The sequence below is a fragment of the Oryza brachyantha genome, chromosome 6 (genome assembly GCF_000231095.2).
Source record: "Oryza brachyantha chromosome 6, ObraRS2, whole genome shotgun sequence".
Taxonomy (NCBI): domain Eukaryota; kingdom Viridiplantae; phylum Streptophyta; class Magnoliopsida; order Poales; family Poaceae; genus Oryza; species Oryza brachyantha.
In genome coordinates this window covers 1987518-2124323 of record NC_023168.2, presented here as the reverse complement: position 1 = coordinate 2124323, position 136806 = coordinate 1987518, and the positions used below count along the sequence as shown (strand labels likewise).

General features: G+C 41.0%; 22 protein-coding genes, 1 long non-coding RNA gene and 1 other non-coding gene across 25 annotated transcripts; 11 read left to right on the top strand and 13 right to left on the bottom strand.

Moving 5' to 3' along the window:
* Positions 1-494: 494 nt before the first annotated feature.
* Positions 495-2572, bottom strand: LOC102705823 (probable 2-oxoglutarate-dependent dioxygenase ANS). Its single transcript, XM_015837973.2, has 3 exons — positions 2030-2572; positions 1205-1526; positions 495-886 (listed from the first exon to the last, which is right to left on the bottom strand). The coding sequence occupies exons 1-3, from the start codon at positions 2500-2502 to the stop codon at positions 638-640; spliced, it is 1044 nt and encodes a 347-aa protein (XP_015693459.2). The 5' UTR covers positions 2503-2572; the 3' UTR covers positions 495-637.
* Positions 2573-2935: 363 nt separating this feature from the next.
* TRNAP-UGG lies at positions 2936-3007 on the bottom strand. The gene has a single exon. It is a non-coding gene; the product is annotated as a tRNA-Pro (tRNA).
* An 866-nt stretch (positions 3008-3873) lies between these two features.
* On the bottom strand, positions 3874-6676 carry LOC107304386. The gene is made up of 3 exons (XM_015838300.2): positions 6158-6676; positions 5488-5749; positions 3874-4257 (listed from the first exon to the last, which is right to left on the bottom strand). The coding sequence occupies exons 1-3, from the start codon at positions 6644-6646 to the stop codon at positions 4217-4219; spliced, it is 792 nt and encodes a 263-aa protein (XP_015693786.1). The 5' UTR covers positions 6647-6676; the 3' UTR covers positions 3874-4216.
* A 1164-nt stretch (positions 6677-7840) lies between these two features.
* LOC102705539 lies at positions 7841-10356 on the bottom strand. The gene is made up of 3 exons (XM_006656606.3): positions 9841-10356; positions 9026-9305; positions 7841-8170 (listed from the first exon to the last, which is right to left on the bottom strand). The coding sequence occupies exons 1-3, from the start codon at positions 10354-10356 to the stop codon at positions 8097-8099; spliced, it is 870 nt and encodes a 289-aa protein (XP_006656669.2). The 3' UTR covers positions 7841-8096.
* A 9404-nt stretch (positions 10357-19760) lies between these two features.
* LOC102705260 (soluble starch synthase 1, chloroplastic/amyloplastic) lies at positions 19761-27323 on the top strand. The gene is made up of 15 exons (XM_015838802.2): positions 19761-20136; positions 21302-21657; positions 22269-22346; positions 22444-22568; positions 23361-23442; positions 23536-23709; positions 23787-23868; positions 23979-24070; positions 24161-24223; positions 24300-24389; positions 25012-25136; positions 25277-25385; positions 25461-25513; positions 25650-25689; positions 26677-27323. The coding sequence occupies exons 1-15, from the start codon at positions 19824-19826 to the stop codon at positions 26833-26835; spliced, it is 1941 nt and encodes a 646-aa protein (XP_015694288.2). The 5' UTR covers positions 19761-19823; the 3' UTR covers positions 26836-27323.
* A 1108-nt stretch (positions 27324-28431) lies between these two features.
* LOC102704986 lies at positions 28432-31313 on the top strand. Its single transcript, XM_006656604.3, has 2 exons — positions 28432-28708; positions 29945-31313. The coding sequence occupies exons 1-2, from the start codon at positions 28432-28434 to the stop codon at positions 31057-31059; spliced, it is 1392 nt and encodes a 463-aa protein (XP_006656667.2). The 3' UTR covers positions 31060-31313.
* An 8664-nt stretch (positions 31314-39977) lies between these two features.
* Positions 39978-43184, top strand: LOC102711810 (synaptic defective enhancer 1). Its single transcript, XM_040524838.1, has 5 exons — positions 39978-40317; positions 41101-41147; positions 42093-42281; positions 42380-42481; positions 42830-43184. Exons 1-5 carry the CDS (start codon positions 40110-40112, stop codon positions 42959-42961), a joined length of 678 nt encoding a protein of 225 aa, XP_040380772.1. The 5' UTR covers positions 39978-40109; the 3' UTR covers positions 42962-43184.
* Positions 43185-44220: 1036 nt separating this feature from the next.
* On the top strand, positions 44221-46178 carry LOC102704428 (GDSL esterase/lipase At4g01130). The gene is made up of 5 exons (XM_006656602.3): positions 44221-44461; positions 44553-44765; positions 45011-45162; positions 45274-45544; positions 45656-46178. The coding sequence occupies exons 1-5, from the start codon at positions 44221-44223 to the stop codon at positions 45922-45924; spliced, it is 1146 nt and encodes a 381-aa protein (XP_006656665.1). The 3' UTR covers positions 45925-46178.
* A 247-nt stretch (positions 46179-46425) lies between these two features.
* Positions 46426-47128, bottom strand: LOC102704155 (histone H3.2). The gene has a single exon (XM_015837971.2). The coding sequence runs from the start codon at positions 47002-47004 to the stop codon at positions 46594-46596; it is 411 nt and encodes a 136-aa protein (XP_015693457.2). The 5' UTR covers positions 47005-47128; the 3' UTR covers positions 46426-46593.
* Positions 47129-47457: 329 nt separating this feature from the next.
* On the top strand, positions 47458-48268 carry LOC107304477 (histone H3.2). The gene has a single exon (XM_040524839.1). The coding sequence runs from the start codon at positions 47561-47563 to the stop codon at positions 47969-47971; it is 411 nt and encodes a 136-aa protein (XP_040380773.1). The 5' UTR covers positions 47458-47560; the 3' UTR covers positions 47972-48268.
* Positions 48269-48282: 14 nt separating this feature from the next.
* Positions 48283-52254, bottom strand: LOC102703876 (U-box domain-containing protein 70-like). Its single transcript, XM_006656600.3, has 8 exons — positions 51997-52254; positions 51631-51904; positions 50732-50817; positions 50370-50593; positions 50235-50295; positions 49765-49860; positions 49220-49420; positions 48283-48937 (listed from the first exon to the last, which is right to left on the bottom strand). Exons 1-8 carry the CDS (start codon positions 52207-52209, stop codon positions 48743-48745), a joined length of 1350 nt encoding a protein of 449 aa, XP_006656663.2. The 5' UTR covers positions 52210-52254; the 3' UTR covers positions 48283-48742.
* Positions 52255-54067: 1813 nt separating this feature from the next.
* Positions 54068-55971, top strand: LOC102703591 (DNA topoisomerase 2-like). Its single transcript, XM_015838470.2, has 5 exons — positions 54068-54587; positions 54702-54998; positions 55110-55164; positions 55253-55526; positions 55615-55971. Exons 1-2 carry the CDS (start codon positions 54150-54152, stop codon positions 54984-54986), a joined length of 723 nt encoding a protein of 240 aa, XP_015693956.2. The 5' UTR covers positions 54068-54149; the 3' UTR covers positions 54987-54998; positions 55110-55164; positions 55253-55526; positions 55615-55971.
* Positions 55972-67445: 11474 nt separating this feature from the next.
* Positions 67446-76378, top strand: LOC102711266 (ABC transporter C family member 10-like). Its single transcript, XM_006655753.3, has 13 exons — positions 67446-67842; positions 68450-68515; positions 68617-70649; positions 71142-71462; positions 71543-71629; positions 71947-72543; positions 72644-72808; positions 72933-73227; positions 73908-74122; positions 74213-74518; positions 74792-74855; positions 75377-75616; positions 76011-76378. Exons 2-13 carry the CDS (start codon positions 68500-68502, stop codon positions 76118-76120), a joined length of 4449 nt encoding a protein of 1482 aa, XP_006655816.1. The 5' UTR covers positions 67446-67842; positions 68450-68499; the 3' UTR covers positions 76121-76378.
* Positions 76379-77371: 993 nt separating this feature from the next.
* LOC121054789 lies at positions 77372-78696 on the bottom strand. The gene has a single exon (XM_040525499.1). The coding sequence runs from the start codon at positions 78519-78521 to the stop codon at positions 77559-77561; it is 963 nt and encodes a 320-aa protein (XP_040381433.1). The 5' UTR covers positions 78522-78696; the 3' UTR covers positions 77372-77558.
* A 1008-nt stretch (positions 78697-79704) lies between these two features.
* LOC102703316 lies at positions 79705-81924 on the bottom strand. The gene is made up of 3 exons (XM_006656599.3): positions 81718-81924; positions 80213-80345; positions 79705-80118 (listed from the first exon to the last, which is right to left on the bottom strand). Exons 1-3 carry the CDS (start codon positions 81885-81887, stop codon positions 80062-80064), a joined length of 360 nt encoding a protein of 119 aa, XP_006656662.2. The 5' UTR covers positions 81888-81924; the 3' UTR covers positions 79705-80061.
* Positions 81925-82160: 236 nt separating this feature from the next.
* Positions 82161-85022, top strand: LOC102710987 (rRNA-processing protein FCF1 homolog). The gene is made up of 9 exons (XM_006655752.3): positions 82161-82466; positions 82565-82630; positions 82718-82823; positions 83493-83535; positions 83628-83700; positions 83942-84029; positions 84459-84515; positions 84601-84679; positions 84800-85022. Exons 1-9 carry the CDS (start codon positions 82393-82395, stop codon positions 84811-84813), a joined length of 600 nt encoding a protein of 199 aa, XP_006655815.1. The 5' UTR covers positions 82161-82392; the 3' UTR covers positions 84814-85022.
* Positions 85023-88582: 3560 nt separating this feature from the next.
* On the top strand, positions 88583-92447 carry LOC102710703 (disease resistance protein Pik-2-like). The gene is made up of 2 exons (XM_006655751.2): positions 88583-89499; positions 90183-92447. The coding sequence occupies exons 1-2, from the start codon at positions 88610-88612 to the stop codon at positions 92152-92154; spliced, it is 2862 nt and encodes a 953-aa protein (XP_006655814.1). The 5' UTR covers positions 88583-88609; the 3' UTR covers positions 92155-92447.
* A 1613-nt stretch (positions 92448-94060) lies between these two features.
* LOC102710411 (disease resistance protein Pik-2-like) lies at positions 94061-99946 on the top strand. Its single transcript, XM_006655750.3, has 3 exons — positions 94061-94408; positions 95573-96710; positions 97896-99946. The coding sequence occupies exons 2-3, from the start codon at positions 95821-95823 to the stop codon at positions 99868-99870; spliced, it is 2865 nt and encodes a 954-aa protein (XP_006655813.1). The 5' UTR covers positions 94061-94408; positions 95573-95820; the 3' UTR covers positions 99871-99946.
* A 387-nt stretch (positions 99947-100333) lies between these two features.
* LOC102703043 (protein-tyrosine sulfotransferase) lies at positions 100334-106813 on the bottom strand. The gene is made up of 12 exons (XM_015837970.2): positions 106633-106813; positions 106314-106491; positions 106156-106227; positions 105396-105684; positions 104678-104818; positions 103749-103853; positions 103350-103497; positions 102486-102538; positions 102305-102382; positions 102095-102214; positions 101564-101728; positions 100334-100797 (listed from the first exon to the last, which is right to left on the bottom strand). The coding sequence occupies exons 1-12, from the start codon at positions 106685-106687 to the stop codon at positions 100657-100659; spliced, it is 1545 nt and encodes a 514-aa protein (XP_015693456.2). The 5' UTR covers positions 106688-106813; the 3' UTR covers positions 100334-100656.
* A 4266-nt stretch (positions 106814-111079) lies between these two features.
* LOC102702765 lies at positions 111080-114754 on the bottom strand. The gene is made up of 3 exons (XM_040524862.1): positions 114402-114754; positions 112628-112753; positions 111080-111930 (listed from the first exon to the last, which is right to left on the bottom strand). The coding sequence occupies exons 1-3, from the start codon at positions 114752-114754 to the stop codon at positions 111195-111197; spliced, it is 1215 nt and encodes a 404-aa protein (XP_040380796.1). The 3' UTR covers positions 111080-111194.
* Positions 114755-116165: 1411 nt separating this feature from the next.
* LOC102710129 (long chain acyl-CoA synthetase 4-like) lies at positions 116166-124784 on the bottom strand. 2 transcript variants are annotated; one of them, XM_006655749.3, is made up of 19 exons: positions 124546-124784; positions 124340-124403; positions 123983-124072; positions 122797-122853; positions 122641-122689; positions 122366-122442; positions 121362-121401; positions 121178-121272; positions 120421-120588; positions 120208-120318; positions 120044-120131; positions 119214-119280; positions 118909-118984; positions 118679-118796; positions 118330-118575; positions 118112-118251; positions 117498-117680; positions 117289-117408; positions 116166-117153 (listed from the first exon to the last, which is right to left on the bottom strand). In XM_006655749.3, the coding sequence occupies exons 1-19, from the start codon at positions 124671-124673 to the stop codon at positions 117118-117120; spliced, it is 1953 nt and encodes a 650-aa protein (XP_006655812.1). In that variant the 5' UTR covers positions 124674-124784; the 3' UTR covers positions 116166-117117. The 2 variants fall into 2 exon arrangements, with proteins under 2 accessions (XP_006655812.1, XP_040380952.1); XM_040525018.1 differs by lacking the exons at positions 122366-122442; positions 122641-122689; positions 122797-122853; ... (1 more) ...; positions 124340-124403; positions 124546-124784 and adding an exon at positions 121917-122018 and having other exon boundaries at positions 116167-117153.
* A 593-nt stretch (positions 124785-125377) lies between these two features.
* Positions 125378-126605, bottom strand: LOC121054695 (non-specific lipid-transfer protein A-like). Its single transcript, XM_040525019.1, has 2 exons — positions 126150-126605; positions 125378-126040 (listed from the first exon to the last, which is right to left on the bottom strand). The coding sequence occupies exons 1-2, from the start codon at positions 126593-126595 to the stop codon at positions 126031-126033; spliced, it is 456 nt and encodes a 151-aa protein (XP_040380953.1). The 5' UTR covers positions 126596-126605; the 3' UTR covers positions 125378-126030.
* Positions 126606-128675: 2070 nt separating this feature from the next.
* Positions 128676-129038, bottom strand: LOC121054669 (succinate dehydrogenase assembly factor 4, mitochondrial). Its single transcript, XM_040524861.1, has one exon. It carries the CDS (start codon positions 129036-129038, stop codon positions 128676-128678), a length of 363 nt encoding a protein of 120 aa, XP_040380795.1.
* A 4012-nt stretch (positions 129039-133050) lies between these two features.
* On the top strand, positions 133051-133778 carry LOC121054784. The gene is made up of 3 exons (XR_005812077.1): positions 133051-133158; positions 133236-133314; positions 133393-133778. It is a non-coding gene; the product is annotated as an uncharacterized LOC121054784 (long non-coding RNA).
* The last annotated feature ends 3028 nt before the right edge of the window (positions 133779-136806 follow it).

The window sequence follows — 136806 nt, the reverse complement described above, 5'->3', positions numbered from 1 at the left end:
AGAGATTTTCAAAGGAGCTGGTAGCGAAAATTAATTTACCTCAAAGAGCTCCATATGGTTTCCATGGAAATTTTTTCTGCAAGTGATTGTATATCATAAAAAATTTACAACAACACATCAATGAAATGTAAGAAGTATGTACATTATTTGAAATAAGCATGAGTGCAGTTGTACCTCAACAATGACGGCAGGAGCATGATGCAGAGGTGACTGGTGACTGTTGAGAGGTTGCAGCATAATGGCACCAGTCCCAAGAAGAAACGTACTACCACCAGCTGACCAGCCACCAGTGCAATGTTCCTGCTACAATCTACCTAGCTACTTTAGCTGAGTCTACAGGAAGCTAGGATTACTAAACAGAATGATCATATTAGCAATATATAGATGTCAAGAATCAGTGTCTTTTCGTCTTTCTTGTGCTCATGTCAGATTGCAATGTGATGGTCAGCTTTCCACAAATCACAATTGCGAACTTTGTTTCAAGGAAAGTAAATATATGAATCATAGAAACTTCAAAACCAGGAACCATTCAAATTGCACGATGTTATTATCTTTATTAATCAAGATTGACAGTCTTGGACAGCATTACAACACGCATGAATGTCTATATTCTGTGTACATAATGCTGCCTCTGGCTTTATTGCTCGATCAGGAGGGCATCAATGTTGCGCTTTCCCTCTGGGCCTTTGCTATACCAAGATGAGACATAGTCACCATATATTACATCCTGGTACTTCTGTGGATGCTCCTTGCACACAAGCTGTGGGGCAGTCCATATTTTCTGGGATTTGGATGGATCGTAGAATGTTGCTACTGACAAGCGGGCATGATCAGTATTGACAATAGCTCGATGCACAGCACTTTTGTATCTTCCATTGGTTATGATCTAGAGAAGGGTAAACAACATGAGGAGCATTTGGATTGCAGTAACGAAATTATAATGAAATGACAAGTAGGGAAACAAACATCACAGGACCAGATTCCCATCTTAAGTCTGCATTCTATAATGAAACTAAGTTGAGTTGCCAGATCAATACTACTTAAAGAGTCAAAAACATCTAGCAGATCATTTGTACCATAAAAATAACATGTAATGATTTCACCCAAAGTAGCAAAACATACTTGGCAGTTTGGAGCATACTGATTTCTCATTAGATAGCACTACAATGCGAAGCATATATCAAAGCATGTGAAGGAATATTACCTCTGTTTGGTCAGCCAAAATTACAAGGATCCCATCAGGCAAAGGAGAAACAGGTAGCCACATCCCATCCTTTAATACTTCGAGACCACCCACATCATCTTGTATTAGAAGCGTTATCGCACCCATATCAGAATGAGATTGCAATCCAAGTGCAAGATCAGGCTGTGGGCAAGGAGAATAGTAGCTAATAGTAATATTCTGATAAACTTCTCCCACTGCTTCTTCTATATAAGAAGGTGGCAGGTTCAGACTCTCAGAGATGATGCGCAGCAATTTTTGAGCGAGATCTTTCATGTTGTTGCTGTATTTCACAACAGTGTCCCTGCAAACATTAAGTTGTTAGCTTATCTGTTATTGAAACGTAGATCATGTGATGGACTATGGTCATTTTTAAGATGATGGAAGCTTTATTGAACTCCGTGGACCATGGTCATAGATATGCACGTTGTACAATGACACAAGATGTTTTGAGTTATTCTTTTCTCGATGCAATGACTAGTCACAGAAATGATGCAATGCAACATCACCCCATTAAATCCTTCACACACGCATATAGAACTATAGAACAGGACTTCAAATGAAAGCACAAAATTAGGTCTCATAATCATATCATCTGCATGACATAATATTCATCTAAGGTGAACCTGAACCTCGAATCAACAACAGAGACAACCCAAACTGTAATAGGATACCTCACTGTTTTCCTTGCCCACTTTCTACTTGTTATCGCATCTGAACATTGACTCTGATTTTTCTCTCGATGATTTCAAGCATGCAAAAAATTTGTATTGCAATTATTCCAGGCATGAACTGATCAGTAATCACCTGTAGCCTGGGACGAAGTCGGGCCACCGGGTGGGATCGCGGCGGGACTCCGGGAGGGTGTGGTGGTCGAAGTAGTCGCGCCAGTCGAGCACAGAGTCGTCGTTGGCGAGCATGCGGCTGCCGTACCCCTCGGCGGCGGCGCCCCTGGCCGGGTCGCAGGCGAACCGGAGCTTCTCCTCCATGGGGGAGCGGAAGAAGGCGAGCCCGGCTCCCCGCATCGCGTCGAGCAGCCCCGGCGGGACTTCGTGGTTGACCACGTGGAAGGCGCCCCACTCGGCGCACGCGCGGCGGACGGCGTCGCCCGCCCCGGCGGCCGAGAGGTCGACGACGGGGACCGAGAGGGAGGGGGCGGTCGGAGCCCGGCGGTGGGAGGGGTCCGGGCGGAGGTCGGGCGGCTGGACGTACTTCGCCGGGAGGAGGGAGACGCCGGCGTCGGCCAGGGCCTGGACGCGCGGCGCCGCGGCGGTTTCCATCGGCGCCGGCGGCACACAGACTCGCGGGTTAGGGGGTAAGTGGCAGACAAAGCAGTCAAGCTTGAGGCCTGACTGCCTGAGCTTTTTCCTTGTTTAGTGATTTTTTTTAAATCTCTTATCATATAAGACGTTTAAATCTTAATTAGGAGTATTAAACATAGAATAATAATAAAACTAATTAAAAAATAAAGGCTTCAGCGTTCTGTAGATTGCAACAAGCCCGCACCAGAAGAGAAATAGAAAAAGATTCAGAATTCTGTAGAATTGCAACAAGCCAGCATTCAATGGAAAGTAGAAAAAGGATTTTCAGAATTCTGCACAATTGGAGTGTAGAACTGCAACAAGTCAGCACCGCTGCACTGAAAGAAAATACGGGAAAATGCAGCAACAAGACAGCATTTAAATTTTTAAGAAAGTAGAGGGCGAAAAAAAAGGGGCGTTGCGAGAATGGAACTCGCGACCTCTCGCACCCAAAGCGAGAATCATACCACTAGACCAAACGCCCTTTGCTGATAATTTCAGTTAACATAACCATATTTTACTTTCTTGTGCCCTCTGGTACTGCTGCTGAATCTGGATTTGCATTTTCATTGATATTTCAGAGCAACACCTATGGTGATCAATTCTGATTGCTGAAATGTCATGGTTTTGGACTGGGAGATTTGCACCCAAATGGAGACTAATGTACATTACAGTTCGCAGAAAACGGCTCAACCATGGCAACAGGTAACTTCAACAAGCTGAAGAAAAAGCACTATTTGTTGTACTGTAGCTAGAACGACAACAAACACAGAGAATGATATCTCCCTGCAGAGATTTTAGCATACGTGATGGAACTACGATCCACATTCCATAATTCAAATCCAGGTTTGAAAATTTTGACTGCGGTACTTGAATTGTCAGGTAGCCATAACAAACTTCAGAAGTAGCAACTAGACAGACTGGCCTTTTAGGGGGGAAAGCCCAACTAGAAATCTATCATTCTTGCACTTGTTCACAGAGATGAAGGTCAAAACTATAACCAATATCGATCACTGCACTATTGTTCAGGTATATGTTCTTGTACTTAATGGTATTAGGCCTTCAGCATTCAGAAGCAGTCTGCAAGTTTCAGAACATAAATAAGGCCAAAGCATACAGCCCCCAAATGGCACTGTAATCAGACACTTGATCTGCAGAAGAAATCACAGCGCTGCAGCCCCCAAATGGCACTGTAATTTGGGGCTAAATTTTCTACCAAAAAGGAAAATATAAACATGACCAACCCTTAAGCCTTGTGTTTTTTGTTTTGGCACACGGATGCATTGCCATAGAGAAAACAGTAGTGCATATGTATGAAAATACAGTGAACAGGTTATGAAAACGAGCTGCCTTGTATTCGGATTTCAGCATAACGTTTCATTCTGCACATGTATGGATGATATTAACTCCTATCGTATACATATCCATGGAAACTACAGCAAGTTTCACAGTTTCACAATGTGCAATGGTTCCACTTACTAGTTGCTTATAGCAGTTTGTAAACCTCTTAGCATAGTGGCCAATAGCTAATTAACAACCGGGAAACAGAAGGGTTTCCCTTCAAGAGCCTACATCAACAAAGAGAAAAAAGAAGACATCCAGTTCTCTGGCATTCGATCTGAAGCAGGAAAAATTTCTGAAGAGATGAATGAAGTGTCTGTCAGAGGTTCTGCTCCTACAGTGCTGTATTCCTCTAGGTGGCATCAACGTTGGGGCATGTCAACCCAAGAACACCTGAATTTGCAAAGAGACAAAGGAAACAGTAAGACAGGTTAATTACAGATGCTACAACTCACAAGCCATTCAATATTCAGAAACCATCTAAAAACATCTAGGGTCACCCTTTTGTGAAAGAAGAAAACGAACAGGTAAATAAAAGGGATAATTCATGTAGAAACCAGCATATTGAACAGAACCTGGTGCCGTGATTTAACTGCGACAGTGTTGTCCATTATATATTTGTATAATATAATACAGCTGTACAAGTGAACTTTTCTACAGTAAGGGCAAGCTCTTAGTGAATGTAAGACTGAAATGAAAGACCCTTCTTATTAAATGTTTTTTTACCATCCATAAAATGGTACCTTGATGTACTATATTTTTTAGTGTACCTACTAGATACCTTGAGTATATCATTTTGAACAATCTTACCATTGTTGAGAAGATACCTTAAGGTAACACATTTACTAGTGTAAAACTTCGGTATCTCAAGGTACTAAATACTTGAGATACAAAAATTACGCTAAAAATTTGATATGTCGATATACTTTTTTAGTGACCATAAAATTCTTCCTAGAATTTTACACCAAAAAGTTGGTACCTCGCGGTACACAAGGACTATATAATTTCCCATTTATTAAACTGAAAAGATCTGACAGATGTCTCATCTTTAAATAAGGAAAATATCTTGTTTGTGTTGAAAAAAAAGAAAGAAAAGAGTTGACTAAGATGGTATTCCTTGACACAACTAAAAAGACACAATAACAAGAGGAGCGACTGAATTTTATGAACTAAGGATTGGTGTATGGAAACAGTATTTTCCATATCAGGATTGAGCACAAATATATGTATGCAGCTAACAAGTCGCTGTTCTGAATCACGAAACTAGAGCTTCAGGCCATATTCATTAAGCATCCGTGCACAAACTGAAAATTCACAGCCGAAACTCCGAATTCCTACTTATTTTCTTATGAACATGAATTTTCAGGTAGGTTTCTCTTAACAAAACATATATACATTTTGCTTGAGGTAAAGTAGATAGGACATTATTGATAGCAGTTCATTAGATAGAAGGCGGTACAGAAGTTGTCATGAAACATGCAACAGCAGTATGACTGATCTGGCACAGTGCAATGTGCACAACATCAGAAGAGATTCATGACTAAAGGAATACCACATGAGGAATAACACTAGCCACAAAAACACAAGGTGACAACCAGTCATACACAGGTATACATATCTCACCTATTGCATCAGGTACGAGAAAGATGACATCCATTTTCAGATTGTTGCGAGGCAGATCGGTCACCAGAGGAGTTAGCCGTCCAAAGTTGCCCGCTCGAACACAAATAATGGAGTTGGGGTCCAGTTCGTTTCCCATACGTTCCGCCAGCTGGTTCCATAAACAGAAAACAGAATTCCCAATGAACCAGATCTTTCTCCAGGCATGATCATCATAAGATAGTCGCACGAACGAGATGCGACGCAGATTGATGCAAGGTCTGGACTGCAGCAAAGAAGATGATGGGTTATAGGAAGTCATTACAAACACGTAGTGATCGAGGACCAAGAGAACATATCAAGAAGGAAATGCAGTGGTGATGTCGCCATTTCCAAGAACCGTCCTAAGAACAGAACCCTGCAGTGGCAACCTGACAGATGAAACCAAGAACAGTTCCCCCCTACGAATGGAGACCTTGAGCTAAAATGTTACTAAGAATTACTTTCCCGTGAGGATAGGACGCACGATTAGCAGATTAGCAATACATGCGGAAACTTTGGTAGGAACAGAACCAAGAATTGCATCCCGGAGAACGGAAGCAACACAATTTGCAGCAATCTGACACAAGAAAAGATCAAGAATTGGTACCCAAAGAACCCAACCAGGAAATGGAACAGGGCATGACGTGCTCACCGAAGAAGGACGTGGAAGGCGAGGTATGGAATCTCTCGGGGGAATGGCGGTAACCTCCCAGTGCCTCATCAAGCTGGGGCTGTCGAACGAGTAGACGCAGACGTTGACGCCATAGCTGAAGGGATTCCTGCTGACGTTAGCTCGAAGGAAGCGCCCGCTGCTGTGACGCAGCAGGACGTCGTCCCCGCCTCCGGCCCTGATGGCGATCCAGCCGACGGTGAGCGACGGCAGTTCGTTGAGGTCGCGCAGGTTGACGACGTTCGCCGCCGCCCACCAGGCCGTGGCCGCGAGGTACCGCCCATTTGCGGCGTTGTGGAGCATGAGGACGTCGCCGCCGTCGAGGCGGTGTATGTGCACCGCCCACGCCGCGTGGAAGCACGCGCGGTCCCGGTGCAGGAGGACACCTTTCCCGTCCTCGTCGGAGTGGAGGTACAGGCCGAACGCGCTGTTCCGCAGCCACACGTGGCGCCCGTCGTGGAACTGCTCCATTGCTTCCGGCGAGGCGAGGCGGGGGGGGGGGGGGGGGGGTCTCCGGCTCTTCTGCTCTTGGTTTCTTGGTTCGTTGCGACGGTTACGGTTTGGAGCTCCCCGTCGGCGCCAAGGCCGAGGCGGTCGCAATTTAAAGGAGCACCCCTTCGCTGACAGGTGGGGCCGCACCCCCACGTTGGCTGGCAGGTGGGCCCGTGGGCCCACATGCTCGATGACGTCATGCTGACCTCACCGGGAGTTCGGAGGTGTCGAGCACTGGCTAGTGGCTACTGCTGTGCTGCTCCATGGTGTGGCCAGCGTCGTCGTCCACGGCTACGGCGCCGGAAAGAAGCAGAGGCGAAGACAATGCACTCCATGGTCGCTCGGATTGTTTGCTTCTGTGCGGCATCAAAAGAAGGTAGATTAGCCGGAGAATGAATCCCAGGGCATTTCGACGAACACCTCATGTGCGAGTCGAACTGAACTCCTCCTGTCGCGGCGGCGGCGAACATCACTGGACTACTGGAAGCCGTCCAGCCGCGGGGCGGGGGGCGGGCGAACAGCGGTGCGGTTGCTCGGGGTTTGTCCCGTCCGACGCCGTGCCGGGCGGCGGTGGGTGGTGGTGGCGGCGCTCGCCATCCGCCACCGCACTAGTCATGTAGCTTTAGTACTACTGAATTGATTTTGATGTTGTATTTACTCTTGTGTACCGTACATCTAAGTAGATTAGATGAGATCCAAATAGTCTGTGCAAAGCTGCCATGTCTAAAACACTGCAGCTAATGACTAAAACACTGAATTGATTTTGCTTAGTCTAAAACACTGCAGCTAATGATGGCCATCCAAAATTCATTATGGACTGCCTTTTGGTGCAGATACATGGACAGAACAATTCTTATGTATAGAAACATAGGAACCATAGAAAAAATGTCAGAAATAGTTCCTATATACCCCTTCATGTTTTAATACATATGACACCGTTGATTTTTTATCATGCGTTTGACCATTCGTTTTATTAAAAAAACTTTTGTAATTATCAATTATTTTGTTGTGATTGGATTTATTCTAAACATATTTTTTTAGTCAAATTTTCATATATTTGCACAGTTTTTTAATAAGATAAATAATTAAACATGTAACAAAAAGTTAGCGACATCGTAAAAATATGAAAGGAGTATGAAACAGTTCCCGTGTATTCAGACTTGAGCATAACATTTCACTCCTGCAAATGTGTGGATGATCATTCATATCATACAGATAACAACGGAAACCACAGCAAATGTCAGAACGTGCACAATTGTTCAGGCATTCTAAACTTCAAAGCATACTGTTCCATAGCTAACAACCGGGAAACAGACGAGATGATGGTTTTTTTTTCTGCATCTATATCTATGGGGAAAAAAAAACATAAGGCCTACTCCTGTCATTCGGTATGAGGCAGCGAAAAAATTTCTGAATGGTGAAATAACTGTCAGAGGTTCTGCTCCTGTAGTTCTGTCTTCCTCCAGACTGCATCAACATTGGGGAATCTCAACTCGTTGGCCGCTGATTTTGAAAAAGGACCAGAAATAACAGTAAGGTGGTTAGTTACAGATATTGCAATTCTCAAACCGTTCAATTCAGACGTCAGATAAACATCATATATAAACCAGCATAATGAACAGAAACTAGTGTCATTATTAAACTGACATAGTTTTGTATTGTATCTTGATATGGTACTACTGTACAAGTGAATCTTTTACAATTAAGTACGCACAACGCATGTAAGATTGTCTTAAATCAAAGGCCCCATTTCTCAGGATGACAAGAGCTCACTGAAATAGGGGCTTAAATCCCTCAACACTAATACCAGGGCGAAATAAACAAAAATGCAACCGAGTTTTCTGGAATGAGGACATATAAAACCAGTCTTTTCCGAATTAAGATTGAGCATGATTATGTACAATGTATGCAACTAAAAAAATGGCTGTTCCTGACGATGACATGGCTTCAGTCCAAATTTTAGCATCTGTACAGAGACTGAAAATCCACAAACCAAACTCTTACATCTTAGTGCCTACTATTTTCACTCAACTACTGCCTTTCATTATCTACAAGAATATTCAGATAAGTTTCTCCTAAGTATACATGTGTACAGTTTCCTGATGACAAATTGACAAGTGTATAGACTTGATTAAAAGCAGTAACAGTAGTTTCTGCTAACTTGATGGAATCATTACAGAAGTTTTTAGTTTCGACTAACTTGATGGTATCATTACAGAAGTTTTTTTTGTCATGAAAAATGCAGCAGCACCAACATTATGAGTGACCGACTCTACAGGAATACCGTGGATAGTAATCTGATTTGTCTCCACAAGAAAAGGTGATGGCCGTACAGAGGTAATAAAAAGGAAATCTTACCGATTGTCCCGGCTGTGACAACAATGATCTCCATGGTCACATTGTTGAAAGGTAGATCGGTAAACAGAGGAGTCAGCCGTCCAAATAAGCCCCCTCGAACACACATAATGACGTCAGAAACCACTGTGAAGCCCAACCTCTTTGCCAGTTCGATCCTCAGTTTGAACAATGACACTCCGGTGAAGTGGAAACAACCCCACCCGACTGGGGGGAAACTCTCATCAGGAAATGCTCGCTCTGCTCGCACGAACCGGATAGCCCGCATAATGTCAACTGCGGACTGCAGCAAACAAGATAGCATATAGGAATCCATTACAATTTTCAAGAAAAGCAAACAATCTTTGGTGTCATCTGGCCGTGTTGATCAGGTGATCTTGCCATTTTCAAGAACCGTACCGAAATAAATTTTGGAGCCCAGAAGAATTCATAGAGTGGACAAAAAATTTTAAACGGCGCTGAGAAGAAAATCTTTGACCAAGAACGGAACCCTGGAAGGAAGCAAGTGCGGAGGAGCAAGAATTGAAAAACAGAAGTGGCAACCTGACAGATGGAATCATGGAACCAAGAATTGCTCTGCTCCCCCTACGAATGTAAAATACAGAATTCACAGCTTGACCTAAAATGCTACCAAGAATTACTTTCGCATGAACAAAGCAGAACTCATGATTAGCAATAGAGTCAGAAACATCGACAACATCAGAACCAAAGAATTTCCCGCAATCTGCAACCTCTGAATCTCTGATTCAAGAAAACATCAACAAATTGATCGCAAAACCCAACTCATGCAATCAGCTAACAGCGCATGACGTGTTCACCGAAGGATTTGGAAGGCGAGGTATGGAATCTCTCGGGGGGATGGCCTCCACCACCCAGGGTGTGCAGGGGCCGTCGGACATGACAACGGTGATTTCGTTGGTACCCCACCATGCCCGCCTGTCGATAGCTCGGAGGCATCGGTTGCTGGCGTGACCCAGCAGGACGTCGTCCCCGGATCCCGACCTGATAGGGAACCAGCCGGCTGCGTGCATCGGGTTCTGGTCGAAGTCGCGCAGGGTGACGCGGTTGCCGCCGAGGCCAAACCGCGCCGCGGCCGCCGCCCACGCCGAGGTCGTGGCCGCCAGGTACCGTCCGTTGGCAGCGCTCTGGAGCATGAGCATCTGGCCGCCGCCGGAGTCGCTGTTGCGGAGTATTTGCACCGCCCACGCCGCGCGCACCGTCGCTCGGACCCGGTGCAGGTAGACACTGCTCCCGTCGTCGGCGTCGGCGTGGAGGTACAGGCCGTGCGCGCGGCTCCGCAGCCACACGTGATGCCCGTCGTGGAACCGGTCCATTGCTTCCGGCGAGCGGCGGGGGCGGGGCTCCGGCGAGGGGAGAGCGGAGGGGAAGGGAGGCGATCACAGTCTGCGCCTCTGCGGCTCCCGGCGCCAAGGCGGCCGCCATTTAAAGGAGTTGTCCCGCTCGCTGACAGGTGGGGCCGCACGTGCTCTCGATGACGTCATGCTCACCTCGCGGAGGCGCCGGGCACTCGTGCAGTCAGGCGCTGACAGCTGGGCCACGGTTTCCTCGTTCGCTGACATGTGGGCCACTGGGCCCACAAGCTCGGGTCACCAGAAGCGCCGGTTCGTCGTCTCGTCGAGCACTCGCGCGCTGCCATTGCTGCTGCCTGCTGCACCTGCACGCCACGCCAAGGCGGCGGCGAGCGTCGTCGTCCACGGCTACGGCGCCGGTTTAGGGTTTATGCATCCCATGTTTGGTTGCGCTCTCGTCTGTGACATGGAAAAACCACCAAATTAGCAAGCGAACGAGTGCCAAGCATTTGGATGAACAGCTGATGTGCGCGAGAAAATGAACATTAAGCCATTCTCAAAACACGGATACGATAGAATGTCAAAACAGCGATTCTCTAAAATGACAATTTGGACCACGCGCACACTGCTACTTTGCCATTTTCTCCATTTTAGCCATTTTTTATTTCATTTTCGAAAATGTAAAGGATGGAGAAACACTTTTGCCCCCCGCCTCGACCGGTACCGGAGCCCCACTCGCCGGCGTGGTCGACTATGGCTGCGGTAGAGGAGGAACCACCTCCGGCTGAGTTCGTGTGCCCGATCTGAGCGCACTCATGGTCGACCCTGTGATCCTTCCGTCGGGGCCGAAGGGGCAAAATCATCTCCTCATCCTCTATATTTTTAAAAATGGAATGAAAAATGGCTAAAAGGCAGAAGATGGCAAAATAGCGGTGGGCGCGTGGTTCAAATTGGCATTTTAGCAAATCGCTGTTTCGGGATGGCATTCCAGCGAAACCATATTTTGAGAATGGCTTAATGTCCATTTTCTCGAAGTGCGCAGGTGGAGGAGTAAAAGCAACGCTGAGGTGTCCGGACGCCGCGGCAGCGAGAAGCAGTAGAGAGCTAGATTGACGTTCTCTTCTCGGTTCCGACACGGACTCCCGCTCCGAATCGTCGTCGTCGCCGACCGCATGGCTATGTAACCAGACCCCGGCCGGCTGCGCCTCCATCGATCGGAGCAGTTGTCTTCAGGTAGTCCACAACCACAAGCAAGCAGGCGACCATGGACGAGAGAGAGGCGTTGGCCACGTCCCTACTGCCGAAGCTGTCCCACTCGCCGAGCGACTTGTACCAGGTGCGCTGCATCCTGGACCGCGTCGCGAGGATCAACCGGCTGATGGCCATGACCGAGTCCATCTACGACAAGTTGCTCGCGATCGTCGACTCCGGCTACTCGCCGTTCACCACCGATGAGTTCGACAAGATCATGCGCGAAGTCAAGTTGGTGACAGACAACGTGATCCGTCCTTCCATTGAGCTTGTGGACACGGACCTCAGGGCGCTACTCGCATTGGTGGTCGTCGATGACCACGCTTCCTCTGCGACCAAGGGTGACAATAATGGCGGCGGCATCGGTGGGATACAGCAACACCGATTATTTTATTTTATTGAACTTTTCAGGTTCGAATTATAATGTGCAGCGAATTTGAATCGCGTTTACAATATGATACTCCATAAGGTCTGAAACATTGTACTGAATAAGTATTTGGAACTAACCATCACCTTTTATCTTGTGAGAATTGTTAACACACCATTCTAGTAAATTTTTGGTAGTACACATGATAATGAGGAACAATACAAAACTCATCGGTGATTAAACAGAAACACCGCTGTCGCTACCGTCACCATCGAGTTATAGATCATGCATGCATGTTCTTACTCTTTAGTCTCTACTCCATACAAATACACATTTCAGAATGTACAATTATTCAGTAGCACATTCTACTTAGTCGCTTACCACGGTTGCTGAAATTCAGAGCAATGAAGCAGTTGTCATTGATCTGAAACAATGAAAATTTCTGAATATATGAATAAAAAAGTGTATGTTAGAGAGATTCTAATCCTTGAAGGAGTAGACAATAAAGCAGTTAGATACAAATTTTGAAAACTGTTCGATTCAGACATGATCTATAATCATCTAGATCACCATTTTGTTAAAAAAGAAGAAACACAGTAGGATGATTTAATATATTTTATCTTGATACAGAAATTATCACAGAAAATACAGTAACATCATCATGAATCGGTAAGTCCATATTTTTTATCAATGACAAGTTGATAGCATTTTATTCAAATCAGTATGACAATTCTATTAATAAGAAAAAAATAATACAATAGTATAACGATGACTTAACATTGCGGTTTCGCCCTTATGCTCGCTCATATGCTGACGACGCATTGAGCTTGTCGATTTCAAACTGAGTTAGTTTCCTTTTGAGTCTTTTGATTTTATCGTGTCTTTCTTTAAGAAGTTTACGTGCCGCTTTTGCTTCAGCTTCTGCCAGTTCACTCCACTAAACTTCATGCATTAACCTCTCGTATCATGCATTAACCTCTCATATTTAATAGTTCTATTCTGAATCAATTCATGATGATTATTTAACGAGTTTTAGACATGTGGAGAAGTTAATGAGCCCGTAGGACGTTGAAATCACGTGCTTGAACAAAATAGCGACTACACGAGCATGTTTTTTATATTTTAGACAAAAACGATAATTTATGGATTAAATGGACCCATCCCTTATAAGCAAGTCTCATTTGTAAGATATACAATTAGAACATTATAAAAAAGTCATTACCTATTTTTCTATTTGGAACAAGAGTAAAATAGATGGTCTCATGCTTTTGGTCAGAAACATGAGCAGCGTGATTGGGTGTTCATAAATACCACCTTGAATTCAAACCGTTAACTCAATCAATATTCAGAAATCAATTGAAAACATCTGGACAGAAGCTGTAAAATATGAAAATAAACAACAAAACAAACGGAACAACATATTTAAAAACAAGCATAACGAGCAGAAGCTGTTGTCATGAATCAAAGATACTATTATTATTCATATACACAACCAAGACATGATAAGAAAATTTGCAACTGATATTTCTTAAACAAGGATAGGTATATATAACTAATATTTTTATTTCACGATTTAGCATGACTATGCATACAACTAACAAGTCATTTGATCTCCATCATAAAACTAGCTTTAGGTTGTATTTTAGCATTTGTTTGATCTCCATCATAAAACTAGCTTTAGGTTGTATTTTAGCATTTGTTACACAGATTGAAAATTTATGAGCCAAACTCTGTATACCTACTTATTCTTACTGAACTAACTTTTTTTTATCAAAAACTATAAAGTTCCATAAGAAAGAAATCAATATAAAAGTTGTCTCAAAAGATGTAACAATAGTGATACATAAATTAGTGCAATATGTAGCATATTTGACTTATATAAATTTATGGATAATCAATCATATTATACAGGTAAAGATATAGCAAATGTCATGAACAAAAAAAGTTCATGAATTTTACTTAGTGTCTGCAGCAGTTATCTTCATAGCATAATGTTAAATAGCAAACAACTGGAAAACATAAGAGTTATGATTTTCTTAGCCTAATTATGCAAAATAAGACATCTAGTTTTATTTTCATTCAATCTAATGCAGTCAAAAATATAAAGAAATGAATGAAAAAGTGATAGTAAAATGTATCTAACCTGACTTACTCCCGTTGATATCGAATCAACGCTCGGTCATACATTTACTCTATGCCTGTTTTTTTATTTTAATTCATTTCTCCAGTCATCTAGTCTTGATAATTTATGACTATCTTCTTTTATCCCCTTTACCGTCACCTTCTTTATTCCATTTTCAAATCACTCCAATAAATATTACTTTTCTTCTCTTTAAGAGATTCTTTTTTAATTCTTTTTTCCCTCCCAACATATATAGCTTCATCGTGAACATTCTGATAGTTCGAGTGAGGGTGTTAAGAGTTATAAGTGTAAAAAGTATGTAGTGATATGTCGGTCGATTTATTTATTTCTATTTTGAAATAGAGGAACAATCATTTCTCCGCTTTCCATTATCACAATATAGTATGTAATATTTAAACCACATTCAGAATAAAAAGATAAACTATAAAATCAAAACTTGCTTTTGATTCAAACAATGTTTTAGCACATATTTATTTAAACTTTATCGAGAATCGTAAATCAAAAATTCAAACCAAAATTAAATTGTGGAATTTAAATACATGAAAGAAAAGTAAAAGAAAACTAAGTGTCAAAGCAAATTGTTTTTCATTAATTTGAAATAAAATTTACATAACTTGTTTCCAAGCTTACAAAATTCACAAGTAAACCAAAAGATCTCTCTCCTATATCTAGTTCATCTCTCACAAAAATTAAAAAGCAAAACCCTCACAAACTCTCTTAATTTCTCTCTCCAATTTTTATACTCACTAAACTCAACTCTCACCACTATTTATAGAGTGGAGAGCCCATGTAAAAGGTCCAAAAATACCCCTCCTAGTGCGCCATCCAACTTAGTCAATTTTTTAGTCCTTGAATTTCATCTCAATGGCCCTAATAAAGCCACATGGATGGTCACAAGAATCAGCCCCATCCACATGGTATCAACAAACTTGGGGGCTACTATTGAGGTGGTTCAAAGGGAAGCACCACATCGCCGGCCGGATCCAGTGTGCATGTGCTCACTCATGGCCATCCTACCATGGTTTGGTCCAACCAAAACTTGCCACGTGGCTATCAGTTGCGTACTCCCATTCGCGTCCTCTAGTGCACGCACACCATGTACTACTCTTTCTTTTTTTTTCTAATTTTTTCTTCACAATTTCTGGCACTTTCAAGCGACTTGTGAAGCCCGTTGCGAAATCATCTTCGCATTGTGTTTATCTACGGTGCATCACCTTGAATCCAAACCTGTCACTCGATATTCTGATCTCTCCAAAACTCGAATCCTCCCTGAATCTAGTCCCTTTTTCGACGTTGACCAAGGTTGATCTACTAGGAATCTGATGTCCATCCCATCTTGTCATATAGCATCCTAACCGCTCACAGCTTCGCTCCTCCCTGAGCGTATTCTCGGTACTCGCCATTGACCAATGTTGACTTTCGTCACCTACACATATAGGCCAAACAACCGTTCTGTACCCACATTAACCACATACACGCACATCGAGTCCAATTTTTTGTCGTACCAAAACACCCTTTTAACCTTCACAAGTGGGCGGTCGGTATACGACCGATGCCGTCCTTGGGCGGAAGATGCATGCATAAACGCCGAGCTAAAGGCGGAAGTTGTACGGTGGCGATACCGCTTGCACTGAGGCATTGTGCCGGACAAGCTTGTGCGTCTCCTGGTTGCGCCCCAATCGGTAGCGATGGTACTTGTTGTCACCGTGGTGGAGCTGACGACTCCTACTCTCGAGAAATTGGAAATTATGCCACTCCCAAAACCTGGTTTCGCGAAAATTCCACTCCGCAGAATTGCACATTTAAAATGCCACTCTGTATCGGTGCACAACATTTGTTTTGCCATTTTTTGCATTTGTATCAATTCTAGCCCCTTCTCACCCCGCGTCGGACGAAACTACCCCTGGGCTGTCTCCGACGAGGTCAGCGAGGTCGCAAGCCACTACATGGCGAGGCCGGAGTTCGGAGAAAAACCTAAATGCCTCCTCGAACCTATCGAGCACAGCGAGGTCCACAGCGATGGCGCCCGTGACGAGGAGCGACAGCTCGAGGACATGCAAGACGTCGAACACCTTGAGCACGACGGCGGCGGAGCTGACGACGCGGTCGATGTGCGGGCCTAGGGCGGCCAGCTCCGCCCGCAGTGCCCGGATCGAGCGCACGACGGCTCGAGCGCCAGCAACGCTAGCTGGATCTCCTCCATCCTAGGCCCCGCCCGCGCCAGCGCCTGCCTCAGCGCCCGTGACTTCTCCACCCCGGGTCGCAGTGACCGCGCCGTTGGCGCCACCACCGCCGCGCACTCCCCTTCCTTATGCCCCATCCGACACAGTACGAGATGCGGGCTGGAGACGGCTCTCCTCTGCCGCGAGCGCCCGGGCAGATGAGGACTTGACGACGGGGTTGGGCGGCAAGGGGTGGGGAGGACTTGGCGTGGAGTGGATGTCGAAGGGAGGTCGTCGGCCAGGGAGGGCGCACCGTCGGCCAGCCATCGACCACCTCAACAGGAGGTTGCCACTCTTTTGCAGGGGCAATTTTGTCCGACGCGAGGTGAAAAGGGGCTGAAATTGATCCAAATGCAAAAAATGGCAAAACAAATTTTGTGCACCCATTCAGAGTGGCATTTTAAATGTGCAATTCTGCGGAGTGGTATTTTAGCGAAACCAGGTTTTAGGAGTGACATAATGTCCAATTTCTCCCTACTCTCATAGGTGGCAGTGGCCATGGTCCAACTCGCGAGCTATGGCCATAGGTGATCAGCCGCATGTAATTATATAATTTTGAGTTTAATCATTTATCTTATTTTATTATATATATGTAAAATATAAATCATGTTTACTTAATAATAAAGTAAATATTAAATATTTATATGTAATTTTTAAAATAAAATGGGTAGTTATTTAAAACCAACCACGCCAAACCTATAAAACACCATTCACGTGTTCATCTCATCATTGTCACATGTAAACTTGTTGCATGTTGTTGTGCTACATAGATAACATGGAATTAGTTTTTAGTTCAAGATGATCCTGCCATTCGATTAGTTGAACGGCTATTGATCGATAATAAAAGAGAAAATCTAACAAATACCATTGACAAACACTTAATTCTACGAAATATTATCGATGAGTGTGAATTCTACAAAATGTCATCGTCGTTAGGGTTCTGTTAGCAATTCTCCGTTAAGTGCTGCAATATGAGCAATGTATTTAATGGTAAAAATGGACAGAGCCCTAATGACGATGACTTTGTCAGACAAAGTCGTTTGTAGGATGATATTTTATAGAACTCATTGATAGTAATTTTTTAGAATGAGATGTTTGTCAATGGTATTGTTTAGATTTACTCGTAATAAAATTACTGCCGTGATTGAGTTTCATGGTGATTGTGCTCAACCAATTTACTGTTGACAACATTAATTAGCATATATGAATTTAAAGATAATATTTTATACATACATGCGCAAATATAAGTTTCTTTTCTAGATTTTTCGGTGATAATTTTCTAAGTTGATGTGAATAGAGCGCGTATAGAAAAGCTGACGTGCGCAGATAGGTTCTCTGACTATAATGATGTGGGACTTCAGTAGTTCAGTTGTCCCGTTTCACGTGGGAAGCTTGGGGGTTTGGAATGACCAGCAGTTATTCCATTTCAGGTCGACGGTTTTTTAAGCCCATGTTATTAACATTTATTATAAATATTAAATATAGATTAATTATAAAACTAATTATGAAAATGAGAGCTAATTCGTACGATAATTTTTTTAGCCTAATTAATCCATAATTAGCGCATGTTTACTGTAGCTCACACAGCTAATCATAGATTAATTAGGCTCATTATATTCGTTTCGCGAATTAGTCTAAGATTATGTATGAGTTGTATTAATAGTCTACGTTTACTATTTATAATAAGTATCCAAATATTCGATGTGACAAGTGACTAAAGTTTAGTCCCTGAAAACAAACAACACCTGACAGATTATTCTCAGTTTTTTGTGTGTATATTTTTAACTATTAAACAATCTATTTTTTAAATATCTATATAAGAGTATTGATAATCTTATACTAGTTAATTTTATTGTTTATACTATTAAATATATATATAATCAGATGATCTTTAAACTTTCGTCTTAAAAAGAACACTGACTAAATGCGCTCTGTCCTAGAATTTACGTGATCTTTTGAGGAGGGAAAGAAAAGATAGAATGTCTTATTTCACCGGTCGATATTAAACGACAAGTTTCAGTGTTGTAAAACCGTCTATTATCAGGCCAAACAAATTTAATTAGAGAAAGACGAAATCACGAAAATACTCCAGCTTGCCTCTGCTGTAATCAACAGATGCTGCAAGAAAAAAACAAATCAAAACCAAACTGTTCGATGCCAATGGTATCGTCCACAATCTTTTGTAACCACATATCATTAGTCCCAACACACCACTTCACCGGTTCACCCCTGCAAAATTTAGCTAGAAAATTTCAGATTCACGCTAACCCAGCTGACACAAGCTGGCAGAAACAAGCCAATCAAGCAAAGTTCTAGCTTTGACAGCCAATCTTAACAAGCTGACAAGACCATAACGCACAGGAGCAGAACTCTAGCGCCACGTAAACCTCTCTTTACATTACCAACAAGAGACAAGAAGAGAGCGAGACAGAAACGCACAGGACGCCCCCGGTATCCGGCAACACGCGGCACATAAAAAGCGGATCTAACGGAGGAACGTTCGCACACCGCCACACCAATCAACCAGATTTATATATAAAAAAGTTTATATATATAAGTTCTTTATATTATATAATTTATACAAACACATAAGTATGTAACGTTAAAATACTCTCTTTTATTTTACACTTTTAAGTATATATATATATATATATATATATAAATCTAGACACATATATAAATTATATACATTTATCAATGAACGAATGAATTTATGCAAGACTAGAATGTCTTATAATATAAAAGAGGAAATAATATTTAGGTAAAATGACACCGCTTAAAAAATATATACACATATTCACATAAAAGTTATATATATAAAGTTATTCGGGTGGACTAAGGGACTAACATGTGCAACCCCTATCTTTAGGCCGTCTGTATATTCCGAAATTTATAAAAAAAATATCCTATCCATCTAACAGACCACAACGTCTTTTCGCGAAGAGACGACAGAGTTGCATGCTCCAATATCAAACCGACACCTCTTGTATGGTTGTGCGCTGCGTCTCGTTACTATTGATTATCTTGATTTATATGTCAAATAATAAATTAAGTGTTTTGCAGATAAATAAATAGACAACAACCGTCCGTATACGGTTACTTTGTACTTGCCCTAACGAAAACGTTCGAGCTTTTAGCCTGTTCGCACGGGAGACGGCTCCACTGGTCACCCAGGTCACGAGCACCGGTGACGACGGCTCGGTGAAACCGTGAACCGTGAAACCAACGCCGCGCGCAGCAGCAGCAGCAGCAGCTGGACGGGACGGGACCGCCCGTGTGCGGCGCAACAGCACGCACGCACGGCACGCGTCGTGGTGGGGTGGCGCGGCAAGCGAGCGAGCCAGGCAAACCCCACGATACGATACGATCCGTTTTTTGCTGTGCCCCACCGCCTCTCCTCGCATAAAACCAAACACCTCGTCTCGTCTCGTCTCGCCTCCCCGCCAACCGCGCCACGCACGACACAGCAGCAGCGGGGGGAGAGGGAGAGGGAGAGTGGTGTGGGATCATGGCGACGGCGGCGGGGATGGGGATGGGGATCGGGGCGGTGGGGATGGGGATGGCGCCCGCGATGGCCGGCACGGCGCGGCAGAGGCAGCCGAGGGGGAGGCTGCTGCAGCGGGTGCGGAGGCAGTGCGTGGCGGAGCTGAGCAGGGACGGGGGCGGGCCGGCGCCGGCGCCGCTGGTGCACCAGCCGGTGCTGCCGAGATTCCTCGTGCCGGCGGCGCCACCGCCCGCGCCCACGCAGTCGCCGGCGCCGGCGCCGACCCCGCCGCCCCTGCCGGACTCCGGCGTGGGGGAAGTTGAGCCCGATCTCGAAGGTACGTGGCTCGCCTCTCGCGTGATCCTCTCCTCCCGTATCAATGCCCGATCCGTTCATCCTGATGCGTACTGTCGATTAATCAAGCCTGCGGAGCGAGAAATTTGGAACCCCATGCCATGCGACTGTGCGACCACATCGCGGAAACCTTTTCATATACTGCATAGTATTATTTTTTTATTACATTTATTGGATCGTGAGATGATGGGGGTGGCGTGTTGATAACTCGAGATACGATGGGTGTGCACCTGGGAGGTTTCGAGGCCTGTGCACGTGGCTGGGTTTGAGCAGACAGCCATTGATACTAGTATTTGATACCGTAATTTAGTAGGAAGAGGAATGGTGAAATGAAATCTGGTGCAGAAAGCGTTGGAAACTGAGCAAATTGACGACTTTGTCTTTTCCTTAGGCTAGTACGAGTATATACTATAATCAAGTTGGTAACTCAACTATGTCCTCAATTCTCAGCCGTCAACTGAATTTTCTGAAGAGCGAGAGTACCATTTTGTTGCGCGGAATTGTGGCCGATCATTTTCTGTGGACGGTCCATGCGTACCTAGACAGTCACATGGGCACCTGGGACCAGTATGTCTGTATGTGCTTTGCCTATCACTGGACCCACGTCGGTCTCTATTGGATTCTCTGGGCTGCTATCACCGTGTGTTTCCTTGTGCATATGAGATATATGACATCATACTCCCTCTCCCTCCTGCTCCCTAAATTCAATTATTTAGGAGCAGAGGGACTAGTGACAGCCTGAATTTGGCGGCTAGCTCATAACCGAATGCTGTTTGCATTGTTCTAATGCTCACATTGTTGCTGCTGTGCCAAGATATGTCAAGAATATGATGATTATTTATGCTTCTGCTAAGTCTGTCCTCACTCTTTTGTTGGCAAATACTCCTCCCAGGTTTTAATCTATGACATTTTTACTTTTAGACTTGACGTTTGACCATTCTTCTTATTCAGAAACTTATTGCAAATATTCAAAAATATATATTGTGCTTAAAGTACTTCTAGTGATAAAACAAGGGACAAAACAATGGTGTTTTTAAAAAATATTTGAATAAGATGAATAGTCAAACTTTATGCCCAAAAGTCAAAGTTCCATTCATTTAAATATGGAGGTAGTACTACTATATGAATATCCTTCATTTTGCATTCAGGTATCGTGGAAGATTCCATCGACAAGACAATTTTTGTGGCTAGTGAGCAGGACTCTGAGATCATGGACGTGAAGGAGCAAGTTCAGGCTAAAGTGACACGGAGCATTGTCTTTGTAACTGGCGAAGCTTCTCCTTATGCAAAGTCAGGTGGACTAGGAGATGTTTGTGGTTCACTGCCAATTGCTCTTGCTGTTCGTGGTCATCGTGTGATGGTTGTAATGCCAAGATACATGAACGGGGCCTTGAACAAAAATTTCGCAAATGCATTTTACACAGAGAAACACATTAAGATTCCATGCTTTGGCGGAGAACATGAAGTTACTTTTTTCCATGAGTATAGGGATTCTGTTGATTGGGTGAGTATTCAATATCCTTAGTATTTTCTGATGAAAAATACTATCTGCTTATCTTTTCCGCATTTATCCCACTGAAGACATGTTCATGTTTTGTACTTTGTTCCTATGTTTTACTGTCTGTAAACTTTTGCATTGATTGATGTCTGGTGTTTTACAGGATTTTCAGAGGAAACAATTCAATTCCTCCATTTTCCCTTTGAAAATCCTTCAAACCGAAGAGGCCCTCAATATTAAAAAGTTGTACTGTTAAATATTAAAAAGTTGTACTGTTTTTATTTCTTAATTGCATTAATAGTCATATGTACCATTATAGTTACATTTTTATTTCTTGAAAGAGAACATGTAGAGAAGAGAATTACATTGAATAATGTATTTTCACAAATGGTGCTAGGTGAAGATGACATCAGATGATAATAATTAGGGACAAAGATGTGTATAAAACAGAAGGAAACATTTCTCACATTTCTTGTGACAAGATTGATGCCTAGTTTACCAAATGTTCATTTGTTCCTATTAAAATTTGATATGGTGTTCATGCTGCAATTTGATATATTATAGAACCTTCATATTTTGGGTATTTATGTTTTTTACATGTAACTTCTCCTGATCAGGTGTTTGTTGACCATCCCTCGTATCATAGACCAGGAAATTTATATGGAGATAATTTTGGTGCTTTTGGTGATAATCAGGTAAAGAATGCTCTTACATTAAGATACTATTAGATCGATCTAAACTATATCACATTGAGTCATTCATTGATTGACTTGACTACCCTTTGTACTGCAGTTCAGATACACACTCCTCTGCTATGCTGCATGTGAAGCTCCATTAATACTTGAATTGGGAGGATATATCTATGGACAGAAATGCATGTTTGTTGTGAACGATTGGCATGCCAGCCTTGTGCCAGTGTATGTTATGAATCTGAAACTCCACACCAAATTGAATATCTCCTATTCGATGTGCATTCCATTTCTAGCTTGTATCACATTTCTTTTATGCTTTTCTCTGTGTGTGTGTGTGTGTAATCTTAGTAAGTTACACCTACATGATAAGATGAAAAATATTAGATTGAATTAATTCAAAGATTTTCTCTCTCCTTGGCCTTTTTGAAAATACAAACGGTATAGCAATCAACAATGTGTGTGTAAATAGTTTGGTTTTGTGCCACATTAGTTCATAGATTCTCAGGAAATTCTCTGCATATGTTCTTTTAGCATCTTTCTGAGCTAGGGTGAAGTTTCTTAGATTATGGTAGCACTAATTTTAGTTCATCTGCTACAGACAAAATTCAATTCCCACAGGAATTGCTACACTCCAAATGGCCTACCATAGTACTAGGCGACATCTAGGTTTTAGTTATAATCCTCTAGTTTGTAGCAAATATAAGCTTCTTGTTTCACACCATAATTTGGTGTTATAATCATCAAGAGAGAGCTTGGTACATGTGTTCTAACTTCTAAGACACTTCAGAACAACATGAGGTTAATGGTGCAGTGCATTTTCTCACGACATACGTTGTTAATATGGTTTTGGACATCAGATGCTACACTTCTACTCCATTCTTTTGGCATGTTTCGCATGGTCTATTAACTTGCTAATGCCATGTTTTTTCAAACTTTCCCCTTTTTGACTTAAGTGCTGGATGTTAAATTGGTCCTTATTTAATCAATTTATATCTAACTTTTATTTTGTTTATTCAGCCTTCTTGCTGCAAAATATAGACCATATGGTGTTTATAGAGATTCCCGGAGTGTTCTTGTCATACATAATCTAGCACATCAGGTTTGAGACTATCATTTTTGCATGTTTTTAAGTTGTGTTGTAATGACACTTCGTAAGCACATTTTTTTATCTAATTGTGTTTAAATGTGACAGGGTGTGGAGCCTGCAAGTACATATCCTGACCTGGGGTTGCCACCTGAATGGTATGGAGCATTAGAATGGGTGTTTCCAGAGTGGGCAAGGAGGCATGCCCTTGACAAGGGTGAGGCAGTTAATTTTTTAAAAGGTGCAGTTGTGACAGCAGATCGAATTGTGACTGTGAGCCAGGTAAGATTCATTCCTTCTATTTTGGATTTTACTTTGTCTTGCACTCATTAAGAAATCGTTTTCTGTTTTATTATCAGGGATATTCATGGGAGGTCACGACTGCTGAAGGTGGACAAGGCCTCAATGAGCTCTTAAGCTCCCGGAAGAGTGTATTGAATGGTACCTATATTTGGCTCTATATTGTGTTCAACTGATCAAACTGTATATTAAGAATTAAATTAATCTGTTCCCACCCGATTAAAAAATTAATCTGTTCCCTCGAAATGTAGGAATTGTAAATGGAATTGACATCAATGATTGGAACCCATCAACAGACAAGTTTCTACCTTGTCATTATACTGTTGATGACCTGTCCGGAAAGGTGCAGTGATATTGCCATTTCTTTACGTTTTTTTTCTTTGCTCCTCGTCATTTCACAGATTAACTTATGCAGCCTGAAATTCTTTTTTAGGCCAAATGTAAAGCTGAATTGCAGAAGGAGCTGGGTCTACCTATAAGGCCTGATGTCCCACTGGTTAGATACCCATATTTAAGAACCTATATTTTTCATCACTTATATGGACAATTGGGTTTATTAGCTTTAATCACAGATTGGCTTTATTGGAAGATTGGACTATCAGAAAGGCATCGATCTAATCAAACTCGCTATGCCAGATCTCATGCAGGAAGATATTCAATTTGTAAGTTCTGCTTCTTTTGTTATTCACAAGACTATAAAGTGAATATGGTAGTATATTTATATAGTTTCTTAGCATGGGAAATTCTAAAAAATGTAGCATACAGCTATTCCTTTTTTTGTGAGTGCATATGCAAGTAAACTGGTATTTCAGAGATATTAGTGCTGTTAGAAAAATGCATATGGAAGCTGTAAAACAAAGATGACAGTAGTATTACTTGACCATTGTAGACCTTAGTAGCAACTGTCCCAATGTCAATGTTGGATACCTGCTGGCCAGCCAGTCTGCTATTTCTACCCTTTGTACATTCTATGTATACTAAATAAGTAAACATCTTACAGACAACCGGAGGACCGTCTCATGCACACCCCCTCCCCCTCCCCTCCCAAAAAAAAAAAAATCACCAATAGGACCTAGCTTGTAGGCATCAATAGTCTTGGTGAACTTATCCCAGTACTTAATTGGGCTTCTGGCTTCCAACTGGAGACTAAAACTGTGTAGCGCGTGTAACGGGTTTTTGAAGTTCTAGTTCACATCTTTTTGCAACAATTGGAATCAGTCGATCAATGACACCTTTCTATTCCTTTATAACAAAGTGACACCTTTTTATTTTTATTTGTTATAGGTCATGCTTGGATCTGGTGACCCAGGTTTTGAAGGATGGATGAGATCCACAGAGTCAAGCTACAGGGATAAATTTCGTGGATGGGTTGGATTTAGTGTTCCAGTTTCCCACCGAATAACTGCAGGGTATGCCACCAATAATAGCTCATTTGTGAACTAAGGATACATTTACATTTGAAATCTCGACAAACTTTGCTGATAATAGCTCATTGTCAACTTATGGATAAAATTATGTCTGAAATCTTGAGACCTATCTTTTTGTACAGTTGCGATATATTGTTGATGCCATCCAGATTCGAACCTTGTGGCCTCAATCAGCTATATGCTATGCAATATGGAACGGTGCCTGTTGTTCATGGAACTGGAGGCCTTAGAGTAAGCTGTTCTATAACACTCTTATATCAGCACAGCACCAAGAAAAACTACTCATTTCTTTTATTTATCCAACAGGATACAGTGGAGAACTTCAATCCGTTTGCTGAGAAAGGAGAGCAGGGTACAGGGTAAGAACTGCTTCATTCAAGTAAAATGGAAATTTATTTTATTTTGATGGAACTAATCAAATTCTCAGTGTTTTTATATATTATTCAATTTATTGCCAAACTACTGGTCACCTTTTGCTACTTGGATATTGTGCAGGTGGGCATTTTCACCACTAACAATTGAAAAAATGCTGTGGGTAAGTTTCGGTTGAACCTGTGCCCAGTCTTAGGGTATTGTGGTATTCATAGTAGTATATCAATGCCTTATTTCCTTAAGACCATTACGTATGCCATGCGACATCAATACTATTGACTGTTAACATCATGATCATTTTTAACTATATGTCTTGTTTATATTGTATACTGCTATTTCTCTTGCTGATGATCATAAGGTTGTTTGATTCCTACCAGAAGTAAAAGATCATGTTCAGGTCATGACCTATGTTCCAGCCAGTTTTGGTTATTGTCTGATTTTCCTGTAGAATTTGAATTCCTAATACCTGTTAGTTTGACTCAAGGAAATATCAAAAGAAACAGTTGGCAACGCAAACTAAAGAAAAGAAACACACACAATTAGAATCCAAATAAGAAAGCAGCTATCGCTTTGTGGGGTATGGGAAACTGGAATTAGTGGGGAATAGTACCCTGAAGCATATAGTGCATTGATTATACAACACAAAGAATGCATCCCACCCGTTTTGTGCTAGCCTGCTAAGTTGTGTCAACTGGCCAGTCCATATTGGAATTACATGGTTTGGTACATATTTCATACTTGGGAATATGACCCTTTTGTCTGACCTGGCAAAAATAGGACCCTTTTGTTTACCTTTTCTGTTTTACACTTCAGAACAATGGAACTGATTAATATGGATTTGAAAAGATGAAAGTGTACCAACCAAAATTTGCATTGCTTATCTGCAAATTTGTGTGAGCACAAGTTATGCTTTGACCTGTACTATCAAGATGCCAAATAATAGTTGGGGTAAGCTGTAAAATCTGTTGAGAAAACAAACATTGTAGATTTATGCACATCGGCTTTGAGATCAGTTCTTTTTTTAATGTTATAGTATGGACCAAAGTGTAAAATCAACAATAAATGCCTAGTGAGAAATGATATTTCAGACATGAACATTTCATCATAAGACTTTCTGGAGTATTTATTAAAATCTTCACCATTTTTTCAGGCATTGCGGATGGCGATTTCGACATACAGGGAACACAAGTCTTCTTGGGAAGGTTTGATGAAGCGAGGCATGTCAAGGGACTTCACATGGGACCATGCCGCTTCACAGTACGAACAGATCTTCGAGTGGGCCTTCATGGATCAACCATATGTCATGTAAATGGATTCGAAGGAAGCAGCAATTCTCCGAAGACACTCAATCTTCATATCTTCCATGAGCGGAATGAAAACTTTGTACATTACATGGAAAAAGGATCAGTTATGCAAAGTTGCAAACGATCGTTCAAGGTTACTCTTGTAGGCCTGCTACTTGGCCAATGTGTCTCCAGTGACCATATGCAAAGGCAAGTTCAGATGAATGGCACTTGTAAGTAGTCATGAATAAGATGAGGATGCTTGGAGCGGTTCACATGGTTGATATCACGCCAGCAGCCTCTCAATGCGAGTCTGGAATGAATAGGATTTAGCTCCCGTCAATTACAGTAGTACCTTTTTCCGCCTTAAACTGTCACTTATGTTGTTGTTATATATGTGGCAGATGAATTTTGGTTCATTAGGTAATCGTGTTGTCGAGCCTTAAGGTAAGATTAAATAGTGTTTGCAAGTTGTACCTACTGTGGTCTTAATTGTCGAAGTAATCTTGGGAATTAAGCATGAGTCACTCCGTTGTGCCTTGTGTTCCCAGGCACAGGATTGCATATGCAGCATATTTTTTTCGCCCCCTGTAATCGAGTTGATTTATCCAACTATCCTTGCCGTGATGCCGTGATCACCCTTCTTGTTGTTTGTCTCGCCATTCACTAACCTGGAGTAAGGGCAATGACCTAATGGCATAGCCGAAAAAGCTCAAGAGCCTCTAGTGCGCCCATGCCTCGAGGTCCAGGCATCTCATTTAGGTATCAATCCTTCCCCGTTGAGTGACCAACGCAGATTCCTGTTCCTAAAAGAAAACAGAGAGATTCCTGGTCCATCGACCACATGATAAAAACCTACAATTAATATTAACTACCCCAAGCCATGAGGCAAAAGAAAAAAAAGGCATGTATAGTATTTCAGCTTGCAGTCCCCCGTTTTTATGTTAGCAAAATTTTCTAGTCATATTTAAATTTATATTAATCCATGTAACTATATTCGTACATAGGTTAATTTAGATAATGCTAAAAGATCTTCTGATATAGAACCAAAGAAGCACAAGACAATAGTCTTAACCGAATGTATTTCCAGGTATATAAGTGTGATGCATGTTCAGCAGAGCAATAAAATCTTGTTGCGATAAAAAGGTACTTGCGGATGTGTTCAAAGATAGGGGCAGTCTGTTGGTATAACCCATTATAAGCTTTATTTCAAGTCACGTCAGTAAAAAAAAAACTCTTTATATAAAGAACCGTTTCTTAAGCTAGCTCTTCTAATTATGGATTAATTAATTTTTTATTCATATTTTATCTAATCGGCATCTCTGATTAGATTCTTCCCACGTACAACTCGATTAAGAGAATCTCACAAAGAGGGGAGGAATCCAACTATGCAAGCCATGAGTCCTGAACTCGTGATTACCAGAAGTGCGTGCTTTTGTCTGCAACTACATTCCTCTTCTCCTCTGTCACGTCAGCTTCCCGCGATTAGTAACCACACCAAGAAAGGGATTACTGCTGCCCACGCCACGTGTGCACGAGCCGCCTATAAATACTCCTCCACGCGAGCAGCCGCCGCCATCGCCCAAGGCCCAGCACGAAGACGAAGAGCAGAGCACGCGGCCATGGCGTCGGAGTCGGGGCTGCTGCGCTCGTCGGCGTACGCGCGGATGCAGGCGGAGAGCCCGTCGGAGTTCGTCCCCAAGCGCGTGCTGCTCGGCCACGCCGCGCAGAGCAGCGAGGTGGACCGGGGCAACAGCTTCTGGGTCAAGGCGGCCGTCGTCTACGAGTCCGTCACCGGCGACCACGTCGACGACGCCACGAACGCCGTCGCCCGCGACCTCCTCCTCAAACTCGCCGCCAACTGCTGCTCCAAAATCGATTCGGAACCACGACCAAAAGGTACAATGATTTTGCTTGCTTATTGCACCCGTAGTTTCATAATGCAAGATGTTGATTTTTTTGTTACGAAGTTTGATCATATGTCTTATTTAAAAAAATTAGTATAAAGTAATAAATCGTGTTTAATTTTTTTTTTATAATAAAGTAAGTCACGAGCAAAATAAATGATATTTTTATAATTTTTTAAATAAGATAAATAGTGAAATATTGCAAGCAAAAAAGTAAAATATCTTACATTATGAAACGGAAACGAAAGTACCATTTTATTTTAAGAATATGTATATAAGAATTTACGCATAAATTATTTTTTATTACTGCTAAATCGTTTACTACAAGACTGTCGTACTTTTGTTAAATTAATATGTATACTAATAAATATTAACATATACAAAATATATTCATTAATCTAAGGATGAATTTAAATAGAGCTCAAATCTATTCTATATCCGGCAGTGATTCTGTCAGATTTTCGTCCGTCAGCGCTATAAGCCACTTTTGCACCAGGCTCACGGCCCACTCGCGCATCGCCCTCACAGCGCACTCCCTAGCCTGCTTGTAGCCTTGCGGCCTACTCACGATCTCCAGCCTATCTGCGGCCCAGGATATGCAGAGCGTGTGACCTAGCACGGCCCATGTGCATGTGGTGGCCTCACGGACCACTTGCGCGAAGCGCTCACTTGCTGGCCTGTCCGCAGCCATCCAGCAAAATATTAAGAAAAAGTGTGTTTTTTTGCTTTTTGATATTTTTTAGGATGGTTAATACTCCATTGTATTTTAATAGGTCGTTGACTGTTTGATGTGAGTTTAATCATCTAAATTTTTGTGCAAATATGAAAAAAATGTTAGTTATAATTAATATATATTTAGTAATAAATCAAAAAATAAATGATAGTTATGTAAGTTTTTTTAATAAGACGAATGATTAAACGTCTATCAACAAGTTAACATTATTATTTATTAAAATAGATAGGGAGTATATGTTTTTAAAAAACTCAGATGTCTGTCGCTGTAACATATATGTAACATATATATGTCGTGTAATTTAATAAAATTTTAAATAAAATAGTTACTTTTATTCTCGTGGCGAAGCACGGGCATAATCTTATAATATAAAACGGAGCGGTAGAACGGTGAAATGGGATATATGGATTTGAATTTACCCAAATTGAAAACAAAACACTAGCGTTTTTTTATTTGCGAAATTTGACAAAAAGTAATCTCGAACATGAAACGAAGGATCAGAAAGCGACGGCGAGGATGAGAAAACGAAGGATGAAACGGCGGCGAAGAGGACGAGTCATCCGGACGAAGGCACGGAGGAGAACAAGCGGGTGATCGACGCCATCTTCCTCGTCGTCGGCTTCCTCCCGCGGCTCCACACGGCGGTGGCGGGCGGCGGCGCCACCAGCCGTGACGCCGTCGACGAGAGCTTCAAGGCGACGCACATGCAGGACATCGTCACCGACGTGATCAAGCTGGAGAACCAGCTCCCCATCAAGCACCTGCTTGACGTGGCCGGCCATGTCGAGGCGGAGGTCCGCAAGCTCGCCGCCCTCGACGAGTTCAAGAATATCGAGAAGGCTCTCAAGGATTACAGGCTAGGCTTCGGGCGTCAGGACTTCGACGGCGTGATCCGCTCGTTCTGCTCGTACTACTCACCGTTCTTCTCCAAGCCGCCGCCGCCGACGCCGCCGGCGTCGGCCAAGGACGAACAGGGTGGTGCCGCGGCCTCCGTCGATCGCACGCTCCTGGACTGCCTGCACGACAGCGTGGTGCCGCAGCCTCCGTCGGGGAAGGAAGCAGCCGGTGGCGGCGGGGCGAAAGGCGGCAAGACTGCGAGGATCCCGACGGCGAGGGGGCTCCGCCGCTCGGGCGTGCGGCTGGAGGCCGCGGAGGAGGGCCGCGCCGTGGTGCAGTTCAAGGAGGAGACGGCGACGCTGCGGCTGCCGGCGCTGGTGTACGACTTCAAGCTGGCGACGGTGGCGAGGAACCTCCTGGCACGGGAGCTCGAGGAGCAGAGCAAGCCGGTAACCCGCTACTTCCAGCTGATGAACGAGTTGGTGGAGGAGGTCGGCGACGCCAGGATCCTCCACCGCGCCGGCGTCGTGCGCGGCGGCGGCGGCTCCCGGGGCGCCAACGAGGTGCACGAGCTGATCAAGAAGATCGACGGCTACGCGACCTACCCCTCGGTGTTCATGGCCATGGACGTGCAGGTCGAGAAGGTCAAGGCCTTCCACGATAAGCGGATGAACAACTTCTTCGTCCGCTACCGCCCCGCCGTCATCGCCGGGTCGTCGGTCGTCGCCGCCTCCGTCGTCGCCATTGTCGCCGCCAGGAAGAAGCGTGGGTGAACCAAACAACAATCATTCATTCAATCAATCAATTTAGTACTCCACTTAACAAGCAATCAACGCACGGTGTATAATACGTGCATCTATTCGTTTGTAAGGCGCAACTAATACTTGCAAATTACACAATTACTTGTAAATTACAAGAAAAGACAGCAATTTATGCATCAACTTAGCAGGATTTATGTACCGAGCTCGAAAGAAACTCGCGAAATATTTTGCAAAAACATTTCACTGGGAATGAATAATAAAAGAATGAGACACACACTATATATTACTTCTCTGATTTGTTTAATTAACGTCGTTAATTTTTAGATTTACGTTTGACTCTTTGTTTTATTTTAAAAATATAATTATTGATTATTTTGTTACAATTTAATTTGTTACTAAATTAACTTAAAATATATATAATATATAATTTTGCATATTTGATTTTTTAATAAGAAGAGTCAAACATAAATTTAATAATTTAAAAGTCAACCGTTCCGATTAAAAAACCGGAAGGAGCACAGAATACACGTACGTACGATAAACAAAATGACAAAGCTTAGTGACAAAACTGCCCATTCGTGTTAGAGCGGCGGGTGCGGCTCGGCGGCCACCGGTTCGTCGCCGATGATGTCGTTGCTGAATAAGCTCTCCACCTCCGGCCATGGAGGCAGGTCGCCAAGATCGTCATCGAGAAGGGACGTGCTCATCATCGGGTATTCGTCATCGGTGGAGACATGGCCGAGGGGCGTCATGCAGTCGTCGTCGAACCATGGAGCTGGTGGTGTCGGATCGCCAAAGGAGATGCCGTCGAACATGTCGTCGTCGGGTGGTGAGATGTTCAGGGCGTCGCCGGTGAACTGGGAGAACATGTCGTCGGTGGGGACGTGGGCGAGGCGCGCCATGCAGTCGTCATCGTCGAACAGTGGAGCTGATGGTGTCGGCCCGCTGAAGGAGATGCCGTCGAACATCTCGTCGTCGGGTGGTGGGACATTCATGGCGTCGCCGGTGAAGTAGGATAACATGTCGTCGGTGGGGACGTGGCAGAGGCGCCCCAGGCAGTCGTCATCGTCGAACAGTGGAGCTGGTGGTGTCGGCTCGCTGAAGGAGATGCCGTCGAACATCTCGTCGTCGGGTGGTGGGACATTCAGGTCGTCGCCGATGAACTGGAAGAACCTGTCGGCGGCGAATTGGAAGAACCTGTCGCCAGCGCAGATGCCGCGCGTGTCGTCGTCGACGGGGATGTAGGGAGATGGATTCTTGTGAGTGTGACCAGCGCAGTCGTCTTCTTCCCTGGCCTCTTTCTTGGGAGTGGCCGTCGCGGGCTTCTGCGCCGGCATTGACCGGAGCACGGAGACCGGCGAGGTGACGAGCTGCGACTCGTCGCTGGACTCGTCGTATCCGGACGCGGCGGCGGCATTGGCGGCGAGCAAGGGAGGAGGAGGAGGAGGAGACGGGAGCGCCGCCCGCGGCACGGGGAAGTTGGTGGTGGCCGACGGCCCGTGCAGCCGGATCGCGGCGTGGTCGTACACCCGCGCGGCCTCCTCGGCGGTGTCGAACGTGCCGAGCCACACGCGCGCGCTCTGATGCGAGTCGCGGATCTCCGCCCCGTACTTCCCCCATGGCCGCTTCCGCACCCCGCGGAACTTCCGCTCCGGCGCAAGCGCAACGACTCCCTCACCCGCCGCCGCCGCTTCCGCCGCCTTCCTCATCGGACCGACGCGTCTCCGGCTCGAGTTCGCCGCCACCGCCGCCGCCGGAGCGACGTGGATCTCGTGCATGTGGGTACGACCCCACCGCGGCGCGCTGTCGTCGTCGTCGCCGGAGGAATCGGTGGCGTCGTCGTCTCTGCAGAAAACCCGAACAACCCCGGGCGTGGCGGCGACGGTGGCCGCTTCTCTCGTCGCCGCCGGCATCTGCCGCTGCATCATCATCTCCCAGGTAAACTTGGACATATCAAAAATTTCAGCTTCGTCCGCCATGCTTGATAGCTCTGCAATTGGACTCGGCTGATCAATGAGAAATTGGAACAGTCGACGGGTAGTTGTAGAGAGAGAAGGGAGAGAGAGAAAGATTAGAGATTATTAAGGATGAATGATTGTAATAATTATTTTTTATAGGATCTGGATCCTAATTTGAAGAGGTCTGCAACCTCCTAATCACTCTGAATTTATTCTCATGTGTGCTTTTTAGTCCACTGACTTGCCATCTCCTGGTCTTGTCTCACTACGTGTTTTGTTTTTTATTGCTTCTTTAAATTAGCAAATATTTTTCATATTTAGCTACTATTTTTAAAAGGCTAGATATATTTATGTCACCACAATTTTTAAATAGAAAATAGTCACGGTTTTACACTGTGAATTACATATATCTACGTTATGATTACAAAGTAATTACATTATAAAGTTCAATGATTGCACTATACTTTTACTAACGTACACCGTAAAAAATTAGAAAATAATTACCAAAACTCAACAAAATATCACTTAATTTGAGATTCCCCTATAAGTTGATTTGTAGCAATACCTCATCCTAATTCACTTCATTTGATAATGCCCCTTTATCAGATATTCTCATGATATTTTTTCCGTACATTCCTTGTGATCTAGGAATTTTTTTATTAAATAAATATTTTTAGCAAGTAATTTTATTACTAAACCACCGAGCAAAAAATTTTCAAAACTAAACCTTTTGGTTATGCCAGTGTGGGCCACGCCGCCTGATTAGCATGGCGCAGTTTGTCACGCCATTGTCGGTGGTGTGGCAAGACAATATTGCCATGCCACCGACAATGACGTGCCAAGCCGTTTCGCCACGCCAATATTGGTAGCATGACCAAAATGTTCATTGGGTGGAAATATTTTCCCGAAGGTTTATTAATAAAATTATTTATTAAAAATGTTTAAAAAGATAAAAAAATTCATGATCTAGCTAGCGCATCTTACGGTCAACTTGCACACTCATTCGGTACGAGTCAATCAAGACAAGCCGTTGCCGCTCTTGCTGCTGCAGGAGTTGGTTATGACCTGTGACCCTTATGCATGTGGACCTACTCTATGGTAATGTTCATACGATCTCCGTCCACGCTGTTACACACTCATTAAGCTCATGTTTAACGCCGATGCTTGGCGACGTTATCCATGAACGGGTTTGATTTGCAGATCTGGTGTTCCACTACGATACTTGGAGAGGTCATCTTTGTCAGACTTGCCAACGTAGAATAGAAGTTGTCTATCTCACTTATGCCAAACTAGCTCATGAGGAACAATTATGATCATTTCCTGCTTATTTGCTAGCCTTTATTCTTGCTAACAAACATAAAACGGTTAACATGTTTGTGATCTAAAAGTTAATGTAGAAAAAATGAATTACGATGAAAAAACACCATAATAAACTCCAAAAATAAGATTAAAAAATATAAATTTTGGCTTATAAACACAAGGAAAAACAAAAAGGTGAGGGCGTCAATTTAAACAGATCGGTAACAGATCCTTGTTCCTCAACCCCTTTGTTTAAGTATAAAAGGATTCGTATTGACCACTGATTGATTTTTCTTAAAACAAAGTTACATACATAGACATTCAATAAAATTGAAACGAAACTAAGCATCTGGGAATTTACCAACAGCCGAAATTTCAAAACTTTGGTGAAATCTTGCTCCAAATGTCAAATATTTTGAGCGAAGAGAGTACGGCCTCGTTCGAATACTCTGAATATTTTGAACCTTTTATCTGATTTATGTGGTACAAATGAATGGCAGACTATTGGAAAGTTCAAATTTTGCTCAAGAAATCTGAAATCTTATATATGTTTCTTTTAGGATGAAACATATTGTTCAAATATTTTGGAAGTGTGTCCATGAAAATCCAAAATCCGTGGACTACACGAATATGATCTAACTTCATCAGACCTGAAGAGGGAAAGACAACGGATGTGAGAGCTGCACTGTAAGCGAATTGAGATATGAGAAATCTAATGTTGAACGGCCGGCCAAAGGTCTAAAAGGAATCAGCACAGCTCTTCGCTGCGAGGGATCAAGACATAACAAGACAAGCTAGAGAGCCAATCAAACACTCCCTGTGTATGTTTATTCTGATGATCACAAGAACAGCATAATGATTAGCCGCCTAATGGACGCACAATATTTTCTTTATTTTGTCACTCAAACGCAACGTGCCAAATCGCCAACGTACAGCGACATGTTTGATGGAATGTGATCAATTCACGGACAAATGAAACGCATATATCTTCAGGTCATTTGGGAACAAGAAGGTAGACGCCAAATATCTACTTTTTGGTATCTATTTAAAGAAACATAAGAGAAGAAAATTGTTAGCATTTTGCTATCAACTTGTATTTAAATAATGTAGAGCCGACACCGACATGTTAACAAGTAACAATGGTTGCACACTTCATGGGAAAATGATGAAGAGACCATTTTTTGTGCAACAGCTATTTACGAAAATCCTAATTAGAGCAAGTTCAATAGTATAGCCAACTACTAGCTCCAAATCATCTATAGTTAATGTAATAGCCAATTCATACAATAGTTATCTATAAAACATATACTACACTATTAATACATAGTCTTACCTATCATGCATACACACATAGCGTCTTGGAGTCCGTATTGCAGTTGGCTATAAATCTGTAGCTCGTTACTCTTCTCTCTCCTCTATTATCTCCTTAAAATATGTTTACAGCTAGCTTATAGTCTACTATTGTACGTGCTCTAAGTACTAAGATCTTGTTTGGCCCAACTCATCCTATATGGACACTAATTCACCCGTCTGTTATTTATATAATCACAAACCAATAATTAGTTATGCAAAGTTATAATAGTCACCGTTAATTGAGGGTTTGTTGTTATTTTGTTAGAGTTTGTTTCAATAATCAAATTAAAAAAAATGCTTGATCAACAAAAAATCGGATGTTTGGTTTACATATGATTGCATTAAAAAGAAATTAAAATGTTTTACTTATATTATTAAATTGGGTCATGGCGTTAGCACGGGTATATTGCTAACAGTAGTAATACGAGGGTGCGAAGAGGAGTTTGATCTGGTAAATACGTTTAACAAGAAATTTTGATAAACCTTTTTTTGCTTATATGTTATGTTTAGACTATTATATTCCCCCAATCAAAATTAACCCATTTTAGACGTAGTTATCATACTTAGGAATTAGAAAATTACAATATAAATATATAAAATATAGTGTAACATATAAAAGTGATAATATAATCTTTGACTATTTCCTTAAATAATAAAGTAAATATGAGAAACCCCATGTATTATGGCTTGTTACTCACATAACCCTAGTTATTATGGTCATAAGACTTCACAAAACAATTGCCCTATGTATATTGAACACACATTTACGTTAAGAAATTTCATCGTATATAGTGTCAATGAAACTTTCATTATTAATTTCTTAATACAAGTTGTTGCATTTATTCTTCCCTATGCATAATAGTATTTAAATATTAAATTTACTTTATATTTAGAAAAAGTGGAGTTATGTGAAACCTTTAGTCACATTTGTTACGTTTGTTATAAATCTGATGATGATAGTATATTATAAATAATTTTTAAGTGAGCCTAAAATTCTCTAACTTTATAAATGTATAGAAAATGTTATGAGTTATACTCTTTTTATCAATAATTTACTAGTATTATTTCATATCTTCATATTTTTATCACAAACTTATTCTTCACTATATATATAGTATGAAACTAAATATTTATCACTGTAATGTTGTTTTTCTTATTTATCATCCTTTGTTATTTTCGATAATGATTTTCCTAGTTCCAGCCAACTAAATGTTGCAGCTAAACACTATTTCATTGGTTATATTCTACGGCATATATTATTTATGACTTTTACATTAGTTTGTGGTAAGAATGTTTTGTATGCATCCATGTTAATGTACAATAAGTTTGTAGTTTATTTTAGTTTTTTTCATTGTAGTTTACTTTTTATTAATGGCTTAAAGATAGTTAAAACACGTATATAAATGTTTTATTTGTAATTTATTTTTTGTTTCTAAATATGTCATTTGAAAATGCCAAAAGATTACCTCCAACATGGGCGAATGGTTCACAATTACGTAGTAAATTTCTTTTGTATCTCTTGCCATATTTTTGTCCCAAAATTCGGATCTCTCTAAACTTTAAGTTGACATGAGAACCAAAATGTGGATGGGTATTTGTGGATTGAAGTGTGAGAGGAGGGAGAAAGAATGAAGATGACAGATTCTTTAGACTAAAGAATTGTAATAACTACTTTTTATTAGATCTCGATACTAATTTGGAGAGATATGCAACCTACCAATCTATTTGAATTTATTTATATTATAAGACTTTTTAGGATTGACTAGATTCATCCATATATTAATGTATATATTTTATATATGTGTCTAGATTTATTATCATATATATGACCAGAAAGTGCAACGGGAATAGTTTGTTTGGTATCTTACATTTTCTTCTTTCTCAACTGCAACATAGACTCAAGAGAATCATATTAACTTTGTTGGAGATATGGGCCCAAGGTATCCCCTGCGGTTGGCGCGCAACGATTGTTGGCCCAAAAACCCAAGCCCTTGAGAAAAAGGAGGGGAAATGGGTCGGGCCCCAGAAAATTCATGCGCCCCAGGGGCGAGACCAAAAAGGGAGACAACAAGCAAGTATAGGGGGTCGGGGTGCCCTATCCCTCTTGGGCGTGCGAACTGCGGACAACGGGGCCTACCCTGCATTGGGTGGGGCCTCGGCGCCCAACTATCGCATCTATTACAATGGAAGGGCGCCTAGTGCGTCGTGCCACCCTCATGATGGGCGCGGGCATGCGTCTGTGCCGTATTAAATGTGACGCAGACACACGCCCCTCCCCTATTCTCCGTAAGGAAAAAGGCTAACAGGGACATGCTGTCCTGATCAAATGGTGACATCCCTGTCACCACGGAGATGGCATGTCCTCCCACCGTCACCATCGCATTTAATGCGACAGACAGCCACAAGGAGGCAAGGGCGGGTACCCAACTCGAATTGCCGAGTCCCAAGGAGCGCTCCTTTTCACATCTACCCGCGAACAAGATGGGACCGAAAAGAGAGGGCGTGGCTGCCTCGCCCTGCTTAACCTCTGGCTGATGGGACCGGACTGAATATAGGGTGGCGTCGACAGGTCCCCGCAACATATCCAAGGAGGATGGGGACCTACACCCTGCAGGAGGAATGATAAACTATGCAGCAGCCATTGGTAGGAAAAGGTGGCCGTTGTGGTGTCCCCTTGCCAATATAAAAAGATAACGGGGCCAATATATTAGAGGGACTTTTCTCGAACAGAAGCTTGTAACGTATTTACTCACATAGTACATAAACAACAGGAGTAGGGTATTTACGCCTCGTGGTGGTCTGAACCTGTATAATTTCTCCTTGTCATCTCGAAAACCCGACGGTCAGAAATCCACTTTGCATTTGCATCGAGGCTTTCGGGCCAAACTTTGCACCCTTAGGCCAAACTCATGCTAGGGGGTCTCAAAAAACTCCCGCTTAAGGAGCTTACGCTCCGACAAACTTGATTCTACTCCCATGACCCATTAGCAAAATGAAATCAGATTGCTACACCATGTTTCATTAGCAGTTCTCAAACTTTTTCCCATTGCAAATTGTTAACCCGGAGCCGACAAAAACCCAACTAGAAGCTGCTAGAGAACTGACCAACATAAACAAAGCTACGACGATGACAAAGTTTAGTTTTTGAGAACTACATTAATGACAAAGCCAAGCTGAACTACACGTGTATCGGTGAAAGTAGGGATGGGTACCTATTGATGCGCGGTAAATCTGATGTTATTAAAACAAAACTTAATTTATTTGGTTCAATTAGAATCAACAACATATTACCCACGTATTGATACATGCCCATCTGTAATGAAATACCCTCAATTGTTGAGAGTATGACTTGTTTTTTAAGATAATGTATAGCTAGTTATCTACAGTATTAGTTAATTTATATTCTTTGTGTGTATATCTAGATTTATTTGTGTTTATTTTAATTTAGGTAACACTAAAAATCTTATATTGGGAAATAGATATAGTAGTAATTTCCTTTTTTTCATAAATAATTTATATATTTGGATTTGCACTAAGGCAAGGGTAAATTTGTATGTATTCTTACATTGAATTGCTTCTTACATCCTTATTGATAAGGTGGAGGTAAAATCGTGTTTATATGAGAATAAAATAAATGCCATGCATATTAGGACGTGAAGAGAAATATTCTATATGTAGTTCAATTAAAAAAATGAAACTAATACATAAATCATTTGTGGGAGTAGTTGAAGTAAATTAATACTAGATGAGATGGATAGATATCAACGCCCTCGTCTTTTTTATTTTTTTTATGCCTGTAAGTCAAATTTAAAAATTTTAATCTTAAGTTTAGAGCTGATTTTAGAGTTTTTTTTATCGTAGTTTATTTTTTAGCATTGGTTTTAAGATATTAAGAACATGTATATAGAATTGTTATTTATAATTTATTTTTCGTTTGTAAATATGTTGTTTAAAAATGGCAAAAGATCACCTCCAATATGGACGGTTCAACTTACGGGATTTCTTTTATATATCTTGCCTAATCTTGTGTCCCAAAAATTCGGATCTCTCCAACTTCACGATTCTTTTTTAATGGTTGACGATCTCGTATTTTGACCAGGTAACGAGATGGTTAACCCCGCAACTAACTCGCGGCCCATAACGTCCTCCTCTCATGGGCCACGGGCCCACCGCTCTCGCTGCCGCACATTAGGCCCAGGCCCATCGGGCCGCTCCGCTTGAAGTGGGCCGTACGGCTCTCTCCACACTAGGCCGGCCCACCTCGTGATCCGGCCCGTCGGGTTTCCTTCTTTCTTTCTTTCTTCCTCCCCGACCATGGCGACTCCGTCCATCTCCGCCCGATTTTTCCCCAACCCGCAACCGCGTCCTCCCCCCTCCTCGAGGCTTGCCGGCGAAGCGATCGGCCGCGCCGTCGCCTGAGGAGCTCGGCCACCGGCGCGCGCGTGGTGGAATATGGATTACGACTACCGGGGCCGGCCGGGCTCCGGATCCTACGGCGGCGGGTCGCCGTCCATGTACCCGCGCGTCGGCCAGCCCTCCCACGGCGTCGCCAACGTGCCCCCGCCGCCGCGGGCCGCGCCGTATCACCACCACGGGCCACCATCCGTCTCCGCCGCGCCAGGGGCTCCGCCCCCCGTCCACGCCTCGTCCTCCACATCGAGTAAATCCCTCCCTCCCCCGCTCTGGTCTGGTCGAGAGACCGTCGGTTGGTTGGTTTCCCTGCATAGTGAGTCGCTCGGTAGCTGGGAAACTGCTTGTCGATCGAATATAGCACGCACAGTGAACTGCGTATTCTAGCGAATTGGATGCGTGCGTGCTAGATCGGTAGATCTCATGTTGTAGTTCGACTGGAAGGATATCGTGCTACAGAGCGATCTATCCCTGAAACTGAGCTAGTTTGGTTTCAGTTGTACATTGAACTCGCACTACCATTTGGTTTCTAGGTGGCTTGTCAGACCTGTTAAGCTTGTTAATGCAGTCAAATGCGCTGATTTAATCAATTGCACACAGGTGCGATTAGTTAGCTCATCAGGCTATGCTTGCTATTTTACAAGGAAAAAGGCGACGTAATGCGCAGTTTTATCCAATGACAAACAAATGCAACAGCATATGCTTCTGCAATGACATCTTGTAAATGCTCAGCCACATGAAAAAATGGATCACTAAATGGAACGTTGATTGTGTGGGAATGCTAATATCAAAGTGCTCTGTTTTGATGTTGTTTTCAGCACAGCTGAAGTTGTTAACATTGTATAATTCCCTAGGCCCGTCGATATATCTTTTTTTTGCAGAAGATTATTTGAAGACAGCAAAATATTGGAGCACCTATCCGTTTTCTGTTGATATCATGACAGATTTAGAAACTTTCCAGTAGGGTTTCCTTTTTTGCCAATTGTCGATAGCATGTTATGCTTTAATAACATCATTCATTTTTGTGCTGCAGTGGGCATACAAGTTGTGATAAAGCCAGAATATCGGATAGCCCCACCTGTAAGTAACTAAGTTTATTATTCAGTCACCACTTTGCTGTATTCATCCATGCGACACTATTCATATGCTTTTGTACCAAATTTTCCATTTTAATTGCTGCAGGATGTTTTGTACAAGTTCTTGTTGTGTTTAGTTAAGATTGGTACTCCAATCAGAGTGAGCTGTTGTCTATTTAGCAAACATTGTTCTTTCAGATGTAAATGGATGCCTTATAACTTCTGTGTATTGATCAAAGACATAAACCATAATGCCATATAGTTTTGAACTGCTGAATATCTTCCTCTAGCTTTTGAAAAGGAATGAAAAACTGGAGATATGTTGGTCCATAAACTATCTGTCTTTGTATATTGTTTTGTGCCTCTGTGTGTTAAATTAGAGTTTGGGAAATAGCTGCACTAAATATTTTCACAAATTGTGGACTTTTAGCATCATTAGCTAAGTAACCATCTCTAGTTACTCAATCTGTGTGGGTCTGTTATGTTCTGAAGCATTACTAAAAAATCTTAGTGGTCTAGCTGTTTCTTGATGGATTATAATGCTGTTAGAAACCCATCGTAGAAGATATGGATTGTGTAGTTTGTTCCGTGCCAACTGGACATCTGAGGTGAATGTATATTCAAGGAAATTGTATCTAAGCAAAATGTGGGATGTGTATACCGTAGACATTTGTGATTTTGAGTGTTAGAATTTGCGATTGTGTTTTTATTTTATTTATGTTTGGCCATTCCATTCATAGACTGTGAATCTCTGCAGACTTGATTCATGCTATGATGGTCTCCCTTAAAACTTTCTATATGTTGGGCCTGCTTAGCTGTTCAATTTCTAGAGACACATGCCTTCATCTTGCAAACTTCCATCTACTTTGCAAATAGCAATGTGTATTATCTACACTTCCCTTGTTATGTTTAATCATTTGCCATCCTTAAATGTGTGTTCTCATTGCAGCCTCAGCTGCCTCTGCAGCTCGTAGAAGTTCCTCGCAGCACCTTCAACTATGATTTTGAGTATGAAAGGGAGATTCTTGCTGAGGCTGATAAGGAGAACCCCAACTGGAGCAAGTTTGTGGTAGAGAATCAGCCACCACCACAACCACAGCCACCAAGACCAAAACTCACAACTCCCACTACTTCTGTGGTAATAATATTGACATAATCCCTTTTTATTTTCCTTTAAGGATTCCACTATACTTCCTTGGCATCCTGTCACTTAATTTTATTTTTGCCCTTCTGCAGGCTACACCAGGGGATCCGGTTGTGGAGAAGTATATAGCTATGGGGCTTGGACGTGAAGCTGTCTCATTTGCTGTGTTGAATTATGGAGATAATCCAACGAAGGCATGCTTTTTCCCTATTATTTGTCCTGTAGTTTATCATTACCTTCTTTGAACATATCATCAAGACCAAAAACCATTCTTTTGATAACTCAAAAAGGTTTCTCAAGGTCAATAAGATAGCCATATGCAGTCAGTATTTGCAGACAATTAGAATTAGGGGTTTCTTTCTTGTGCAAAACAGTGATTGCCATTCTGTCCAGTAGGTAGTATTTTTTAATTGAGTTTGATGTTCCTGGATAGAGAAAAAAACGAGTGTTTTTTTTTTGTCACTCTAATCACTCTTAGCATTCGCAAACAATGAATAAAAAGGGGAGAAAAACTGACAAGCGCGAATCTTGTCTTGTTTCAGGTGAAGGAGTTTGTGAAATCCTACAATGCTCTCCACGAGATGGGCTTCACGTCCTCAAATGTTCCCGAGCTGCTGGCCATCCACGACAACGACCCTGACAAGGTTATCCCGCACCTGCTCGGCAGATCGTAGTCCAGAACAAGACTCTTCGCATATACCCCCATGTACAGTACAAGTCTATCCTATGCTGGCATGTCACATGTAGCATGTAGTATGTTTTCGAGTGCCAGCGGCTGTACGTGTATTTCTGCTACGGGTTTCATGAGCTGACTATGGTTGCGCTTGCTTCATAAGCAGTTCCATAAGCTACCCTTTTCTATGTCGCAAATATACTAGGTGATTCTGATTGCTGAAACTTTGTTGGTTATCCGTCTGCTACTCTGTTGGTCGGTTGAGCAATTTATTCGGCGACTAGTTTCAGCGAGGTTAGAAAATAACCCGATGAAGAAAATAAAAAATCTATTTTAAATTTAAGGTTAAACGTTTGAATTTTAATTTATAAGCAGAAGAGAAAAGAAGACGTGCTCTTACGAACTTCCTGTGGCGTTTGCTTGCTGGCTCATCAGTGGATGACGGTTTGTTGTCACTTGCCAATTGCCATGGGTGGCAAAAGTCTTCATTTTTTTTTGTTTTCATAAACATAAGCAAAGAAATTTATTAACAATTAAAAATTAATTTATAAATTAAATTTATATAGGTGTGTTTTTAGCAATTTAGAAGAAAAACTGAAAATAAACTATGTGAAAAAAAAATGAAATTAACTTCAAATATAAATTTTAGCCTATAAACATGAGAAAGACAGAACTCGTTCACTAACGCAGTGACGCGCTAACAATTTGCTTGCCTTCACGAAGGCGATCTCACTCACCTCCTTTGACTACAGCTTCTTTGGGCATACTGAAACAGGCAAAACTGTGGTGCCGCAGACGAGTCCAGAATATATGTCGCCCAGGCCAGCGACTGTTCCAGATTGCTGTTGAAGAACTTATCACGTTCATTCACAACGCTATCTTTTTCTTCAGAGAACGAGCTGTGCAATCACTGGACAGCAACGAGGATGAACAAATAAATCCATCTCTGCATCTCTCACGACGAAATCGCCACCCAAATTTGCAGCGTCCCGGAACACAAATAAACAAAAACAAAAATGAAAAGCAGAGAACACGAAATAATTTTCCTCAAATTTGCAGCGCATTGCTCACGGAAAAAATAATTAAAAAGAGAAGAAAAAGAGACAACAACCAACTATTTCCCAGCACAAAATAAAAAAGAGAAAAAGAGATAAATTTCCAGCCCAACACCACGATCTCCTCCATCTCTCCGCCGCTATAAAACGACGGCACGTCGCGCCGTCTCCTTCCTACGCATCACCGAAGCCCCCTCCCACCGCGATGAGGATCACGTGGCTGGCGGCGGCGGCGGCGGCGGCGCTGTGCTGCGTCGACGCGGCGGCGAGTGCGGGCGGGCAAGGGCAGTGCAAGTTCCGGGCCGTCTTCAACTTCGGCGACTCCAACTCCGACACGGGCGGCTTCTGGGCCGCCTTCCCGGCGCAGCAGGCGCCGTTCGGCATGACCTACTTCCGCCGCCCCGCCGGCCGCGCCTCCGACGGCCGCCTCGTCATCGACTTCCTAGGCACGTGCCGGCAACTTGCCTCGCTCGCGTCTCTGCTGCTCGATCATCTGAAATAAAATAAAATTTGTGGTGGTGGTGCTGGGTTCGTCAGTGCAAGCGATGGGGCTGCCGCTGCTGAGCCCCTACCTGCAGTCCGTCGGCTCCGACTACCGCCGCGGCGCCAACTTTGCGACGCTGGCGTCGACGGCGCTGCAGCCCAACACGTCGCTGTTCGTCACCGGGACCAGCCCCTTCTTCCTCGGCGTCCAGCTCAACCAGATGAAGGAGCTGAGGACCAAGGCGCTCCGCTCCAATGGCAACAATGGTAGTACCACACTTGATTGCTTGTCTCCGATGCAGAGATTGTGCTGAAATTCTGCAGAAATATCAGAAAAACATGATCTCGACAGTGATCGGGTGATGGTTTTGTAATTTTGTTTCTAGCAGTAACAATCTTACTGGAGTCTTCTGCTGAGAGATAGAATTGCTAATCCTCATGACTTGCTATCTTTGCTTACTAATTTGTAGAGATGAATTACTGAATGCTAAACTTGCTTGACTAATTTTCAGCCCAACTTCCTGCACCTGATGTGCTGAGCAATTCTCTATACACAATTGACATTGGCCAAAATGATCTCACTTCCAATCTGGGATCGCAGAGTATCGAGACAGTCAAGCAAAGTCTTCCTTCAGTTGTTAGCCAGATCACCTCTACAGTACAGGCAAGCAGTATAAATCAGTACTACTACTATTTAGCTAAACTCAAGAAAGATACAAGAAACTGGAAATTAATCAAGTGCATAGTTCATACTCACATATTCAATTCTTTTCAGGAATTGTACAGCATTGGAGCTCGCAACATTATGGTGTTTAACATGGCGCCTATCGGATGCTACCCAGCATTCCTCACAAAGCTCCCACATACCAGCAATGACATGGATGGATTTGGTTGCATGAAAACCTACAACAGTGCAGTGACCTACTACAATGAACTGCTGAACACTAGCCTGGCCGAGGTTCGCAAGAAGCTGCAGGATGCCTCTATTGTGTATGCCAACAAACACGCCGTGACACTCGAGCTGTTTCGGCATCCCAAAGCTCATGGTATGCTCTCTAGGACATTTTGTGACTTCAAGATGTTACATGAATGATGAACCAGTTTTGCTCATAATCAAAATAACAATAGCACTGATAGTGATTTGATCATGATTTCAGGGCTGAAGTACGGGACTAAGGCTTGCTGTGGATACGGTGACGGGGCTTACAATTTCAACCCAGATGTATACTGTGGAAGCAGCAAGGTGCTCAATGGCCAAACCACAAGTGCGAAAGCTTGTGCTGATCCGCAGAACTATGTGAGCTGGGATGGGATCCATGGAACAGAAGCTGCAAACAAGATCATAGCTTCTTCCTTGATGAGTGGCTCATATTCATACCCACCTTTTGATCTTTCCAAACTTTGCAAGCTACAGCCCATAGCATGATCACAGCACCAATCTAGTCAAACTTGTACAGTAGCCATGAAACAATATCTTTCAAAACAAAAAAAAAAGTTGAAAATGTATGAATGTCTCAAACCGAAGTAAATAAAGAGGTTTGATCTTCAAACCTTCAAGATTTCAAGCTTTCAACTAAGAATAAAATCATGTTTTCCTGTCAATCCTGAGTTCCTCACACGCAGTACTGTGGTACTTCTTTTATAGGCTGAATGGATATCATAGATATTAGAATTGCAATTTAACCGCAAGTTTTGTACTTCCAAAATTGTTGAATCATTGCTTTCAAATCGGTTCAACACAAACCCACACCAGCTTGCTACAAACTGAAGCAACTGAACAATTTCAGGGATATTCTGAACATCAAACAAAACATAGGATTTGAAAAAAAAATTGTAGATCCACAGAAAGTTGGGGATCAAAAACAGATTACTCCAGGACCATTCAGTCAAACTGTAATTAGTTTAGAAGATCAGAATGAACACAAACTTGGGGATGAAACAGATTACTTAGATTGCAATTTCAGAATAACCAGCAGTTGTGGAACTAATCTAAGACTACGACATGACAAAGAGAGAGCTAATAACAACACAAACTGGTAGATCATGACAAGTGCCTACGGATCAACCAAGAACAGGAGGGGGTCAATGCGCCCGCCTACGCGCGCTCGCCGCGGATGCGGCGGGCGAGCTGGATGTCCTTGGGCATGATGGTGACGCGCTTGGCGTGGATGGCGCACAGGTTGGTGTCCTCGAAGAGCCCGACGAGGTACGCCTCCGCCGCCTCCTGCAGCGCGGCGACGGCAGAGCTCTGGAAGCGGAGGTCGGTCTTGAAGTCCTGCGCGATCTCGCGGACGAGGCGCTGGAAGGGGAGCTTGCGGATGAGCAGCTCCGTGCTCTTCTGGTACTTGCGGATCTCACGGAGGGCGACGGTGCCGGGGCGGAAGCGGTGCGGCTTCTTGACGCCGCCGGTGGCCGGGGCAGACTTGCGCGCCGCCTTGGTCGCCAGCTGCTTCCTCGGCGCCTTCCCGCCGGTGGACTTGCGCGCCGTCTGCTTCGTGCGGGCCATCGAGAAGAGGAGCTTGGCGAGGCGGAGTAGCCGGAGGTTGAGGGGTTTCGACCGGAGATTTCAAGGCGGCGGCGGCGGCGGCGGCGGAGTGGGTTGAGACGGCGAGAGAAGCGGGGCGTTTCTATAGGGGAAGAGTGGGGTTTGGATTTGAGAGCGCGAAAATTTTTTGGGTTTGGATTTTGGCCGCGGGGAAGCAGCGCCGTTGGATTGCGTGGGAATGGACGGCACAGATTCAATATCGCAGGCATCACGCGGATCGCGATCCGTGGGGGCTCGAACTTCTCGCTGTGATTGGTCGGAAGTAACTGCGCGCGGATCGAATTCTCGTCTCGCGCGGTCGCGCGCCCAATCCAAATTCCAAACCCCAAAATTTCCCCCAAATTTCGAAAAAAATTCATGGAGCGCGAACACGAATTCCCCCAAATCTCACGCCTATTTAAACCGCGGGAATCCACTGGCTCAATCCACCACCACGAAATTCCAAGTCCGACGAACTCACCCGCCTCTGCAGCAGCCGCTTCCCCTTCGCCGGCGCGACAAGCTCTCCTCCTTCTCGATGGCCCGCACGAAGCAGACGGCGCGCAAGTCCACCGGCGGGAAGGCGCCGAGGAAGCAGCTGGCGACCAAGGCGGCGCGCAAGTCTGCCCCGGCCACCGGCGGCGTCAAGAAGCCGCACCGCTTCCGCCCCGGCACCGTCGCCCTCCGTGAGATCCGCAAGTACCAGAAGAGCACCGAGCTGCTCATCCGCAAGCTCCCCTTCCAGCGCCTCGTCCGCGAGATCGCGCAGGATTTCAAGACCGACCTCCGGTTCCAGAGCTCCGCCGTCGCCGCGCTGCAGGAGGCTGCGGAGGCGTACCTCGTCGGGCTCTTCGAGGACACCAACCTGTGCGCCATCCACGCCAAGCGCGTCACCATCATGCCCAAGGACATCCAGCTCGCCCGCCGCATCCGCGGCGAGCGCGCCTAATCGGTCGCTTGATCCGAGCTAGCTCCTGTTCCAAGATAGCTTAGTAGTAGCAGTGATGTAGTAACTTGTTGCAGTGGCTGTCAATTGTTCATCTGATTATTAATGGGAAATCCACCTTCCGTTTTCAAATCTGGCTATTTGTTTGACCTGTTTTACATGAAAGATTTAACGCCAGTTCAAAGGGATGTGTAGAATGCCTGCAAAGAATCAGTGTACCATATGAATGTATATGTGTAGGGATGGCAAATTAAATTTACACAGTTATTTTGTTTTAGAACAAAGCAAGCATTCAGCCATTTCATCAAACAAAAGTCAGTACATTATTGCAACTTGTCCATAGCAAGTAAGATGTACAAAAGACCAAAAGCACAGCCACAGATAACTTGTCAGAACAACATATGATGAAATACAAAGTTCTGATTCAGTCTGCGAAAACCCATCTGTGATTATTGAGAAAAATAAATGTAGCACCATTGTTCTTTATTAAAACTCACAGCAGAAATAGACCCCAAGAGTACTGGAGCCATTGTAAATTATTACAAGTTTACAACCAAGTGAGATGTGCAAAATGCATGGTAACAACCAAGAACATATGAAAGGCAAGGCCTTAGTTCACGCACAAATTCACTGCAAATCCGTATCTCTCGTTGTAGCAAAGGAATCATACCGCAGCCAGCTTCTCATGGTTGCTCACCTGCTCACTCCACAACGAAGCAGCAGCTGACGCAAGAGGGGAGAAGTATGCACAAATCGAACGAACAGCGGAACAGGTTACAGCGCCATGTTCTGTTGTTGGCGCCACTCCTGAATCGCAGAACGCAGCGCGCGATTGGGAATGAGCTGCTCGTGCTCAAGTCGCAGGTTGGTCATTGGAGATGTGTGACGGCCTCTCTGGAACCAGTGCCTGATCTCCTCAGCTTCGTAAGTGTATCCATCTGCTGCAATGTGAGGATCATTCATGACTTCCTGAAATTTTGGCCATGGATATTAAGGTCATCGTCAGTCATCGGACAAAAGACTACATTTTTATGGTAGTCAGTTTTTTTCAGCAAAAAAAAAGGAGCTTTTTTACTATTCTTAAAAAAGTAACTCGATGTACCATATTTTTCAGTGTAAATATTTGGTACTAGAATTTTAGGTTAAAATCAATTCTCAAAATACTTTTCAAGAATGGTAAAAAAAGCCAAAAAAAAAGAGACTAAACAGGGAACATAAACAGGGAAAATCAGAAGATCTTTTTCTGCTTACGTGAGATATAGGGCAGATAAAATGCGGTGGTACGCGACTTTGGGTCGATAGAAGCCGTTCCAAACACTCTCTGCATTCTGAGAGTTGATGTTCTAGATCCTCTTTGTGCTCCCTGGCTAACTGAAGCTCTACAGTGACCACATCATGCTTTGTTGTAAGTTGTTCAACCAGGCCTGAATACGATTCTTCCAATGCCCTGGCCTGCACAAATCAAATACAAGTCATTCAGATAGTTTTTCTTAAAAAAATTATTTATGGGGGCGGGGGTGTACATGTTCCATAGCTGGTGGCATCATAGATGTTTTAAGGAAAGAAATATCATCGAAAAGTAATATCTCAATGACGCAGGAGCCTGGTTTGAAACCTCTGAATGAAGATAGAAGCAGCACCAATATTAAATAGATGAGAATGTTGTTATACGCTCTATAGAATCAAACTTTTCACAATAAGAAATGATTGGATGATGGTATATTTCCTTTCAAACTAATCTTTCGCAAAAATAAATGACTAATACAGTAACATTTCATGTAACAGTATGAATTTACCAGCTCTTCATATTCCATTCGCCTTGAGCGCTCACGGGATGCTTTCTCCTTGCTTTTTTGCAGTTCATCACGCAGATGTTCTATGTCTCTTTCATGCTAAAAGTACATGAAACATCCATTAGTTTGCTGATAAAAAAGATAAAATATGTTAGAAACACTCAGAAAAAGAAAAATATCTTAGCCTTGGTTTTCAACAACCCAGTGTTACACGACAATATCAAACAGAAAAAAAAATTGTAATGGGCACCAGGTTCTTTTGGCCGGCTGCTCTTCCAGGTCATGATTAGTACCTTTTTCATATATTGATTATTTGATATTTAAGTGATGAGGTATGTACCTTTCCATAAAGATAAGAGAAAACCTCATGATTACCCAAACTTGTGGTAACTTTGACCGATTTAACCTACGCTAGAGTTAACCACACATGCAAGACATATCCATTTTCTTGTGAAAAAGAACCATGATAATACCTGCCTCGAGTCTTTGGCCCTGGAGTTGCTGCCATTAGCCGCTTTAAAAAATACAGCACATCTAGACGGGACAAAATATTACTTCAGATAAATGATAACAAAATCAATACGTCTAACAGAGGACTTGAAATGTACCTTTCTAAGCCATCAAGAATTTGAAGATTTCTTGGGTCATGCTTCAAACCGCCTACATAAGTTGCCTGAGCATCTTCATATTTGCCCATACGGAGCTGAGCCATACCCTTGCATACATATCCCATACCAAATGTAGAATCCAACTCGATGCATCGATCTGCGTCTTCAAGTGCTTTAGGCAATTCACCTTGCTTGATGTGGCATTGAGCTCTGTCGCTGAAATTCTGGGTGATTGGTCATAAAGAAGGCATAAAAAATGAATTCCGAAAATTGAAAAGGAACAGTTCGAGAATATCTTTCACTAAAGAAAGAAGTTTATTTTGGCTTTGTTATACAACCAGTGTAGTAGAATCAATACTTACTTTGGGATTCCTTGGATTCCTTTTTATGGCTTCAGTAAACTGCATTACGGCTTCCTCATACTTTTGCTGACGGAGGAGTTCTCCACCTGCAATCCGTAATCCGTGTAAACACTCAGCAACTGCATTTCTACATCTCAGTGGGTTTGTACAACTGAATGTAATGCAATGCATTAACTAAATGGGGAGTACTAATGTGTGCATCAGTGATCTTTCACGTAGTAAAAAAAATGGTGTTCCTGAAATTTACTCGTAAGAACTATGTATTTTCCCTAGAAAATATCAAGTTAAATCTTGGGAGGAACTTCCCAGACCTTTATATTTGTAGCCGGGTGGCCAAAGCAGCCAACCTAGATTCATTAAGACGGTAAAGAGGGATTTACACAAGTTTTACAGGGCGACAGAAAGTTGTGTACATTATACATACATTAAATTTGTTTTCATATATATTCTTCGTATAAGAAGTTTGTATATACGCAGAACTTGTTCGCGCATGTGTTCGTCTATTAGAACGACGGCTTCTTCACGAGGGAAACTAAAAATAAAAGGAGAGACAAAGAGCTGCACGAATCTTAGAATCCAAGCCATCCAGTTCCCCTGATCCTAACGGCAGTGTAAACTCGGGGTGTTTCATGAAAAAGAAAATTTTGGTGTCACGATATAAGTTTGATGGATGTTAGATAGGGTTTTTGGATAAGAATAAAAAAACAAAGGCATGAAAACGGACTAATTAGTCTTAAAAGATTCGTCTCACGATTTCTCCCTAACTATATAATTAATTTTTTTCTCTAATGTTCTGTGTTGGTGTCGATATATTTAATCTGATGTTTGTGGAAAAAATTTAGGAACTAAACGGGCCTTGGGACTTGGGAGGAAAGAAAAAAAAAAGAAAAAGGAAAAACCTTTGTGTTGGTGGCGATCGGCGGCTTCCTGCTCCTGGAAGCTCTCCATGGCCCTCTCCGCCTCATCGAGCACTGCGTGCGTCTCTTCGCGGTAGTGCTTGCCCAGCGACTGCCGCAGCGCGAGGATCGCCGGCTCGCAGTCCGCGGCGCAGGCGGCGAGGTTGAGCAGCGCCAACCCCTTCCACGACAGCGCCTTCGCGGCCAGCTTGTCGCCGCCGCCGCCGCCGCCGCTCCTCTTCACCGCCTCGTCGCAGTCGATCACGCACTCCTCGTACTGAAAAAGAAAAAAAAACGAGCGATTCATTCAGGATCGGATCGATCGATGGAGGAGGTGGGCGGCGGCGGGTGATCGATCGAGTGGCTGACCTGGTTCATGCGGAAGTAGGCTTTGGCGCGCTTGATCCAGAGGGAGATGTCGGCGGGGTCGAGGTCGGCGCCGCGGGTGTAGTGCTCGACGGCCGGCTTGTAGCGCATGGCCCCGCAGGCGTCGTCGCCGAGCTTCTTCTCGCGCCGCGCCTCCTCCTCCTTCCTCTCCTCCTCCTCCGTCGTACCCCGCCGCCGAGACTCGATGGGAGGCATCGCCGCGACGCACGCCGCCGGGGCGGGAGTCAAGTGGGGGAGAGTAATTATGATATCTCCTTGTGGATTAGCAGATAAGTAAGCGTTGCTTAGCTTTTTTAATTTAAGTGCCCACCACTTGAGTGGATTAAAAATGAAAATTTTGTGTGCCACGTTGGGGTTTGATGAAATATTGGAAGGAGTTTTTTATCTAAAAATAAAAAAACAAATTTTAGAAAATCATGATATGAATCTTTTGATCCTAATTAATATGTTATTAGCAGATATAGGTTATTGTAACATTTATAAATAACCATATCTACCTAATTAATATGTTATTAGCAGATATAGATTACTGTAACATTTATAACTAACCATATATTACCTAATTAATATGTTATTAGGGGATATAGGTTATCGTAATACTTATAACTAACCATATATTAATTAAGTTTTACTAATTAGGTTTAAAGAATTCATCTCATGTCATGATTTGTCTTGTGGTGCAACTAGTTTTTTTTTCGTCTCCTGCCGACTTGTCTCTCTCCTGGGTGGGTTTACTTGGTTGACCAACTGAGTAAGCACCAAGTCTCTGGTGGTATGGCTGGGTCGAGAATGTTCGCGAAAGTCTCTGGTGGTATGGCTGGGTCGAGAATGTTCGCGAAAGTCTCTGGTGGTATGGCTGGGTCGAGAATGTTCGCGAAAGCGTTCTGATTGACGTCATTACGCGTTATAAAACTTTATACACTTATTTTTAGATTCATATACACTAATAAATCTATATCTATAATATATATTAATTTATGGATGAATATAGGTAATCTAGAAAATCTTATAACATGAAACGGAGAAAGTAGCATATTGCCGCAACAAAATTTTAATTAAATAAATTATCATTAAGACATTATTATCATTATTATTTATATATTATTTTGTAATTGATGTATATATTTGTACTAATACATGGGCACTTTGGCTTTGTACTATCTTTTTTCTCTTCCTAAAGATTAAAGAATCGGTGGGGTGATTGACACGTGGATTCTTTAGTATTATAATGTTTATTTTTCTTCTAAAAAAAGAGAGTTGGCGGTGAAAATAGTGGCAGATTCATCTCTCATGACCACCGGTATTTTAAAGGAGTAATTAAAACATTAAACCAAATGACTTATTCTGTAATTTCTAGATAAAATTTTTATATATGCACGCATCATGATTGAAAAGAAAATAATGTAAAATAAATTATTGCACTGATCCTAGATTTATTTAAGATATATATTTCATATGTATTATAATGTGAAATGGAGATAATATGAAAACCAAAAATTAACTCTAAAATTAAACTTTAAAATTCAATTTTTTTTGCTTATAGGTAGAAACATAAGCGAAGCGAACTATAAAGAATTATTATGTCTTTATAAAATTTAAATTTATACCGCAATATAAATATTTATGTGTTGATTCCTAATATCATACAACACGCTTTGAAAGAAAATATATGTAATCTAAAATTCAATAACTAAAGCACCTAAATGATATACATATATTCTCCTCGAAGAATGCTATCATAATATCATAAGTATATTAGGTCTTATAAATTTAATTTAACACAAAATTGTTTGTTAGAATTTTATTAGTTTGACCAAATCTTATGCTAAACAATAAATATATTTTTGACCGGAGCGAGTAGATTTTTTTTCTCACAAACTATTTTGTAATGTAGTATAAATGTTTTTCTTGATATTTAGTGGAGCGAACTAGCGATAATTACACCCAATCACATCCTCAGAAAATGTAATTACACATGCATGCATGCATGCATGCCTGTATTGTTTAAAGATAGAAGTAGATCGTTCTTGCCTTCTTGGGCCTCACCTCACGGTGGATGAACAGGCCGGTTAAAACCCATCCCAATTCCCAAGCCCTAGCGAGTAGCGCCAGCAAATCCTCCTGCGGCCGCCGCCATGGAGTCGCCACCGCTGCTCGAGCAAATTCTCCGGCGGCCGGACGAGTACATCGGCTCGGTGGAGAAGCAGACCCAGATGCTCTGGGAGTACGAGAGCTTCCCGATGATGCGGCGAGCGGTTACCTACGTCCCCGGCCTCCAGAAGGTGTTCGACGAGGTCCTCGTCTACGCCGCCGAAAGGAAGCGGCGGGACCCCTCGATGGACGCCCTCCATGTCGAGATCGACGTCCCCGAGCGCCGGATCTCTGTCTACGACAACGCCCAGGGTATCCCCGTTGTACTCCACAAGGAGGAGGGCGTCTACATGCCGGAGATGATCTTTGCACACCATACCAGCAGCACCGACACCTCGACTGGCGTCAGACTTGCCAATGTCTTCTCGACAGAGTTCATCATTGAGGCTGCCGACGGGTGCCGTCTCAAGAAGTACAAGCAGGTGATGTAATGTAAATGTACTGAGATAATGTTGTTTTGACGATTGAGAATGTGCTGCTGTTAATTGATTTGATTTGGGTTAATTGTGAATTAACATATTCCTTTCTTTTTTGAGGTTTTCTCTGAAAACATGGGGAGGAGGTCGGAGCCTGAAATCACCGATTGCAAGAAGGGGGAGAACTGGACCAGGATCACCTTCAAGCCTGATCTTGCCAAGTTCAACCTTACCCATTTCGAACGGGACGTCATAGCCCTTATGAGGAAGAGAGTATTTGATGCTGCTGCAATGCTGGGAGAGACTGTTCACGTTGTGTTGGATGGCCAGAGGTTGCCTCTTAAGGACTTCTCAACTTATGTCGATTGGCATATCATTTCCGCCAAAAAAAAACAGACCTGTTGAAGAACTTCCAAGGTATTTAATTACTTAATTTTACAGTTTTAGTCAGACATAATTAATTAATTAATTAGCGTTAGTTAGTGGTGTGCATTTACTGATAGTTATTCTCACTTTTTTTCTTTTCAGGATTTGCGAGAAGGTAAATGATCAGTGGGAGGTAAGTGAGGGGCAGTTTGAACAGGTAACTAACTGTGGGTTATGTTTCTACGCTAACCTTCTCCTGATCGACGTGGTTACAGATGCGTCTTACTTGTTTTTATGTGTTTCAGGTTAGTTTTGTAAATGGAATTGCAACCATCAGGGGTGGAACACATGTTGATTACATTGCAAACAAGATCGCCACCCATGTGATGAATTTTGTGAATGATAAATGCAACAACTTTACTGCGCAACTGTATGATGTGAAAAGGCATATGTGGATCTTCGTTAATGCACGCATTGAGAACCCTGCCTTTGATTCACCGACGAAGGAGTTCTTGACGACTCATGTGGAAAGCTTTGGGTCAAATAATTGTGACTTCTCTGATATTTTCTTGAACAAGGGTACGTGACGTGATTGATCGACTTTTGATATCTTGGATTTGTGCAATTTGACTGTCACCTATGCTAATCCCATTTTTCGCATTTGCAGTTATTAACTGCGGTCTTCTCTACGACATGTTTGCTCCAGTTAAGTCAAAAGCCGGAAGGCGTTGAACACAACGATCGATTATTTACGGCTTCAGTGGCATCTTATCTTACGTATAACATATTAGATGATGGTGTTTAGTTTTAGAGCTTTGAAATTTGAAAAGGTATCTCAAGGTTCCACTCTTTTTAGCTAAAAAAGTAGTACCTTGAGATACTTTTCAAATATGATAAAACCCTTAGTTTTGTACTCTGTTCTGTTCTGGTTTTACGAAGTTGGATGACTGAAAAACCTATACTACTACATTTGAATTTCGTCTCCTTTTCTTTTCTACTAGCTACCATTTACCCTTTTGACTTTTACACTTTTTTAACTTTGGACTAAAAAAATTTGATTAGATAGATCCGCTTTCTCAATTAGCCCCTCAACAACGAGCTAGAGAAATCAATCTTACCTACTGGGCCGGAAAGCCTAATCGCTCGTTTCTTCGCCACGCAGCCCATCTGAACCGGCCCGGCCATGCACTACGCTCGTATTTGCTGTTGATCAGTTTCAGACTCAGTATAGAGACAGACAGATTACGCGCCAGCTTGTGGAGTTCCATGGATTGGATTATACTTGCACAATCACATAAAACCATTGCAAATTTGCAATCGCAGCCAAGGTCTATCCAGTTCATCCCATGCCCAGACTCTGGGAAACACCAACACGTTCTTCAGTCTTCACATGGAGCTGGAAGCAAGCACAAAACTGGAATGAGAAAACATACTTGTCCTTGACCCGTAAAGCGCGTTGATGCAGAAACGATTTGTCTAAGAACAAGCCATCATTTTTCAAGATTTCAAGCAAAACTACAATTTCTAGTCAATATTATATTCTGGTATTCCAAATAATATAAAGAAAACAGGTGTGCAATTGATTTAAGAAATATTACCCTAGATCTAGACAGACAACACAGAACATGTTTGGTCCTCCAATCTTTACCCTAATGTCTGACTCAGAAAATAAATAGAAGCAACATAAAACCGACAAAAGAAATAGTAAAGAACAGTTTTTTCACTACTTTGCACTTGGAAAGATGCAAAGTATAGAATTGCTTCTTGATATAAAAGATAAGTGCCCAGCATTATTTAGTTACCTCACATAGAACCTAAGCACTGATGGCATTGCAATTGCGCAAGGCTACTACTGCTGCTGCCCCCACCTTCAAGCCCATAGAAATGAATTCCATGTCAGCTCCTTTTCTGCTTGTCCCAAACGGAGGATTCATGACAACAGTGTCAACAAGAACGCATACTGGTGCTACGTGAGACTAGAATTTTTTTAAAAGAACTTTAAACATTTTTAATAAATAATTTTATTACTAAACCTCCATGAAAATATTTCCACCATATGAACCTTTTGGCAACACCACCAACATTGGCTTAGCGAAACGGCTTGCCACACCATGCCACGCCGAACAGGCTGCGTGGCAGCGTTATCTTGCCACGTCACCAATACTGGCGTGGCCAAAAGATTCAGTTTTGAAAAATTTTTGCCCGGTTGTTTATAATAAAATTACCTGTTAAAAAAGTTTATTTAGTAAAAAAATTCCATGAGACTATGCCTTCAATCACTTCAATAGAGCTCCTTTGGATCGCACTACTTAGAATTTATGAAATACAAGAATTATTTAGACATGTTGTTTGGTTGCTCGAAAGAAAAATATCAAAGTTATTTGGAGAGAGGCAGCACAAAATATAATCCTCATGGGTTTAGATCTCATGTTAGAATTTCTCTAAAATTTCAAAAATATAATATTAATCTAAGAAAAAAGAACGCAGCCCTAAAATACTCGCTAAGCCACACACGACCCCACACTGGGCTTTGAATAAGGCCAATGGAAGCTTAAAAACGACCAGGGAACCATTCATTCCAAATATTCATGGAGTATGCGATACGTAATCGTCGTGGACGTCTAAAACTGCAAAAAAAAAAAAATAAATAAAGAAAATTCAGTCATACATTGACACAAACAGCCAATCTTGATGTCCCTGTATGCAATGCCTACACACAATTAATTAATTTCGTCGTCTTCAGAGATCACATTGCAAACTTTGCTTTGTGCTACTGCATTGATCCAAACCCCCAAAGCTTTTTTTTTTTGGTTATAGTAGCCTGACGTTGCATTGATCCAAGAATCGACCAAATGAATATTAGCCACCATTTTCAGTCAAGATTAATTTGTACTGGTGCGGAAGAAGTCTGAAACTGCAACTTTGTGGCGTCAAACTGCCCGCAGATCGCTTTAATTCCGTCTCTAATCTGAGTAAAACACCCCTTCAGTCTTAGCCACGAGTTCTTGTCCTTGGTGTTGGTGGTACTCCTATTGTGCAATAGGGTAGGTGTGGTTAATTAATCAAGGGTGCAATTTAGGGGCCGGGCCTATTCGAAACACCGGAATTTTACATGATTTTCAGTGAAGACATTCTAATTTTTTTAATTTTTCTTTGAAGTAATTATATGATTTTCAGTGAAAACAGTCCAATTTCTTTGATTTTTCTTTAAAATTACTTCAAAGCAAGAGGCCCTACGGTGTGTAACTAACGGTTCAGGTTTGACGGGGGCTTCATGACAACTTGACAAGATATTAGTGGTTGATTAATTATTAGGACAGGAATACAGGGTAGCTAGCCGTAGCTTCAGGTCTAAATTCTGAGAATTTTTTTTACGTGTACATCAGTTTTTTTTCCTCAATCTCTTATGTAACCTGTATTTTTATTTCATTCATCGTATGCAATTGAGTTTTCATTTTAATCTTCCCTATACTCAAACCGTTAGTTGACTATATGTGTTGATCATCAGATTTTTCTAAAATGACTATAATGCACATCTCTCATATTTACGTATAATCTATGTTGGAACATAAATCTCAATATATTTTTTCTTCTTTGTAATACAATCAAATAGAACATAATTATTTGATGCTAAATAAGAAAAATAATATTTTCAATCATATTTCAAAAAAAGCTTAAATCCATACATGAGTTTCTCAAGTTTAGAATTGTGCTTTTTCCAGTAAGCTAGCACATAAGTATTTAGAAGGGCCATATAGACATTTTGAAGGAAAAATAGTGGTCAATAAATAGAATGGGTATATATGGAGATGATCAAAATATCAAACTTAGGTGTAAGGAATGAGGTAAAATTGAGAGGTAAAGAAGAGGCTAAGCAAATACTCATGTGCTTATAAGGAATTTTCTCAATAATTTTTGGAGCAGGTACACTGTCGCTTCTGTATTATTGCTGGAGCTTTTTTACTGTCTTTAAAAAAATATCTCACTGTATCACATTTTCTAGTGTAAAGTTTAGTATCTCGAGGTACCAAAATTTTACACTAAAATAATTTTTGGTATCTCAAGGTATTTTTAAGGATGATAAAAAAAGTTCTTATTTGTGTGAAGACTTCGATGCTTGCTTGTTATGAATATAATTTGTTGAGCGATCTAAGATGTAATCTCGAAACTAATCAAGCTTCTACTCTCTAGTAAGAAATGGCCAAACAGTTAGAAGCAGCTTGAGCCAACTTTTAAAAAAAATTAATTAACCATAGTAATTTCTCTTAGAATAAATTTATAAAATGTAATAAGTATGTGATATTACGTAGTATTTTTCAATCATTTTAAGGTAGTATTTTTCAAGGCAAACTAATTGATGCTCTCTCCATCTCAAAATGGAATTGTTTCTATCACTCTGTATTTATGCTAAAATAAAGTTATTCCTTCGCTGCTGGCCCATCTCAACTACTAGTAATAACAATCATTCTCTATTTTATTTCTCCACTTACGTTCTCTTGTCAACTAATCGTAACATTTCCCTAATCATTTATATATATTTCTTCTTAGTGGTATCCAACTCTAGGAGTACTTTATTTTTTGGTCATTGTGGTAATTGAGAAAAAGAATTTTAACTGTTGGTTTAAATCTTATTTTAAGGAGCATTTTTTCCATTTTTGAGAAGATACCATCAGGTACCACTGTTTTCTCTATATAAAATTTGGTACAGAACGGTGGTACCTCCTGATACCTTCTCGAGGATGTTAAAATTGCTATATTTTAAGGGTCTAATCGTGACCGGAAAAGTAGTTAATAGGAAGACGAGGTAGAACGTACAAACAATAAGATCATTCTCAGAGAAAGATTTCATTATACGGTTTTTAATAGTGTCATATCATGAAAATATATTTGAGTGAACGAATGAAACAAGTTCTCTTAATGTAAAAATTTACTTTACAGTTTCATATCGTAACATACCACTTAAATGTTATGTTCAATTGACAATAGAAATTAATTAAATGTATAGAGATAAAACCAATTGCTCTCGGTAAAGGTTTTAATTCAGTTTTATGGTCTAGATAACTATGCACACCAGGTTTTATCCCATGAAACTGAACTTCTCTCGACTCTCGCATATATATTATATGCAACATCACTATTTTTGTTTATATGATATATCATTAACGGCAATCTAGGAAAGAGGAAATGACTTAACTAAGTCTGTTTGAAATAAATTGGCAGGGCCGCAGGGGTTGGCAGATGTGTGCGGTTCACCAGTCACCACTCTTGCAAGTTGGTACTGTACTTAATTGCAGACAACAAACTTGGTAAAGGCAGCAGGGATTAGGATCCTCTGCAGTCGACTTCCCTCTGCAACTGATATTGACATGTGAGCCTGGAAGGCGCTAGGCCTACACGTGAGCGACGATGTTGTCTGCAATCGACTGCAGAGGGTCCGGTTCCAGGCAGCAGTGAGGGACCGAGGACCATGTAGCAGCAATTTAGTATAATATGTTTGATTTTTTTCTTGTAACATGATCATTCGTCTTATTTAAAAATTTAGTACAAATATAAAAAAATGATAAGTCATGCTTAAAATTCTTTTGATAATAAAGTATGTCATAAGCAAAATAAATAATATTTTCATAATTTTTTGAATAAGACGAATGGTCAAACGTTACAAGCAAAAAAGTCAAACATCTTACATTATGAAACGGAAGAAGTAATTCATAAACTAGCTATTGTTCTCTTATATCCTAAATCGATGGTCCTTCCTCTAGTTCTATAGTTCTTATCATTTTAGATAAATATATAGTCAAACTTTTAAGACTTTGACTAGTAATAACTTTTAAAATATTTAGTTTAAAAAAATAGGACAACATGTATAACTGAATCATATATTTTAATAGAAAATCTCAGTCAAAAATAGATTTACAATACAACAATTATCAAGCTGGAGACAGTTCTTCATTTGTCGTAAAATGTAAGAGATTCTAAGAGTAAATTTGGATAAATGATTTTTCTATATTTATCATTAGAATCCCTTATATTTAACTAGGGATGTAGTACCATATATATTTATAAAACTATATGAGATCATGTTGAGTAAAAGTTTTTAGTTATATTTTATAACGAATGGAATAGAATTTACCTGACTAAGGGGTGTTTAGGACATTAGCCCCTTGTCCCATTGAATGTTTAAATACTTATTATAAATAGTAAATATAGATTATAAATAAACCCATCCATAATCTTGGACTAATTCGCGAGACGAATCTAATGAGCCTAATTAATCCATGATTAGCCTAAGTGATGCTACAGTAAACATGCTCTAATTATGAATTAATTAGGCTTAAAAAATTCGTCTCGCGGATTAGCTCTCATTTATGAAATTAGTTTTTTTATTAGTCTATGTTTAATACTTTAAATTAGCGTCCAAACATCCGATATAACAGTAGGATAAAAAGTTTACCACAGCCCAGAGATGCCTCGATCAGATATGAAATGAATGGCCAATCACCGGCTGCATCATCACCACATGCATGTGCAGCGCTGATATGAAATGAATGCATGCACCGGTGACCCCCACACTCTCTGCCTCTCGTACTAGCGTAAGAGCGGTGGTTGAGTGCTGATCGAGACTTCTGCACAATTGGCGTAAAATATTTTGGATTGTTGACAAACTTGTGCTTATGATTTCAAGGCTAATTTCAAGGCTGGTCGGGTGGCTGTGTAGGCTAGAATATTGGACTGGTGACAAACTTTTGCTGTGGATCAAAAGAAAAAAATATGCAGCACTCAATGGTGATGTTTAAGATATCCTAGGTTAAAGCATTGGTGAATTATTTGATTTTATAATAGATATTAAAAATATAAATAACTGAATTAAAAATCTTACTCTAAAGAGGTAATATAAGTATTCCCTCCTTTCCATATCATATGATTTTTTGGATTTGTCTAGATTTATCTAGATTTATCCATATATCAATGAATATGTTTTATACACGTGTCTAAATTCATTAGGACACAAATAAATCTAGCTCTTTATAATATGAAATGGAGGGAATAACTTCTATATATAAATTTTTTTCGTACCGCTGAACCGCTAAAGATTTTGAAAAGTGCGCCCGCAAAAAAGAATCTATGTGCAATCTTTGTAATGTTGGCTTGAAGGCTTAAGCCTTTTGTAATTCTTAACTCTTTTTGTTTGCTTTAATATATATACTGTCGGGCGCTTTGCTTGACAGTCTTCCACTAAAAAAAAGGAATGTACTCCCTCCATTTTATAACGTAAGACTTTTTACCTTTGTCTAGATTTATATAGATGCTAACGAATATATATATACATATATATATATACCCCTCCATTTTATAACATAAGACTTTTTACCCTTGTCTAGGTTCATATGGATGCTAACGAATATATATACATATATATATATACACATATATATATCATCAATTAATGAATTTAGACGAAGCTAGAAAGTTTTATAATATGAAACTGAGATAGTAGCTAAATTGTCATTATTTTGGCTCTCTAGTACTTTACCTGGCCAAAAATATTATTGTTTTGGTTGTTTACCATAGATTAAGAAAGAAGAAAAGATTTGAATGCCTCTTACCAAGTGTTGTATGGTTAGGAATGGAAGGGTGATTAGAGATATAATATAGAGAAATTTAATTATAAGCTAGGTAAGGGACATGTGGTACGGTATAAAAGTTACCAACTATTTTCAGAACACATTTTTTTATTCTAAAAATACAACTGTTAGGAGGGAAGTACTAATTTGTTTCGAATCTTCATGCGCATGATTAATGAGAATGCCTATGTACAATGCATATAAAAATTAGGCTACACATCTCTACAGAGTTTGAATCTTTTGATCGAAATCTGTCTCGCTAAAAACACTTACATGAGAATCTGCTTCACTAAATGTATTTTAATTATAATTTGCATTTTACATATCATACAAAATTTTTGTATAAGATGAATGATTAAACGCATGTTAAAAAATCCACAACGCATCTATTACTACGGCCACGCTCATTTTGGGTTGTGTTGGAAAAGTTATCCGCCACGAAAAATATAGTAATAGATTATTAATTATTAAAAAATAAAAATAGATTAATATAATATTTTAAAACAACTTTAGGATAAAAAATTTTCGTAAAAGACATATTAGTTTAGAAAGTATTCACACGAAAAACGTGGGAACCTAGATAGTTAAGAGGTACCGCGGAACGTGGCCCGTAATTTTTGCACTATTTAACGTTTGACTGTTCGTTTTATTTACTATTAATATTATTATTAGATAATAAAATATGATTACTGTTCATTTAACTATTCATCTTATTTAAAAACTTACATAATTATCATTCATCTTATTGTAACAGATAATATCGTTCACTTTTTGACATGCATTTAAAAATTTATATATTTTTTGGTTCAATTTGATTAATTACTAAATATATATTAATTATAACTAATATTTTTTACATATTTATACAGTTTTTTAATAAGATAAATAATAAGCACATACCAAAAAATTATCAGGATCATTTATTAAAATACGAACAAACGAAGTCCATACAGTTCACCTACCACACCACCCTATAGACCGTTGCCCATCAGCCTCAATCCCACTGTCAAATCATAAGTGGAGGTAGCGACGCTGTTGAGCGGAACAACTAATGATGCTGCCTGCACGTCCCAATATAAGATTATTTCCCAAAATAAGATTATTTTTTATTTTTATATAATATTTTGACTCTAGGAGTTATTTGAAACTTTTTACGATTAATATTTTTAACGTCCCAAAATAAGATTATTTTTTATTTTTATATAATATTTTGACTCTAGGTGTTATTTGAAACTTTTTTACGATTAATATTTTTATTCTTACTAGATAAAACATGAATAGTACTTTATACATAACTAATTTTTTTAACTTTTTATACAAAATTTTCAAATAAGACAAATGGTTAAACATTGGACATGAAAAACGAAAAATAGGTTATTATGAGACGGAGGTACTACCTCCCATAATAACCTTATTTTTCGTTTTTCCGTATCCAACGTTTTACCATTCATCTTATTTGAAAAATTTATACAAACACTTAAAAAAATTAGTCACATGTAAAGTACTATTCATATTTTATCATGTAGTAATAATAAAAATATTAATCGCAAAAAAATTTTAAATAAGGCGACTGATCAAACGTTAGACACGGAAAGAAAAAATAAGGTTATTATAGGACAGAGGTAGTAGTATGTTTTAACGTCGCCAATTTTTAAGCACATAAAGATAATTCTATGACAAAAGACGGGACCCAGTTCCTCTAACTTGCATGCTCACTAACATGCAGATCCTATCGTCATGAGACCACGTATCAGACGCTATGACAATCTTGTTCCACGATGACGGAAGCTCATATGGCCGCTCGGCTCGCTTATGTTATTGTTGTTTGGTTTTTTATTAAAAAAATCAAATGATATATTTATAAATTAAAAGTAATTTATAAATAAAATTTCTATATATATGTATTCTTAGTTAAAAAATAAAGTACGATAAAAAAACCTTAAATAAACTATAAATTGAAATTTAAAAGTTAAGATTTTATTTTATAAGCATAGGCAAAATCGACAAGCACGAGTTTGCTCCGGCATTGCCCACCGTCTTCTAATCCGGCTTCTAATCTGGCTCTTTTTTAAGTTTCTGGAGCCACTGGAGGTAAGGTCTAAGACGTGGTGCACATCTTCAAGTGAATAAAAATTTATAATATTTATTCCTAGTAAATTTACGTGAGTTAGCAAAACTTGATATAACCAAATTAATCGAATGAACCACCTAATTCACTCAAAATCAATCAAATCTGATATAACCAAATTAAACGAATAATTCCCTAGAGAAAACGATTGAATAATTAAGAGCATCCCTAGTTGCACATACTTCCCATCCTTCAATCTGAAAATAGAGGAGGAAGGGTAAAACTTGAGTTCTAGCAGAACATCTATTCAGTTCTCTATTTTTGATGTCATCTATATTAAAAGAGAAAAACTGTTTTCTCTCCATCTTCCCAAAAGATATGGAGGATGTAACGTATGGACGATCTGCTGGAGTACAAGGAGATATAAAGGATGATATTTTATTTTAAATGATTATCCAAATAAAAATATTGATGATCAAATTTAGATGAGCCGCCAAATGCTCGTTTGTTTCCCGTTAACTTTTTTAAGTCTCTGTCACATCGAATGTTTAGACACCAATTAGAAGTACTAAATATAGACTATTAATAAAACCCACCTTAAACTCTAGACTATTTCACGAGACGAATCTATTGAGCATAATTAGTTCATAATTAGCGAATGTGATGCTACAGTAAATATTTGCTAATCGTGGAATAATTAGGCTTAAAAATTTTGTCTAATGAAATAGCCTTTATTTATGCAATTAATTTTGTTATCAGTTTATATTTAATACTCCTAATTAACATCAAACATCCGATGTGACAGGAGATTACAAAGAAGTCTCTTCATCCAAACAGTCGCTACACGACCATGTGCATTCTTTGCACTATTAAAGCAGAGCAGCCAACCGACCAGAGTCAGAACGTAGCCCTTCCCTCCCCTCTGGCATGCAGCAGCAGCAAAAACATGGCAGCTTGTTCCAGGTATTTTCTCGGTTCCAAATAATTTAATTTTAATACTCCCTCTGTTTCTTTTTTATAATATAAAATATTTAACTTTTTTCTTGTAATGTTTGACCATTTGTCTTATTTAAAATATTATGAAAATATCATTTATTTTGTTTATGACTTACTTTATTATAAAAAAACTTTAAGCATGACTTATCATTTTTTATATTTATACTATTTTTTGAATAAGACGAATGGTTAAATGTTGTAACCAAAAAAAATCAAACATCTTACATTATGAAACGGAGGTAGTAAAATTTATATAGAAATTCATAATTTCATATTTCTCAAGCATATTTTTAACTTTTTATTTGCTATTTTTAATTTTTATATCATTAAATAGCTATCATGAAAATCAGATAATATATTATCAACAACAAAAGTACATAAGTATTTTCGGTACCAAGTTTTCACAATAAAAAATATAGCACCATTTATATGATAATAAAAATGATATTAACTAAATTTAATAAAATTTAGGTCTCTTTATTTAGGCTTAGACTTATTGGCTTAAGCTTTTAAGCTGACTTTCGGCTTATGTTGTTTGTAAGCTGGTGGCTTAAAAGCTTCAAATTTATTTGTGGGTGCTAAAAAAATAGTGGATCCGGCTTTTGGTTTAAGGGTGTAAAATTGACTTATGGATTTAGAAAAGCCTAATAAAAAACTGCTTGTTTGCTTCGACTTGTATCTTTTAACTTGAAAATCGGTTTATAAGCCTACATAAATACTCTCTCCATCCTATAATATAGGACACAACTACCACTAACACAAAGGTCAAGAAAGAGTTACCTATTTTTTTCTCGAACGTGTAAAAGAATTGCACGAATATATTAACAAGAAAAAGTTTAAAATAGTGACGTCCTAGGCTAGACAGGCCAAGGACGGCCATCCAGAACAAAAATGCCGGCCGGGCCCGGTGACCAACTAGCTAGAGAGAAAACTTGGGAAAGGACTAGCTCATACTAGAGAAAGAGGGGCGCACAACCACTCAACACTACACTCCTAAAAGATCCCCAAAGAAAGCAACGTCTACTGACGACTAGAGCTAGCTTTCTGAGCAGACGGACTCCAGCACCTCCTGGACGGAAGACATCACTGAGTCGAAGACCCTGCGATTATGTTCCTTCCACAGCTGCCAGGAGATGAGGATGACTAGGGAGTCAAAACTAGCCCTCGAAGACTTGGGCAAGGACACTCTCGAGGTGGGCCACTGGTCAAGAAGGTAAGGGCTGTGAGGGGGGAGAGGGATGCCCATACCGCAGTCCCGCTGGTGCCAACGCAAGGCGTCAGACCTGCCTGGCGAACACATAACCAAAGATATCGTGGTTCGCTGATTCCGGGTCCTGGACATAGAAGGAGCACACATCGTAGCTCGGAATACCGCGCTTAAGTAGTAGGTCGGCCGTCCAGCAACGTCGCTAGAGAGCGAACCAGAGGAAGATGCTGCACTTAGCTGGGCCCTTAGCCCGCCAAAGGAGATCGGTGCATGAGAAGAGTTACATATTCTCGTTTAGATTACATAGGTGCATGTATACATATATATATTTTAATGATAAATAATTTAAAATAAATTAAATTTTGACAAAAAATATGTGCTAGTTAATATATATATATATATATATATATATATATATATATATATATATATATATATATATATATATATATATATATATGCGCACGCCTTATATTATGGACATACATAAATATAGTTACGTCGACCATTACCTTAATTCATCTAAATTTGTTTAGGACAAATAGTTACTACTACTACCCAACAATCTGCTTGATCTTGGGATGGAGCAGCAGGCTCAACACACGTGCCGCCGACGCGGCCGTGGCTTGCGTGCGGCCAGGGAACCCGACGGCGGGCGCGACGAGAGGCCAACACCACACGCGAGGCACACGCCGGCATCTTCATCGCGATCGCGCGCTTCGTGGGGACACGCGCGCCTCGCCGTAATAAACCCCTCCCGCGGCGTGCCCTCCTGCCGCGCTACTTCTGCTCGACGACGAGACGCAGAGCAAGCAGTAGTTAGTACGGGACACCCCGTCGTCTCCGGCCGATACGCACGTTCTACTCCGGTGCCGTGGCGGCGATAGAAAAGAAACGATTTTTTTTTTTTGGGAGGTGGGGAGCCGTGCGTTGGCTCGTCGGGGAAGCAAGGCTCGTGCCTTTGCAGGCACAGACAGGAGGAAAACACTGAAGAGGGGGTAGGTAAAGCTTTGATCTTTGGTTGGTTTTTGCTGAGTTGCTTTGATCTTTGGTTGGTCCTTCATTCCTTTTCCCCCTCGAGGGCACCGGGAGGTGGGCGTCAATGCGGAGGGGGTTTTGGGGTTGAGGAGTTGGGTGTTCTTCCGTGCTCGACGATCGCGCACGACGCATTGTCTCGATTTCTGGTGGAGTTCTTAGGGATTTGTCGAATGGGATGCAGAGGGATTGGATCTTTTTTTTACCCTTCTTGGTGATGCGATTTTGGTTGCATTTTTGTTCTTCTCCTTTGGTTGACTGTGGGTCTGATCGCTTCTTTCATTGATGACTGGTGGTGAGGTAGTTGGTTGATGAACACCCGTTTTTTATCCTGATTTTTCTCTTGGTTTTCTCGTCAGTTTATTTTCTGAAAAGGAAGGTTTCTTGATGTTTGTGTTGGGTATTCAGAAATTTCATTTTCTGAAACGAAGGTTTCTTGATGTTTGTGTTGGGTATAGAGAAATTTTTGTGGTTATCTTGAGCTTTTATGGGCCCCTCGAAAACTACTAATCATCTGCAGTAGAGGTTATATGCAGTCCATGTTCTTGGCTCTCACTAGTCTGCTTTGCTGTAGGAGTAAGCTGTCTGATTGATTCAACTGACGGTGCAAGTGAGATTGGACCGATGGGTTCCCTCACAAGTTAGTTGTTTTCTCACAATCTCCTCGTGCTTCACATTTGTATCATCAATTCATCATTGAGCACTTTTCACTTTTGGTCTGACACTTTTCTGATGCTTCAGATTCGTGGATGATGAACTTGTGTGGGAGCTCAGTTTGCTCCAAGAAAGATGTAGTCTCATGTGCTTTGCAGGAAATGTTGGATTCTTCGAGCTGCATGAATCATCTAGTGGTGAGTGGTATTGTTGCAGTGCTGATTGTTGCACTTGCACTTCAGCTGCTCATCAAAATTCCAAAGATCAGAGCATCTGCACGATGTCTTGTCGTGTTCAATTCACCACTGCAGTTGGCTGCTGTAGTGTTCAATGGCTGCTTGGGTTTGCTCCATCTTTGCCTAGGCCTGTGGATGCTGGGGATTAGCTTCCATCAGGATGCCTCCACTTACCGGCCACATTGGTGGATCTTGATCTTGGCTCAAGGGTTCAATTTGATCCTTGTTACCTTCACTTTCAGCATTAGGCCTCGGTTTCTTGGAGCAGCATTTGTTCGGATTTGGTCGATTTTTCTGACCATATGTGCAGCATTCATCTGTTGCTGTTCAGTTGTCTACATGGTTGGAGAGAAGGAGGTCACTTTTAAAGCCTTTTTAGATGTTCTTTTGCTACCGGGAGCCCTTATCCTTCTTCTTTATGCCATTCGTCACAGCCATGACGAAGAGGATTATGAAGCAACCGTAAATGGTTTATACAAGCCTCTGAATACAGAGACTGATAATGACAAAGCTGATTCAGACAGCAATGCAACTCCTTTTGCTAAGGCGGGATTTTTCAGTGTGATGTCATTTTGGTGGTTGAACCCTTTGATGAAGATGGGTTATGAGAAGCCGCTTGAAGAGAAAGACATGCCACTTTTAGGCTTCACAGATCGAGCACAGAACCAGTACTTGATGTTCTTGGACATGCTGAATAGAAAGAAGCAATTGCAGTCACATGCCACACCATCAGTATTTTGGACTATTGTTTCTTGCCATAAGAGTGGCATTATAATCTCAGGTTTCTTTGCATTGCTCAAGGTTGTCACCTTATCCTCAGGTCCGTTGCTTCTCAAGGCATTCATCAATGTATCCTTGGGGAAAGGGACCTTCAAATATGAAGGAATTGTGCTGGCCGTGACAATGTTCCTTTGCAAAATCTGCGAATCTTTGTCTCAGAGACAGTGGTATTTCCGTACTCGGAGGTTAGGCCTCCAGGTGAGGTCATTCCTGTCAGCTGCTATTTATAAGAAGCAACAGAAGCTATCAAACTCAGCAAAAATGAAGCACTCTTCTGGAGAAATAATGAACTATGTGACTGTCGATGCCTACCGTATTGGGGAATTCCCATATTGGTTCCACCAAACTTGGACAACAAGTGTCCAGCTCTGCATTGCTCTGGCAATCCTGTACAACGCAGTTGGTTTTGCAATGGTATCGTCATTAGCTGTCATCATTATCACTGTACTCTGCAACGCTCCACTGGCAAAACTACAACACAAGTTTCAGAGTAAACTTATGGAAGCACAAGATGCGAGACTGAAGGCCATGTCTGAGTCTTTAGTTCATATGAAGGTCTTGAAATTATATGCTTGGGAAACCCATTTCAAGAAGGTCATTGAGGGGTTGAGGGAGGTTGAGTACAAGTGGTTGTCAGCATTCCAGCTTAGGAAGGCATACAACAGCTTCTTGTTTTGGTCATCACCTGTTTTGGTTTCAGCAGCAACATTCCTGACATGCTATGTTTTAAGCATTCCTCTGGATGCTAGCAATGTATTCACCTTTGTGGCGACTCTACGTCTCGTGCAAGATCCAATTCGGCAGATACCAGATGTTATTGGAGTTGTGATACAAGCTAAAGTTGCTTTCACCCGGGTTGCGAAATTTCTTGAAGCTCCTGAGCTGAATGGGCAACGTGGGAAATACCAAGCGGGTGCTGAGTACCCTGTAGTGCTGAACTCATGCAGTTTCTCCTGGGATGAGAACCCATCAAAACGAACCCTGAGGAATATAAATTTAGTGGTCAAAGCTGGGGAGAAGGTTGCAATCTGTGGTGAGGTAGGTTCAGGAAAATCAACACTATTGGCTGCAGTACTTGGTGAGGTCCCCAAAACCGATGGCACGGTAAGCATTCTTTTTAGGTTGTCTTCATCCTTATGACATAACCAAATTGCAAATTCATGCATCATTCTGTGCTTTTGTTCCTTCTAGGTTTCATCATATTCATTATCTAGGAATAATCACGACCAGTATAGTTATTGGCACTTTAGTTCCCTAAAAAAACACTTTGATCAAGATCCCTACTTACTTTTTTAACGCAAAAGATCCCTACCTATCACTATAAATTTCAAAATTTTCTGATTTCACCCTGTTGAAAGGCATATATCTCCATCATATCAAAATTTCACTGTCTGAAAGTAAGCAATGGTAGTTGCACACAGTTGACCATCATGGTTTCCAATTTGTTCTTAAAATACTGCATGAAAAAACTTCATCTAGGTTCTGCAAAATATGATAACGCTGCTTAAAAAAGTTGCCAGCTTGAAGTATATTAATTAGTTCCTTTTTCAATGAACTGTTTATATTTAATAGCTTATCACTTTTTAAATATTTCAGATACAAGTTTGCGGGAAAATAGCATACGTTTCTCAGAATGCATGGATTCAAACAGGAACTGTGCAAGACAATATTCTTTTTGGATCTTCAATGGATCAGCAAAGATACCAAGAGACACTTGTGAGGTGCTCACTGGAAAAGGACCTTGCAATGTTGCCACATGGTGATGGTACTCAAATTGGTGAGAGAGGTGTAAATCTTAGTGGTGGCCAGAAGCAGCGAGTTCAGCTTGCTCGTGCACTATACCAAAATGCCGACATATATCTTCTTGATGATCCTTTCAGTGCTGTTGATGCCCATACAGCATCAAGTCTCTTTAATGTAAGTATCATGAAATTCATCGCATGTGTGAACTACAGTGCTATTTGACCATGAGTTTTTATGAAAACTTTTTTTAATAGGAATATGTCATGGGAGCTTTGTCGGACAAGACTGTTCTTTTGGTGACCCACCAAGTGGATTTCCTACCCGTATTTGATTCCATTCTGGTTTGTGTACACATGTCATCCTAATCTCTCCCTTCTGTCTTCTGTGCACATGGACACATTTCCAAAATCAAGTTTCCACACTTAACACAATTTTAATGTTTCAGTTTATCAGTGACAACCGAATAGTCATCTAGTTAATCAAACCACTATATGAAGCAGAAAAGGCAGTAGTTCCCTTTTCACTACTTGGGCAAAAAATATATATTCTGTGGATTTATGAATTGATTTTTTAAATAATATCTGTACCTGTGAGATCCAAATTTATTTTGTAAATTGCATTTGTTTATTGATCATCCAATTGATTGTTACTATGGCAGATAATATCTGATGGGGAAATTGTTCGGTCAGGACTTTATCAAGATCTATTGGCCCATTCTCAAGAATTTCAGGACCTTGTAAATGCCCACAAAGATACAATCAGAGTTTCAGATCTTAACAGCGTGTCCCTCCACAGAGCAAAGGAAGTGTCAGCAAAAGAGACGGATGATATTCATAGCAGCAGATGCAGACAGTCTGTGAAGCCATCAACGGCAGATCAACTGATCAAGACAGAAGAGAGAGAAATAGGGGATACAGGTCTTAGACCTTATATACTGTATCTGTGCCAGAACAAAGGCCTTTTATATGCCTCTCTGTCTGTTATATCCCATATTATTTTCATATGTGGGCAAATATCACAAAATTCATGGATGGCTGCTAATGTCGAAAATCCTAATGTTAGTACTCTGAAGCTAATAGCCGTGTACATTGCTATCGGAGTTATCACAATGTTCTTCTTGCTATCTAGATCTATATCCATTGTAGTCCTTGGGATGCAAACTTCAAGATCCTTATTTTCCCAACTACTTAACTCACTGTTCCGTGCACCTATGTCCTTTTTTGATTCTACTCCTTTAGGAAGAGTATTGAGCCGGGTAAGAACTTCTTAACAGATGGGAGAGTGGAAAGCTGATAAATTACAGTTACATTTGGATACTTTAGATTGATGAATCAAACTGTTTATTCCTCATGCAGGTTTCTTCAGATCTGAGTATTGTTGACCTTGATGTTCCATTTGCCTTCATGTTTAGCACTAGCGCCACCTTGAATGCATATAGCAATCTGGGGGTATTGGCTGTTGTTACATGGCAAGTTTTGTTTGTCTCAGTGCCAATGATTATTTTGTCAATTAAGTTGCAGGTAATTTTGTATGACTTTTTTTCATTGTGATTGCGGTTCTTTATAATTGCTCTGCTGCTCTTCTCATTTACCATTTTCTATTCAAACTTCTGTTTACTGAAGTCAATTATTTTTTATTATGCAGAGGTACTATTTAGCTTCAGCTAAGGAATTGATGAGGATCAATGGCACTACCAAATCTGCTCTAGCTAATCACTTGGGGGAATCGATTTCAGGGGCTATAACAATAAGGGCCTTTGAGGAAGAAGATCGTTTCTTTGCTAAAAATTTGGAGCTTGTGGATAAGAATGCTGGTCCATACTTCTACAATTTTGCTGCAACTGAATGGCTGATTCAACGCCTGGAAATAATGAGTGCTGCAGTTCTTTCTTTCTCTGCTTTTGTCATGGCTGTTCTTCCTCCAGGAAGTTTTAGCCCTGGTAAGCTGCTTATGGTAATTGTTAGCATGATTACATCATTTCATTTATTGGACAAACTTAAGTATCCAGCAGGATCTGTGATCATTGATGCTGTTTTGTTTCTTCTGATTTGAATGAAATCGCTAGTTTTAGTGCAAAAACCTTATTGATAGCTCTCTGGAGCATCATTAGCTAATTTATTCATATAAAAGATAATTTTTGATAGTTACTTGATAATGCTTAATAATGAGTAGAATTACAGTTTTTTCTATGAACAATACAAAATATTCTATGATTGTCCTACCCTGGCAATGTTGAATCACAAGAAAAAAATGCATTCATTGTATGTCTGATCCGAGGAGAATCTGTTTAGTATAAAATGCGGGTCATTTCTGGCATATCAGTTATTATCAAGATTTGTGTGGCCTTGCATGAACTATGGAGTGCAGGCTCTCTCCACTCGTAGGAATTAAACTGTTTCCTTATTGAATTCCTGTAAATTTCCATGTTCCTATTAAGCCCCTAAATGTCTACATGTTTTGTGAACAATGGAGTTTTAGTTGCAAATATGCAATTCATGTTGTGAAGAAATTGATATCGTCACCAGAGTCAACTGAATTTAAGCATTGGCTATTCATGTCATGAAGAATTTGATATTGTCACCATAAATGCTAACGACTGTTGTTTCATGCTTTGTGCAGGTTTCATAGGAATGGCATTGTCCTATGGTCTATCCCTGAATATGTCTCTTGTTTTCTCCATTCAAAACCAATGCAACCTTGCAAATCAAATCATTTCTGTAGAAAGGGTTAACCAGTACATGGACATTGCAAGTGAAGCAGCAGAAGTTATCGAGGAAAATCGACCAGCACCAGATTGGCCCCAAGTTGGCAAGGTGGAGCTTAGAGATTTGAAGGTAAATGTATTAGTATGTATGGCTAGTCTACAAACTGAAACCATTTTGGAGTCCTAAAATTTGTTTATGTTATTTATTTTTATTCAACAGATTAAGTACAGGCAAGATGCTCCCCTTGTGCTGCATGGTATTACTTGCACGTTTGAGGGTGGAGATAAGATTGGTATAGTTGGTCGGACAGGAAGTGGCAAGACAACTTTGATTGGTGCTCTGTTTCGTCTTGTTGAACCGGCTGGAGGGAAAATATTGATAGATTCTATGGACATCACCACAATAGGTTTACATGACCTGCGTTCACGTTTGGGCATCATTCCACAAGATCCAACACTTTTCCAGGGTACTGTTAGATACAATCTAGACCCTCTAGGGCAATTCTCAGATCATCAAATATGGGAGGTAAGATGTGTATCCCATGCAGTCATTCATGTTTTTTAATTTGAATTCAATGATCAGATAAGCTTATACCATGAAAAAAGTACTCTCGAAGAGCCTGATGTAATGTTGAAATCATGAATTTTGTTCTCTTTTTCTTCACAGCAACAATTCATTCAGTTACTGTGATTAAAACCACTGGTCTGGAAAGTTCATGTCAGATATAATTATTATTTTTTATGCATATGGACGCCTTAATTGGAATCACTAGTGATTATTTGGTATTCTATACCACAGGTTCTTGACAAGTGTCAACTTCGTGAGGCTGTCCAGGAGAAGGAACAAGGATTGGATTCACTTGGTAGGGGACATTGCTTCGTCTGTTACTTTGATTTGTGGAATTCATTCTGTCCTCTTAAATTGTTCAGTCAAATATGGGGAAAAATGCATGTGACACCAATTCTTTTCCCAATATTAGTCCCAGATCCCCTTTCTAAAAAAAAGAAAAGAAAAAAAACTGGGCGGTGAGCACAATGCTGCTGCCATCAACACAAGCTGGCACAGTCAACACTAAAACCGAAAATAATTTGATTGCATTGAAGTTTCACGAAGAGAAATTTAGAAAGGAAATTAGCAATTCAACTCTGTTAATACTGTTGCCATGAAAGTTTCTGAGTAAATGAGATTGGAGCGGTCATAAGATCCTCTGTTTTCAATGCATCTTTTTCATGCCTTTTAATTTACATAATAAAAATTTAGTTGGAAATACTTATGGGGCAGTATTTACCACTCTTTTCATAGACATATTTTGTTGTACACATTTTCTATCATGATATATGGAGTTATCTTATCCATGATACTGATTATCATCTTGTCGTATAGTTGTGGAAGATGGGTCAAACTGGAGCATGGGCCAAAGGCAGCTCTTCTGTTTAGGGCGTGCACTTTTGAGACGATGCCGTATCTTGGTGCTTGATGAGGCAACAGCCTCTATAGACAATGCAACTGATGCTATCCTTCAGAGGACAATCAGAACAGAATTCAAAGATTGCACTGTAATTACTGTTGCTCACCGTATACCAACAGTTATGGACTGCACTATAGTCCTTGCAATGCGCGATGGTATGCCTTTCTTATCGCCAACTTATTAAAAATATATTATCCTCTTATATCATTGTCTAATGGATTAGCAGTGGTTATTCTGGAACATATGAATTCTACTTGAACTTGAAAGTATGAGTGAAAAGTTCTGCCCCCCCCCCCCCCCCTCTACTACTTATGTGTGATGTTTTTAACCTTTTTTAGCATTTTTTCCAACAATGTATGCCTAGTAGCAGCAAGTACTAACTTCCTGTGCTAATGTCATACCATGAACATAAACCAACAATAGAAGAAAAATTATACAATACTTATTTCCCCCCTTTTCTTTTGGCTATATTGTTCTATATGCTAAAAAGTATGTCCCATGATAGATATACTTCCATAATTCATTCTACTAAACTGTGTTCACCTCCAGGTCGAGTGGTAGAGTATGACAAACCTATGAAGCTCATGGAAACTGAAGGCTCTCTCTTCCGAGATCTTGTCAAGGAGTACTGGTCATATGCATCTAGTGGAAATATTTAGGTGAAAATATGTATTCACATCCAGTATGTTAAGAGTTAAACAGAGGCAGAAATCTGTATTCATACTTGGAGAGGAATTGATCTGTTTGGAGTTTTAAGATATGACAGTATCTCAGCTAGGTATTGTCGGAAAGTGTGTTCCTCGTCATCAATATTTATATGAACTTTTGAGCAATATGTGATGCAGCTTCTGTAAATGGCTGTTCTGTAAATGCTTAACAGAGTAAATCCAATCCATAAATATTTCCTTGCTGAAGTAGTCAGATGTATGAAAGGTTAAATGAGATTTTGTAAACTGCTTAGGAAAAGTTATTCAAAAAAATATGCGATCTATATTCTATCCATAGCCACTAAATCAAAGTGTGCATACAGAAATGATTCAATATATGGGTATTTATTTTTCCTTGGTCACTCAATCAAATTATGCAGACAAAAATGATGGAAGATACGTGATCGGTTTTTCCATATCCAGAAAATCAAAGCTTGTAATTCTATAGTTCACTTCTAATGTGCTATATCATCTATTATGTCCAGCAATCTCCTAAGATACAGAAATATGATCTCTGCTGTTCTTCAAATGCTGTCCATAGTAAATCCATGAACATGTAGAGTACACTTGCACTGAACGTACTGAACAACCAGAGGATTATGTCAAATGTTTAGGGAAAATAAATCAAATTGCAGCAGTTTTCTGTTTCTTGTAATATTGACTAACTAGTCAATAAATCAAAATATGTAAACATTGTTTTGTGATAACATCTCCGCTCTCTCTTTGCTCATTTCATTAGTTTAGAAGGGGATAAACTATACAAAGTTTTTTTTTCCGAAAAGAAAGGCAATGTGCTGGAAGAACAAGTGATTGCTCTTCCCCGACCCTTACCGTCCAACCAAAAAGCGAACGGCTAGTGTATTCCACCTATCGAATACTCCCTCCATATGTAAATATATGATTACATATTCACGTCAAACAAAAAAAAAAGTAGAAGGGAGTATGATCGGCCCGTGATCCCCAGACGCATTTAGTGTTCTTGATCTCATAGTTCCTCCTATGAGGTGGAGATAACGCGGTTGGTTCATGTTTTTTTCTTCCTTTTATCACATTTTGTTTAAAGGTTTTTTTTTTATCATTCGTGAGAAGTATCTTGAGATATAAAAAAATTTAAGATATTTTGTATCTTATGATAGTAAATTTTTATATAAAAAAATATGATACCCGTAGATACTTTTTCAAGAATACTTAGAAAAACTCGCTCTGATAAACCTATTGCAATGTACATTCCAGTTTGAATTTGAGTTTGAGTTGCACGCTACAAAATTTGGAGATTTTTAAAGTACTGTACAGGTATCTCGTAATAATCTGAAAAAAAAAGGTACGCCTAAAATGAAATGACACCTTAACAAAACACGCGGCGGCGCCGGTGCAACTCACGGCGGAGGCGCTAGCTCTTCCGCCACGGCAGCGGGCTCCCCTCCTCCTCCACCTCCGGCCGCGTCCTCACCATCTTCGCCGACGGCATCCTGCTCCCGCGCACCGCCATCCTCCCCAGCTCCTCCCCCGACATCGCGCGCCGCTCCATCTCCTCCCTCCGGCGCCTCCTGCTCCACCTCACGGCGGCGACCACGGTGATGACCAAGAAGCTCGCCGCCACCACTCCACCGGCGGTAGCCCCGACCTTCCACACCCACCACCTCTCCCTCACCGGCGGCGGCGGTGGTGGTGGCGAAGGCGGCGTCTCCACCTGCACCGCCACCCCGTAGTGCCCCGTGCCGGACACCACGCACGACGGCCCGGGCTCCTCGACGGCGTGCGTCGCCACGGCCTTGCCGCCGCCCGCCGCAAAGGTCAGGCACCTCGCAGTGGTGGCGTTGAACCCCTTCGCCGACGAGAGGTTCACCCTGAACTCGATGCGGACAGGCGCGCCGAGCGCCCGGAGCGCGAGCTCGCCATTGGGCCCCGACGCGTCGTACGCGAGCAGTCCGACCACCGGCGCGGCCAGCGCGTACCCGGCCGGCGCGGCGAACAGCCAGGAGGAGGTGTCGCCGAGGAAGCGGACGAAGACGATGGCGACGCGGCGGGCGAACGGCGCCGGGACGACGCGCGGCGGGACGGCGAACCCCGCCGCGGTGGCGTTGACGCCGTCGGCCCACAGGGCGCTGCTGCGCACGCGCGTCGCCGAGGCCTCCACGCCGGCGCCGGCGAGCACCGGGACGTCGCCGACGACGAGGATCTCGCTCGTGCGGCGGAACAGCTGGAATGCGCGGTCGCGGACGGCGGCCTCGATGGACGAGAGGTTCACCACGGCGGCGGCAGCGGCAGCGGCGCCGTGATCCTGACCACCCGCGCAGGCGTGCAAGAACGCAAGAAACATCAGCAGCCGCCACAACGGCGAAGCGATCGCCATTGTTGCCTCTCCAACCTCGAGCCCTTCCTCCGACAGCTAACCCGACGGCGGCGGCGCATGGCGGCGACTGGAGGAAGTCGCCATCTCAACGTAGGAATCGAAGCTGCAGAAATTATAGGAGAGGAGAGAGGAGGAGGAAGAAGAGCTAGGTTAATTAATAATTAGCACAGAGGAGAGGAAATGTTTTTGCTATATTTAGCAGGCACTGGCTGCTATTAGCAACTAATCTGATTTCAAGTTGCAACATAATAACCATAATCTTTTCCAGTTTATCATGGATCAAACATCAAAGCAAATGGAGCAGTTGATAGCAAATTAACAATGCAATGCATCTCAAAAGGACAAATTAACAATGCAGTGAGTTCCAACCAGTTTCCAAGGAGAAAAAAAAAATCAAAGCTTTTGCCAATCAAAACATGAAACATGCAAGGGATTGAAAGGCTAGCCATAGGGAATTCTTTCTGGAGAGCATGTGCAGGAGATTGATTGGGATAGAGAAGCTTTTGCAGGTATGTTGACTTGTGCATGGTACAAATAAAGGTCTTGCTGATTGATGTGCTCATGCTAGTGGGAGCAGGTTTGTTGCTGATGACTGAATCTTGATAGTTTGTCTGCATGGAACCAGCTCTACTCCAGCCGGGTTTCCAGTGGATTCTTTGACCATATTCTGATAACTGGTTTCTGATGGCCACAAACAAATGGTTGTGCATAACTGGTATCTGCTCCAACAGACAATCAGCTGGGCATAATCAGGTTCATCAGAGGGGGTTATTGGCAACTGACTGTTTAGCTCAGGATTGCTGAACAAAGTGTTTGTGTTAAATACTGTTGTTTTCCATGTCAGTTTAGGGCAGGATAAAAAGCTCAATTATCGTGTGATCGACTCGAGCTAGAATTTTAGCTTGTAAGCCAACCAAGAAGCTGTTCGTTAGTACTAAATATCACTATATTTTTATATATATTAGAACTTGTTAACTAGTGCTTAGCCCTATAATCATATCCAATGTATTATATTTAGTGAGTTCTTTGTTAGTTAGTGTCTATTCTTATATTCATGTATGATAAAATGACAAATTTATAAATTAGATAAACATGATTTAAATGAGATATATAAGATATATAGTTTGTTAACGGGCCTTAACAAGCCAAGTTGACTCATTATTCACCCCTATGTCAGTTGCTCAAAATAGATACATTATCATGACTTCAATAAAAATTGAATATTCCATGCATTAGATTTTGCAAACTTACATGAGAACACTGCCATGTTAACGACAGTTCAGGCCATTTTACAAAGCACAACCATGACAGTGTGGGTCTAACGAGTGCAATACGGCAGGCAGTACCAGGCAAACGGTGGCGAAAGAGCTAGAGCATTTCAATTCTCATCTGATCTCTCTTAACTTTTCACTTTTTCAGAGTGATCAAGACATTGTAGGCCCTCGTTGCTTAAGTAAAAATCTTCAGTCACATAAATAAAACATACCATCTGCAAGAAATTAAAAGAATATTTCATTATGTACATTGTAGTGTAGGTTCTTCATGCTGGTTCATAAAGGCCAAGCATGTGCCCATCGATGCATCGTACAGCTGCAACCTGTATAAAAAGGAAAACTAGTATCGTAACAAAATGTTACCAAGAAACCATGAACATAAACATGTACTGTAACTATGGGCTATTGGCAGGATACCTTTCCAGTGATCTCATGTTTGATGGGACCATCCAACTCAGCTCCCAGCGACAATAATTTCGTGACTGTACTGTTTATGTCTGGTACAGTGAATGAAAGCATCGAAGAATATACTCTCTGCGATGCAAGATTACTGCAAATATATATGAATTTTCAGATAAGAATTCCAAGTTCTGTTTGACTGCGGAAGGATGCCATAATATCTCGAGAAAAAAGATAAACACATCATAACCTAGAAACTACTAGATTATCCATTGCTAAAACAAACACTAAAGTTTTACATTGGCAAATTGCAAAAGTGCCACTTTTTTTCAACATATGGTTTATCTCAACATGAACTAAATGCATTTGTATCTCATATTCATATGGGATGATCTTAAAGCTACCATAGTTAGCTATCTGACATTCTGACTACCATGAATATTCTGAATTCTGTATAGACATATATCAAAGTTACACAACAAGAGTAAAAGAATACAAACTAAATTAGACTGATTTAAGAATTAAAAGACCACAAGTTCTTTAAAAACATCATCTAGTCACGGAAAAGTTTCCTGCTGTATGTTTTGGCATCCATATGATGCTTGATCCCTTGAGCATCTCAAATCATCATAGCACATGTCTTATGTATGTACGCCTCTGCTAAAGGAAATGCAACGATGAGACGAGAAATAATATGTAATAGAAACTTAAAGCTACACTACTAGGCAGTACTTCATCACTCAGCATGGTAAGGAAAAACAACCAATCAACACCCTAACATACTCAACACTTCTACATGTGAAAGAGAAGCAATAGGGGCACGATGGATCTTGGATATGTACTCTTCCATTTTCATTTGTTTGAACAGAGGGAGTACTACACTAAAGCATCAATTCTAGGGTAGGCATACCCAAACAAATAGAGGAAACAAGATCCTTGCACTAAAAACGCATAAACTTGCGATGTCCACTAGCAACTTTAAGCGTGACTGTTTCCTAAGGATAGAGGGCACCAACATCGATCTGCACATCTGAACAACACAACGAGATTAATTTACTGCATTTCCAAAGGGAAAACATAAGTGCCTGAAAACAAGTAGCTTAATGCTCACTCCATCTTGCCCGCTAACTTAACTGAGCTGCTACCCACAATGAAACTACTGAAATTGGACCAGGTTTATAGCCACTGACCAAGAATTTCCACCAACATACCAAATGAAGGACTACATGATCTTTTAATTATCATTGCACGCACTAGTTCCAACATTATGTAGTAGGTAACGCCGCATTCCATATGTAGCTTTTTCAGGAGCAAAACAAACGACGTGTTCCGCTGCTTCCGCACAGGCAATTCAACAAACATATGGACGACGTCGTGGAAGAGACAAGCAGCCACCCCACACCAGCATCCAACCCCAGCCGCATTGCGTCGCACACCTCCGAATTCACATCAAATCGACCCCCGAAACCCCCGGGAAACTAGCATGAACGTAATACGTGGAGAGGAAGCTAAGTGGTCGGGACCTGTCGTTGGTGTGCATGAGCGCGAGCTTGAGCGGCCCGGACTGGAGCTCCGCCCATCGGAGCGTGCAGACGTTGACGCTAAAATCAAGCCCCTCCGCGTAGAACCGCGCCGCCCGCGGCACGTCCCGGTGCATCTGCAGCACCCACCGCAGCGTCGCCGCCGCCGCCATCGCCGCGCCGCCGCCTCTCCCTTCCAAAGAAAAAGACCAAAGCCGCCGGCGCTGACACGCACGATGCTCTAAGATCCCACGGCCCAAGAGCTTGAAACTTTTGCAGCCCGGCCCGAAAGTTGGGCCGTTACTAGGCCGATTCCTTGGCACGATGGGCCGACCCTGCACGGCCGGGTCAAAAATAGGTAAGGGACACAAAATAGACTAATTAGCCATATAAGGCTTAGCCCAAATAGAGGAGGTATGTAAGTTAGACTTATTCTATCAAGTTCACCACGCCAACCCTAATACGTCAGTCTCCCCCCGAACTCGCGTCGCCGTCGCCGTCGCCCCTCGCGGCCTCACGCCCTGACGGCGGAGAGACGGGCAGCAGGAGGTGGCCCGGCTCCTCGGCGGCTTTGCCTCGCGCCCCCTCGTCTCTACTCCCTTCAGGAGGCGGCCCCACTTCGCTCGCGGTGCAGACTGCGGATTCTAGTGCTGGTGTTTCTAGGGTTTTATTCTTACGATGGGGAGGGCGAAGAGTAAGGGCCCTAAGTTCGCCGCCGTCAAGAAGATCATCAGCAAGAAGACCATCCAGAAGTAGGAAACCATCTCTCCTCAATTGATTCTTCTGCGATTCTGTTCTTTCTTCTTGCGACCCTAAGATTTTTTTTTTTTTTGTATTTTGTGTTGTTTAGGTACAAGGAGGATGTGCTGAACCCTAAGAAGAAGGATAGCGAGAAGGAGAAGCTCGGGCGGAATGTGTGAGTGCATTTTGGGGTTCGTTTATGCAAGTGTTTGAATGATTGGATATTTGGACTAATTAAGCCCTTTTGGTTTAATGTTTGTAGGCCTCAGATATCTTCGGCGCTGTTCTTCAGCTACAACACAGCGCTTGGGCCGCCATACCGGGTTATTGTGGACACTAACTTCATCAACTTCTCCATCCAGAACAAGGTTTGTTCTTTGAGGCTTTGAATTATATGTTCTTCTGTTTATCCATTGAATGGTTCCGTGAAGCCCAGCTGCTGTATACGCAATATTCCTCTCATATGTGTACCTATAAAACTGTTAACGCCAAAATTTGGTAAAATTCCTTAGTGGATTCGGTTAAGAAAAGGAGCAATCAACCGATGGAAATCTCAACAAAAACACAATGCTTAAATCAAAATTTAACCAATATGTACTATGATCACCTCTATTATATAGGCTGTAGAACTACTCTATCTCCAATTTAATTACAGACTACTTAAATTCTGTGGCCATAAGTGTGCGTACTGAACAATATTAGAGGGGGTAACATGTGTGGAAGAAGGTTCATGACCAACTTGGAGCTACTTACTCTTATTAGATGCTAGAACTACATTGACAAGTAAGTGGATTATGAGGCTTTATATAGGGTAAGTGCTGATCAAGTGACTAGCTATATTAAAACAAACATAAATCTTGCATTTCTAGGACTTTTCCCATCCCTGGTGCAAGCGCTAGCTATGTCTCTTCTTGTTCAGAGTTTATTTCTTTCATGTGGGTTTGATATGTAGACATTAGACATACTTGATAATGGAACTAACTGACAGTTTCAGTGAGCTCATCCTTATGGCTAAATGCTTCTTTGCACCTATGCAGTTGGATTTGGAGAAAGGAATGATGGACTGCCTTTATGCAAAATGTAAGCATGTACCTTCCTAGGAATTAAACCATTCTTTTTAGCATCTATTGCATATGGCTTTACTGACAAATTCTGCCATCTTGTTGTTGAAGGTACGCCATGCATCACGGATTGTGTTATGGCTGAGCTTGAAAAGCTGGGGCAAAAGTATCGTATAGCTTTGAGGTCTGTTCATGCCCAATAATAACTTATCTATGATAGTTGGTTAATTCATTTCTTTTAGTTATCTTCTTTGCTTCTTGCAAAATTGGGTGATTTCATCATGTTGCTCTTTCGTAGTATCTGTAGTTATCGTCTTATATGCATATAAGACTCAGTTGGAGATAGTTCTCACTAGTTTTTGACACTATAATATATCTTTTCTATAATTTCCATCCATTAATAAATACTATCTTGCCTCTTACAGAATTGCAAAGGACCCTAGGTTCCAGAGATTAGCATGTACACACAAGGGAACTTATGCTGATGACTGTATTGTAGAGAGGGTTACTCAGGTATAATTCTGCCTCATTGTAGAATTTTTATTGTTTGAATCGAGCCTTTATGTGTGCGAGTGCTAACAATATTTTGGACAACTCACACTAGTTATGTTGAGTGACTTGATGGTACTTGCAATTCCTCCATGAGCTAATTGAGTAGTAGAGAACATCAGACATGTATCTCCTTCCCATGTTTTCTTGAAAAAGAGTATAAGTTGCTAGAATTTAAGCATTATCCTTTTGTAGTATGAATTAACTTTTGTTAATCTCGTCAATTTCCATTCTTCATTTTGATTTCTTCCATTTACCTTTTTGGTAATCACTTGATTAAGGCTGGTTGACCTTGGATGTTCAAAACTATAATGCTGTGATAATAATTTGGATTATGTTACCTTGAGTGTAAAAAAAGTCGGTTGTGCTAAAACTGCATGTTTTCTGTGCCAGCACAAGTGCTACATTGTTGCAACATGTGATAGAGATTTGAAAAGGAGGATAAGGAAGGTATATTACAGCTGGCAATTAGACCTGAACATCGCAGCAGCCTTGCTTCTATGCTAACTACATATTCATATTATGAATTTGGCAGGTTCCTGGTGTTCCAATCATGTATATCACTCGGCACAGGTACTCGATAGAACGACTTCCTGAAGCCACAATTGGAGGAGGTAATGTATTTTGTCCTGGTGGCAATTTCGGTTTATCTATCTTTTATCTTCACCATCCGCTTAGTTTATTTATGCCATTGTGATCCTTTTCTCTGAAATGCATTTCGATATGTAATGCAGCACCAAGAATCTGATTGGCACGGAAATAAGAAATTGGGAATTTCTTAGTGCAGCTTGCTTGGCCAAGCGTCCTGGAGTTAGGATGGATAAGAATACTGCTGTAGTGAGCTTTTTGAAGCAAATGCTGTAGTGAGCTGAGCTAGTTGTATCCACTTTAAAGTTTTGTACCAAATCTCACCAGGGTATTACTGTTATTGTGATTGAAGAGAAATGTTTGCTTTCTTCTAGAATTTTGCCCCCCAAAATTTTGAAGTTACCTGTTAAAGAGAGGGTGCTATCTTGAATTGCTGTTAGCAGGCCGATGCTATAGCAGGGTTTGCAAAACCCTTTTTTAGACCGAAACCATCTGATGTGTCATGATTATTATGATATATGTTGCGATTATCGAGATATATCATCATATTTTTTAAGGATTTTTTACCATTTCTATTTAAAAGAACTGATATATTTTGAAAATTTTCAAATCGTACCATGACTTACCAAATATTTAAAAATTATAAATCATGTTTAAATTTTTTTAGTAATAAATTAAATCCTAACCAAATAATTTATAATTATATAAATTTTTAAATAAGACGAATGATAATATAATTGAAAAAAATAAAGACTATATATATAAATAATATTGGTTTATAGATGAATTTAAGGAAACTAAAACATCTTATAGCGTGAGAATTTTATAATGTGAAAATGAACGGAGATAGTAGTATTTAGCTATGGTAAACTAGATTTTAGTGTTAAGATTATCGGCTTTCAGTAGACACCTCACACCAGGGTTTTCGAAACCACAGCAACGCGCTCTTCGCGGAGGTATGGTTTCGGTAAACCACGGTAACCGAGTTTAAATTTGAGGAGAATTTAAAAAATTTGAGGAAATTTAATAAAAAATGTATATGTTGTATATGTTAATATATAATGTAGTTTTGTCAAAGAAATTTATGAAAAAATGTATTTTCGGTGTAATTAAACGAGAATTTCGGGAAACAAAATTAAAAAATAGTCTATTGCAAATAATATTTTATAGGAAGATGGTTAAGAATATTTTGTTGTTAAGTCATTATTAATTTACACTAGATATTAAGGTATATAATGTTGAAATACAAATATATAACGATGGATATATAGAAAATATGTATGAACAAAAATTATACGTGCGTGTTAGTAATAATTGGTAGTAGTTATAGTTGTGACGCACCAATCAAAATGAAGTTATTACTTGTTATTGGCGTGAATTATTTGGTGAAGGGTGATATGAGTCATATGACGGTGTATGTTTGTATGTTGCAATATCAAGAATTCAGAAAAGGTCATATGAAAATTTTCTTGTTTTCTCTAAAACATGTTATATTTTTCTATTTTTCCTATGTCACAATTCACAAATATAGTCACAAAATATTTTCCTATTTTTCATGTATTTTTCAAGATTTTTTAATGTTCTTTTTTGAATTTGACGTCACACCCACGATTTACTCGCGGTAACCGTGTTTTGGCTGTAAAAACCATGCGAGAAACCACGGTTTCCGTCGTTTGCATGCGTTGTTTCAGCACGTACTTATACTACGGTTATCGCGCGGTAACCGCGCGGTTTTGAATTCAATTTTTTTTAATTCGTTGCAGTTTTTACGGCTTTTGCGGGATCCGTAAGAGCACGATACATGGTTTTCGCGGTGGTAACGGTAAGGTACCCTGCCTCACACCCGTCTATTTCGTTTTTTATGTTTCGATATATTTGTACCATTTTCGTTGAGAATGGTTTCTTAATCTACCGGGTTTCTTCAATCGTTTTCGTCTCCCCGCTTCTCCGCGGATTAATCCGGTCAGCGGCGGCGGAGGGGGTGCCGCGATTGGGCGAGCCTGCCGGCGAGGAGGCGTGGCCGTAATCGCAGGCTCGCAGCACGTAAGGACGGTGGAGGCGGAGGATGGCGCGCTGGTGTAGTGGGATGGACTGAGTTCTAATGGGGCTTCCCCGATGGTAGTGAGCGGGGGGAGCTTGCGAAGCCCGCGGGGATGATCGGTGAAGGGCGAAGCAATGGTGGTGGTTAATCTGCGGCGAGCGAAGGGGCGCGGGGGGATTTTGAGCTGAGGCGAATGGTCCGTGTCTTCGCTGGCGTCAACTGGACCAACCTCCCCTGCAGGCTGCAGTGGAGGTGTGAGGTTGAGGTGTTCGATGAAATGCCTCACCGAGCCCACGATATGGAGATGGGTTGCGAACTTGCGATGGAGGGATTCCTCGGTGGTGAGTTCATTGCGCTGACGACGCGTCGACGTAGGTGAGAGAGCGTAGCGATCCCTGCCAACTATTTGCAATTTGCAAATGTTTCAACTCTTGGAAGGGAAGCATCGAACTAATCACCCCATCGGTGCAAGGATGGAGATGCTTTCTCTTATTAGTTTAATCTTCAAGGAGAAGATCAAATAGTACACTGTTCTGATTTGTTCTGTTGCTTGTTCGATGCTGGTTTCAGGCTCATCCAAAATGCTGAGCGAGTTCATTTTTTTTCCTTTTCTCCCCTTGATCCATGTTCATATCCAAACTACAACTAGATACAGATAAAATAATCACACCATTTGCTATTAAATTTGGAGCCTGCTCAGTTTAGGCTAAGCAATAGTATGGAACCTCTTCAAGTAGCGTCACTCTTTTAGACTATATTTGCTTGAATTGACATTAGTCTTTGGCACTTAGGTATATCAAAGTATCAAAGTGGCTATCACTACGTCATTATATGGTTCAAATAATCCTTAAGCATATTATCAACCAAACCCCTTATCTTATGTAGCAGTTTAGGTGCTTTGTGGCTGCCACGTCTGACAGGAAGCAAATCATCTTTGTTTGATGGTGACTGGTGTTATTTTAAGTTGCTTAGCTGTAGGACTTCTTGACTGATGGCGATTTTTTTTGTTTGTTGTACGGTTGGCATGATCTGACCGTTTCCTCTTCTGTCCCAGTAATCTTAGAGGATGTTACCTGGGGTTCACTTTTTTAAGAGGGAGATTCGCTTAGTTAATATGGGCGGCATCACTAAACTGATTGGGATGGACATACTTGTGGAGCATTTCGCTCAGGCAGTTTGGTGTCTTTCTGAATTGTATGGAGTTCTTTTTTTGCCAACTTTAATTACCAGGTTATCCACGATAAAAGTGCGCTATCCTTTCTAGCGTTGACTTGTGATATTGCTGAATTTGCTAGGTATTGCACTCTTTGCTTTTGGAGATTCCTTACAAGGTGATCTATGATATTGTCTGTACATCTTTGGTCCGAGTCACCCTTCCATGTCATTGTGAATATTTAACACTTAAGGGTTATTGCGTTCTATGTTTTTCTAATGGGTAATTTCTCTGCACCTTGTTAGATTATGAACAATCCTTACCTTATCAGTAAGGTGGCTTGTATATAGTGATACTGGAAGTGTGAATTGGATCATCTGGACAGCGACACTTGTGTTGTTAAATTCCTCTGGAGTATCATATATTGTCAAGGAGAATACAAAAAACGAGCAGAATTCATGTTGCTATGTTAATAGGTTTCGCCATCCTGCTGGCCATCACCTTTTGAACTTGAAGTTTCCTTTTCATTGCCTTGTCATCAGCTAACACTGTGATTTCCCCTGTTGCAATTTATTACTCTAGCGTCCAAATGTAGCCTATTGAGAACTGGAAGTGACTAGGAACTATGGTTTCGAATGCTCTTATGCTGATATCACTTTGGTATTGAGTTACAGGATGCATTATATATATGTGTGCTTGTGTAGCCTAAGGAACATAACTGCACTAGCAGAAACATCTGCATTTCCATGCTCATAGTTGGACATGGAAGGTGCTATTTTTAGTGTGACTGAGGGCACAGTTAGGAGCCTCCTGTCCAAGCTTGGCTCCCTTCTCTCCCAGGAGAGTTGGTTCGTGCGTGGTGTCCATGGAGACATACAATACATCAAGGATGAGCTCGAGAGCATGAATGCATTCCTCCGCTACCTCACTGTGTTGGAGGACCATGACAACCAAGTGAGAATCTGGATGAAGCAGGTAAGGGAGATCGCCTATGATGCCGAGGACTGCATTGACCAGTTCACTCATCATCTTGGTGAGTCATCAGGAATTGGTTTCCTTTATCGGTTGATCTATATTCTTGGCAAACTATGCTGTCGCCGTCGCATCGCCATGCAGCTACAAGAACTAAAGGCCCGTGCGCGGGAGGTCAGTGAAAGGCGTTCACGTTATGGAGTTATGCTGCCAAAGACCACACTTAAGGGAGCAGGCCCACGGCTTAGCAAGAATGCATCTCGTCATCTTGATCCACAGTTGCATGCTCTCTTCACGGACGAGGCACAGCTGGTGGGCCTTGATGAGCCAAGGGATAAGCTTGTGCGTTGGGTGATGGATAAGGATCCTTGCCGGCGTGTGCTTGCTATTGTTGGTTTTGGTGGCCTTGGGAAGACCACACTGGCAAGGATGGTGTGTGAGAGCCCAATGGTGAAGGGCGCTGATTTTCAGTGCTGTCCATTGTTCATTGTGTCACAAACATTCAACATCAGGACTCTGTTTCAGTACATGATAAGGGAACTGATCCAGCGTCCGAACAAGGCAATGGCTGTAGCAGGAGGCAAGCACGGTTATACCATGGATGGCAACTTGGATGGAATGGAAAGATGGGAAGTTCCAGCGCTGGCTGATAAACTCAGGCAGTATTTGCTAGAGAAAAGGTAACTAAGTGTTTTTTTTTTTTTGTTTTACTTTCCTGGTAGTTGAATATATCCAGGTGATTGATACATGCTTGTTGAAAGTACAACCAAAGGCAATTATGCACCTTTTTTACTTCAATTCAGCAATTACCTAGGAGGATTTAGTCCTACACTTTAAAATCAGATCTTGAGTTCTTGACCATTGATTTCCAATTATCTCTTGCTCACTTAGAAAGGTTGTCTAATTGAGAAATAGAGGGTGCACAACATTTGCTGTCCTTCTGCACATAGGATATGGAAAAGTACATGCCATGCTGTTCCCTACTGTTGCCCGTATTACCATGTTTTATGCTGTGTACAAGGATTACGGCTGATAGCACTTCCAGTGGCTGTAAATAACTGTCATTGGATGTGATACAGAACTGGTATGGAACCAGAAAGTGTTTTGTTAGCCAAGAGATAAGGCCTCTAAGTATTTTGTATTTTTTCAAATAAAGGTGTTTAAGCTTCATATATATTTCCCTTAAAATCAGGATCATCCCTAAAGCCCTAATTTCCTAATCATGGGTTCATGTATTCACTCCTCTAAATCAAATAGAGCTAGTTAATTCTATATGTAAGAAATTCTCTCTTTATTCATCATGCCAAATGGTCTACAAGATCTATGAGATATTTATTAATGATAAGTTTTTTTTTTCTTGTAGGTATATTGTTATCTTTGACGACATATGGACCATATCAGCTTGGGAGAGTATCAAATGTGCATTGCCTGACAATAAGAAGGGTAGCAGAGTAATAATAACCACACGGCATGAAGATGTGGCCAACACGTGTTGTTCACATCCCGATGATCGGATTTACAAAATGCAGCGTCTATCAGATGCTGCATCACGAGAACTGTTCTTCAAGAGGATATTTGGCTCTGCAGATATATCACCAAATGATGAATTGGAGGAAGTCTCAAATTCCATTTTGAAGAAATGTGGAGGCTTGCCTTTAGCAATAGTGAGTATCGGCAGCCTTGTTGCGAGCAAGACAAATAGGACCAAGGAAGAGTGGCAGAAGATCTGTGACAACCTGGGCTCTGAACTCGAAACCAATCCTACCCTGGAAGTTGCAAAGCAAGTCTTAACCCTGAGCTATAATGATCTACCTTACCATCTGAAGGCCTGCTTCCTGTATCTAAGTATTTTCCCTGAAAATTATGTGATCAGGAGGGGGCCTTTGGTGAGGAGGTGGATAGCCGAAGGTTTTGTCAACCAAAGGCATGGATTAAGCATGGAAGAGATTGCAGAAAGTTACTTTGATGAATTTGTGGCCAGGAGTATTGTGCAACCTGTGAGAATTGATTGGAGTGGCAAGGTGAAGACTTGCAGAGTTCATGACATGATGCTAGAAGTCATTATCTCCAAGTCTCTTGAGGATAACTTTGCGTCCTTGTTGGGTGATAATGGACACATGTTGGTTTCACATGACAAAATCCGTCGACTCTCCATCCACAACAGCCACAATTCGTTGCAAAGAACAAGTGTTAGCGTATCTCATGTTCGCTCCTTCACAATGTCAGCTTCCGTTGAGCAAGTTCCAATGTTCTTTCCACAGATGCGGCTGCTAAGAGTACTAGACTTGCAAGGTTCCAGCTGCTTGAACAACAAAACTCTGAACTATATTTGTAAATTTTCCCAGCTTAAGTATCTGACCCTCAGAAAGACCAATGTGTGCAAATTACCACGACTACTTGGCAATCTGAAATACCTGGAGACGTTGGACATTAGGGCTACTCTTGTCAAGAACTTACCAGCCAGTGCTAGCAACCTCAGTTGTCTCAAGCATTTGTTAGTCGGGCACAAGGTACAACTTACAAGGACAACCAGTGTCAAGTGCTTCAGACCGGACTCAGGCTTAGAGATGACGACTGGGGTGGTTAAGAACATGACGGCTCTGCAATCACTTGCCCATATAGTGGTCAAGGATCGGTCATCAGTTCTGAGGGAGATTGGGAAGCTGCAAAATTTACGGAAACTTAATGTCCTGTTTCGCGGTGTGGAAGAGAACTGGAATGCATTTGGCCAGTCTCTGGGAAAGTTGGCTGGATCTCTTCGCTCGCTCTCCATTCACATTCTGGATGAGAAGGATCATAGCTCATCACTGGAATATCTAGCTAGAGTCGAGTCACCTCCTCTATTCATCAGAAATTTTAGCCTGAAAGGCAAGTTGCAGAGGCTTCCTCCTTGGATATCGTCACTTCGAAATGTCTCCAGGATTACTCTTCGTGACACTGGACTCCACGCTGAGGACATAGGAGTTCTTGGAGGCCTGCCAAATCTGCTCTGCCTCAAGCTTTACCAAAGGTCCTACGCTGATGACCACATAGTTTTTGCTCATGGTAAATTCTTGAAGCTCAGAATGTTGGTTATTGATAATATGGACAACATTCGCCATGTGCACTTTGAAAAGGGTTCAGTCCCTAATCTTGAGTGGCTGACAATAGCATTCCTGCGAGAACCCAAGGATGGGATTACAGGTCTCAAGAATCTGCTGAAGCTGAAGGAGATAGAGTTCTTTGGCGACATCATATTATCTCTGGTAACTAAGGTGGCATCCTGCATGAAGGCGCATCCAAACCGCCCAAGAGTGATAGGTGACAAATGGAACATTGTAACGGAGTACGCTTAAAGAGCAAACCTGAACAACAATGCTTAGAAGCCTGTTTGGTTTTGGTTGGGTAATGCTTGTATCTGTGTCACTGTGTGTTGTAACTAGTCTGCATTTCTTATTTTAAGCAATACAGCAAGTGTAGCATACCCAGATGGACATTGGGTATTGATAGTTTTGAGTGTGTGTTTCTTAGAAGGCAAGCTGAGTTGGCTTGTCAAGACATCAGTACTAGTTGAAAACTTGAAAGTGATTAATTTAATAATGGGCCAATTACTGCACGTATGCACTTGTTTGCTTCCCAGGAACTATGCAGAAACTTCCTTGTGTTATCATGTAAATGCAGACCTTCTTACGTCACCAAATTGGGTGACAAAAAAAAACATCACCAAATTGAAAAGAGGTGAGGATCTCTGCATGCTGTCTCTGTCCTGAATTTGCAGTACGGTGTTTCAAATTAAGCAGAAGTGAAACGATTTATTAACGATTAAAAATAATTTATAGGTAAACTTTTTACATGTGTTCTTAGTGATCCAAAAGTAAAGATTATCCCATAATCAATTCTAAATTTAAGTTTTAAAATTTAAATATTGGCATGTAAGCATAAGCATATATTATATTATCTGCGTGGCTTGCTTAATTTCCCTTAATAGGATATTGAAGATCAGATTTTTTTTTTACTTCTAAAAAATCAAGAAAAAGTTTTGGGATTAGCTATGTCACTGAGATAGGAAGAGAACACTATGGTAGTAGTAATAATGAAGAATTGGGTGTATTAGTACAAGTATGCCTAAAATTAGCTGAATTCCTTCTATATTACATGCACCTTTTGGTCTAGAGTGTCTATTCTATATAGCATTGCCGATGCACTAAGGCTTTCCTAAGCTTCAATGCTTGGAATGTAAATGAGGTAAATACCTTTAAGATTATTGCCATTGTAGAGCTAATATAATGTCTCCATTAATTCCAGGTCCTCTATATTAGTTCTCTAATAGTACGATGAACTGATCATTGTTTATATTTGTCTATGTTTTGCAGGAGTTCGTTGGTAGTTCGAATTAACAGCAAGGCCTTTTCAGATTATAGATTCTATCCTCTGCTTTCAAAAGCACTTATGATCACGACAAATGAGAAATTAACTTCCTCCAGTAGATCTTTGTTTTGTGCTAATTTTTGTTCATGTTTCGTCAAAAAGTATGAACATATGTAAAAATGCTAATAGGTTTCTCCACATATTTTGAATTGGTATGTCATAAGTGAAAGTTATGGTGGTTTAGATATCTATAATTTTTTTGAATGTCATTTATTGATATGCCATTTTGCACAAACCATCATTTTACAGGTATCCGTTAAAATTTCTGGCTCTGAATATCACTAATGAATAGTACCGTTTGCAAATTTTATTAAACATATCTCATTTGCAAATTTGTCTACATATATCATGCTCCGAATGTTATTAAGCAAAATATCATTTGCATAATTTGGTTTAGAGATATATTATATGTCGGCATCATTTAGGACAACACCAATGAACGAATAGAGCGGCCGTGGCCATAGTTGCCATATCCGTTGATGTATATGCAAAAGAGAGAAAAAACAAAGGACCAACAAAAAATATTCTATATAATTTAAATATGTTTTAAAATGTTTTTTTAAATGTCACTTATTTTTTCTATATTGTAAGTATGTCACTCGAATAATAGTTCAAACCGATGATAAATTTACAGCTGTCACTCAAAAAATTATATCTGCGCATCCCCGCGTCAAAGGAATAATAATAAAAAAAAGGCGCATCCTGGAAGACGTCTCCTGACGATTCCATTATCATGCGGAGACTACGAAGACGCCTGCCATGGTATGATGACGGCTTTTGGTAGTACGCGTCCTTACACGTAACGTACTTTCAGAAGAGGGCGTGGTACGCGCAGCCGCAGCCGCCTCGCCGGCGCCCGGCGATGGCGGCGCCGGAGTACGTGCCGGTAGAGATTCCGGCCGGATGCCCGCACAGACTCAATGGGATCCGCGGACGGTTCGGGGGAGCTGGGTGAAGCCCCCGGGAAGGTGTTGGCAAATCGGTCTGTGCGCGCCCGCGGGGTGGGCGTATATGCGCTCCATGTGTTCGATGAAATGCGTCCTCTGGGCAGTGTCCGCGAGCGGCTGCACCGAATGCTCCACGAGGGGGAGGAGATCGTGCTGGTTCGTCGATCCTTGCACAACCACCAAGCTCTCCTGTGTCCCGGTCGAGTCAGCTCGCTGGAGTGCTTCCCAATCCAAGGTGCTTGATTGCCTTCTTTCATGCTAACTTTCTTTGCAATCTCAGATGAAATCATGGAGCTCGTGGTGTCTCTTTCACAGGACTGGGTATCTTTGGCTTGGTTTCATCTCATATGCAAAACTTAAGAAAGAAGACTCAAACACTAGAGTCAAGATGATACGTGTCTGTTTTTCAAATGGTTGCTTGTTTCCCTTTCTGCGTTTATGTCAGCATCACATTTCTTTCATGTTTACTGTAGGTTATACAAAATTACAAAGGGAACACTCATGCTTTAACCATTTGATATTTTATTTGTACAATTATGACTGGTGCATATTAAGCTGTAAAGTATATGAACCACATCAGTAGCTTGCTTCCTGCCTGCCACTATTTTCTTGTGTTAACTTCCCTTAACCTTTTTCTCCCAGGGAAACTTACCTCCACTTGCATATATGGCCGTAGCGGCTCATGGTATCAAACTAGCTAATAGTTTCAATTATTGCTACGTTACATGGTTCAATAGTTTGACTTGTATTTCATCTTTATTAAATAATTCTCGCTTTACTGTCGCCACATCCTTTCGGTGATTATGTTAGTGTGCATTCTGCTTATTTCTACCATAGTTTTCTCCTTCTGCTTTATATATGCTGTTATACGAGATTCACATTGTTAAAACAAGTAGCACCGCTAATCTCATAGATCAGATGTAACAAGGTGGTCGAAATATTTTACCAATCGTACTGAGCTATTCATCAAAAAGAAATATGATTGTTGACCTGTAAATGTGAGTTCTAGTGTGAGTTGTAGTGTCGTCAGAATGTCGAGTTACCTAGCTGTTGTTTGTCCTCTTTTTAGTGCTTCTTATCCTAAGATATCTCTTTTCGATCACCCTTTCATCTAATTATGAATGTAATAAACCCTAGGTATCACTTGTTTATACTATTTTCCACTGTTTTTATACCATCTCTAAGTATTGCTGGATCTTACCATTTTTTAAGCTGTCTTATCCTCTTACCTATACATACAGCAATGAGTCACTCTTACTGATTGACTGCTTTTGTGAGTTATAGCTTTTTTATGATATAGTTAAGCACCACACTACCACAGGAATATCATATTTTGCTTATCAAACTGGCAAACTAAGTTGATCAGAAATTCAGAAGTTGCCATGTCAACATGTTTCAGGGTTCTGTTGGCCATCAGCGGTGGACCACAGGTCTCCTTGTCATTGCGTGTCACCAGCTAACACTGCAATCTAAATTATTTCCCTTCATGCAATATGCAATGACGTCTTCTAGAAATGAAACCATGGTCTGAATTTTGGAATGATCTTATTCTGCCACCATTAGCTAACCAAATGCCTTACATATTTAACCTAAGCAACCTAGCTCCAACAGCAGCAGCATTTCCATTTGCATGCTCCATAGTAAGATATGGAGGGTGCTGTCTTTAGTTTGACTGAGGGTGCAGTGAGGATCCTGCTGTGCAAGCTTGGTTGCCTTCTATCTGAGGAGACTTGGCTGGTGCGGGGTGTCCATGGCGAGATACAATACATCAAGGATGAGCTCGAGTGCATGAATGCCTTCCTACGCACTCTCACCATATCAGAGATCTATGACGACCAAGTTAGGATCTGGATGAAGCAGGTGAGGGAGATTGCCTATGACTCTGAGGATTGTATTGACGAATTCATCCATAACCTAGGAGAGTCATCAGAAATGGGCTTTTTTCGTCAGCTCATATTTATGCTTCGCAAGCTAGCTTGTCATCACCGCATTGCTGTCCAACTACAAGAACTGAAGGCCCGTGCTCAGGATGTTGGTGAGCGGCATTCACGGTATGGGGTGGAGCTAGCAAAGGCCACACATCAAGAAGTGCATCCAAGACTCACCAGGCACGCCTCAGTTCATCTGGATCCACAGTTGCATGCTCTCTTCGCGGAGGAGGCTCAGCTGGTTGGCATCGATGAGCCTAGGGATGAGCTTGTTAGCTGGCTGATGAAAGATGACATTCGGCTTCGCGTGCTTGCTATCGTTGGGTTTAGTGGCCTTGGAAAGACTACTCTGGCAAGGATGGTGTGTGGGAGCCCTGTGGTGAAAAGTGCTGATTTTGAGTGCTGTCCATTGTTCATTGTTTCACAGACGTTCAACATCAGGGCACTTTTTCAGCACATGTTAAGGGAGCTGATCCAGGAGCCACACAAGGCGATGGCAATAGCAGGAGGCAAGAATGGCCTTATTTCAGAGGACTACCTGGAGGGAATGGAAAGGTGGGAGATTGCCGTACTGACTAAGAATCTCAGGAGGTATTTCCAAGACAAAAGGTATGTCTGAGATTTTGTTATTTCTCCCTGGTAGTGAGTTTTTGTGCTTTAATAAAAATACAGATTTTCTTTTGAGAGATACCTAGTTATGGTGTGGAACATCATCACATGGCAGTCTTCGGGGCCTATTTTAAGTCAAATTGAGCATCTATTTGCATCGTTCGAGGAATATATTATCTGAACTTAAATTGGAGCATATGCATCCTTCTCTGTATATAGGGATACATTTATTTTTTTTTTTTGAAACAGAGCCAGCCTTGGGCTGGTGTTATATTGATAGAAAGGAGTCAGCAATATTTACAAAGGCTAAGAGCCTTGGACAGATCCTGAAAAAAAAGGGGGAGGGGGGAGGGTAGAGGTAGTTTATTGGGACGTTGTTTCCTACATCACAGATTCTTTTGGGTAGCAGTTGGTATTCAGTTTGAGGTAGTTGCTGGATGTATTTAACTGTCAGACAATGTAATGTGAAATTGTGTATTTATTGCCAAAACATAACTGTGTTCAACTTAAATGTAGGACCTTCTCCATTTTATAAGGAGATCCCTCTTATTTCCATTAAATAAATCATGGTACAGAGTTCAAAAGGGAGTAGAATACATAACCAACAGGCTGCAGACAAAGCCAGTTATTCATGTAGGACTAATCAAATACAGGCATTTGGCTCAAGCCTCCATTGGCAAAATGCAAGGCCATCCTGCAAACCGAGTCTTGATTTCCTAGAATTGCTTTAATGGTTTGGATTCACATGTGAACCATTCAAAGTCAGAAAATTAGTTTTACGAGATGTGATGGAGAAATCATCCATAATGTTTATTTATGGAACTATGCCTGATTTTTTTTGCACCCTTGTTATATTTATTTATGGCATGTACCTTTGTAGTATTCTATGCCTGAAGTTCCACTATCGATGGCATGTACCTGAAAAGTATAACAAAGATCCACATAAGTTACATTATCCAGTGGAGAAAAGTATATATGCTACAATGAAGGGCTGTTCACCTATTTGTTTTGCAATTCGTTTTATGTTTTCCCTTTTGGACCGATGCAAATGAAAAGGAGGCGTTTTAGTGCTGGGTATTTTTTTACCCTGTGACACCAAAGCAGTTAAGACAACGAAAAAATAAAACTACCTTTTGGTTTCTAGCTAATCTTCTCTTATCAAGCTTACTGAATTGTTTCTTCTAGGTACATTGTGATCCTTGATGACATATGGACTGTATCGGCATGGGAGAGCATAAGATGTGCATTGCCTGACAACTTAAAGGGTAGCAGGATAATAGTAACCACCCGCAATGTAGATGTTGCCAACACATGCTGTTCTCGTCCCCAAGATCGGATTTACAATATCCAGCGACTATCAGAAACGACATCACGAGAACTGTTCTTCAAGAAGATATTTGGTTTTGCAGATAACAGACCACCAAGTGATGAGTTAGAGGAAGTGTCAAATTCCATTTTGAAGAAATGCGGAGGTTTGCCATTAGCAATAGTGAACATCGGCAGCCTTCTTGCAAGCAAGACAAATAGGACCAAGGAGGAGTGGCAGAAAGTTTGTAATAACTTAGGATCTGAACTTGAAAACAATCCCACCCTGGAAGGAGTGAAACAAGTCTTATCCTTGAGCTACAATGATCTACCCTATCATCTGAAAGCCTGCTTCTTGTATCTAAGTATTTTCCCTGAAAATTATGTGATCAAGAGGGGGCCCTTGGTGAGAAGGTGGATAGCTGAAGGTTTCGTCAGCCAAAGGCACGGACAAAGCATGGAACAGCTTGCAGAAAGTTACTTTGATGAGTTTGTGGCTAGAAGCATTGTGCAGCCAGTGAGAACTGATTGGACTGGTAAGGTGAGGAGCTGCAGAGTTCATGATTTGATGTTAGATGTCATTGTGTCCAGGTCAATTGAGGAGAACTTTGCATCATTCATATGTGACAATGGAAGTACATTGGCCTCCCACGACAAAATCCGTCGCCTCTCCATTCACAGTAATTACAATTCGTCTCAAAAAACAAGTGCCAATGTATCTCATGTTCGCTCCTTCACAATGTCTGCTTCCGTTGAGGAAGTCCCATTGTTCTTTCGGCAACTACGGTTATTAAGAGTACTTGACTTGCAAGGCTGCAACTGCTTGAGTAACGAAACTTTGCATTGTATGTGCAGGTTTTTCCAGCTGAAGTACCTAAGCCTCAGAAATACCAATGTGTGCAAATTACCACGGCTAGTAGGAAATCTGAAACACCTGGAGACACTAGACATTAGGGCAACACTTATCAAGAAACTACCAGCTAGTGCAGGAAACCTGATTTATCTCAAGCATTTGTTAGTGGGGCACAAGGTACAGCTTACAAGGACAGCCAGTGTGAAGTTCTTGAGACAATCTTCAGGTTTGGAGGTGGCGACTGGGGTGGTCAAGAACATGACGGCTTTGCAATCACTTGTCCATATACTGGTGAAGGATAAATCGCCAGTGCTGCGGGAGATTGGCCTGCTGCAAAATCTGACAAAGCTCAATGTTCTCTTGCGTGGCGTGGAAGAGAACTGGGATGCATTCCTTGACTCTCTGAGCAAGTTGCCTAGCCCTCTTCGTTCTCTATCCATTCACATTTTGGATGAGAAGGAGCACAGCTTATCACTGGACAACCTGGCTTTTGTCAAGTCACCTCCTTTATTCATAACTAATTTTAGCCTGGGTGGTAAGTTGGACAAGCTACCTCCATGGATATCATCGCTCCGAAACGTATCCAGGTTTGCTCTTCGTCACACTGAGCTCCATGCCGAGGCCATAGGAGTTCTTGGAGACCTGCCAAACCTGCTCTGCCTGAAACTCTATTACAAATCATATGCTGATGAGAGCATAGTTTTTCGTCCTGGTAAATTTGCGAAGCTCAAGCTGTTGATCATTGATAACCTGGAGAGGATTGAGAAGGTGCTCTTTGAGGGGGGTTCAGTGCCTAATCTGGAGAGGCTGACATTGTCATTTCTGCAAGAACCCAGGTATGGGATTTTAGGTCTGGAGAATCTGGCAAAGCTGAAGGAGATAGAGTTCTTTGGCGAGATCATATTATCTGTGGTGACTAAGGTGGCATCCTACGTGAAGGCGCATCCAAACCACCCACGAGTCATAGGTGACAAATGGAATATTGTAACGGAGTACGCGTAAGGAGCATCCTCTGAAGTCTGAACAACACTGACTTAGAAAAAAAAGATCCTACATAAAACTTTATAGCATTGTCTATATTTATATGCATACTAATATATACACACACACACACACACAATATAGATTGATTAGCATATAAATCTAGGAATAACCAAAAAGTTTTACAATATAAAATGGAGATTGTATTTTTCTTGCTCCTTCTGATTTGCTAGAAGCAGCTGATTTTCTTTTCATTCTGAATTGAGGTAGAAGCAGCTGAGCATCCCTGTATCTACATTTTGGTAACACTCTGCATCGTTCATTTCAATAATTTTATTTAGCAGCTAATACTATATAATACATTAAATGTTTCCTCCCCAATTACTCGTTATGCTTGACGTTTGCACATCCAGTGCAAATGATTGATGCCTTTGCTATACAGAAAATATTTCACAATCTCATCATCTCCTGCAGATGTTCAAAGTTGTATATCTTCTCTCTTTTTCTCAACCAAAACGACCACATGTTTCATTGCTCATTTGTGGCAATTGTCAACTACTAACACCTTGAGAGGACTCAACCTAGGTCAGAAGGCAAATATACATACGAACAGAAAATGGCCTAAAATTTGTGGATTGACTGATCACATTGGGTAAAAGCCACCCTAGCAATGAGATATGTTTAACATGGTTGCAAGTATATGTGATGGTTTTGCGCATGCAACATATTTGCCCCAAGGAAAAGGTTAATCTTTGGGCAACATCTCAGGCTGTACATCAAAATCGGGAGGCCGCTTCCTGATCATCATCAAACCTTAAGTTTAAACGTTCTTCTCCTCGTTGTTAAAGCAAATGTGATAAGAACAATGGCTATGGTGACCCCAAGACCAAAGAGTACGACCTTCCAAGGAGAGCAACTCCAGTAGCTGCAGACCGTTGCTACCCAGCCCTGAAAGAGGGGAAATAATATTAGATAACCCTGGCATTATTACATTACTGGAAATAATATACCAGAAGAAAGCTAGAATATGCGAATAAATGCTTACTATGAACAAATGGACACAAATAACTACATATTTTTGTTTTGGCATTTATGAAGCAAACAGACATGTACAATTAGGTGCCATTTTTTTATTTGGTTGAAGATTCAAAATATTTAAAATAAACCCTCCTGCAACTAATTTTCCATGAAACATTCCTTGGGGTGTTTTGCATCCACCAAAAGTGGGACTACAAGAGGTGGCATGACAACATATGCACACCAAACCACCCAGCAAAGATGCGGCTAAAAGTGCCATATTGTGTACAAAAGAGGTGGGGTTACTTTTAATATTATTTCATAAATAATTAAATAAAAATCTACGTTGTTTCCAATGAAAAGAAATAAATATCATCAAAGCAAGGACGCAGAAGGCTCAAACCTTGTTAGTACCAGGTAAAATAACAGCATGCACCATTGCACCCATCTATTTGTATTTTTTATCATTTCTCTCACTTGCAATGCTCATTCATAAAATACTAGAAATATAGACAGCTATACTAAGTAGAATCAATTAGAGGGCATAACACAATGAAATGATTTGGTAACGATGGTAAGATGGTTTATGTGAATCACATGGAGCTTTCATAATGCTTTTAGCAAACATGTTCTGAGGTTCTGAATTCTGGTAGGACAGGTTAGTTCTCACACTAAAATAGATAACTGAAGAACAAACCTTCTTAGCTGGTAATTGCTTGTGTTGTGCAACCATGGAATGCTGAGCTTTTAGCATAAGATGTTCTTGTGTAAATATCTTCTTAGCATGCTCATACAGTTCCATGTCAAGGCTGTTTAGTGACATGATTTGCTCCAAAAGTGCCCCTGGTACCTGTTGTCGTGCCTGAAAACAGAACATGCAATCTTCACTAAACCACAGCATTTGCAATGTCAACATTGAAAATATTCAATTAGGTAGCACACTCTACATATCAGCTAGAAACAACGTTCAAACAATCCCAAGTTGAAGTGGCATTTGGTTATATAACAGAACTATATATACCATAACAGATATTATCTTTCAATAATTGTGTGGCTTTGGGCACAGTAGCCTAGGACATGCAATAAACAGAATAAGAAAAGTTATGAAAAAAAAGTTTCACATTAATGGAATTCAACTGAGACAACAAATTAATTTGGAAATCATTTAAGGAAATAAATCAAGAACAATCTACCAACTACAGGAAGTTAATTCCCCTCTGGTACTCACCTCCTTCGAAAAGTTTGCTTCTTCCACCTTTTTCAGAGAGATTTTACGACGGTTAGATTGAGATTTTCGCAGTTTTGAAATGCATCCCTCGTAAGCTTCCATCAATTTACCAACAGTCATCTGGAATTGGCAATAGCACCACACTGAGATCACAAACATATAATAACAAACTATATGTAAGTAATAGAACAGTTTGAGTGATTGTATTACGTTTCCTTTTCCATGATCATCCTTCCCAGTGTCTGCGGTTTTCAGAGCTCTGTTATTTTGCAAGCCATGGGTCCTATTCTATCAAAACAAAAATATGAGCAGAGATTTAAAGGTTAAAACCACTTTATCGTGCAAAACCAATTAACACAAAGTGAAGCTTAAAGTTTAATCAACCAATTACCAGATGTTCATTTGTCTCTTCCTCCTCTGGGTCCAGTGTGGATGAGCGAGAGTCTGTGGGAGCAAATAAGATAGAGATTAGAACCTAAGTATTTCTTTTTGCACAATGATATCAGACAAATGCACCAAGAACAGACATAACACCACAAGTGCTGTTGTTTTCTTTATATTCTATTGAGTTGCTGCTTTGGTAAAAAAAACATCTCTTGGCATATTTAATAGCTACTCCAGACACGATGTAGCATGCATATGCTGTTTATGCGCTGAGTAGTTAACAAGTAACTTCTTTCTATTTGCTGAGCTTTGTTGAGTTCTATGTTGTTTTGTTATGTACCAGCATTTAACTTCCTGGAATCATAGTCCACTGGTTTTTTCTTTCAGCATAGGCTGTAACCCACAAAATCGAGCTATGCATTTCTAATTCATACAGGGATGTCTGGTCCTTTAGTTTTACTCTCATGTTATTCTGATTCGATAAATAAAACTAGCTGGTTTTCCCCTTCACTCTAAAAAACATAGATAAATACTGCATAATTATGTTTTCCAAAAGTATCTATACTACTTTAAAAGAAAGGAAAGGTGGTGGTGAGTCTGCCACTCACACCAACTCCCATGAACTGAACATGGGGCCTGCTTGAAGCCATTTTTGCATTCAAATATCTTATGCATCTAACCTCTGGTTTTAATGGTCCAAAAGCAATGGTTGAAAAAAAAGATAAAAAGATAATTGATTTTTAAAATAAGTTCTAAATAGTTTTCTTATTTGCAATTGGTCAATGGGATTTTTTTAATCCCATAACAGTGTGCGGGCATTTTGCTAGTGTTATATAAAGGAGTAAGGCTACAAGATAATGGGGTCTCTTACCATTTTCACTGGGTTGGTCTTCTTTTATATCTAAATTCAGTGCTCCAGATTGTGAAAGCACCTGAGCTCCTACCATATGAGCAAACAATCTCGCAGATTCTTCATGATCCTCTGTAAGTCCTACGTATAGCATACGGTCCAGCCTGCTCTGTGTTTGAAACAATGGCATTGATTTTGGTAGGAAGTATGAAACCTAACTTGGATTAGGAAATAGATATGACATGGTTAATACAATAATGCACCGATCTAGTATCATGGTCTGTTTCCAGGAAATATCACAATTAGCCATTATGCAGTAACGGTTTGCATGTCCAATAGTTCAATAGTGGTTCATGAGCTTTGACTAATGAAATGCACATGTCTGCAGTTTTTCTCAACATCTATCTGTTCGATATATACCTTAGCGACTTGAAGCACAAAATGACCAAGATCAGGGTGCTTTCTGACACAGTGCCGAACCTCATGTGCTCCACTGAAGTAAGAATTGTTTGTTAGCCCAGTAATCTTGCAAAGAAACATGAGAAACAGAAACAAATTAGCAACCAGATTGTTGAAGTTGGAAATCATCTGGACACAGCACTCTATATGAACAAAATTGTAGCATATAAATTGATTGGGCACATAACATGGTGGTTCTATTGACTACTGAGTACATATTTGCAACTGAATTACTAAGCACACAGGTTTGACTCTTGCTACAAAGATGGATAATGGCATATGGGGGGGGCATGTACATTGAAATGGAAAAAAGTGCACAACTTCTGGTTATTCTAACCAAACAGACCATTATCCTAAGGACACCTGCCAAATAGTTGAAGTATATTATTCACAATTTATGACCATTTGTTCTAACTTTTACTTGCAAGTTCCAAATAGTAAAAAGTCGTATATGGTTACACAGTTGCACCATGCTATGGTTACACAAGAAAATCTTTGCATTTAATTAAAATTTTCTAAGTTCCTCACATTTTGCTACTGCTTTCTCATCTATAACTTAATTTTGCAACTTGTAAAGGCATGAAAACATTCGTCAGACATAACAGGAAGATATGCACTTAATGATCGGCTTATACATGACAATATTTCACCTTCAGAAAAAAACATATAGAAACTTGACAAATAGTAGCGAACTACCAATGCACCACCACAGCTAGTGTTACTGCACGATTTCTTAGCAGGCAGACCAATATCTCAGGTTCAGAGATTTCACATAGAAAGTTTCCAATAGATTGAGAAATACAGATGCATCAGAGATAGTGACCAACTAATGGCATAGGCAATGATGGTACACAAAAATAATGAGATAGCAATAAAACAGGTCATCATACCTGAAAGGTAGCTCCATTATGAATGATTTCATGCGCAACAGGATCATTAATGTACTGGTGTAATGGCATAACCATATCCTCCACATCATATGCATTAACCCTATGGGCACTTCTCACATTATCAATCCCCCTAGCATCTCTCTGCAAATGAACAATATGCTTTATCTTATTGCAAAAACAGGTTAGTACTTGGTACATACGTCAGGCAATGGAAACATCATAGTAATGGTAGCTATGTGTTTCTTGATTCCAAATATGCTTAAACCCTACATTCCTGATCATTCACATCAATTGAGGTGCAAACTAACAGCAGAACTAAAACACTAAAACCCATGTCCAGGTGTTACAGAGTTTAAGAAATCCCACTTGGAAGTCAAAACCCTACTGGTGACGAAGTTAGGGGTTTATCTTAAGTGAACATTTTCAAAATACTGCAGCAATAGCTTAGACACTTGAAGTTAAATAAAATTGACTAGGGAAACTTCACTATCCTGGATGGCTTTCAATGTTCAAGTATAAAGTTCACTCAGTGCTGCAGCAGTTCAATTAACTGTTAGAATGGAACAACTGCTTTATCTATATTGCAAAATGCGTTTGTTTGATTTGTCCGGGTGAATAGTAGATTTTGGACCTCCTATATCTAGAAAGGCAGGCCTGATATTTTCTCCTGGCTGTTTTCCTACTGTTACAAAAAAATGACTGAAATAAATAAACATACCCGGGCAAACAGATCTTCTCTCATCCATGGGACCAAGTATTTCCAAGGCCATATGTCCAATGTACTTACAGCACGAGATTTTGATAACACACGGGTAGTCATTAACTTTGCAGATGTTAAGTTCGGATGCACAAGAAATCTGGCTGCGACTTCAACTGAGAACTCGTATGTGCTGAATACTCGATCAACTGGGTTCCTTAGTATTGTCACTACAGAAGTCCTCTCACTTGGCAGCTTGGACATGAAGCTATAGTCATCATGACTAACAACCAGCTTACAATCAGGATGGCTGACATGAAGATATATAAATATCATTACTAACAGTAACTCTGCAGAATCATCTAATGTAAACAGAAATATGAAGCAACTCAACTTGTACAGCAAATACTAATGAGTAATTACATATCCGACCTCACCTTGAGTTGTTGTTAATTACATTACTCAAGGTGACAATGTATTGGATGCATTAATCAGTGTAAAGGACTAAAGGTAGACTATCTGAAACCACAGGCATCAAGATGTACTGCTTTCAGCTAGGTAAGCACTAAGAATGTTAATACTCTAAATCAGTATTAAGCCACAGAAAATGCGTATGATATTTACAATTTCGCAATGTCATCTGAATAGGAGAGTACGCACAGTCTAAAACAAGAAATTTAGTAACTAACTACACAAAAGACAATCTAGTTTTTATTCTTATCTCGCTAGCCAACATTTGGCTTATGTACAATTGGACAGAGGAGAGAACAAGCATTCCTACCTCGGGTCGAACCGCAGCTTATCATAGGATCGCGGGCATTCCTCAGCATTGGTATATAGCTTTTTCAGGAAGCTGCCGAAACAGCAAACATCAGAGAAATGCATCCTAGATGACGATGAACCAAACAGCTGCAACTGTAGAAGCCCCAGACTGCGTACCAGTGGAAGTAGGTGCGGCCACCGGTTCTGGGAATGTGAAGGAAGAAGAGCAGATCCTTGAGGCTCAACTTGTCCCCATCCTTGTCCTCGCTCTCCGCGACCGAGCCCGCCCAGCCCCTGACAACCCCCTCGCAGCGCGCGTAGCCAGCGTCGGCGCTGACGGCCGGGAGCAAGGCCGCTGCAACAACGCCAAATCAGCCGCAAACCCATGGCTCCCCCACCATCGCCGAGACAACTCCGCGGGACGGGACGGGACGATCGTACGACGCGCGGCACCAAAAAAGCAGACACGATTTGCCAGGCCGAGGTGCGGTTTTACCTGACACGAAGAGGAGCGCGAGCGCGAGCGCGCCCAACCGGAGCCGCCGCGCCATCGCTCCCGGGCGGATCCAGGCGCAGGCGCAGGGCGGGGGCCGCCCCCGATTCGAAGAGGAGGAAGACGGCGGCGGAGGCGAGGAAATCCAATCCAAGAACAAAACCAAAAAGAAAAAAAGGAGGGGAGGGGAGAAGGCGAGGAGAGGAGAGGAGAGGGGGTGGGGAATTGTGCGCGGCGGCGGGGGCGGCGCGCGGCCCCTCGCCTCGGCGGCGGTGCGCGTGCGAGCGTGGGCGGCGTAGTTTATTTGCTTGGGCTTCTCCTTTCTCGCGCCGCCTGTCTGGTCTGCTGCGCTGAGGTACTAGTGGCCGTCTCTCTCCTCCTCGGCCTCCGACGACGTAAATACTACTCCACCACTACTAGTCGTCGCCGTCGCCGTCGTCGTCTACCGGTGGGTGCGTGTGTGCGCGCGGTGGTAACGGTGGTGCGCCGCCGTGTCTCTCGCTTTCGCCCGCAGTCCCTGTCCCCGCCCCCGCACGGTGTCCAACGCATCCAATTTCACTGTCCTCACTTCGTTCTAAAATAATACATCTCTCTCCGTTCCAAAAATATGAAAAACAAGGACCAAAAAATATCTAATTATATATTTATTTAGCATAAACTAATCCATACATGCTATCTATATTTGCTTTAGTTTATTATTTTATCAATACATGTAGCAATATAATTAATATGTGTCTTATATTTTAGAATATTTTAGAACTAGAAAGTAAACTGGTCGCCTTATATTTTACAACGGAAGAAGTGTCTTCTATGTCTTTCGTATATTCATTTATCTACGTATGTATGTCTTGTATATATATGTCTAAATTAATTGTCATATAAATAAATCTATATAAGATCAGAAAAATTTTATAATGTAAAACGGAGAAATATATTTTACTGGATTACACGTAATTGAATACTACTCAAATAGGAATAATATACCACCATGGATGTGGATAAATTTGGCTTAGTAGATTAGATCATACATTTGTCCAGATGGTACTGCATTATATCCAATCCGACACTAAGATTGTGTTTTTCTCCTAGATAAAGATGCTTACTGTTTTGTGGAGAGTAGATGACAACTTTCGGCCGGCTATATTTCTTGGCTTGGATAGGCCACAAACCAAACAATACAGTGAGCAACTTAAATTACGTGAGAGTTTGGAAATGTTTCTGTGAAATTAGAAAAGTGCTTTGTACTGGATCTAAAATTATCAGATATCTAGTGGGCATTTTCACTGGTTGAGTAGAACAACTCTGAAAGTTTTGCTTAGAATAATTGTGCTGCCTGTAACTAACTAACTGAAGGATGTCACAGCAAGGGAGCAACTTTTTCCTTTTTAAAACGAGACAGCTTGCGCTGCTTTTGTATTACTCTCTTCATCTCATAGCTTTAAGATGTTTGAGTTTTTTACCTATAACGTTTGACTATTCGTCTTATTAAAAAATTATAGAAATATCATTTATTTTGCTTGTGGCTTACTTTACTATAAAAAAACTTTAAGCGCGACTTGTTATTTTTTATATTTGTACTAATTTTTTTAATAAGACGAATTATCAAACATCGAAAAAAAAGTTAAACATCTTATATTATAAAATAAAACGGAGAGGAAGTACATAAGAAAGAGCACTAGGCCTCAAAGTAAATTACATGTGCGATGCTGTTGCCATGAGCTTTTGGTACGGCTTTGTCCAGGCCATGAATCCGGCCACCAGTTTTACTCTCATCCTTTTTTTTATGTATCTCGAGATATCAGTACCTCATGGTACCAAATTGTTTCTGATCATTGAATCTAACAGTGCATCTTCTACTTAGCTATATCCAATGATGAGGTATCGGTACCTCGAGGTAGAAAAAGAAGGATAAAAGTAAAAGTTTTATATTAAACACCTATTGGTTGGTTAATTATCTCCTTACCTTGGAATAGCCGGTTGCTTCTCTCGTTCGAAATCTCCCAAAGTAACAGCAGAAAGATGAAGCACAATCCTGCCATTTAGGCCTTCCACAGTGCGTGCTTGGGGTAACGCCCTCCAAAACAGGAGAGAATGAATATGCATGAATGCCACGCTGTCTGGAGTGATCATGCAACTTCTATAATTCAATACGATGCTAAAAAATATAGAAGTTGGGCTATTTACCGTAATGTATAGATGTAGTGCTATTTTTTTCTCGCACGAAAGAAACAGATGAAAGAAGGGCAATGATATTTTATTCAGGTATAGGTATAGATCCCATATCTATAGATAGCTTTAGTGCTAATTTTTTTCGCATAGCAGACAAGGGATCGGTGTGTGATTTTTGCCGTTGGGCCCACAAATTTCTTGGCTACACTAGCACATTGTGAAGGGCCTTATAACCTAGGTGCATAACCAAATTAATGAATAATTATAAGAACAATATATAAACTTTTAAATACGATTACGTTTTAGCTATGTGTACCTTAGAAATTATCTGTAGGTCGAAAATGTTCCAAGTGCTTTTGTTGATGTAATTGATTGAGCTTAATAAAACTTCTATTATCTTAAATAATTTAGGATAGATATGCAACTTGTGGTGAGCATTAAGTACTGAATATCAATCTTTTTGTGGAAGCAGGATGCCGAATTCAGGCTCATCTTGTCCACTAGCTTAGTACTCAAACGTAGTGCCGTTTGGTAGAGGGAAGATGATTGTCCACTAATTGATCTGGTTATCAGGTACCTGCTTCTGCCAAACCTTTTCTTGATCCACTGTGTGTTGTTCACACTCTCTCTGTTTCATAATATAAGATATTTTAGTTATGATTAAATTTATCTGTTAATTAATATTATATATATATGTCTAAATTTATTGGTATCCATACGAATATAGATAAGAGCATGTATTGGAGGTACGGATACGATGTTGCATGCATCAACAACTGGAAAGTACTGAGGACCTGTTTTGATTGAGTATTTCACTTTAGCAAAGTTTGTTTTAATTTTTTTAGCTAATTTAATTAAGTTGTGGCTAACAAAAATTAAAGGCACTCTTTAGCTAGCATGAAACACTCTTGCCACATTTTTCTTAATCTCAACAGCATGCAGGACATATATAATGGACAAAGAATCTTACCACAAGTATGGCTATAAACCAAACAATCATCTAATTTAGTCAATTTTAGACAAGTTGTGGGAGTCGTCCAAACAGGCCCCAGAATAATTCTACTATGCACTGATGGCAGTTTTGAACTGTCAGAGACTCAAGGGGTGTTTAGATTGAAATTTTTTTTAAGAGAAGTTTCACGTCAAATATTTGACCGGATGTCGAAAGAGGTTTTCGGACACGAATGAAAAAACGAATTTCACGGCTAACCTGAAAACCACGAGACGAATCTTTTGAGCCTAATTAATCCGTCATTAGCATATGTTGGTTACTATAGCACCTATGGCTAATTATGGACTAATTAGGCTCAAAAGATTCGTCTTAAGATTTTTTCCGTAACTGTGTAATTAGTTTTTTGGTTCATCTATATTCAATACTTTATTTAGGTGTCTAAAAATTCGATGTGATGTTTTTAGAAAAAATTTGAAAACTAAACGAGACCTCAGAATGCAATGTTCAGTGCAACTGTCAAGGACAAGTGTCACCCAGATTGAGATGTTTTCACCCACTCTGGGAAGCATGCAGGATGCAACTGATAATCAGGGTAATCTATTAGACTGACAGTGTACCTGTGAATAGGGGTATAAGTGGACTAGCCCATCAACCCGTTTATAGGCCAATTAAGCGGGTTGTCTGTCGGGTTACTCGTTTAATTGACCTATAAACGGGTTTACGGGCTTGCCCACTTACACCCTTACCTGTGAAAGTGATCACCAACTTGCTTGCTGCAGTTAATCTATTGGGAATGTATTGTCAGACTATCAGGTTACTGTGATCAAGTGAATACTACTACTAAAGATCAACTATCGCTGAACCAAATAAGGGTTTGTCCAAAAAGGAATGCAAACTGCTGTAACGCTAATTAATTAACTCCATGTCATCACCAACACCAGCCTAGTCAGACACTGACTGTATCAGCAAAATTCACATCGAATCTCCAATAGCTCTTCACAAAACTCAGATAAATTATAAGATTTCCCGAAATATGAAGAGATTATGGATTAAAGCTTAGCTAGAATAATCCTAGTGTTTCAGTTGCTAAAAAAAACAAGAACGAAGTAACTGATTATTTCATTCGTTTTTTTTTTTTGATGCTGTTGACTTTTTAATATTCGTCTTATTTAAAAAATTTATATAATTATTAACTATTTTTATTATGATTTGGTTTGTTACTAAAATACCTTTAAATATGATTTATAATTTTATATATTTAGACAAAAAAAATTAAATAAGACATAATTAAACGTAAATCAAAAGCCAATGATAAAAAAAAAACCCGGAGCGAGTACTGCCGTAGTGCTGCCTATCCTGTCATCAAGATGAAAAAAAAAACTCTTAAAAAAGAACGAAACGAAAATTATTGCCACGTCAGGTGACACGTGGCACGCCTCATCTATCACGCGTCTCTGTACTGGCCGTACATGGAAGCGGGGCCGCCAAACAATGGCGGGAACGGCAGGTGCGGGTCGGCGAGCTCGCCGTGGTGCACGTAGGGAGGGTAGTCGAAGTCGGCGGCGGCGGAGAGGGAGGCGTGGTCGACCACCGCGGAGGAGGACGCGGCGGTGGCGGCGGAGACGACCTCGTGGAGCTCCGACGAGTCCCCGTGGCCCATGACGAACTGGCCGCCTCCGCCTCCCCGCGGCTCGTAGCAGTGCTCGACGGAGAAGTAGCTCGAGCCGGCCGCCGACCCGGCCGGCGAGACGAACGGCGAGGAGAAGCCCTCTCCTCCTCCTCCTCCTCCTAGCACGTCGACGGCGTCCGGCTGCCCCACGCCGGCGTGGTGGAACGGCACGGAGGGGAAGCAGAAGCGGTGGTGACCGTCGTGTAAGTCCATCGTCGCCGCCGGCGGAGGAACCTGCAGCCCGTCGGTCTCCACCTTCAGGTCGTCGATCTTGAAGCTCATGAGCAGCTCCACGCTCGGCTCGGCTGCCTGCGGCGGCGGCGGCGGCGGCTGGTGGTTCCCGCCGGCGGCCGGAGGAGGCGCCGCGGCGGCGTCTTGGCGCTGCCTCTGGTGGCAGGTGTGGGCGCCCTGGTAGGTGACGTCGAAGACGGCGAGGTCGGCGTCGGAGCGCTGCACCTGCTTCGTCGCCGGGCAGCCCTGCGCGTTGCGATACGTGCACCGGTAGTACCCCCTGCAACCATCGGACGGCGGCGGTAACATCCACGTGTCAGTGACTGGGAGCATCGGCATCTGGGACGTTCCACTTTCGAAATACATCTTTGAACACTATTTTTTTTAACATTGGTAATCCTAACAAAATCATATTTAGAAAGATACCGATGTTTAAAGTTTCCGATGTTTAGATTAGAACGTGCATAAAATGAAGGGCACATTTAAATCATATGACTGAAAAAACAGAGAAATAGAAAAAACACAGGATTCTGAAATGAATACAAGTGTAAAACAGAGGATTACAAAACACCTGAAAAACATAGGATAGGAATGACCGTTTGATTGTACCATAGAAAAAACATAGAAATTTGAGAAGAGATACAGACTCAAAGGATTTTTTTCATGGGGTTCTACCTCTTGTTAAATTTTCTCCAAAACTTATATAGAAAGAGACATTCCATAGGAATTTTATAAGATTTCATATGGTTCATTCCTTTGATTCAAAGGGCTTGGTAGGAAAAATTTCTATAAGAATAAAATTTGTGAATTTCCTTTGAGTCAAAGTGGGCCGAAATGTTCTTTGTGGCCAAAGAAAATGATTAGGGCTCCTTCAGAACAAATAAATTTTACAAGATTTTTGCAAGAAACAGTTTTGTTCCTTAAAAATTTGTCTGAAATTCCTCGAAATTGAATAGGCCACTCGAAGTTGGGCTAACCTTGGGAACTTGGCACCGAGGATGTCCTTCTGACCATACTTCCTCCAGCTGAATCCATCATCTGGGGTAGCCTCCAAACTTGCATCTGGCAGCCTGAATTTTTCGGTCCATCGTGGAAGGCCCTTCCTGCTTGATTTACAGCCATGAAATTTATGGTGGTTATTGTTTAGCTTTTACAAAAATAAAATAGAATGATATATTTATAAAGAAAAATATGTTCGTAGCGACCTAAAAATATTGGTGAAAAAATAAACTACGATGAAAAGTCTCAAAATCAATTCTACATTTTAAGTTAAAAATTTAAATGTTGGTTTATATACAGATCAAAGAGAAAAGATGAGGTCGTATATTTTTCTCATGGGTTGACCACGGCAAATGCTAATAAGTCATTAATACTTCTTCATGCTTATGATCATGATTGTTCCCATGCTTTTGACCCAGGAACTATGACATAGATTTCCACATTGCCCGTCCTTGGGGTTAGGTCCTTTTGAAATATATTTTGGCGGTGCTGTGTTTTGATAAAAAAAATTTACGGTTGCATATGATTAGTTTGAAAGCATAAATTATGCAACTTTTTTATATTTATGCTGATCTATCGTAATAAATTAAATAGCCTCTTTGGCATCACAGTGTATTTTTTCCAAAGTTTTTTGTCTGGGGAATTAGAACTGCAGCCAAACCAAATACCCATAAATTCAAACATTATTTGTCTGATGCAAGGTGTAGCAGAGCCAGAATAACATTAAGCATAGAGTTGACTTTTTTTTTCATTTATAATGTGCTAGTTAGATTTTCCGTCCATTCACTAAAAAGAATAACAACGACATGGATTTTAGACTTGCAACTTGCAAGTATACGACATGAAAGAGCTCAATCATACCATAAAGTGGGACTTAGACTGTGTTGGAGATGAAGGACAATAACAAGATGTGTAAAATAAGGTGAGCTATCACTGTATGATAAATTAAGTATTTTAAAGCTTGAAAATAAATTGATATGATTTTTAAAATAATTTTTTCATAGAGATTTTTTTAAAAAAAAATCATTTAATAGTTTGTAAGACGTGCGTATGAAAAATAAATGAATTTTTCACTAACTATTACTCCCTCCATATTTTTTTATATGACGCCGTTGACTTTTAGGTCTATGTTTGACCATTTGTCTTATTCAAAAAAATTATATAATTATTAATTATTTTGTTATAATATGATTTATTATTATAAAAACTTTAATTATGTATCATAATTTTGTATATTTAGATATAAATTTTGAATAAGACGAATGATCAAACGTAATTCTAAAAATTAACGGTGTCATATATACATAAAAATATGAAGGGAATACAAAAGAACGGAGCCCTAGAAAGGTTGGTACCAACTTATCCCTACCAAAATAAGACAATTTACTTTATCCAACACAACCTTCGTACTAAAACATGCACAGTAACTTCTATAAACCAAGATAATCTAGAAACATTTATTTAACTTTTAAATAGGATAAGATCCAACCTCTACATTCATCGGATATATAATCAAACATCCGGGTGCACTGTATGCACCATGGTTACGTTAACTAACCAAGTAACGGCTCGATTTTTTTAACCTACAAATTATTTATAATTTTGGGACTAAGAGTAGTAGCTTTCACTTCAGTTAAATACTGCTTATTTAAGTGCCATTTCTTTTCAATAAAAAGTGATGTGTGATGTCAGCCAAAACGGCAAGCGTGTGCGTGAGAGAGAGAGATTTTGAAGCGAGTCGAACACACGCACCTTCTCTTGATCATGTCCTGACAGCGTCCCTGCGGCGCGACGTCCATTGCCGTCCTGCCCGAGCTCTCGTCCGCCGACCGCGGCGAGTCGGAGCGGTCGCCGGTGCCGGTGGTGGTGCCGCGCGACCCCGACGCGCCGGCGCCGGCGCCGGCAGCCTCGATGGCCCTCGCCATGGCCGTCGCCCTGGCGAACGTGCGCTGCAGCTGCCGCGCGGCGCCTCTGTAGTACTCCTCCCCGCGGCCGCCGTCGGCCGCGGCCTCGCCGAGCTGCCTTGCCTGCTCCTCGCCGTCGGCGAGGACGCTCAGCAGCTGATGGATGTCTCCTCCTCCTCCTCCTCCGGCTCCGTCCTGCATGGTCAATTCTTGGACACGGCACGCCAAAGCTAAGCACCTGGCTGGTTGTTCTAGCTAGCTTGGATCAATCAATCAGCTTGCAGTTTCAGAGTTCAGAGTTCAGACAGCAGGGTCGATGTCGCAATGGCAGATTTGAAGGGCAAAGCTAGACGGTAGGATCAATGGAAGGATCATGCCAAGTTCAGAGAAAGTGATGAACAGAAGGGAAATTGCAGAGGTGACCAAGAAATGACACAGCAGCAGCTCTGAAATTCTGTACTGACCTAGCACGACGAGCTATATATCTAACTACCTTAAATCTATGCAAGATCACTTCTTTCTATCCACTTTCTACGTAGCCAGCTTCTCCTAGCCAAAGCTGCAAGATTTTCATGAACTGAGTGCAGAAGCAGAAGAGAATGGCAATCAGTTCTTTCCCTGCTTTTGCTTGCTGGCAAGAATGGGCACAGATTCAGAAGCAGAAATGGGGGAGATAGTTTCAGGAAGAGCATTGATCATTTGATCTAGCTAGGGGTTGGATTCATGGAGAGAGATCAGAGATGTGGTGATGGGGAATGGGGAATTTAAGGCCGGTGGCCATGGAGGTCTGAACTCTGAATTCGGTTGGGTTTGGGGAGATATGATATGCTGGAGATGTTGGTAGGAGGGAGGGAAACTTTGACCAAACAGAAACCATGCAAAGTTAAATTATTTTTCATTGTATTTCTCTTGTATTCTTTTTTCCCTGGGTGCTTGTCCCCCGTTGACCAGTCTTTGGTCATACTCATTAACATACTAGTGCTGTTACAGGATGAGCATATGGAAATTGCTATGTGCACCCTGAATTGGCAGTAAAGTTTCTCTTTTTTTGTTTGCTATAAGCAGAAGAATTACTTCGAGTGGTGGAGCATATGGGAGTTGCTAAGTACACCCTGTATTGGCGGAATAGTTTCGCATTTTTTACCTCTATTTTCGTACTTCTGCTTATATTTATAAGAAATATTTAAATTTTTAGCCTTAAATTTGAAATTGATTTTGAGTTTTTTTTCACCAAAATTTATTTTCCAGCCTTGGTTTTCGGATCGATATGAATACATATGTTACAGTTTTATTCTTAAATTATTTTTCGTTTGTAAATATGCAGTTTACAATCACCCCCTTGGGTTTGCTGTAAAGGAGAAAGAGAATTTACTTGGAGTGATGGCCTGCTTTATGTTTTTAATTTCAATTTATCTCATCTGGTTCCAGTTATTGGGAATTTTATGATGCATATCTACGTAAGCTTCGCTACTTTGTGGACTATTCGATTCCATTTTGTGAGTCAATTAGTTTGTTTTTTACCTGATTCAGTTTGTTGTGTAGAAATTAAGCAAAGAGTTTCCAAGAAAGAAGCTCCAATCTCGAGTGCAAAGTAGAAAGAAAAGAACACGCATTGGCTTTTATTATTTTCCTTTTTGTTAATGTCATATTCACCGGAAGCCTTAAGCTACCCTAATAAAGTTCACAACTTTTGACTTGTGAGAAATAAAGATAACAAGTGTGTTGATCTAATTAGCTCCAACCTTAAACCTTTTCCCAAAGCTCATGGATATTACATCGAACTTGCAGGTATTAATGCGATGCCTTTCAGAACACAGACATATCTGGAGCCTGATGTGGTATGCTTATTCTCACTGTGACAATGACATTATATACTGTTGCATTTAAGCTTTGATACCTCCCTCCCTCTCTTTTTTGTTGGCATTCACTCACCACATAATTGCTTTTTGGCAAAGTTTGGTGGACTTAGGAATGTTCAAAGCTCAGAGACAGTGTTGACTGCTGACCAGTCAACCCTTCACTCCAATTGCTACTTGGTCAAACTGATCAAAGAAGAAGAGAAGCAGAGCACAATACTATTGGTCTATTGGCAAAAGAGAGGTCAACTTAGAAGGTTGGAAGAACTGACCAGGAATCTTCAAACCTGTTTCCGCGTGTAGAGCAGCAGGAGGTGAGAAGGAACCTGACAGTGACGCAGGGCTTCACAGCTCGTGCTTACGCCCGTGTGCTGACCCAAGAAAAGGGAGGTTTTGTGGGTCACAGCCGCACAAGGAATAGTTCTTATCATTTGCTAAGCAACCAGAAAATAGCACTAGTACATGACACAGAATTAGATTCTAAGGGAATATAGTCATTAAGTTGTGCAAAACATGGGATGCCTAACAATAGAATGATCTAGCAAAGACAATCCCTGTCACAACGTTTCTGAATGGTAATTATTTCAGCAGAAGAAAGAGGCTATGATCTGTTATTCTGTTTCCATTCTTGTATGAGTGGATAGGCACATATGACAACGTGAATTGGATTTATATATACAACCACAGTGAGATTACAACGTTGCTCGTTTACTTCGCGGTCTTGTAGAGTGCATCAATGATTCCCTGAACGAACAACAAAATTATTAGCAAGTGATAGAGATTATTTTTACTTTCGTTAGCTAGAAGACTTCAGAAATGATGGTATGACAAAAGAACAGAATAGCAGAAAATAAAATTTGTTCGGACATGGCATCCAACCTGATAGTGCCTAAGCATCTGTGGTCGTTTCTTCTTGTATGTTGGGGTTATAAGATCACGCTCCATATCAAATGGCAACGGGTCAAGGTGGATAGCTTTTATGAACTCATAGCCTTTCAGCTGGCATGGTAAAAAAATACATACACATTTAAATTCTAACCCCACTGTGAAGTGTAGAATTGTAGAAGGTAGATGCCTCAAAACTTTACCTTCTTTTCCTTTGCAATCTTTATGAGTTCTGAAATAATATATTCTTTAGCTCTTGAATTTTTGCACAGTTCAGAAAAACTCCCAGCAATACCGTTTTGTTTAGCCCAATTCTCAAGAGCTTGTTGGTTGGGATTTATGACAGCAACAAGGAAAGATTCAAAACTATTTCCATAAACCCATATCTGAAATGACAATGAAAAGCAATTCATTAGCAAAGGGAAAAGGTCAATATTGTTCATGCATTGGGTTGTCAGATGCATCACATTTTTCAAACAAACATGCAACATATAGTTTTACAGTGATTAGAACCAAAAGGGCATGAGGCACTACCAAACAGTAAACAATTTTGAGGTGAAGCAATTATTTCCCTCTCTTTTAGTGCAGCACATTTTAGTGCCGAGCATGTAAACATGGTGCCATGACATGGATCACTTAGATACTCATATGAATTTACTGTTTGGTATGCATTTTAATAACACTATAGGTTTCAAAAAGATAAACTGGTGAGTTTAACACCATATCATGCTATCAGCAGTTTGATGTCATAATGACCTTTTGTTCCAACCCAAGAACACTTCTTAACTTCCTCTCATTTTTCAGATCAGGTGCTTACCGAATCTATCTCTTGGAGAACCCCATACACATTCTCAAGATTCTCCACTGCAACGTACTCTCCCTGTGACAGCTTGAATATATTTTTCTTCCTATCAATGATTTTCAACGACCCATCTGGTTGCCACTCGCCAACATCCCCTGTATTACACATAGTCATCATCTGAACAAATAATGTCACTGTAGTGAACTAGCCCAGAAATTATTGAAACAGCTAACCTGTGTGGAACCATCCATCAATCATGACTTCTTGTGTAAGATCCTCTCTTCTATAGTATCCTGAGAATAGAACACTTCCTTTTACACATATCTCTCCACGAGGGATGTTTGACAAAGCATCATAACCCATCTCTGGAACTGACTCAAGACGTACGTCCAAATGTTGAACTGGTGGACCAACTGTCCCAACCATGGAAATATCATTTGGTATTGCAACAAATGACGCAGCACCAGTTTCCGTGAGCCCTAAATTTGGATTCAAAAGTTTATGTAATATTATGTCAACCAACAATATGAAGCGTTTGGTCAAATACTTCCTAAAGGAACTTGAACGCTGAAGCAAGCATACCATAGCCTTGAACAACACTTGCACATGTTACAACCCTCAAAAATTCTTCCACTGCAACAGCTAATGGGGCGCCACCAGACACAATAAAACGTAGGTTTCCACCCAGTCTTTCTTTCACCTAAAGGATAAACACTATGTTAGGGCAATGATTAACATATCAAGATGCATTGACAATTTGAATTTTATCTGGTGAAGTGCTAAAAAGTTGCTCCTGAACTAACTAATTGTACCTTGTTGAAAACTAATTTGTCAAAAAATGGAGCTGCCTTCTCATGCTTAATGCCTTTCCTCATGCTGTCCAGTTTCCTGATCATTTGATCATTACTACTAATTCAGAATTTTTATCACCCAATCACACAAGTTACGAAAAAAATAAGTGGAGCAAATAATGAAACTTCAGCAAAGGCCAAAGAACATAAGAATATCAGAAGAAACTTATGATATCCAATTCATCAACTCAAGGTGTTCCGTAAAAGGAATCAACTCAAGGCATTCCGTAAAAGGAGTTGTCAGTAATAATCATATCCAGACTTACAGCTTGTAAGCAATATTGAATAAAGTTTTCTTCAGTATACCACCAGAAGAAATCTTTCCTGTAAGACCTACATAAAGAAAATGCACGGAATAGTAGTCAATGCCATAATATCACAAGTACAGCTAGACATCATGTGCAACTTTCCACTGAATTTCTACATTGCAGGACCTTCATTTACAATAGAGTTCAGTAGCTCACTAGTAGATCAATCCTTGCAAAACATTTCCACTATATAACAATTTAACAGTTTCTGGTTTGTTCCATTTTGCATCCTTGTCGAAAAAATTCAATCTAAAGAGAAGCTTGTAAAAAATTTCAAGTAAGGCCTCTGGCAAACTGTTATGGAGCTCATTGTTACTGTACACTTTTACATTTCGGGCTCTATTGTTTTACTTTTGCTTTTGCTTACAAGCCAAATTTGAATTTTAAAGCCTAAATTTGGAGTTGATCTTGTGGTTTTTCCACCTTCGTTTACTTTACAGCGTTTGCGTTTGAATCGCTATGGACTTGTATAAAAAAGTTTTACCGATAAATTATTTTCCGTTTGCTAATAAGTATTTCACTTTTTTTCTTCCAAAAAGTGAAACAATGGGACTTGGATACCTCATACACAAATTATATTAATGCATTTATAGCGAAGCCATGAAAATAATAGTAGTCTAGACATATTAATGTCATGAATAGAAACATGGCAGGTTATTGGACAGACTGATTAGAAAAATAAATTCAGAAACAAGTATATTCATTGAGTTCTACTTTCTATACAAGGAGACAAACTAATAGACATTAACATGACATATTAGCTAAAGTGCACACATTTGGAATTTTACCTGAGTATATTCTATCAAGTACACGTGGAACTGCACAGAATACTGTTGGTTTTAGTGCTTCAATGTCTTCAACCAACAGCTTGACATCCTACATACACATGAAACTGTTTGAGTATGCATCCATTGACTACTTAAATGAAAATAAGGAGTACCCATAAACATACCCCACGCCAAAATCCAATTCTTGATCCATGAGAAATGAATACTTCTTCAAAGATTCTATCGAAGATATGAGCTAGTGGAAGATATGACATATAAACATCATCATGACCAAACTGCAACAAAGCAATGGAGGGCAACCAAAATGAGTTGCCTGATTCATTCAAGAAAGAATGTAAAAATGGTTATTTCAGACTACATATATATTCTACACTTACAGGTTCGCCAACAGATCCGGTCACGGAATCAACACCAGAGATGTTAACAAGAAGGCTTTCATTTGATATCATAACACCTTTAGGGTCTCCAGTTGTTCCGCTTGTGTACATTATTGTGCAGATGTCAGATTTCTTCTTTTCAGGAAGATCAAAATGATAATCACCTCCCTGTAAGCATAAAAGTCACACAAGTTCATTACAATACTTCGGTAACATGAATATGACTGGTAAATCCCACATTATCAGTCAGACAAGTTTAGTTATTCAAGATAATCTTGCACTATATCATTGTAAAGAACTAAGTAGATTGAAACAATTTATATTTGTGCCTGTACAAAACACTTTTATGGCATGCATGGAAGTTACATAAATATCTAATAAGTCATATGTAAAATGCAACTGTATATGTAAAAATAGTTTGAAACTTTAGAAATGAATATTATGTGTTTACTAGGTAACTCTGGGCCTCAAAATGAACATGTAAAATATGTCATGGCCACATTGATTTGGATATGGGCCTTCATACCATGGGATGAGTGCCACAAGCACCAATTTGCTTCTATCCATATAATAGAATAACTCAAAGTATATGCTGGATATCAAACAAGGCAAACGAATGAAAACTTTAAAGCATTTTGTAAAATTGGTGATGAGCATTGCTGTTTAAGGAAGCATCTTATGAGGCAGTTCTTTCCATAAAGACCCACCAAAACACCTGGAGTAATCAAGAAAGCAGGCTATGCAAAGACCAGCTTACCATAATCAGGAATTCCTCCCATGAGAATATGGACATCCCATGGTTTTTAGCTTCCTCTTTTTGGTCATTTGTCACACCTCCAAAGCTGACGATTACTGGAAGAAGGATAAGAAAATAAAAATTGATATAGATTCCAGTGACCGTGAATCGACCAATTGATGCTACGGGTATCAAATGAACTTACTCTTCAAATACTTTGAAGTGGCATGACAAGTTTTCAAGAGCTGCAGCATAAAATCATTATCAAGTACTATTAGGAAGCAATCAAGTTTAAAGAAACCATAGTAAGAACTACACACATATACCATCCGAACCAAATTACACAAACACTCGTTTGCATATTGCACTATTTAATCCATTGAAGATGGAATCGAGAGCTCGAGACCTCTCAGTAATTCAGCACTAACTAAATTGCTAACGAATGCAACATCAGCAGCAGCTGAACATATGGTCTCTCAATGATTACATACAAAAGCTCGCTCCGCATATGCGTGATGCGTCTAGTCAGTAATTTCGAATAGCAAATACTACATGAGAATATGAGATGATATTCCGTATCACAGATCCAACTAATCGAATCACAATTCGCACGCCCAAAAACTAGAGCCCATTCTAGCCATCTCAATCATTTCCTACAAAATCGCTGCATACGGATCAAACTCCACTTGCGCTAAAAAAACAAAAATCCTGGGCAAAATCAAAACCTGCAGAGTTCAGCGCGCCGCGCGGGTTCGCCTACCGGGAGGAGGCGCGGCCGAACGACGGGACGACGCCGCGGCGAGGTCCGCCGCCAGGCAATCGCCTCCAGGCACCGCGCCCATCGCATGCCCCGCCCCCTTTCTCGCGGTCGCGGGGGCAAACCGCTGCCACACCATGCCCGCAGCCCACTGCGGTGCGGAGAGCACGAGGGCCATCGCCGGAGCTCGCGGCGCGGAGCAGGCCGGGCAACTGCGCCGCCGCCGTGCGAGGCCGCCTCGCCGGAAATGCGACCGGCGACTCGCCGTCCGGCCCCGCGAGGCCGCGACGCGGCCTATGTGCGATCTTATTGGGCCGGGCCGAGATAAGACTAAACTAGGCGGGCCAGATTAGATCAACTAAATGGGCTCTACTTGGGCCGTACATGAAAGCCCAGCCCATTTTCTTTCCAAACCAGCCCATATAAAATTGGAAAAGCTGCCGAATTATTACCTCTGAAATTTTTCTTTCCTCCACAAAAGCGATCTGGATTTCAGCATGGCACACGATAAACTCCACTGCACCAGCACCTAGAACATACCAAAAAAAATTAAAAATGTGAGTAAATGATGAGCCAGGTTCAATGTTTGAGCTATTTTTACGATTTGTGAGGTATTTGTACTTTTCAAATGTTAGTTTTATGGTATCGATATCTTTAATTCTTCAAATGATTTTAAAAAAATAAAATTCATCCATCATAGAATGGCACATGCCGTTCATGTGCTTACCAAGACTATCATAGAGCGGCACGCAGGAAATCCCAAGTGCATTGCAAGCCTGAGAATGATCAGATGAAATTAAAATGACAGTAATTAAGAACCAACACAAAGCTGTTCATGCAGATTAATGGTTAAAAACTGCTCATGTGCATGAGTAAAAACTACCTCCATGCTGATGATCCATTCCGGACAGTTTGCGCCGTAGATGCCACAGCATTCACCCTGAAATTCGGTAATTAATTAAATTAATCAGTTTGAACGGGTCAAGGAACATATCTGAATTGTAAAAATCTAAAATGATTGCACTAGTCAACTGTTCCCATCCGATAACATATTATCAGCAAATGCGAAAATTCCACCAGTCTAGTTTTCAAGGGTAAACTAGTTTTCACACCAACTGAAAAATCTGAATGAGATTTGCTCCGGTCTAAAAAAATATCTTGAGCTACTAATACCTCACGGTAACAAATTGTTAGATCTAACAATGCCTACTCTGCTCAGCTAGATCCAATGGTGAGAAACGATTTAGTACCGTAAAGTACTGGTAGCTTCAGTTACCTTTTGTTGGACTGGAACAAATCTATATCGGAATACTGAATTGTTGTTGAATATGATATCCAGACTGACAGATTGGCTGGGTTTGAATTTTCTTTTTGGCTGGGTCAGACTGACAGATTGCACTGAGAGATGCCAGGTTAGATACGACGACGAGACGCTAGAGATTGCACTGAGAGTTCCAAATCCTAGAACATGATAAATTCAACTCTCCTGCAGGTCATGAACTGTTCAGACTTCAGACTTTTTACTTTAGACGATTCGAACAGTGGACTTTTGCTCACAAACCGGCCAAGTTGTGGTTGTCAGTGCTTCTGTCATCCAGATGGCAACAAGAGTGGAACTCTTGTGCTGGTGGTAAATCTTGGTTTTGGCAATGTCAAAGTTACTGTAATCTAATATGAAATTAATTAAAGTTTAATGACTCCAAACAAACAAGCCTTTCCAGATGCTTAATGGTTAATTTACTACCAGGTCAACTCATATATCTGAACTGATCCAATCATGTTTGGTTGATGCAAGCCTGCGCCGTTTATTTTAAATTATCTAGATTTTGTAAGATCCAAATACATGTGAAGCATGTATCCACAACTTAATTTCATCAACTGCTTAAATTATATATTGGCAGCTGGCTCAGGCTTGCAGTCAATCGACTGTTCGTTCAAGACGTGCACAGATGGCCATGCATGATGATCTAAATATAAACCCAATGAGCTCTGGGAATTGCTTAGGAAACACTCCAGTTCAGTTAAATTTTACTGCAGGAAAAAGTTTTAAGGGAAATTAAGCCAATTACCTTCTTGATTCCTGATTTGCTAATGGATGCAGCAAGTTTCATCACCATGTCATAAACCTCCTTATAAGTCATCCAAACATAGTCACCTGCCTGTTCATATGTGCACACAGAACAAATTAACCACACAGTAGAAAACTAATTGAGCTGAAGCAATCTGCACTCCACACTGATCAAGATGAGGAAATGGGCTATGTGTAGAGCAACTGTTCAGATCTTCAGAAAGTAGTACTTGGAATTTGGAATGATCAAGGTAGCAATACATTTTCTAGAAGGCAGAAGAGAATTATTTATGTGAAATTAATGTGAAATGGAGATTATTCTTGTTCAACAAGGAGGAAAAGAAAATCAATTAGTCACCTTGCCGTTGACGACTCTCCGGCGACCGAGCATCGGACTGTCGGGGTACTTCTCCACCGAATTCCTGCAAAAGTTATGCAAAACCGATCGATCACGATCAAATCACGCTCTGCGTGGTACAAAAAAGAAGAGCTTTTTACGTCGCCGGCTATTGGCCGGCGAGCTCGTGCATGGCCGGAGCTGAGAGACGAAACCAGATCACCCACCGGAAGACGTCCCAGCAGCTCTCCATCCCCGGCGGCGGCTGCAGAAGTCCGGCGTCCTTGGCCAGCACGTTCTGGTACGTCGGCCCGGCATTCTCCGTCGCCTTCTCCACCTCCACCAAGTGCTTCATCTCCGACGACGACGACGACGACGACGACGACGACGACGGAGGCGAGAGAGGAAGAGAGAGAGAGGATGTCAAGCTGATGCCTTTGCTAGTTGGGAGAGATTGGAAAATATATAGAGCCCATGTCCTGGGTTGACTGAGACCATGACCAGTATTTTCTTTCTGAAATTCTCAACCCATGGATTACGTTTGAATCTCAATTATAGCTTTGAAATTTCTTTTCAAAACCAGGCAAATCAACTTCGTAACTTTGGACAAACCACAGTCAGGTTATGCAGCATGTTGGGTGGTGGAGAATCGTATTCCAAATTGCTCTTCATATGTCTGAATTCTGAACATGGTTTCATACTGCTAGTTCGTTATTACCGGTATTCTGCAAAGACTGAGAGAGATGATTACTTGTCAAAGTTTTTCAATGCAGACTGTCCCAACTAAATCTCTAAAAGTAAACAGTGAGTGTTAACTAGTAAGCATATTCAGCAAGCAATATTAATCTCTAGAGCTCTTTATCAGAGCAAGTACCAATCTTTTTCAGAGAAATCATCTCTCCAACTTTTTATCAGCATGTCAGCACAAAAACACGTACTAGTACTAATCTCTCTAGTTCCCCAACAATGTGGGAAAATAGTGTTAATTAAATAATAATAGCATTTGACCAACTGTTCCCAACGACAACTTGCATTCATTCATGGAGTAGGTGGGGCAGTTCCAGAAGCTTTGATCTGTACAAATTTGGCGGCTCTAGGGCTAGAAAATTGCATAAATTTTTACGCAACCATGTCGCTGGAGAAAGGATCTGGAAGACCATTTCTGTACTTAATTGTACGGATTACTGGATTATCGAAGCAGATACTATAATCAGGTTTAATTTCTGCGATTTCCTCGCAATGTCGAAAGGGGAACAGATTGAAAACTGATGAAAAATAAGCAGAATGATTAGAAAAGGACGAAGCTTGACAGCGACCCAGAAATTATGTGTGCTAGAGTTCGCAAGAATATTGAGTCCAGATTGACTTGGGCTGCACGGGACTAGTTTGTCAGGCCCAGTGAAGCAAGTGTAAGTGTAAGTGTAGTGTCAATTTCCGCATGACACGTGTAATTAGAGTAGGACAAACTAAGCTCAAAAATATATCATTAATGCTTCGAGAAATCATGAAAGCAAAGCTGCACTAGCCAAAGGCGAAAGAGACTTCTGAACTAGATTGAGAATGTGTTGCTTAAACTCTATATTTTTTAACGATGATACGAAGTTACAAACAATGGTTGCTTAATTAACATGGTAAAGTTTGCAAATTGCATTGTGTACGTTCAAAGAGAGAATGTAACTCCTCCATGTTTGAATTTGATGCTTGTTCATTGTTCAACGAACCCTGCAGCAAAAGAATTCGAAGATAAAATCAGTTCATATCAAGAAAAAGAATTCTAAAAAGTTTGAAATTTTGAAGCGTAGTGTGTTGTGTGTATTGCTTGTGATATTACCGGAAGCAGTTGAACGTGGGGCTGGTCGGGATGAAGCCGACGTGGACGTTGCAGGCGGCGGGGAGCCCGGCGGCGCGGCCGGCGTCGACCTTGCCGGCGCCGGCGGCGAGCATGTCCGCCAGGACGCACGCGCAGACGGCCCGGCGCTGGGCGGCGGTGGCGGCCAGCTCCCGGATGTCGCCGAGGCCCCGGCAGCAGCGGCGCGACACGACGGGCTCCGCCCCGGCGACGTACGCCGTGCAGTCGCTGAACGCCGTCTTCGCGAGGCTGCACAGGTCCGACGTCCCCGCCGCGACCAGCTGCCCGGCGGCGACGACGAGCGCGACGACGACGGCGGCGACCGTCGACGACGACGTCGAGTAGCACGTCGGCGTCATGGGCATTGGCTCGCCGTCGCTAGCAAGGGGTTGGGTGAGCAGTGCACTGCTTGGGACGGATGCATGCATCAATGGCGCCATATTTATAGACTAGAGAGATTGAAATGGCGTGGTCTGCTCTGATACGCAACGCGTGCATGGTGCAGAATGTTACTTAGCATTATCTGACAGGATATTTAGTTAGGCCTGTTCAGTTCCTAAAAATTTTTCTTAAAAACATCCCATCAAATTTTTAGACATCTAAATAGAGCATTAAATATATATGAATATTAAAACTAATTACACAGTTACGAGGGGAATCGTGAGACCGATCTTTTAAGCCTAATTAGCACGTGATTAACCATAAATGCTACATTAACCTACATGTGCTAATGACAGATTAATTAGGCTCAAAATATTCGTCTCGCAGTTTCTTGGCAAAATCTGTAATTTATTTTGTAATTATACTACGTTTAATGCTTTAAATGTGTATTCATATATCTCTTTTGCAAATTTTTTTTTTGCAAACTGAACAGAGCCTTATTTACCCGAAAAATTTGATCTTTTCACCGAAGTTAGCAGTAAAATCTACCCTTTTGCATTGTATGATACAACATTTCAGCCTTATTTTTCCCTCACCTTTGTAGACGCACACATTACCCTAATGAGTTACTCCTTCTGTTTCATATTTATAAGTTTTTTTTAATTTATCCATTGATTAATATATATAGTTTGTATATGTGTCTAGATTCACTATTATCATATAAAACTATTTAAGGCTAAAAAGTCTCACACCCTCAAATTTTCGCTTTTGTTTATGTGTATAAATCAAAATTTGATTTTTAACCTAAAATTTATAGTTGATTTGTAATTTTTTCATCATAGTTTATTTCTCAGCATTGACTTTTAGATTAAAAAGAACATGTATATAAAAGTTTTATTCATAAATTATTTTTATTTACAAAAGGGAAGAAAAGTACTTTGAACTTTTGAAGGACTTATCTAACCGTAAGTGCGAGTAACTGTGTCAACTTTAATACTTGAACCTGGATGGATAAATTACACCGTAAGGAGCCTAACCAGTTAGAGCTACGCTCTGTTTGTTCATTTCAGCCTTAATGATCTTGTGGTGAATGGAAAACTTGTGGCAAGTAAAGTATGTAGGGATTTGCAGGACGTGTGACACTCTGCTGCTCTTGCGACAGATGGTTAAGGTAGTAAGCGGTGACCGAATTTTCATGGCCTATGCCTGTGAAATCTTGATCATTAGATCGAGACGAGTGTAAATTGAAATTATGCGACTTTTAGCCATGAAAACTAAAAATTCTTTAGCAAAGGTGGAATTAAACCGGGGTGCTCAGATCACTCATGTGGAAAACGTGATGCTCATGGTGAACAATGGCAAGTCCAGATTTTGATGGCTCATGGTTACTGATATACAGGAGCTCCAAATTATAGCACTGCAGCTGCACAAATGCAAGGTGAGCAATCTAGAACAGCAAATCCATCATCATTGCAGCCAGTATATATGCTTTTCCTTCATTGACAATTTTTCAGTGTCGACCTAGCAACAGTAACAGGCTCAATCTGACAATCAATTGCTGTGCTACTGAAAACGTAAGAGGGAGAAACAGTAGCTGACCAAGGTATGAGCAATCTCAGCATGGAGGATTGGAGGATATCTTCCCTTGTGCCAAATTACATGCTTTCCCAAGTATGTACTGAATCACAGAACAAAATTTGAGATTATCACGCTAAGATTCATGAGGATAGTCCTCTGTAGCATTCAGAAATTCAGAACCATGGGCCTGCATAGCAACTTCCAATCTTTCCTTGTGCCAAATTACAAGTGCTCACAGATCTGCACTGAATTACAAAACAAGCAATTCCATCCCATCACTCAGCTCAAGCAATTCATCAAACAGCAGAAGTGCAGAACAAAGTTTGAGATTACCATGGTGAGATACTAAGATTCATGAGGATTAGTGCCCTGAAAGACTGAAACATTAAGAAATTCAGAATCATGGCATGCATAACAACTTCCACTTTATTCCAAATTCAAGAAGAAAGGAGAGCACAGAGTGATATAAAACCATCTAGTATTACATTTCTTGACAGATCACGCTACGCCGGTGGAGAAAGCTACCATCTTGGCCGGCGGAAGAGCCGGTCAGAAGTCGGAGCACCGGCCACCGCGCTCCCAGTCGCCGTACCGCGTCGGCTCGGGCCCACGCGGGCCGCCGATCTCGCCGGTGGCCTTGTTCACGTGCTCGCCGCCGTCTTCCTGCGCCGCCTCCTTCCCCGCGCTAGCATCTTCCCCCTTCCCCTCCTTGCCCGGTGCCGCTCCCTTTCCAGCTCCGCTCGCGGCCTCCCCCTCCGCCTCCGCCTCCGCCTCCGCCGCCGCGGCCTGATCCGGGGAGGCAGGGCCGGAGAAAAACGCGACGTGCGAGAGGACGGGGGCAGGCGGCTGGGACCGGCCGCGGGAGAGCGCGGGCGCGAAGAAGAAGGCGCGGCGGAGGTGGCTGGCCGCCATGGTCTCGCTCGCCGCCTTCTCTTGCCCGAGGTCGCGGCGCGGCGTCTCCTCCTCGCTTCTCCGGCCCTCGCGCCGCCGCGTGTGCGTGCGTCGAGTCGATGCCTCTCCTACCCTTAACTGGGCGAGGCCCAATACGATGGCCCACCAGACCAGCCCAATAACGGCCCAAAATTATGCCACTTTCCGGCCCATGGTTCCTTATATTTCTATGGGCCAAGGGGAAACCGGCGAGGTGGCGGCGGCGGGCTTGTCTTCTCCGGCGACGGGATGTACGCACGTAGCCATGGCCAAGCTAAATCTCGCTAGCATCGCAGTAGGCGCGCTGTTTTTTTTTCTTCTGGTGCTTATCTCTCGTGCTCCGTCAGACAGTGGCACAAGATTACTGACCCAGATCGATCGATATATACTCCTATCTCAGAAAGAAATTAAAGAAGAAAAGAAAGGCATTATTGGGAATATGAGATCGATATGATCTGATTCTCCATCGATCTTTTCTCGATCATGGCCAGTTCTTCGTTTTGTCGCTAGCTAGATTAATCAGTGCATACTTTTGAAGCTCACTGTGCTGGATGACGATGACCTCAGAACGACCTGAGTACGTGCAAGGTTGCAGCCCTATCTTCTTGTTTCTTAGGTGTACGAGACGAAATTTAAATTTTTTATCTTAGATTTAAAATATATATTTTTCAGTCTTAACTATTAGATTACTAAACACACGTATATAAAAATTTTATTTATAAATATGTTATTTGGTTTTTTCTTTAAAAAAGACAAACAATCACTCCTGGACTAAGGCACTATATCTAATGAGCTTTTTTATGGTTCTTGAAATAGTACCTGCCAGTACTAGTACTGGGAGGTACCAGATCAAATCTAGCCGTTCATTTAGCAGGGTCAGAATGGACCAAACGAAAAGATAACAGTGAAACGACCAGCGCAGCAAAGCAAATCGGTGTCTCTTCCTCTCTCCTCATCTTGCCACCAAGAAAGCAGCTCAGATCTGCCTGTGCCATAGCTGCCTCTCCCCTTTCTTGCTCTAGTCTGCTACGGTGTGCATGCTTCCTCCCATTCGACGCCGTGCCGCGCTGTTCCTTGCCGCCCTTCTTCTGTTGGACGCGGCGGCAGGTGCGTCGTTCCTTGCCACTCTTCTTCTGTTGGATGCCGTGGCAGGTGCGCCGTAGTAATCGATCTGGCTAATCGATGGAGATATATTGAATCCCAGAGAAATGGTTTATTCCACTGCAAGGCAAGACAGCTTGCATGGTTTTCTGTTGAGCACATCAAGTTGAAGTTGAATCAAGGAAGGGCTTAGTTGCTTAGAAGAAGTGGCCAGGTAAATCCAGTAGAAACTTTCTAACTCCTTCAGTTTTTTTATGGACTGAACAAAATAGCAGTAATTTATTTTGTTGCTTTTAATTATACATTATAGCGTGGGATGGTACATTGGTAGTTGCAGATTAGTTAGGAGAGTACCATTTAAAATTTTTTTGACATTTTTTGAACTGCTCCCTAGAAGGATGGTAATGTCCATATTTTCCTGATGCATACGTTGGTTTGTACAGACTTTTCTCATGGCTTGTAAAATGGGTAGTAACAGTACCAACTTGGAGGAACAAAAGGAGTATGAAAAGATGATTAGTATGAGATTTAAGAGTGAGGAGGAAGGTTATGTATTTTACAATAATTATGCTAGAGAGAAAGGATTCAGCATAAGGAAGGATTACGTGAGACGTGATCCAATTACAAATGGGATATTCCATAGACAGTACACATGCTCTAGAGAAGGATGTAGGAAAGATATGTATATGGGTATGAAAAATAGAACTAGACAACCCCGGGCACTTACTCGATGTGGTTGTGAAGCTCAATTTGTGATAAAACTTGACAAGGTTAGGGGTGACTGGTATGTTCTGAAATTTGTTCATAAGCATAGCCATCCATTGTGTAAACCTGATGAAACTGCTTTCTTAAGGTCACATCGTGGACTGTCTGATGAACAGAAAGCTCAGGTAACGGAATTGAAAGAGGCTGGTTTGCGTCAGCATCAAGTGATGGATGTTATGGAAAAACGCCATGGTGGTTATGAAGCGGCTGGGTTTGTTTCTAGGGATCTATATAACCACTTTGTCAAACTAAGGAAGAAACAAATACTTTGGGGGTGACGCCAACCATGTTATCAAGTACATGTAGGCACAACAAAAGGATGATATGGAGTTTTTTTTGAGTACGAGATGAATGATGTTAGTTCTTTGACAAGGTTATTTTGGTCAGACCCACAATCTCGCATTGATTATGAGGCTTTTGGTGATGTTGTTGTTTTCGATAGCACATACCGTGTGAACAAATATAACCTACCTTTCATCCCCTTTGTTGGTGTCAACCATCATGGTTCCACTGTGATTTTTGCATGTGCCATAGTTGCAGACGGGAAGACATCAACATATGAATGGATTCTTAGGCAATTTTTGAATTGCATGGGTCAGAAACATCCAAAATCCTTGATAACAGATGGGGACAATGCAATGCGTAGAGCAATCACATCTGTGATGCCCAATTCAGACCACCGGTTATGTACTTGGCATATTGAGCAGAATATGGGACGACATCTACATCAAGATATGATAGCAGATTTCAGAGTTCTTGTTCATGCACCCATTGATCCATATGAGTGGAGGAGAAAGTGGGATGAATTCAAGTTTAACCATAAAGTTTCTGAAGATAACAAGTGGCTTATGAGGATGTACAACCTAAGAAAGAAATGTGCTGCTACATATACAAAGTTAGGTTTTTCCTTGGTATGAAAAGCAATCAGCGAAGCGAGAGCCTAAACTCAAAACTTCATAGGTATCTAGATCGAAAGCTGACTTTAGTTCTTTTGGTTGAGCACTATGAGCACTGCTTGTCACGTATGAGACATAGAGAGGCTAAGTTAGATGCAAAATCTTCTCAATCAGTTTCGTTCACAGCTAGCGATGCTAGCGAATTTGAGAAGGATGCCTCGCATGTGTTTACCCCCGCAGCTTTTAAGAAGGTGAAGTTGGAAATTTGCAAATCCATGGATTGGGAGGTAATAGATAGTATAGAAGAGGACAGTCTTGTGAGGTATGTAATTTCAAGGAAGGAAAATAGTGAGAAGATGAAAATATTGAGTTGTACGTATGTAGATTCATCCCTGCAAAGCATAACTTGTCCTTGTCAAAAATTGGAGTGTGAATGCATACCTTGTGATCATATATTTGCTGTTTTGCATTTTTTTGAAGGCTGATGCAATTCCTTTGTGTTGTATAATGCGTAGGTGGACAATGAAGGCAAAAAATGCTTTTTATTCAGATAGGTATGGTGAGACATATCATTGGTCTGATCAAATGGAACGCTATCGCAAGTTGCGTAGCGTTGGGAATGAAGTTCTATTCAGATGCTCAATGACTGAAGAATATCTTACCTATTCAGTAAAAAATCTAAGATTTAATAGTACTTGATTTTCACATTGACTGCATCACAGGTAATAGATGCATATATAGAGGTGATAAAAGACATTCATCGGGACAAACCAAGACAACACGGTACAGCCTACCTTGAAAGTTCAACACAAGGACAGATATGGAACATGGATGGTCAATCTAAAGGAACAAGTGGCAAGAGGTATCGTGATTCAAGAGCCGCTGTTGCCGAAAAATACTTAAAGCACGATATGGTAAATTAACAATTGTTCACTTTGACATCTTCTCTACTGCAGGTTTTCTCCCGGTATTTGCAAAGAATCTAACTAACAATATCTACTGCAGGTTTTCATCCCAATATGTAGAAACAAAAACCATTGGTTTGTTGTTGTCATCGCTAAGAATGAAAACATTCAGATACTAGACTCAATAGTTATGTTCAGAGATAGCTATGCTGCAGACAAAGACCTCACAAATATAGTAAGTTTCAGCTCTTCTAATTTTAGTGCACACTATTTTACTTCAACTTAACATATTTGTTTTACTATGTTCCGGATCAAAGGAATTGACAAGTACATTCAGTATGCAAAACAAGAAAAGGGTTTACAAACACAATGGAGCAACAAGAGAGTGACCACATGGCCATTGTGCCCTATGCAAGTCCCCCAACAAGATGACGGGTAATAATTACAAATATTACTTGAACCCTTTCATTCCTTCTCTGACTATGCAGTTAATAAATATTTCTAAACCACAGTTGGTCGTGTGGGTTGCATGCTTTGAGATTCATGGAGAATTGGAATGGAAAAGACTTGTCCAGCGAGTTCTACACAATGGTATTATTCAATCGCATTCAGCTACGTACATAAGTCCTATATATATACTGACTGCAATTGATTCACAATCCACTGCAGGACACAACCACTCTATACCGACAAAAGGTGGCTTCTGACCTTATCAATAGTTCTCTGAATATTATCATCGAAGTGCAAGAAGATATAGCTCATCTACACACCGAAGCAGCAAAAGATGCAATTTCTGACCCAACGAAGAAGCACTGAGACCTCGTTTCATGTCTATGTACAAATGTATCTAGTTATTGTTGCTGTAAAACTTTTATTTTGGGGATGACTAATGTAATGCACACTGAGCATATATTCAGATACACATCAATCTATTTTGCCACAAATTCAAGAAATATAAGCTAGCAGAACAAAACAACTACCTCCCTAGCATGAATCGGCACCAACACCAATCTTCTGATCTGCGCTCGACCTGCAGCAAAGCTGCTCAATCTTCCTCCTCGGATCTGGGCGCCGTGCAGAATGCCGAGCCGGTGTTTTTCCAGCAAACGATAGCCACCATGCATGACGATACCTGCTGCAACAACTCCTTGAGTGTGGGTAGGGAAACTCCTTGGGTTGGATCCGTATTCCGTCGGCCCTTGCGTCGATGCGCCTGCAGGATAGAGGCGCAACCGTCGCACAGGAAGGAGGCCGACGAGGCGCCGCCCGCCGCTGCCGACGAGGTCGGGATTCACAAGGTTGAGGAGCAGCCGTCGCATAGGAAGGAGGCCGACGAGGCGCTGCCCGCCGCTGCTGATGAGGCGCCGCTCGCCGTGCCGACGAGGTCGGGATTCACAAGGTTGAGGCGCAGCCGTCGCACAGGACGAGCCACCGCCCGCCACCGCCGACGAGGCGCCGCCCGCCGCTGCCGACGACGTCAAGATTCACAAGGCTGCCTGCGATCAAATGGAATCTGAATGCTGGAGGTCAGACGATGCTATCCACTGGAAAAAGGAAGTGAATGCGAAAATACATTTTTGCCCTTATACTCAAGTACCGCACGCGGACGGAGACGAGGTACCGTGCGCATGGGAAACCTGGACCTGCCGGTACCGAACCTTCTTAACCCTTGGATGTGGCTCAATAAACGGATAGGATTAGGTACCTCTCATCATAAAGGACGGTAAAAAAGCTAATATCTAATTCTTATGCCCCTGCCTATCTAGCTACTAAAGTGATGATTATGTACTTACCCTTCATAGGCCACGTTCCACGTGGAGAACATAAGTTAACTTATCACTGACACGAAAAATATAGTAATAGATTAGTACATGATTAATTAATTATTAAAAAAAATATAAAATAGATTAATATGATTTTTTAAAACAACTTTTCTATAGAAAAGTTTTGCAAAAAATACACCGTTTAGTATTTTAGGAAACGTGTGCGTGCAAAACGAGGGAGGATAAGTTAACTAAGCGGGGGCGGCGAACGCGGCCATAGTAGTATATGATAGATTGACCGTTAATTATTAGCCTATGTGATGCCACAGTAAACATTTACTAATTATGAATTAATTAGGCTCAAAAAATTCATCAGGCGTATTAGCTCTCATTTATGAAATTAGTTTTTTATTAGTCTATATTTAATACTTCAAATTAGTGTTCAAACATCTGATGTGACATAGGGCTAAAAAGTTTAGCCCCATCTAAACAACCCCTTAGTTGCAGAGGTATTTAGCACTACTACAACTGATCACTGCACTGCCATTGATGATCACTTGATCGGCTCCAATTAGTAGTTAGTTGAAGATGCTAAGTAACCAGCACCACCTCCGTTCTAAAAAAATATAATGCCAAAAATACATGCAGTCAAATCAAATTTACTAATAATATATTCATGTATTGCAACATGCTCATATAAATGACGATGAATTACACCGGCACATAGAGGAAATAATCTGTTTTTAAAGAAACCACATGATTTTTAATCTGATTTTTTATGACATCGATGATTTTTATGTGACGTGGGGCTGGAGAGAGAGGACTAATGACTCCTTTTTTAAGTAGTAGAGATAATGCATTAGTAACGAAAGACATAAAATTTAAAATGTGAATTAATATATTAGTATACAAGACGATTTGTTTATGAAAAACTATTTCATATAGTTATAATTTTAATAGCTCTTAAAAAATATAGTTTTGTAAAAATTAAACGTGCATTACTACATTATATTAGAGACTACTAGCAAAATGCCAGTACATTGTTACATGCATATTGCAAACAGAAGATCTATTTAATTTTTGAGCTTAATTTTAGAATTAATTAGGGTTTTTGCTTACCAGGTTTACACTTCCGCACCAAAAAGTTCCGGTTGAGAGATGCAAGGGGTTTATATGTGACTTCTACTGTTCTAACGTACATTTGGTTTAGAGAGGAAATAGACAATGGTTCCGCACGTCAACGAGCTTATTTTTTCGGTTCTGGGTTATGTTTAGCCAAAATTTGATTTTTAATTTTAAATTTAAAGTTTTTTTTATCATAGTTTATCTTTCATTCTTTACTATTAGATCATTAAAAACACGTATATAAAAAATATTTATAAATTATTTTTTTTATAAATATACCGTATCATTTTCCCTGAAAAAGCTAAACAATTGCCACCCAAAATTTCGAAGAGCTGGTGACTGATTCATCGCTCATTACCACCATCTTTTAAAGCAGCATGGATACCGATTTCGAAATTAAGGCTATGTTTAGATCCTTCAAAATAACAAAAGTTTTGCTATTTTAAAATATTTTTGGCAAAATGGATCTAAACACTAGGGTAAAAAAATAACAACTTTGTATTTGGTATTTGGCAGTCTAGAGTAGCAAATTTATCCAAAAGTGCATAGGGACGCGGACCACCTCTCACTTTCCAAAAAAATGACAACTTTTGCATGTCTCTAAACACCAACTTACAAAAATACAATGCCAAAACTTTTGCCACCAAAACTTTTGCCATTTGTCATTTGCTATTTCAAATGTCTCTAAAGAGGGCCTAAGCCCCTGTTTAGATCCTTTAAAATAGTAAAAGTTTTGCCATTTTAAAGTACTTTTTGGTAAAATAGATCTAAACAATAGGGTAAGAAAATGACAACTTTCCACTTGGTATTTGGTAGTCTAGAGTAGCAAATTTCACCAAAAAGTGCATAGGGAACAAAAAATGATAACTTTTACATGCCTCTAAACACCAACTTGCAAAAATATAATACCAAAACTTTTGCCACCGAAACTTTTATTATTTGTCATTTATCATTCCAAATGACTTTAAACAGGGCCTAAAACATCAAGTAAAACATAAACTGAGGTACAGCTAGCAGTGCAGTACACTGTAGTCTGAAAAACAAAACTGTTACTGTACATGCGCTGCAACGACATTGGCTGATCGAATCTTCGATTGGGAGAGAGAGGGGCTGCGGCGCCCACTACTACAAATCACGCGATCTCACCAGTGGATCGATGCTTTTTGAACAGTAGACCCCTTTGTTTCCCTTTTAA

Coding starts and splice junctions, on each gene's coding strand:
- LOC107304386 (XM_015838300.2), bottom strand. CDS start 6,646: ATGGAGCAGTTCCACGACGGGCGCCACGTGTGGCTGCGGAACAGCGCG. Junction 5,750..6,157: donor GCCTTCCACGTCCTTCTTCG/GTGAGCACGTCA, acceptor TCTTTGCTGCAG/TCCAGACCTTGCATCAATCT. Junction 4,258..5,487: donor TCTCGTACCTGATGCAATAG/GTGAGATATGTA, acceptor TTGCAAATTCAG/GTGTTCTTGGGTTGACATGC.
- LOC102710411 (XM_006655750.3), top strand. CDS start 95,821: ATGGAGGGTGCTGTCTTTAGTTTGACTGAGGGTGCAGTGAGGATCCTG. Junction 96,711..97,895: donor AGGTATTTCCAAGACAAAAG/GTATGTCTGAGA, acceptor TGTTTCTTCTAG/GTACATTGTGATCCTTGATG.
- LOC102705823 (XM_015837973.2), bottom strand. CDS start 2,502: ATGGAAACCGCCGCGGCGCCGCGCGTCCAGGCCCTGGCCGACGCCGGC. Junction 1,527..2,029: donor GACTTCGTCCCAGGCTACAG/GTGATTACTGAT, acceptor TAATGTTTGCAG/GGACACTGTTGTGAAATACA. Junction 887..1,204: donor TTTTGGCTGACCAAACAGAG/GTAATATTCCTT, acceptor ACCCTTCTCTAG/ATCATAACCAATGGAAGATA.
- LOC102704986 (XM_006656604.3), top strand. CDS start 28,432: ATGGCGTCGGAGTCGGGGCTGCTGCGCTCGTCGGCGTACGCGCGGATG. Junction 28,709..29,944: donor TTCGGAACCACGACCAAAAG/GTACAATGATTT, acceptor CATGAAACGAAG/GATCAGAAAGCGACGGCGAG.
- LOC107304477 (XM_040524839.1), top strand. CDS start 47,561: ATGGCCCGCACGAAGCAGACGGCGCGCAAGTCCACCGGCGGGAAGGCG.
- LOC102710987 (XM_006655752.3), top strand. CDS start 82,393: ATGGGGAGGGCGAAGAGTAAGGGCCCTAAGTTCGCCGCCGTCAAGAAG. Junction 83,701..83,941: donor AAGTATCGTATAGCTTTGAG/GTCTGTTCATGC, acceptor TGCCTCTTACAG/AATTGCAAAGGACCCTAGGT. Junction 84,516..84,600: donor TGAAAAGGAGGATAAGGAAG/GTATATTACAGC, acceptor TGAATTTGGCAG/GTTCCTGGTGTTCCAATCAT.
- LOC102705539 (XM_006656606.3), bottom strand. CDS start 10,356: ATGGACCGGTTCCACGACGGGCATCACGTGTGGCTGCGGAGCCGCGCG. Junction 9,306..9,840: donor CTCGCCTTCCAAATCCTTCG/GTGAACACGTCA, acceptor TGTTTGCTGCAG/TCCGCAGTTGACATTATGCG. Junction 8,171..9,025: donor TGTCACAGCCGGGACAATCG/GTAAGATTTCCT, acceptor TTTCAAAATCAG/CGGCCAACGAGTTGAGATTC.
- LOC102703591 (XM_015838470.2), top strand. CDS start 54,150: ATGGAGTCGCCACCGCTGCTCGAGCAAATTCTCCGGCGGCCGGACGAG. Junction 54,588..54,701: donor GTCTCAAGAAGTACAAGCAG/GTGATGTAATGT, acceptor TTCTTTTTTGAG/GTTTTCTCTGAAAACATGGG.
- LOC102704428 (XM_006656602.3), top strand. CDS start 44,221: ATGAGGATCACGTGGCTGGCGGCGGCGGCGGCGGCGGCGCTGTGCTGC. Junction 44,462..44,552: donor CCTCGTCATCGACTTCCTAG/GCACGTGCCGGC, acceptor TGGGTTCGTCAG/TGCAAGCGATGGGGCTGCCG. Junction 45,163..45,273: donor AGATCACCTCTACAGTACAG/GCAAGCAGTATA, acceptor AATTCTTTTCAG/GAATTGTACAGCATTGGAGC.
- LOC121054669 (XM_040524861.1), bottom strand. CDS start 129,038: ATGGCGGCCAGCCACCTCCGCCGCGCCTTCTTCTTCGCGCCCGCGCTC.
- LOC102710703 (XM_006655751.2), top strand. CDS start 88,610: ATGGAAGGTGCTATTTTTAGTGTGACTGAGGGCACAGTTAGGAGCCTC. Junction 89,500..90,182: donor CAGTATTTGCTAGAGAAAAG/GTAACTAAGTGT, acceptor TTTTTCTTGTAG/GTATATTGTTATCTTTGACG.
- LOC121054789 (XM_040525499.1), bottom strand. CDS start 78,521: ATGGCGATCGCTTCGCCGTTGTGGCGGCTGCTGATGTTTCTTGCGTTC.
- LOC102703876 (XM_006656600.3), bottom strand. CDS start 52,209: ATGCCTCCCATCGAGTCTCGGCGGCGGGGTACGACGGAGGAGGAGGAG. Junction 51,905..51,996: donor CCTACTTCCGCATGAACCAG/GTCAGCCACTCG, acceptor TTTCTTTTTCAG/TACGAGGAGTGCGTGATCGA. Junction 50,296..50,369: donor ATTCTTGATGGCTTAGAAAG/GTACATTTCAAG, acceptor TGTCCCGTCTAG/ATGTGCTGTATTTTTTAAAG.
- LOC121054695 (XM_040525019.1), bottom strand. CDS start 126,595: ATGCATGCATCCGTCCCAAGCAGTGCACTGCTCACCCAACCCCTTGCT.
- LOC102704155 (XM_015837971.2), bottom strand. CDS start 47,004: ATGGCCCGCACGAAGCAGACGGCGCGCAAGTCCACCGGCGGGAAGGCG.
- LOC102702765 (XM_040524862.1), bottom strand. CDS start 114,754: ATGCAGGACGGAGCCGGAGGAGGAGGAGGAGGAGACATCCATCAGCTG. Junction 112,754..114,401: donor CAGGACATGATCAAGAGAAG/GTGCGTGTGTTC, acceptor TAAATCAAGCAG/GAAGGGCCTTCCACGATGGA. Junction 111,931..112,627: donor CTCGGTGCCAAGTTCCCAAG/GTTAGCCCAACT, acceptor CGATGGTTGCAG/GGGGTACTACCGGTGCACGT.
- LOC102710129 (XM_006655749.3), bottom strand. CDS start 124,673: ATGAAGCACTTGGTGGAGGTGGAGAAGGCGACGGAGAATGCCGGGCCG. Junction 124,404..124,545: donor AGCTGCTGGGACGTCTTCCG/GTGGGTGATCTG, acceptor TAACTTTTGCAG/GAATTCGGTGGAGAAGTACC. Junction 122,690..122,796: donor AATGGATCATCAGCATGGAG/GTAGTTTTTACT, acceptor GATCATTCTCAG/GCTTGCAATGCACTTGGGAT.
- LOC102711810 (XM_040524838.1), top strand. CDS start 40,110: ATGGATTACGACTACCGGGGCCGGCCGGGCTCCGGATCCTACGGCGGC. Junction 41,148..42,092: donor AATATCGGATAGCCCCACCT/GTAAGTAACTAA, acceptor TTCTCATTGCAG/CCTCAGCTGCCTCTGCAGCT. Junction 42,482..42,829: donor ATGGAGATAATCCAACGAAG/GCATGCTTTTTC, acceptor GTCTTGTTTCAG/GTGAAGGAGTTTGTGAAATC.
- LOC102703043 (XM_015837970.2), bottom strand. CDS start 106,687: ATGGCGCGGCGGCTCCGGTTGGGCGCGCTCGCGCTCGCGCTCCTCTTC. Junction 105,685..106,155: donor AAGCTGCGGTTCGACCCGAG/GTAGGAATGCTT, acceptor TCTTCATGTCAG/CCATCCTGATTGTAAGCTGG. Junction 102,383..102,485: donor AAGAGACAAATGAACATCTG/GTAATTGGTTGA, acceptor TTGTTTTGATAG/AATAGGACCCATGGCTTGCA.
- LOC102705260 (XM_015838802.2), top strand. CDS start 19,824: ATGGCGACGGCGGCGGGGATGGGGATGGGGATCGGGGCGGTGGGGATG. Junction 24,071..24,160: donor TTGATGACCTGTCCGGAAAG/GTGCAGTGATAT, acceptor ATTCTTTTTTAG/GCCAAATGTAAAGCTGAATT. Junction 24,224..24,299: donor TAAGGCCTGATGTCCCACTG/GTTAGATACCCA, acceptor CTTTAATCACAG/ATTGGCTTTATTGGAAGATT.
- LOC102711266 (XM_006655753.3), top strand. Junction 71,463..71,542: donor CAGCATCAAGTCTCTTTAAT/GTAAGTATCATG, acceptor TTTTTTTAATAG/GAATATGTCATGGGAGCTTT. Junction 72,809..72,932: donor TTTTGTCAATTAAGTTGCAG/GTAATTTTGTAT, acceptor TTTATTATGCAG/AGGTACTATTTAGCTTCAGC.
- LOC102703316 (XM_006656599.3), bottom strand. CDS start 81,887: ATGGCGGCGGCGGCGACGCTGCGGTGGGTGCTGCAGATGCACCGGGAC. Junction 80,346..81,717: donor CTCATGCACACCAACGACAG/GTCCCGACCACT, acceptor ATATATTTGCAG/TAATCTTGCATCGCAGAGAG. Junction 80,119..80,212: donor AACATGAGATCACTGGAAAG/GTATCCTGCCAA, acceptor CTTTTTATACAG/GTTGCAGCTGTACGATGCAT.